Source organism: Barbus barbus (assembly GCF_936440315.1).
Source record: "Barbus barbus genome assembly, chromosome: 45".
Lineage (NCBI taxonomy): Eukaryota > Metazoa > Chordata > Actinopteri > Cypriniformes > Cyprinidae > Barbus > Barbus barbus.
Genome location: NC_136723.1, coordinates 7,902,159 through 8,046,337, shown reverse-complemented (window position 1 = coordinate 8,046,337; position 144,179 = coordinate 7,902,159). Strand labels below are relative to the sequence as shown.

The 144,179-nt window shown below is 37.4% G+C and overlaps 8 protein-coding genes across 12 annotated transcripts; 3 read left to right on the top strand and 5 right to left on the bottom strand.

The window, feature by feature from the left end:
• Positions 1-5,725: 5,725 nt before the first annotated feature.
• LOC306864571 (SKA complex subunit 2-like) lies at positions 5,726-9,822 on the bottom strand. Its single transcript, XM_079408668.1, has 7 exons — positions 9,755-9,822; positions 7,883-7,966; positions 7,624-7,800; positions 7,370-7,444; positions 6,797-6,839; positions 6,522-6,654; positions 5,726-6,368 (listed from the first exon to the last, which is right to left on the bottom strand). The coding sequence occupies exons 1-7, from the start codon at positions 9,782-9,784 to the stop codon at positions 6,236-6,238; spliced, it is 675 nt and encodes a 224-aa protein (XP_079264794.1). The 5' UTR covers positions 9,785-9,822; the 3' UTR covers positions 5,726-6,235.
• Positions 9,823-23,437: 13,615 nt separating this feature from the next.
• Positions 23,438-34,318, top strand: LOC306863997 (sodium/glucose cotransporter 1-like). The gene is made up of 15 exons (XM_079407642.1): positions 23,438-23,541; positions 24,490-24,561; positions 25,385-25,489; positions 26,157-26,216; positions 26,414-26,518; positions 27,005-27,110; positions 28,357-28,437; positions 28,520-28,731; positions 31,089-31,224; positions 31,742-31,849; positions 31,949-32,099; positions 32,188-32,356; positions 32,501-32,716; positions 33,346-33,451; positions 33,745-34,318. Exons 2-15 carry the CDS (start codon positions 24,493-24,495, stop codon positions 33,957-33,959), a joined length of 1,839 nt encoding a protein of 612 aa, XP_079263768.1. The 5' UTR covers positions 23,438-23,541; positions 24,490-24,492; the 3' UTR covers positions 33,960-34,318.
• Positions 34,319-38,433: 4,115 nt separating this feature from the next.
• Positions 38,434-52,642, top strand: rnf208 (ring finger protein 208). 3 transcript variants are annotated; one of them, XM_079408489.1, is made up of 4 exons: positions 38,445-39,114; positions 47,544-47,659; positions 48,534-48,567; positions 50,196-52,288. In XM_079408489.1, the coding sequence occupies exon 4, from the start codon at positions 51,163-51,165 to the stop codon at positions 51,946-51,948; it is 786 nt and encodes a 261-aa protein (XP_079264615.1). In that variant the 5' UTR covers positions 38,445-39,114; positions 47,544-47,659; positions 48,534-48,567; positions 50,196-51,162; the 3' UTR covers positions 51,949-52,288. The 3 variants fall into 3 exon arrangements, with proteins under 3 accessions (XP_079264614.1, XP_079264613.1, XP_079264615.1); XM_079408488.1 differs by lacking the exon at positions 47,544-47,659 and having other exon boundaries at positions 38,434-39,114; XM_079408487.1 differs by lacking the exons at positions 47,544-47,659; positions 48,534-48,567 and having other exon boundaries at positions 38,437-39,114; positions 50,196-52,642.
• A 190-nt stretch (positions 52,643-52,832) lies between these two features.
• LOC306864247 (uncharacterized protein) lies at positions 52,833-60,834 on the bottom strand. 2 transcript variants are annotated; one of them, XM_079408116.1, is made up of 6 exons: positions 60,117-60,834; positions 54,868-55,029; positions 54,511-54,670; positions 54,328-54,398; positions 53,792-53,892; positions 52,833-53,660 (listed from the first exon to the last, which is right to left on the bottom strand). In XM_079408116.1, exons 1-6 carry the CDS (start codon positions 60,732-60,734, stop codon positions 53,588-53,590), a joined length of 1,185 nt encoding a protein of 394 aa, XP_079264242.1. In that variant the 5' UTR covers positions 60,735-60,834; the 3' UTR covers positions 52,833-53,587. The 2 variants fall into 2 exon arrangements, with proteins under 2 accessions (XP_079264242.1, XP_079264241.1); XM_079408115.1 differs by having other exon boundaries at positions 54,868-55,032; positions 60,117-60,828.
• A 4,227-nt stretch (positions 60,835-65,061) lies between these two features.
• On the top strand, positions 65,062-68,308 carry cimip2b (ciliary microtubule inner protein 2B). The gene is made up of 6 exons (XM_079407664.1): positions 65,062-65,212; positions 66,407-66,630; positions 66,714-66,871; positions 67,205-67,337; positions 67,454-67,666; positions 67,749-68,308. The coding sequence occupies exons 1-6, from the start codon at positions 65,148-65,150 to the stop codon at positions 67,850-67,852; spliced, it is 897 nt and encodes a 298-aa protein (XP_079263790.1). The 5' UTR covers positions 65,062-65,147; the 3' UTR covers positions 67,853-68,308.
• On the bottom strand, positions 68,126-76,505 carry LOC306864418 (AP-4 complex accessory subunit RUSC2; the record flags this gene model as incomplete). The annotated part of the gene is made up of 11 exons (XM_079408427.1): positions 68,126-69,040; positions 69,132-69,648; positions 69,746-69,792; positions 69,869-69,971; positions 70,086-70,260; positions 70,456-70,532; positions 71,688-71,810; positions 72,029-72,796; positions 72,864-73,034; positions 73,161-73,311; positions 75,321-76,505. The coding sequence occupies 11 exons, from the start codon at positions 76,503-76,505 to the stop codon at positions 68,899-68,901; spliced, it is 3,459 nt and encodes a 1,152-aa protein (XP_079264553.1). The 3' UTR covers positions 68,126-68,898.
• A 2,896-nt stretch (positions 76,506-79,401) lies between these two features.
• Positions 79,402-94,230, bottom strand: LOC306864243 (phospholipid-transporting ATPase ID-like). 2 transcript variants are annotated; one of them, XM_079408096.1, is made up of 28 exons: positions 94,116-94,230; positions 91,843-91,920; positions 91,626-91,681; positions 91,413-91,526; positions 91,180-91,278; positions 91,011-91,072; positions 90,835-90,907; positions 89,900-89,970; positions 89,718-89,800; positions 89,347-89,505; positions 89,187-89,275; positions 88,907-89,100; positions 88,251-88,459; positions 88,130-88,173; positions 86,142-86,307; positions 85,196-85,384; positions 84,989-85,104; positions 84,748-84,912; positions 84,508-84,619; positions 84,275-84,380; positions 84,050-84,191; positions 83,745-83,928; positions 83,333-83,556; positions 82,611-82,694; positions 82,270-82,515; positions 81,633-81,771; positions 81,417-81,547; positions 79,402-80,296 (listed from the first exon to the last, which is right to left on the bottom strand). In XM_079408096.1, exons 2-28 carry the CDS (start codon positions 91,895-91,897, stop codon positions 80,039-80,041), a joined length of 3,570 nt encoding a protein of 1,189 aa, XP_079264222.1. In that variant the 5' UTR covers positions 91,898-91,920; positions 94,116-94,230; the 3' UTR covers positions 79,402-80,038. The 2 variants fall into 2 exon arrangements, with proteins under 2 accessions (XP_079264222.1, XP_079264223.1); XM_079408097.1 differs by lacking the exons at positions 89,900-89,970; positions 91,011-91,072; positions 91,180-91,278; ... (2 more) ...; positions 91,843-91,920; positions 94,116-94,230 and having other exon boundaries at positions 90,835-90,850.
• A 1,269-nt stretch (positions 94,231-95,499) lies between these two features.
• Positions 95,500-132,337, bottom strand: LOC306864417 (protein unc-13 homolog B-like; the record flags this gene model as incomplete). Its single annotated transcript, XM_079408426.1, has 31 exons — positions 95,500-97,820; positions 99,142-99,301; positions 99,395-99,487; positions 100,267-100,323; positions 100,750-100,897; positions 101,000-101,077; positions 104,665-104,715; positions 105,035-105,158; positions 105,244-105,390; positions 106,482-106,570; positions 111,593-111,670; positions 112,658-112,735; positions 113,263-113,406; positions 114,503-114,599; positions 114,692-114,818; positions 114,931-115,016; positions 115,106-115,236; positions 116,227-116,367; positions 116,473-116,562; positions 116,648-116,716; positions 117,521-117,671; positions 121,050-121,213; positions 121,339-121,454; positions 124,015-124,184; positions 125,917-126,058; positions 126,226-126,453; positions 127,138-127,357; positions 127,447-127,521; positions 128,628-128,706; positions 128,893-128,939; positions 129,959-132,337. The coding sequence occupies 31 exons, from the start codon at positions 132,335-132,337 to the stop codon at positions 97,535-97,537; spliced, it is 6,045 nt and encodes a 2,014-aa protein (XP_079264552.1). The 3' UTR covers positions 95,500-97,534.
• Positions 132,338-144,179: the final 11,842 nt, after the last annotated feature.

Sequence of the window (144,179 nt, the reverse complement as noted above, 5' to 3'; positions counted from 1 at the left end):
TAAGTCTTTCTGCATCACTTTGTAGACAATATGAAATATTATTTGCAGTGCATTCACTTCCATAATGTTATGTATTTCTGAGTGAAACTGAATGAAATTTGTGAATTTCATCCAATTGGATTGGATAAAACATGTTGGGCTGTGATGTTATTGGTTAATATTATATTGGTTATTATTTTTTCCTGGCCCGCACAGCTGTTCATCAAAAAAGTAATTTTAAAATAGATAAAGATATCACTTTGATGAATGATTATTAAAAACTAAATTATTATTTTTAGAGTTATATATTATAGAGATAATGGAATCTATGTTATTTTAGTGTCATTGAGATCCTATTACAGTTTTTTTATTCTTTTTTTGGTTTGGTTTATTTAGTTTAAACTAAATAAAAATTTGAAATTTTGTAACATTTATTTAATTAAAGGGGAAAAAAATAGCTATAGTTTTAGTTACCTGTAACAATAACACTGTTTAGAATCATGCACAATTAAACCAGTGACATGTTTTGACAGATTTATTAAGGTCCATTTTAATTTAATGTTGACAGAAATAAAATATTGAAATTATGAAATACTTCCCCAAAATTAAAATGTTATCATCATATGTCATGTGACCTGTTGTGTGTGTCCTTGCAGGTGAGGTTAGTGAAATGGTGGCCCTAATGACACGTGGGTGATTGGGGTCACCCTTGATTGTTTTTAGCAGCAGTGACAGTGAGGATGTAGCAGAGCAACAGCTCTACCTACAGGACAGACATAGTTTGAACGGCTACCAGGAAAGCACTGATCTAGAGCAACTATTCAAGAGTTTTGCTGGTAATAGAGCTGTGCCTGAAATTGCTGTTAAAGGGATAGTTCACCTAAAAATTTAAATGTTGTCATAATTGACTGACCCTCATGCTGTTCACCTTCTTGCAACTGTTTGGTTCCCCACATTCTTCAAAAGATCTTCTTTGTGTTCATCAGCAGAAAGAAACTCATACAGGTTTGGAACTTGATGACAATTTTCATTTTTGGGTGAACTGTCTGTTTATGATATATCATTTAGTGTTTTATTTATTGGGGAAGTCGTGGCCTAATGGTTAGAGAGTCGGACTCGTAATCGAAAGGTTGCGGGTTCGAGTCCCCGGCCGGCAGGGATTGTAGGTGGGGGGAGTGAATGTACAGCGCTCTCTCCACCCTCAATACCACGACTGAGGTGCCCTTGAGCAAGGCACCGAACCCCCAATTGCTCCCCGGGCGCCGCAGCATGGCTGCCCACTGCTCCGGGTGTGTGTTCACGGTGTGTGTGTGTGCATTTGTTCACTACTCACTGCTGTGTGTGTGCACTTGGATGGGTTAAACGCAGAGCACCAATTTCGAGTATGGGTCACCATACTTGACAATACGTCACGACTTTACTATTTAGGTTCAATTCAATATTCAATTCCATTTTTTATATTTAAAAATGTGTTTAAATTCTATTTAATGCCAGGCATTCAGAGTGATAGTGAGGAGAGCACAAATTACCACGCGATCAATCACACTTTTGATGTGACCGATGGAGTGCTGGAGGCTACAAGCCAAACAGAGGTGATAAAATATGACCTTTACTTATTTTTGTTTTGTACCATTTCATTAATGTTTCTTTCTTTTTTTAATTAAAACACAGCCACCCACATTTACTTTACTTTTAGTCATTTAGCAGACGCTTTTATCCAAAGCGACTTACAAATAAGAAAAAGTAACTAAAACTAAAAGTTAACACTCTGTAAATAGTCTATACACACCCATTTAAGAAAATACAGAAATTAAATAAAATTGACAAATGCATACAACAACAACATTTCAATAGTAAACATATAAAGGAAAAAAATAAAAAGCGATACTTCTATCCTTTGCCGATGTCCTAGCCCGGTGGAGTCGCACAGTAGAGTTGATGGTCTTTACACTCTTTACTTTTAGTCATTTAGCAGACGCTTTTATCCAAACATTATTACAATTATATATTATATATATATATTATATAATTATATAATATTATCAAATGATTACATTTACATAGGAACATTCAACATTCTTTTTTACATGTAGAATTTTTAAAGGTACAGTAAGAAAAACAGTTTTTTTGTATAATAGTCTGATTAATAAGGCAAGTGTGAGTTTAATAAATTGTAATTTAAAGCAAAATTAAGATTGTCGTACGACTTAAACCTTAACATTATAGGTGCACTTCTAGAACAAAATGCTATAAAAATGCTAAATATGTACCCTTTAATGTATGTTGTGTCACAAGTATGAGGGAAGTTCAGATGGTTTGGACTGTACACAGACACAGCAATCTAGCCAAACAGCAACTGTCCAACCACACATCATCTGGTGAAGAGCGCTCTCAGGTGAAAATAGGCAATTTTAGATATTTTTTGGACATACTTTATATAATGCAAATAAAAAAAATGAGAAGATTATGCATATGCCTTGAAGAATATAAGAGGTAGCTTTCCTCTACTCTTTATGTTTTTTTTTCAGTCGCTGAGCTCAGAGGATGAGTTGGACGTCACAATGGAGGGGTGTCGATCCAGCAGATCTCCAGCAGAGGGAAAACAGGCTGGTGACAACAGTCTGAGTGGTATGTAGATCAAAACAGACAGTAGTCAATTGCATTTCCAGTTTTGTGGGTAACATTTGTCTTTTTTATAACCTTTATGTCACCCTTTTTCATCTGGAATACCAGCTTGCTGTTGCTGCATGTTTTTTTTTGTCATTTCTTTTGCTTTTGCTGCATGTTGCTTTATTTAAAGGCAGTAACTGTGTAGTTACTGATGCAGTGAGAATCTTTTGTGCTGCTGTGATCTGCAAGAGATTTGAGTTGAACTGATGCTTTGGAGGCAGTCGTGGCCTAATGGATAGAGAGTTGGACTTGTAACCTGAAGGTTGTGGGTTCGAGTCTCAGATCCGGCAGGGATTGTAGGTGGGGGGGAGTGAATAACCAACACTCTCTCCACCCTCAATACCACGGCTGAGGTGAGACCCTTGAGCAAGGCACCGAGCCCCCAACTGCTCCCCGGGCGCCGCAGCATTGGCTGCCCACTGCTCCGGGTGTATGTTCGCTACTGCGTGTACACTTGGTTGGGTTAAATGCAGAGCACAAATTCCGAGTATGGGTCACCATACTTGGCCACACACCACTTCCCCTTTCCTTTTGCTCAGGAGGATTCAAAGGAGTCTGAATCCATTACTCCAGTGCACAGGTGTATTCCTAGCATCAGGTACAAGAAACAAAGCATCTACCACAAAGCTCAATAACAGATGATAAAACTCTTTTTATTAACTGTTAAGTTTTGGGGTCAGCAGTGGAGTAATGTCTGTTGAAAAATCAGCTTTGCTATCACAGGAATACATTACTTTTTTAAATATTAACATCTTTTAAAGAAATTTTTTAAATGTTTAAATGGTAGTGTATTTTGTCACTTTTGTTAAATGTATTTGTATGTGCACGTATGAGTCTTTTGTCATTTCTTTGGCTGAGTCTGTGCTCTGTGTTTTGGTAATTTTGTTCGATCAGTTGTTTGCCAGACCTGGCTGAGATCGCAGACCTCTCCAGCATATCCTGTTCACCAGCCCATCAGCTAGAATGGGTGGAGTCAGCTGAAGCCCTGCCTATCCCTCTCAGCAGAGGACCCTGTAACAGCACCCCACGCAGCCCAAAGGGTACAAAGTGAATCAGAAAAATGTAACATAAATCAAGATTCAGAATATGTTGTGTGGGTCAGTTTTCTAATTGTGAATGTGGTTTAATTACAGGCCATAGGACACATCTTAAAGATGTGCAGGTTGGCACTGAGCCCCTTCCTCACCTCCAGAGCTTGTTGGACACGTGACCATGGGGCAGTGCTCCGTCCAATACTGTCTGCACAGAGAGTTACGCTACAGTCAGCGCAGGAGACAGCAGCACTGTCAGTCAATGAATCATGATATTTTAATAATATATTTGTCAACAATCATATCAGTATCGGGCAATAAATGTGACATTTTATGTTTTCCCTATCAGTCCAAGAAGTAAAATAGACTGATATACTGCTGACAACTTATACTCCTATAAACTCCCCAGATTGTTTATACTAGTTGTCATAAATAATGTTAAACCTAAAATGTATACTTAGAGCCTGATTTTTTCCAGGGTACATAGGCATTTTATTTCTATAATCTTTGTTATTATTGTGTAATTTTTACCTTACATAGTATAAAAGAATGTTGGCGATGTATTAAAAATAAGAAATGAAAAATAAGTTAAAAAGAATAAAAATAGTTACAAATAAATACAGAAAATAATAAATAAAAGGTGATGCAAACATTTATTTAGCATGAATTAATTGGTTGTTTTATCATGTAATTTATTCCTTTATTTTCCTTTTATTTATATTTATTATTTATCTATCTATCTATTGAGTGACTTTTAAGGTGACTTTTTTGATAATATCTTTGACCTATATTTCCAAAGTATTAATCATTTCAGTTATTTACCAAAATTTCAGTATCGGCGCATCTCTGATTTCTAATATGTGACTCTGGACCACAAAACCAGTCATAAGGGTCAATTTTTAAACAAATTGAGATTTATACATCATCTGAAAGCTGAATAAATAAGCTTTCATTGATGTATGGTTTGTAAGGATAGGACAAAATTTGCCCGAGATACAACTATTTTAAAATCTAGAATCTGAGGGTGCAAGAAAAATCTAAATATTGAGAAAATCGTTGACCAAATGAAGTCCTTAGCAATGCATATTATTAATCTAAAATTTTATTTTGATATATTTACAGTAGGAAATTTACTAAATATCTTCATGGAACATGAGCTTTACTTAATGATTTTTGGCATAAAAGAAAAATTAATAATTTAATAATTTTGACCCATACAATATATTTTTGGCTGTTGCTACAAATATACCGTGCTACTTATGACTGGTTTTGTTGTCCAGGGTCACATATGTGCTTTTAAATGTCATCTTTACTGGCGTAATATGATGGCATATTCTAGCCATCAAATATCTTCAGTATTATGTTTTATGCTTTTGACATCTGCTATGTGTGTTTTCACAACTTGAATTCACTCAAAGCTCTTTTAGGAAAGACAATTTATTTATATTATATACAAATGCTTATTGTTGTTGTTTTGCTGTAGAAGCTTACATCTGATAAATGTAAATGTATCATTATATTATATTTGCATCAATATATGATATGAAATCTTGCAGGGCAAGCTCCACTTAGAGTAAGTCATATTACTTATATATTAGAAAACTCCTGCTGGCTTTCCTGGTTGAAAATGCTCCAGAATTTGTTTTTGTAATTTCGTAGTTTTAATTTTTTTATTAGCAGACACTTCCAGACACTTATTCTTAAGCAGACACTTCCAGAGTCATTCAAACTGCACTGTTAAAGAGGAGCCGATCCTGATGTTTTGCATCTGAATTGTTCCCATTTTAGATGCTTAAGGCATGTAGTTTGTGCTCTTTGTTGAATTTACAGTTTAATGTAAGAAAATGTTCCAAATAAAAAATTTTTTGCCTTCAGACTTGTTCTTATGTTCATCAACAGTTTGAGCTTTGTTGTTACCGTGGACCGTAACAAATAGATGTAATACATTTTTGTTTTAAATTATATTTGATGTTCTGATGTTGTTACAGACATGTATTGTCAGTGTCGTGTTGAAGTTAGTAGCTTTTAAATAAAGGAAATCTACAGTATATATATAAAAAAATACATTTTATTGCATACTCAGAATAATTACAACACTAACCTAAAAAAAAAAAAAAAAAGTGAATACAAGCTTACCATTCAAATATAGTCTCCTCTGCTTCACTGAGATCTGAAATTTTTATAAACACCTGTTTCACTTTACAAAAAATATAAACTCTTATGCTGTACAGTTTCTTTCTTATACAAACCTAATGATGCCCACAACAGGTCATGATATAATTTAATAAATGGACAGAAAAATAACAGCCAAAAATAAGTTTAGTGCTTAAAGTATGATAAATAAATTATTTTAAATGTTTGCAATTCTGATTAATGGATACTTTAACTTTATGGATGCAATATTTATGAAATGTTCTCAAGTCGCCGTTATTCCTGTTCTAAACTGTTGATCCAAATCAAAGTGCAAGAAGGGTTTTACTTCAGCACAGAGGTGGAAGGAACTGGAAGATTTACAGGTTTTGGTGGGGTTTGAGTGTCTATTTTGTTCCCATTTCTCAGTCTTTTGCCAGCAATGACACAAGTCCTTTTTTATCCAGCTCAATGAGTTTAAGATGCTTTAAGGTCTTTAATGCAGAATCACTAACTATCATGTTCAGCTTCTTCATCCTCTGAGTGCTTATTGGCCCCCTGAAGAGACAAGAAAAGTTGTGTTTCAAATGTATTAGAAAACACTTTTCTTGGTATAAATAAAATCACATAGTTGTCTTAAGTTACAGTAAATGATCATGTTCGGGCTCGGGGTTAAAGGTGATGTGTTTGCACAAATATCCCCAGACAAACCTGTTCTTATCTGAGAAGTACTCCGATAACTGTTTATAGAGTGTGTTGACGTCATTCAGCTTCAAGTTACCACGTACACTCCGTGGGACAGTCTCAAATGTCCCCTCTGACACCTCGTCACACACGTTTTGTGCTGCAAGAAAGAGAGAAAAAAAACAATAAATTATTATAATTATTGATATTGACGCAGATGCTGATGACCTTTGACACTGTGCCATGGTTACGATTGCTTAATGCTGATTTATGTTTTGATTAATGTTTTCTTCGGTCCTTACATTCAGACTGTGCTTGAGTTTGAGGTTCTTCTGTAGGCACGGCCTAAAGAAACAAACATTCACCAACTCAAAGTAGCTTTTACCTCAAAACATTACAAATTACTACATTAAGTACATGCAACTGCTGTTCAAAAATTAGGGGGAGCAAGATTTTAAGAAATTAAGACTTCTATTTAGCAAGGATGCATTAAATTGATCAAAAATGACAGTCAATTTAATTTAATCTCAATCAAAATGCATTTGGGTTATTTTGATGAGGTTAAAAAAAACAACAACAAAAAATACAGCTTACTAATAATAAAAGCATAACAAAACATGATTTTGAAAATTAAAAAAAAAAAAAAAAAAAAAAAAACTGTTTTTGCAAATAAACTTCATATATATATATTCAATTACAAAAGTTATTTTAAATTGTAATATTTCACAATATTACTGTTTATATTGTATTTGATCAAATCAATGTAGCACTAATAAGCATACGAGACTTCTTACAATATAATAGCAACCCCAAACTTTTGAACAGTAGTGTAGTTATGTAATTATGGTAATAAAAAGCTTGACAAAATGTCTAACCTCTACATTTAATGCGGCAATGGATGAGCAGAGAAAATCTCTCGCTTCTTGTTCTTCTTTTGTCAGCGGTGGAACCTTGAACAAGTTTTCCCATTAGCACATATACAGTCCGAACCCGAAAACCTTCATTTTTTTCCAAAGACTATTCCTTAACCATGGTGAAATCATTGTGTATGGCCTCTGGTGTAGTAAGATTAACATGGACTGTTTTGGTTTGTGAGATTTGGCCTGTTGTTGCACAACTGAATGAATACCTGCACATCTGCGGTGTCCTGCAGCTGTTGAACCAGCTGCACAGTGGTGTCCAGGTGAGCTCGTATCGAGTCCATGGACTGTTTCTGTTCCGCTGCGATCTCCTCCACCTGTGCACATAGGGCTGCATGCCGTGCTTTGATTGCCGACAGGTTCTCCAGCAACTGAACAGGGTTTCCCTGAAATCCACAACCACAGATTTAGAAACACAGACTCAGTCAGTATTTAACAAAAAAAAAAAAAAAATGAATACGAAAATACCTCAAACGCTTCTCTCGCATTGGCCATGAAGTCAAATTTCAGCCGCTTTTCCACATATTCTATATCAGCTTCTGCTTTCTGGAACTACAAGGACACAGATCTAAACATCATAATTCAGTAAGCATTCACAAGATTTGAATCGAGAGTTGATTGCTGTTTGTACGCTTTAGTGGCCCATCTGAATGAGGGAACAACCTAAAACCTGAAACCCTATTAGCAATATTGCACTACTCTGAACACAGTGGACAGCAGAGGCAATACTGATAGGGTCCCAAGAATTAGGATTGGACATTATGACCTGTAAAACAGAGAAGACAAACAACAATATGCCAGATGAGACGGCGGGCGTACCTCTTTGAAAACTTTCAAACTTTGTGCAAAGCTGCTCTCGAATGCTTTGACAATACTATTGCACTGCTAGCTGTCCAATACAGTAGTGCAATGAAGTCAGAGCACCTGTTAACAGCACTTGATGTGGCAGGCCACGCTGTTGACCCTACCTTTGAGAAAAATCCCTGGCCAATGCCCTTTTAACATTGCACTGCTTTAATAACTGGGTTATCAGTAGTACAATATAAAAGGGGCACTGGACAGACGGTACAGGGCAATCAGGGCGGTCCATTTGCATGCTGAAATATCCAATCATGTAAATAATGTCAACAAAAAGCCTGGGAAGAAAAACAGTTGTCACATAAACATTAAAACATTGAGAAACAGATATGTAGATGGATCATCATAAAGGCATTAATTTTAAAAAAGTGAGTGAGTGTTTAGTTATGGTATTTTGTTCATTATAGCTATTTTGCTTTATTTAATAGGCAACAGCCATAACTGTTCAGATTAATATAATATAAAGTACATTACTATTATTATTATTATTATTATATGTGACCCTGGACCACAAAACCAGTCATAAGTAGCACGGGTATATTTGTAGCAATACATTGTATGGGTCAAAATGATTGATTTTCTTTTATGCCAAAATTCATTAGGATATTAAGTAATGATCATGTTCAGATTTTAAAATATTTGTATCTCTGCCAAATATTGTTCGATCCTAACAAACCATACATCAATGGAAAGCCTATTTATTCAGCTTTTAGATGTATAAATCTCAATTATGACTGGTTTTGTGGTCCAGGGTCACAAAAATGGCATTTCTGACACTGGCAGTGCAAAATTACTAATGTTAGTTCCCTACAAAGAACAACACCGCGCCCCCTATCGTCTTCACTTCCTGACGATATTTGAACTCATGAAAAATTATATTAATGCATGTTATTATTGTTTTACTTAGAATAGCAATATAGCTTGTTTGAGATTTTGCAGGAATCTTTCAAAAGCTAAACTTTTACGAAGAGGTCTGTGCGTCTTCCAGATGCAATGGACACATTTTATTGAAATTGATATCAGTTAATGACAATTGCTACAATAACTTGGTGTGCATACAATCCCATAGTGTTTACAGATATGTGAGTATCTCATGGAGTAAGGAGTAAGTTCGGGATGCAGCGCGCAGGCCTTCACCGAGATCAGCGCTTCACACTGCAGCCATCGACACAAATCAACACTTTTCCGAACAAATGCCTTAATTTTGATTCAAAATATGCACATTATAGTAAACCAATCATATTAGGGCTTTTTTCTGTAAATACAAGTGAAAAAAGACATTAGCAGTGGCACTAGTTAGCCATCCAGCTACATGTTTATCGTAATTTTCCAACCTGAGGGAAATTTACACAACATGTAATTCTTCGTGTTTGTTCTACATTACGTTGTCTATCGTAAAGGCACCTGTGCCACTAACAGTTAGACGCGTACGGTCGGTTTACACGTGAAAACATCAGATGGAAACGCTTGGCTGAATCTTACCATCGCCTCCAGCTTATCAACTGTCTCCATGTTGAATAGTTTACATTCCTGAAGCAGCCCCGGAAATATAAAGCTCGCAGCAGAACGCAAGACCTTCTCTGATTGGTCAGCTGTCAGAGAGCGTGGAAGATGATTGGTCAGGTCGGAAAAGGGGCGGTATGTTCGGGATGGAATTCTAACGTACTGTCTTGTACGTACTACACAGTGTATAATGCATAGTATTTAAAATTGAGTATTAAACATGTATATACAGAATTCAGTGTTTTTTTGTTTTTTTTTATTCTTTTACTTTCGGCAGTCTGTTGATGCATGCATGCAAAAAATGTTGTATTATATTTCGAACTTAGTCATACTCTGCAGTGCAGAGTATACATACCCTACTACATGATATGTGTAGTGCACAAATATTTAGTCCAAGGCCTTGAGAATTAAAGGAAGAGACCTACACAGGTGGTCAGAATTGTTGGTACCCTTGGTAAATATGATCAAAGAAGGCTGTGAAAATAAATGTGCATTGTTAATCCTTTTGATCTTATATTAAATTAAATGTAAAAAAATCACAAAAATCTAAGTTTTCATTGAATTTGAATTTGAATTTATTAAGGGAAAGCCCCTTGAGATGCTTCATCTCATTTTCAAGGGGGACCCAATAGCGCATACAAGATACAACACAAACAATATAAAAAAAATATATATAATAATAATAAAAATAAATATCACTTAAACAGACAAACAACAGCTCTCTCCCCTATTCACCCACCCACAGTCTACAACTACTGTGTAAACAAAAGCATGTACATACTGCACAAGAAAACATAAATTTTAATATAAGCATGAAAAACCAAATATACATACACCCTGAGAAAAGAAAGAGAAAAATATTAATAATAATAGATATAAATAGTTCATCAAAAATAATTTAAATTAATAGAAAAAATAATAGACAGAAGTTGATGTAACCTAAAGGCAATTCTCAACCCAAAATTACAACTATAGCAGGTTATTTTCAAATGAGATAGTAAATTAGTCCTGAAGAGATGTAATTGATCTAAGGGAAGAAGGGAGTCAGATGGAGCTTTATACTGAAAAGACCTTCGACCGACTTCAGTGAAAATTCTAGGAACAAGAAAATGTGGACACTGCATATGTCGAAGGGAGTAAGTAGATGAAGATGGAACCAAAAGCTGTTTTAAATAAGGACAATTAAAATAAGTACATTTGAAGAGAAACTGAAACCAGTGATATTGCCTTCTGGATTTAGGTTGAAGCCAATCAAGAGCTTCATACAACATACAATGAGGAGTTCTATAAGGACATCTTAAAACAAACCTACATAAAGAATTATGAAGAATATTTAAAGGTTTTAAATTGGTATCAAAAGTATTTTCATAAATAATATCTGTGTAGTCAATAATAGGAAGAATTAGTTGGGAGATTAATCTTTTTCTTACTTGAAATGAAAAGCAATTAATTGAACAATACAGAGAACTTAGACACCCATATGATTTTTTAATCATACAATCAATGTGATGCTTAAAAGACAATTCGGGATCGAGCCAAAGACCAAGATATTTAAATAGGACAATTTTAGATAGGAGTGACCCATCTTCAAGACTAATATCTAAATCAAAAGAGTAAGGACGATGGCATCTTTTAAAGAACACCATACTACAGGACTTATTTTTGTTAAGGATTAGTTTGTTTTTGTAAAACTAATCCTTTAAGGAGTTATAGTCTGACTGCAGAAAGGACTGAATATATGAAATATCAGAATAGGAAGAATAAATAACAGTATCATCTGCATAAAGCTGGATAGAAGAGTGTAGTTTTGGAGAGGTTGGAGAATAAGAATTTAAAATGGGAAGAAATATCATTATGAAATAAATGTTTTTCTCAAATACATTTTTATACCCAAAGGTATTGCATTAATAACAGTGAAGAATTGCTTTGGATGACAGGCAAATCCGTGTTTTAAAGTGAATGAAATGTAGTCTAACATATTACCACTCTCATCATTAGATCCATTAGAAATAGTTTTATTTACCCAGTCCTCATAAAATAAAGATTTGTTTCTATGTAGAATATATTTGTTATTCCAGATATTATGAGGTGTAAAATTGTGTGTATGTGCCAATTTACAACATAGTAAGATATAAAAGTCACATTTGAGAAGGAAGCGGATACCACCCAATTTGAGAAACAAAGCTGAAGGTACAGCATACCAGAAGCTCTCAGTATTACCTAAAAACATTTGAAGCCACTTAAGTTTGAAAAAAATATGCATACTCTCAAATTCAGACCACCTTCTTCATACACTTTAATAGTATCAGATTTTCTAATATAATGAGTTTTGTGCCTCCAAATAAAGTCAAACATTTTTTGATTGCTTGTTTTGATAATAACTGAAGAGTGTAGAAGAGCAGGCAAGCTTTGGGACATACTCTCACGTCACACCGCTCTGTCGCACCTGTTACAAGCACCCTGTCTGTAAACTGGCCTGTCAACAATCTTGTCACAGTTAATATCCTCCACATTTAATTTTTTTTGTGGATTTTTAATTTAATTTTAATTTAACTTCCTACTGTATTAGAGAGACAAGAAGTAGCTCGATGATCTTTCATGCAGAGAACTTCTTCTGCATAATGATGCATTTAAAAGTTTATGACTAAATGGGTGTTTATAAAAGTTCAAATTGCGGTTGCAGATTAAATATGACACGGATAACAATTAATAAATATTTTTTTACCAGGTTAAATGTTTTTTTTATATATATATATATTAGTAACTCAAACCCCTTTTTGCAAACCTCTCTCTACCTAACCCGTGCGCATCCGCCACGTTTGTAGTTTTTCTAACGCGTTTTATACGTGTTTGTAGTTCTGGACCGAATCCTTCGCCAAAGCGCAATAGAGTGTGGACAACTTTAGCCATTAGAGTGTGCATGGATCCACACTTCAAAAATCGATCTGAAATAGTAGACCATCCGGGGACTTTTGGCATACTCTTTTCAACATACTACACATACTATTTAGGATGGATAGTATGAACATTGGGACGAATCCTGGGTGAAGCAGTCATCATCACAAAATTATAATAAACAATTAAAATGTGTTTTTATTGTTCTATTCTTGTAATGTGTTTGGTCTGACATCTGAATGAGCTCTTTGTGAATAAATAAGTGTTATTTTGGTAATGAAAAATAGACAATAAAATACATCAAGCCACAATGTCTTTTTTTTTACAAGTTCACCATACACTGAACTTTGGAGGTAATTCCCCACTTAGACATGAGTAAGGTTTTAGCCTCCATGAGATGCTGGGCTGCAGTTTAGCCTCCATGAGATGCAGTTGCCATCTTTGCTTCTGGTGTAATGTAGTGGCAAGTTACACCAAGGTATCCATCCATATTAATGGATGACCACATATCAGCCGTAAGGCTAACAAATTCTGCCTTTTGTAGGCATCTCTCATTGTCTTCTCCTTGGTGCTGTTGTACCTTTCAGTGACCATCGTTTTAAGTGCCTTCCGGGATGGGAGGACATAGCTTGGATCAAGCTTGTTCACAAAGGCCCTGAAACCGGGTATATTTGTTCACAAAGGCAGCAAATCCTTCACCACCATGTCTACAAGAGCCTCATCCAATTCCCTTTGTCTGCCTTTTAAAAGAGAAGAGTAAAACTTACTTTCAGTCAAATACATTTTAATTATATAGATTGAAATAATTCACAGCTATAAAGACTAATCTGTTGGTTCATTAGTTTGAAACCTTCCTGAACAAAGTACACACGCACACACGCATGCACGCACGCACACACACACACACACACACACACACACACACACACGGCTAAGTTTGAGAGGTGTTATTTTTAAATATTCTCAGTGAAGCTATGTTTCACATGATTGTTAATTGTGATTAGGATGTTAAATTGTAGGGCTTAGGTTGACATAAGCCTAAGTCTATTTAAAAATATGGCTTTTCTAAACAGCATCTCAACACTTTGTGATCTGATTTAGATGTCATAAAATGCATACCTTGCTTAGATGGCCCAGCAGTGTCGAATCACAGAATCGGCAAGTATGCCACGTCTCGAAACACTTGTTATTTGTACATATTTTATTATTGGCCTAGGTATCCCCCCTCATTTCATGTAGTTACAGGGTGAATGTAGTTGCTGGCTGTAAATTAAAGTGGTGCTTGTTACCTCCTTATTCCATGTAGTTACAGGGTAAGTGGCTACAACAAATTGCTCTGAAACAATTGTTTATACAGTAGGTCATACATACATACATATTATATATCAGGTAATAATAGCAAAAAACATGGTGACTGTTTTATTTAATTCAAATATTGTTCGAAATTTACTATAGGCCTACTGCTGGGTTAAATGAACCCAAAATGGGTTTTTAAAATCACACGCAATTCACGAGTTCACACTTACATATATTTAGCACAAGTAAGGTAATGTGTATTTGGCGAGTAAGGTAATGCGTAGTTGGCGTGCTGTCCTGGGGAAGGGCTGCGAGCTCGGGAATGGCCCGAACCCAGAGTAGCCCCCCATAGTGTGGTGAGAACTCTAGTAATATTTTAAGTGGAGAAGAGGCGGTGGAGGGATGCTGATTAACTGTCAAATTAATGGAGGTATGCCATCTGTATTTATATCCGTGCATTGATTGGCTTGAATGCATACTACTTGTGTTTAATTAGGCTAAGTATCTGATGTGCTCCTCCCGAACTTTGTTAATAAAACATAATTATGACAACAGTAACAAAACATGCAACAGATAATAAAAGATAAAAATGTATTACAGTTCAGATAAAAGCAAAGGAACTCCATACTTCTACAGCTTATATAGTTACACCAAATTCTTAAAGTTAAAATAAATTTTATGGACAAATCATCAGGCCAATAAACACACAGTAATACACACTGAAAGTCAAGATTAAACTGTGTATTATAACGAACTGACACGATTTTACCGTCTTTGATTTGACCGTTTTGATCCACGTCCTCAAGCACCATTTTGAGTTCAGTTCCCGGCAGTGTTGCCAACTCTCGCGAGACAAATAAGCAACCGCAGCTTCAAAAACAAGCCCAATATTATTTGTGTGATGTTATGCCCGATAACAATTATAGTTCCGGTAAGGTGTTGCAGACCGGACAGTTCTGATTGATGCAACAGGTTGTAGAGTTGAGTGCTATGTGTATGCGCACATAATAAATCATCAGAAGTTGAAGCAAGTCGTAGTCCCGTGGCATTAATAACGTATGGTGTCAGAAATTATGAAAACGACTGCTCAGATATTATGAGCCACACAAGAGCACATGAATCTCAGCAGATGCCTCACAGTATGGCCTAGGCGCTGTGCTTTTGCAGCAACATGGAGAGAGCTGGCAGCCAGTAGCTTATGCTTCAAGGGCCTTGACGGGTGCAGAAACCAACTATGCACAAATAGAAAAGGAAGTTTTGACTTGTACGTATGCCTGTGAAAGGTTTCATCAGTATGTCTACGGACAGTCCTTTGAAGCGGAAACGGACCATAAGCCACTGGTGTCCATAATGTCCAAGGCCTTAAAAGACTGCCCCATGAGAATCCAACGAATGCTCATCAGACTCCAAAAATATGACGTCAAAATTATCTACACACCAGGAAAATTAATATTTGCAGCTGATACACTCTCTCGGGCTGTCGACAAGCATGAAAACCTTATCAGTGAGAAAGGTGCAGACATACAAGCGTATATTGACATGATAGTAACCTCTCTTCCTGTGTGCCCAGAGAAAACTGAACAAATTAGAAATGCAACTGATGCGGATGGAACAATGACACAACTCAAAGAGACCATACTGAAAGGTTGGGCAGAAAAGAAAAGTGACTGTCCAAAGCAAATTCAAGACTACTGGTCATGCAGAGCTGAACTTTCAGTAGTGAATGACATCATCTACAAGGGAAACAAGTTTGTCATTCCTGCATCGATGCGCAAGGAAATGCACAAGGTTCATGAGGGACACCTAGGTGAGGAGAAATGTAAGCGCAGGGCCCGTGAGGTAATGCACTGGCCAAGGATAAACCATGAAATCAGTCAGACTACAGCTCCATGTGAAATATGCCTCACATACAGGTCTAGGCAACAAGCAGAGCCACTCATCCCTCATCCAGTGCCCGATCATCCATACCAAAAGGTTGGGGTAGACCTGTTTGACTGCAATGGTAAGAGCCATATTGTAGTTACTGATTATTTATCCAACTATCCAGAAGTTGCATCACTTCAGGTGACATCTAGCCAAGCTGTCATTGCTTTTCTGAAGACAGTCTTCGCAAGACATGAAGTTCCCTGTGAAGTGTTTTCTGATAATGGCCCACAATTTTGCAGTAGGGAGTTTGATGCCTTCGCTAAAGAGTGGGGATTTCAACACACCACATCAAGCCCAAACTACCCTAGGTCCAACGGGCTGGCAGAGAGTTCTGTAAAGATTGTGAAGGCTCTCATGAAGAAGAGTCACGATGGAAAGATAGTCCTTCAAATACTGAGGTCTAACACTAATCCGACCTGCTCTGGTAGTGCCAATTGGATTTGTATCCCCGTTTGACTGAACACATTGCTCCCTTGGTTTGATGTTATTAGCTGGCGGTCCCGCCTTGGTGGCCTGTTCTGGACAACCAGTGTGTCTGAGGTGCCGTCTGTTCCTCCTTAGAACACCACCATTGTCCAGTTCAACCTTGTATGACCGGCTATCAGTGTTGGGGGTAACGCATTACAAGTAACGGTAGTTACGTAATAATATTACTTTTTTCAAGTAACTAGTAAAGTAACGCATTACTTTTTAATTTACAAGAAAATATCTGAGTTACTTTTTTAAAAAAGTAACGCCAATTACTTTTTGGCAGCGGCAAATAGCAATGGACTCTATTTACACCAAGTGAAAATAGCAAGATTTTCTGCTATTTATACTACTTATTGCAAATAGTGGCAATTATCTGCACCTCAGTATTGTAGTACATTATAAAACAGTATGCAATAATAACGTACTGAGTGTAAATTATAATTTTAATTCAAATTTATTAAATGGATGCCACCTTATTGGGACAATAAAGCCCTCCCTACACCTACCCTAACCTTACCCGATACTTTATTTTCAACTTTATGATTATTTCCTTCATTTTTATTGAAAATAAATGCCTTTCTGATGCGATATGAGATTTGAAAAGGGAGAAAAAAATGTTTGGCAAAAGGTGGGCTCGAACTCGGGTCGATCACGTCAAAAAGCATACGCCTTACCATCTACGCCGCTTTTTTATTGTTGACTAACCCAATCACACGTTAGTGGGCGGAGTTAGTGTAAATAGCCTTTATCAACAAGTCTCTGAAGCGTCACAATGCAGAACGACCTGCTCCTTGAGGCTGTAATAGCACAGTACCGGTGCCTTGGTTATGGTGTCTTTTATGTTCTGGAAAGCCTGTTCATGCACCTCAGACCAGTCCCATAAGCTCTCCTTGTGCGTCAGCTGTCTGAGTACTTCACAGTGATCTGAGAGATGTCTGCAAAATTTAGACAGGTAATTCACCATGCCAAGAATTCTCTGTACTCCCTTCACGTCAATCGGCCTTGGCATCTCATTTATGGCCCGTACTTTCTCTGGATCTACTTTTAATCCTTCCGATGTTAGTAGATGTCCAATGTATGGCACTTCACTTTGTCTGAGTCTGAATTTGTCTGCATTCAACTTGATGTTTCTCTGTCTGCATCTGTCCAAAAACAGTCTCAGTTTTCGATCATGGTCTTTATGTGCCATTTCCACTGTTTCTCCTTCCCCTGTTATCAACACATCGTCTGCAATTATGTGTATACCCTGCAGTCCTTCCAGCGCCTGGTTCAGCAGTCTCTGGAAGACCTCAGGTGCCGGTCTTATTCCCATAGGCATTCTCACCCACCTGTATCTCCCGAAGGGCGTCGCAAATGTGGTGATATAACTTGATGGGTCGTCCAGTTGCACATGCCAGAAACCATTCTTTACGTCACAGACTGTAAATACTCTTGCTTTTGACAACTCTGGCAAGATGTCCTCGATTGTGGGGAGAGGGAAAGGACTCCTTTTTAAGGCTTTGTTCAGTGGTCTGGGATCTATACAGATTCTCAACTTGCCATTGGGTTTCTTTACGACAACAAGACTGCTTATCCAGTCAGTGCTTTGTTCTACGGGCGCGATTATACCTCATTCTTGGAGATTTTTCAGCTCCTCCTTCAGTTGTCGCATCATTGCAACTGGTACTCTCCGCTTAGGCAGTTTCACTGGCTCCACCTCGTGAAAACATCTGTGAATTCACTTTCATAAAAGGTGTGCTTTTATTTGTGTACACTCACAATGAAAACAAAACATTGTATAAACAAATAGGATGTTGCTTTCTGCCATTTGAGTTTCCTTTCTGTGAACAAATTAAGCGTGTCACCAAAAATTAACTGAAACTCAGCATATATAGGCTGTTATGTGTCAAACCTTGTTTATCTGTTAACTAAATCCAATATATTTGAAATAACGCACTACTACACACAGCTGCTTTACAGTGGCAACCTCTGTGCTCTCATCGATCACCATTGAATACTGAGTCTCTCCGATATGTTTTAACAAGACTTTGAACATGCATGGAGCTATGACGTTGTTGATAAGTGCTGTACATTTTGTATGATGGATGCTCAAGTCCTTTTCAAAGGCCGAATTCACCAGTTCACCCAAGTGATCAACTGAACTGACTGCTGTGTGACTAGTGAAATAATATGCTAGCTGAAGCTCAGCCTTTTGATTTACAGTGGAAGATTTTGACACTGTAAAACCGATGTCCGTTAGACGTGTTGACGAAAATGGCTTGGATTTTCTCTTGTGTTTGTCTCTGCTTGCATGTTGTAGGAGATTTCCATGGTGAGCATGAATCTCCATTTTACAGTACCGTCTTCTTTCCTCTTGGCTGTCGCTTCCGAAAGTTGCTTTTCATTTGCATGAAGTTGAAGGATTCTGAACTTTGTTGCATCGCTGGACATGCCCCATCCGGTCGCCAACGGTCACTATCGCTCACTGACCGCTGGTGTCGCCGGAAATCGCCAACTCTCCATTGAAATGAATGGGATCGTGTCACTTTGTCACTGCGTGTCGCTTGCAGTGTGAACGGGGCTTTAGGCTACAGCATTTATATTATTGCTCTGTCTGATTGTCTAATAGAGCAAACGAAGTGTCAATCAAAGCAACCCGCGACCCAGGATTTTTTCACCATTTTTCATCATTTTTTCTTCCACCACATCGGCCATGGGACTGCGCTATCGCCCTGCTGCCTAGGGCCAAACTACCTAATGGACATGTCTGTCCACTCTCGATCCCGGAGCACGCTGCCATGGAGGAGTACATCCAAGAGGCCTTACAATAGGGGTTCATCCATCCTTCCACTTCTCCTGCAGCATCCAGTTTCTTCTTTATAGCAAAGAAGGATGGGGGCCTACGCCCCTATATCGATTATTGTACACTCAACTCACAGACAGTCAAGTTCACCTATCCACTCCCTCTGGTGCCAGCAGCTTTAGACGGTCACTACAAGTACCGGGTTATGCCTTATGGCCTTTCAAACTCACCTTCAGTATTCCAGAACTTCATGAATGAAATTTTCAGAGACATGCTCAACCGGTTGGTCATCATCTACATGGATGATATTCTCATTTACTCACCCATTCTCAAGGAACAAAGAACGGCATGTTTCCCAGGTACTCCAACGTCTCCACCAGTATCACCTATACCTCAAATTAGAGAAATGTGAATTCCATCAATCCACCATTCAGTTCCATAAAGTATGACATGATAAAAGCAAATTACCCCTTAAAAACCGAAGGTGGTGCTACTCTGTTAAGAACGTAAGCTCCGCCCCTCACTTCTGGTTCTGTGGCTGCGGTTCTGAAACTGCTGGTGCTGCGGGTCTGCAGCTGGATATATCTTGGCTTTACTGCTCCATTGTATGATCAATTTATAATAGTATAGTTAAGTGAATAAGATGAAGGCCATGTAGAAGGTTGGGTGTTTATGACTATAATTCAGATAAATGTTCATGGCCGTGATGAGATATGACTCTTAGGAATTTCAGAGTGGTTGTTGAGGAGCTGATAAAGCCAAAGTTGTATTCTCAACCAGACCTTGTGCCATATGATCTATTTTTAACTTAAATCTGTGCACCTTTAAAAGTAATCTATCACTGTCTGGACTAAAAGAGAGTAGACTATAAAAATAGGACAATTTCCCTGTTAGATTTCATCATTGACTGACGTTTGGCTGCTGAACATGACATGGCCAACAAGACATGCATTCATCTACTATCTGAACCTGAAAATGTTCAAGCCGTGTTTGGTTAATGATTGATCCTTCAGCTACGCAGTGTGTTGTACCAGGTCTCTAAAGAATAACGTGGTTATCACATGAACTAAAAGATATCAAGAAATTCAGGCAGTTTACTTGGTGATACACCCAAGAATGACGATTCAACAACAAAGACATCATGTTTAGTCATTAGTAAATCTTACATTCAAGCCTTATAATAATGTTTACACTTCGGCTAAAAGTGCTACAAATCCATTGTTTCTGATCGGGTTGGTGCATTGCAAGAAAAAAAAAATTATTATTTTTTATGAAAGTTACACTATGTGGTCAAAAGTTGAAAAAATATTAACTCTTCCAGGATTTAAGGGGTCAAGATTTGGCCGATAACCCTTTCTCCACTGACTGTTGAAATTAACTGTTGCTCTTGCAGGCAAAATCCAGTCGTTTCAATGGTTATTTGTGCAATATTTTTCATGCAAATTTGCTTTGATGACTAAGAAACAGCTGCTTGTTTTGTGTAACCTGTGCTTCATACATTAAGGTCACCAGAAGGGCCACTTCCCCGGGACACGTTCAGCACAGGATTCCTATTTTGCCTAAAATCAGTGCTTAATTTGAGCCGAATCCTGTTCCGGAAAATGTCAGATTTTGGATTTTTGCTTTCCGGTATTTGTTTTTAAAGATCCGGCATTAACACGTGCATTAAATCGTGACAGTGCGTGCGTGCATACGAGACAGAGCTAGCGGAATGTTTGGAGAGAGTGTATAATAGCCTATACATAATATACACAACTGCAGAGTGGACCGGTGTTCACGCTAAATGGCACAGATACAGACTATTTAAATTGACCAGTGTAACCTTTTATGTGTTTATTTGACTGTATTTTATTTTGATAATGAACAGACTGCGATGTCAAGTTTGAATTGCTAAAATATGTGGTGTGTGCACAAGAAGCCAGCGCGATCAAACATCTGAAACATAAAATACTCCATTTTTGGTCATACAAATAAGAGTAAGATAAACCGCAAAGTGTTTACTTTTATTTTTGCAATCTCACAATAAAAACAGAACATATGTGCTTTTGTAAAATAAAGCAAACAAACCGGATGCGCGTTCTCGGTTTCCATTCCCTTTCCGTGAACTTGTTTGTGGAGCAAAATCTGTTTGAAATCTGTTAATTATTTATGTCAGATATATTTCGCATATTTATACCTTCTATATATAGATTAAGATTCTATTTTATTTTTATGAAAACATTTTATTTTTATTTTATTTTTAATATAGCTTACATATAGCCTATGCATTTTCCTTAAATCATCCTGGCGACTCATTTTTGACCCAGGGTTTGAAAACCTGTGCCCTAGGCTGTAGTTAGGTTCATGGAGAAGCGTGTGAACGATGGTCTTAAAGTTATGGCATCACTGTTTACTGACGTCATTGAATGTTCTGGGAAAACTGAAGTTGTATTGTCAGTGTAAGTCACAGCGCCATTTAATTGCTGTTTTGGCTAAAATAACCAGTAGTTGATTGTTTGTGCTGTGCCGATTGATCATTGTATGACATCAAAGTACCGCGAGAGTGGACTGCTGAGCGAATCATTGATACCAAGAACTGTATCAATCACCCTCCCCAAGAACTGTAAAGGAAAGGAAAGGAAGTGACGTGTGGCGTCCCATACTTGGAATTTGTGCTCTGCATTTAACCCATCCAAGTGCACACACACTTGCAGTGAGAAGTGAACAAACACACACCCGGAGCAGTGGGCAGCCAATGTTGTGGTGCCCAGGGGGCAGTTGGGGGTTCGGTGCCTTGCTCAAGGGTCTCACCTCAGTTGTGGTATTGAAGGTGGAGAGAACGCTGGTTATTCACTCCCCCCACCTGCAATCCCTGCCGGACCTGAGACTCGAACTGGCAACCTTCAGGTTACAAGTCCGACTCTCTAACCATTAGGCCACTCCTGCTTCCAGAACTTATCCAGTACTTATCCAGAGTGAGCAAAAGGGCTGGCAAAATCACTCTGGACCCCTCACATCCAGCACACTCCCTCTTTGAACTGTTGCTGTCTGGTTGATGCTACAGAGCTCTGAGCACAAGAACGGCCAGGCACAGGAACAGTATCTTCCCGTAAGCAATCCAATGTCCTGTCCTGTCATTCTGTTGCACTGTGCAGCTTCTGTCACTATAACAAATTCCTTGTATGAGTAAACATACCTGGCAATAAAGCTCATTCACATTCTCTATAGAGCAGAGAAGACGGCTTTATGTCGTACAACAATCAATTGGAGCAGTGCACACAACCAACACCTGGTTATTTTAGGCAATTTTGAAATCCTGTGCTGAATGTGTCCCCAGGAAGTGTCTATTGTCACCAGACCTTTTTTGCTAATAGGATAGAGCTTTAATCTTAATGTGACATGTAATTAGTCACATGACATACAGCTCATGTGACTAACTCATAAAAACCTGTTTCTGCTGTCATGAACAATTCTATCCCCCTTCCGCAATAAAATTGTGGAATAATATCTTGTTCTAGCTAATCAAAATAGTCTTCCTTAATCCATTAGTGCTATGCTAAGCTAGTAAGCTAAACTGTTAGCTTGCAAACTAAGCCTGAAATGTTTAATTTCACCATTTTTAGCTATGGTAATTTAATGTATTAAGTAATTATGATTAAGAATATATTGACTATAAAGCAGTTTTAGTATAATCAGGCACTGAACAGAGTACCCAAGTTTCTCAGCCAATAGAATCACTTAAGGATATCCATTAAATGCTCCTGAACCCTAAATTTATAATGGTTGTCATTTGATGTTTGATCAGCCATTTTCACTTTCTTTTGTCTTTAAGCTCCAATGCCATGTAGCACCTCAGGGTGGTCTTATAACCAATGTTACAGTGTATACACTAATGTCTGGACCATAGTTTGCAGTAATGGATCTTTACTTGACATATAGACCTAGTTGACTCAGTGAAACCCAATAATTAAGATGCAGGTGATGTGGCTGTTGAAATGTCCTAGGCTTTACAAGAACCCAGTCTCACACTTCCTGCTATACAAGTTGATCATTAATGATTCTCAATTTTAGATTTTTGACAACTCTAAGTCACAAACACTCTTTCATAATTAACTCTGAGAAGGTCACACCCATCTCTAGACGCACATAAGTGAACGTGTGCACACGCACATACAGTCAGTCACACACCTGCAGGTGAGCGTCTGCATCCAGGTGTCTTTACCGTCGTGTCAGAGAGGGACGCAGTGTGCTGCTCCACCTGCCCCCTTTGAAAACCATCAAAATGGGTGAAGATTATTTTGGATTCTCTTGGGTTCGCAATGAGAACAGAAGAAATTTCACCATATATGTTAACAATCCAGCGGACATCTCAGTGATTGTTATATATTTTCTGGTGGTTCTGGCTGTGGGAATATGGGTAAGTGGTCAGTAATTTTTCCACCTATCCACCTGTAAAAGATTTTTCTACCATTGACAGACTTGTGAATTGTTAACCTTGCGTCAACATATAAATGTACAATGGTTGTGTGAGATAAGTCTGAAGACAAAATGAGGATGGTGACTGATTTTGCAGTCAATAATAAAATGCATTTTTGCATGTTGTTTTCCAAAAAAATACAAAACAAAAAATCCTTTAGAAAAACTGATTTTCAAATACTGATAGTAATACTTATAATATAATGCAGTTTTTCAAGTTGTTTTGTAAAAAAAATTTTTTTTTCAGATAAAATTTTTACATATTATATAGCCCCCCCCCCCCCCCAAAAAAAAACAAAACAAACAAAAACAAAACAAAATCCTTTAGAAAAATGTATTGCTCCAGTGTTAACTTTCTTGTTATAATTCTTCATATGTGTTGAATGTAACTATTAGTGATACTTGTATCTGTTTAAAACTAAAAATAATTTTTTTTAAATTATTTACACATTTTTAGAAATGAATTACAATTTTTAAAAAATTACGGATTTTGTATACAGTACATTTCAGTATTCTCACATCAAAATAAAATAAAATAACAACAACACCGAAAAAAACTTTTTCACACCGTATTAATTACTTTAATGTACCTTAATTAGTCTTATTGAGGGCATTGACATTTTTGGGATTTCGTGATAACACCATATTTTTCTGTCTGTATTTGCCCATCTGAAATCCATATAATTTTAAAACCGCTTGAGAAAATTCAAACATATTTAATCGAACGACAAACAAAGCCACTGAACACCAATCCATCAACCTTTGAGTCCATAAATGTGGTGTTTTTATGAAATGTGTCTGATCCTTATATAAAGTAATATACAATTTTGTCTAATATTTTAAGTATCTAAAACTGTATGCTGAATTTAATGGCTCTTTCTGTCCAAAGGCAATGGTACGGACCAATCGATCCACAGTAGGAGGCTTTTTCCTGGCTGGCAGAAGTATGGTGTGGTGGCCAGTAAGTAAATTGACAAAAATGGAGGATGACTGTGCGTTAAACCTTAAAAGCATCTTGTTTTGTACTCAGAATGTGATGGGCATTGACGAAATGAGATGGCTTGATTGTATACTACATCAATAGTGATCAATCATTGTGCGAAATGTGGCGAATTTCTGTCGTAATGTGCTACGCAAGACTGAAACCCATAAAAGTAGGAGCTGATTATGTATCCATCAATAGCATGACGAGTGATTTCACATTATCACAGATATGGCATGATAATGACCCTAATTGCCCCTCCATTTCAGAACCTTGATATCATGATAGGGTGAATGAAATATTTTATGGGGCCATAATGCACTGATGCCAGATGCAACCCACAATTCATTACAGCTGAAAGTACTGATATGCTTTGCCCATGCAGTTTTTATGGAGCTGTCATGCTTTGGTCCATGCTAAAGTTATCACCTTATACCAAATTTTTATACCAAGGTTTTTTTTTGTTATTACAAAGTTCATTGCTTCAATTGTTATTGTTTGAATTACACCTCAGGCTGTGCAGAAGAAGCAGTTTAGCTTATCATTATGGTGATTGTATTGCCAGATATAGTCCAACAGTAGACAGTTAATATATTCTGTAGCAATACAGTTCCCACAATGCCATGCTAAAATCTTATACTTTTGTAACCTTTCTGGCATAAAAAAATGTAGCAGACCACATTCAATTTTCTGTTCAGTTCTAAACCCTTCTATGAATATCAAATGTGTATATTAGTAAATATATTATAAAGCACGTATTAATATGATGGCTTTTACCCCCCCCCCCCCCCCCCCCCCCCAGATTGGAGCCTCTCTCTTTGCAAGTAACATCGGAAGTGGGCATTTTGTGGGAATAGCGGGAACTGGAGCAGCTGCTGGCATTGCTATTGGAGGATTTGAGTGGAATGTATGTTTAAAAAAAGCCTTTTATAATTATTATAACTATGATATTTTTGATATGTGGCAGGATCCGATGTTTTAGCCTATGACTATAGGACATTAAAAAAAGAAAAATAATATTATGTAAGTATTTTTGCATATAACGTAAACTACAGTATGACTAGATATTAGAGACAATATGACTAGGGACAATATTATATTTTTATTGATATATTTATAAAAATGTCCAATTTGAAGAACTAATATTTAATCATAATTTTTTCTTTTCAACACACAACTAAAGCTTTTTATGAATTAAGAAAAATAATTAAAACATACTAAGCATTATTATTATTATTATTATTAAGGTAAGGCAAATGAATTGGTGTAATCAGTGTTATTTTAGTATTATTGATATGTTATTTTACTCTTTATTAAGATTTGGTATTTAATTTTTCATATTTTGGTCATTCTTATTTTCTTAGATATTTCTATTTAACTTAGTTTTTTTGTGGTTTTAGTTTTAGTCTTGTAAGCAAATGTTTTCATACACTTTTAATCTTATATTTACAGTTTAATTTAAATGAACAAAAATGATTTGAATAGATTTCGTTTTAGTTAACAGTAACAACATTGATGAGAATAACTCCAGACAACATCAAACCGATTGACTCTTTTTTTATTTTTTCCCTCAGGCTCTTGTTGTTGTGATTATTCTGGGATGGCTCTTTGTGCCCGTCTACATAAAGGCTGGGGTATGCTTACATTTCTTCCTCTTCAACCGGCATTTTTTAACACTGTAAATCTGCTTTGACACAATCTGTATTGTATAAAGCGCTATTTAAATAAAGGTGACTTGACTCAATTATTGCTCACTTACACAACATGAATGTGCCGACCACTTTATCTTTGCCTTATCAATTTTATGAAACTTTATTCTGTTTATCTGCAGGTCGTGACCATGCCAGAGTACCTGAAGAAACGCTTTGGTGGGCAGCGGATCCGTATATACCTCTCCGTGCTTTCCCTGTTCCTCTATGTTTTCACCAAAATCTCTGTGAGTCCAAAATCTGTGTCAACCCTTACAGAAAAGTACTGGTATCACATGGTAATTGCGTGGTACTTTGAGAGGTAGCTGACATACAATACTTGGAATACTCTGACACACTATCAGTTGTATAACATGCTACATTCAATCGAAAGTGATTTTAAACAGCATTTTGATAAATCATTTATAATCATTATGGATGCAGACTACATGGATTATTTGTAATTAAAAAATACAAGGTCCTTATTTCTGAACTAAAATTCATTTTTTTTTTTTTTTTGTTGTTGTCTGTCCAGTCCTGTTTACGTCAGATCATCACTAAACACTGGTTGTAGTCTGATAGTCGATTTGAAATGTCCATGTGGAATTAGCTTTTATTGCCATATGCAGTGGGTTTGGATTTCAAAGATAAGGACCTTGTTTTGAAAAGGATAGTTCAAACATTTGCACCACACCCCCATATTTTGTTCTTCTCTTTTTTTTTTCATCGTTTAGGCGGACATGTTTGCAGGAGCCATTTTCATCAACCAGGCTCTGGGACTAAACATTTACCTGGCCGTAATTATTCTGCTGCTCATTACAGCTCTTTATACAGTAACAGGTCTGTTGACTGAAATACTGCACACTTTAAACTGACACATTGCACATATTCTACATCAGTGGTTCGCTCTATATATGTAGTGGTCATGTATAAAATAGTAGTTCATATTAAAGCAGTTCAGGGATGTGAAGTGGATTTTTATATGGATTCTGAAGTTTTTTTTACTACAGCAGAGAGTGAAGTCCAGGGTTGTTGGACCATGCAGTTGGCTGCTTATTGTAGCGTGATGTGCATGTGTTATGGGTAATTGCCCATACTGACAATAGATGATAATCCTGTGCAAGGCAAACTTTAATGCACTGCCACTTTAAACTTCTGTCATCCCCATGCTCTGTTGTGTAATAGATTTATATCAGGGACAAACCAGCCCAACAATAAACTGTAAGAAATCAGAAATCATCTTACCAGCTGTAAATGTTTACATGAGCTGTTTGTATGCTTCTTTGAATGATAAACTGCAGTAGCTAAGGCTTTAGAGGCCCAAAGAGCCCTGCCTTGCAAACAATTTCTGAAATACAGTTCATTCTGAGAGAGCATAATATAGTCAAAAATATCATGGCGATACAACTGTCCTGATACTGTAGGAGAGAAAAAGAAGATTTAATAATGAGAAATCTCCTGCTACAGCTACTTGTTAATATTTAAATAAACATTTGTCAGCCAATCCAAAGTCATGTGGTGCGACCAACATTTAATAAAGTGCAGAACAAAACATAAAACAGGACATCATAGAGAACCCTTTCAGACCCTCGTTACTGTGGGTGAAGGTCAAAGTCTCTTAAAATATCAGATAATTTGGTATTTTAGGACAAGGCATGTTAATTGACCCTCATGAAAAAGAAGAAATCTTGTGGAAATAATATTGTTTTTAGACCTTTGTCTAATGCATGTTAATTGCAATTTATTTAAATGTATTTGTAATTAGTAATGATGAAATCTAATACATTTGAAAAATATATTAACTTTAAGTGTAATATCAAATAACACACTAAAGTTAAAATTATAATCAAGTCCTTTACATGTGTGTTTGTCAACACAAAAATGGTGTACTTTAAAGCATGATAATGATTTTAAGAAACAGTCATGCAAGTGCAATATTTCATTAAATTGAACTTTCTTGACAATGTTATACATGCAAAAAAATCAGTTCATTAATTAATACGTACATTTCTGCTAACATATTTTTCCTTCCTTTTCAGTTGCTCAGTTGATTTTGATTGATAAACCTTCACGGTTTCTTTGACAGGTGGTCTAGCTGCAGTCATCTACACTGACACCCTGCAGACCATCATCATGGTTGTGGGTTCATTCATTCTTATGGGCTTTGGTACGTGTGTTCGCATTTTTGCAATTTAAATGCTTTGGATAAAAACCGAGTACTTGCTTCAACATCAACCATTTTCTTGCAGCGTTCAATGAGGTGGGAGGCTACGAGAACTTCAAAGACCGATACATGACTGCAATCCCGTCAGTGGTGGGTGTGAACATCAGTGAAAAGTGCTACACTCCTCGCGCAGACTCCTTCCACATCTTCAGAGACCCCCTCACTGGCGATCTGCCCTGGCCTGGACTGATCTTTGGTCTTACAATCCAGGCCGCCTGGTACTGGTGCACTGACCAGGTACTGATCCATGTATCAAGGCTACTGACTAAAAGGTCGCTCACACCAAGGATGATAAATATAACTATAACGTTTTAATAATCATTCATAATAATTGTATGAAAATAGAGAAGTCCGTACCACATCTGTAATGATAACAACACAAGGGAATAATGTCATTGAATTCCCTTTCAGAACATTTGTTTTTAAGCTGAAGAACAAAACATTGACAGCCAATTAGAATTCACCTTTAAAGAGCTTGAGCATTTAAAGTGGCAGACGACAAAACTGTGTGGATGCTAATATATTTATCATATTAGTTATCATTCTTGGTGTAAACGGGTCAAAACTTTGTTCCAGCTAACAAAAAAGTTTTGAAAACTATTTCTGAATTTGTTTTTTTTTAAACTTTTTTTCTCTCTTGGTAATATGAATATTAAGGGAACATTCCATCATGTGAACATTCTAAACAAGTGGTAACGTTTAATTTTTTTTAGACAAACATCCATCTGAAACATTCCTAAAGGAAGTTTCATGAACAATGTAAAAATTTTTGTGCTAATGTTTTGAGATGATTATTAAAACCAGATAACTTTAAAATGAACATTCTATTAACGTTACAGCATAAAGGTTTGTTCATATCATGTTAGCCAGGTTCTAAGAAAGTTCCCTGTTAGCTGAGTAGGTTGTGACAACTTTCTTGTATTGCTTTTTAATAATATTTTGGACATAAAAACATACTGTTTGATAAAATAAGAGGTCTACATGTCCAACACGTGGTAAGGAACAGATATTCACAAAAATCTCTTCTGTGTCCACTTTAGGACCACAAACTGCACTTTTATCTCAGGATGAACAGTGTGCTTCTTGTTTTAGGCTTAAACAGACATGCTTTTAGTTAGACCCCAGATTAGTCCCCACTGAGTAAGATAAGACATGCAAACAGCCAAAGAGAGGCAGAAGCATAAATAGACATGGTTAAGTTAGTTAAACAGCCCATTATATCAGACTCATAGCCCATAAGCTTATCTGTTTCAGACTCCCGTGTTTGGTTGGCCTAGATTTAGTGATTTAGGACACATTAGCCAAAAAAAAAGTATCAATATTTAAGCTTGAAATGATTCATGGAGATATAAACATGTTTTTTCATGTCACAGATATTCTAATGGGATATTCTTTCTGTAAAACAATTAGAAGAATTGAATGTTTAATGAAGGATTTATTTATTTGTTTGTTTGTTTATTACATGATATTATTTCTATTTAATCTGCAGATGTTTGTTTTGACGAACAGTATTCAGTATTTGTACTCTGGCACTATAATGGAAAAAACAGCCATAAAAGTTTATTATAGTTCATAGTTCACTGTATAGTTCATATGGTGCACTGTTTTATTTGCATCTGTGCAAATGCATAGCACAGGTTCTAAATCATTTTAACCCATGTTTTAGATGGCAAATCGTGATACCTAAAATTATATGTATAATTTAAAATGTATGAGTATACATACAATTTCAATTAGATGACAAGCATAAATAATGTTTAATGTTTAAAAACTGGATGCATTAAATTTATTGATAAAAAAAAAAAAAAAAAAAAGTCGTGAGGTATTGTCAAGTATGGTGACCCATACTCGAAATTGGTGCTCTGCGTTTAACCCATCCAAGTGCACACACACAGCAGTGAGTAGTGAACAAATGCGCACACGCACACACACACACACACACGGAGCAGTGGGCAGCCATGCTGCGGCGCCCGGGGAGCAGTTGGGGGTTCGGTGCCTTGCTCAAGGGCACCTCAGTCGTGGTATTGAGGGTGGAGAGAGAGCGCTGTACATTCACTCCCCCCACCTACAATCCCTGCCGGCCGGGGACTCGAACCCGCAACCTTTCGATTACGAGTCCGACTCTCTAACCATTAGGCCACGACTTCCCCCTAAAAAATGGGGGCTCGTCCGGGAATGTTCAATAGTTTCAAAAGATTCTCTTATGCTGTTCATTTGAACTTTCTGTAAATCAAAGAATCCTGACAAAAAATCTTGGTTTCCACAAAAATATGAAGCAGCACAACTTTTCTACGATAATAATAATAATAAGAAATGTTTCTTCATCAGCAAATTGTCATATTGTAATGATTTCTGAAGGATCAGGTGACACTGAAGACTGGAGTAATGACTACTAAAAATTCTGATTTGATCATTGAATTAAATTACATTTAATATATATATTGTAATGGAAACTTGTAATATTTGTTGTGTGTTTTTGATCAAATTAATGCAGGCTTGGTGAGCAAAATGTCTTTCAAATAAGTGGACTAATCAACTGTGAGCAGTGAAATGTTCCTCTGGGTTATTCACACAAACTCTCCACCTTGTTTTAGGTGATTGTGCAGCGCTGTCTGTCTGCCAAGAACCTGTCTCATGTGAAAGCAGGCTGCATCCTGTGTGGTTACCTCAAACTTCTGCCCATGTTCCTCATGGTTTTCCCTGGCATGATCAGCAGAGTGCTTTACCCAGGTGAGAAACACTGACACCAACCTGGGTGAGAAAGGTGAGAAACTGATTAACCATTTTGTATGTCAACAAATATGTTGACTGAATCTTGACTGAGTAATATATGGTGAAGTTTAAGGTTTGATTAGTCTCACACAAGTAGAGTTTTGCTCATTAGCATAAAGTGTAGTCCACTTTTTTTCTCACAGAATATGCTAACAACTTATTTTAACACACAACCACCTACTTAGACAGGCAGAGTGTCTGAGTGATTTACACTTAAGCAAGTATACAAATAATATCACAATAACACTGGTTTCTTATGACATTTCAGGGAGGGTAAATCTGCAATTTATAATTTCATAACAATTACAGAGCTAAATAATACCTTTGTGATAAGAAATTCTGAAAATCCAAAAGTAATGTACAGCAATTTCTGTGAAATTTTTTGAATGCAATATGCATCAGAAGGTCAGTGAACAGTCAAGGACTATTAGTCAACTATTTTTTTTCTCTCTCTCTGTGTGTGTGTGTGTGTCAGATGAGATTGCATGTGTGGATCCAGCAGAGTGTGACTACTACTGTGGAGCCAGTGTGGGCTGCAGTAATATTGCTTATCCAAAACTAGTGGTGGATCTGATGCCAAACGGTAAAGAATTTTCTGAAATTTCTGTTTCTGTCTCTTACATTTCTAATAGACTGATCTGTTTGGTGATATGGCTCTAAACTGCTGTGTGTGTTTATGAAGGTCTCAGAGGGTTGATGTTGTCCGTCATGCTGGCCTCTCTGATGAGTTCACTCACTTCCATCTTTAACAGTGCCAGCACACTCTTCACCATGGATATTTACACCAAGATCCGCCCCAAATCCAAGGAAAAGGAACTCATGATCGCGGGGAGGTATGTTTGTGTTGGGTACTGATTTTCTGAACCTGTGAGCAGAAACTGAGGTGAATAGGCTCTGAGAGGCTTGTGTTCATGTGTGCAGGGTGTTCATGCTGTTTCTGATCGGCGTGAGTATCGCGTGGATCCCCATCGTTCAGTCGGCTCAGAGCGGGCAGCTCTTCGACTACATTCAGTCCATCACCAGTTATCTGGCTCCACCAATCGCTGCTGTCTTCATCCTCGCCATTTTCTGCAAGCGAGTCAATGAACCAGTGAGTAAAATCTTCACATTTCGTAGTTTTGTAATAATATAGTTTCCATTTTGCTAGTTTGAATTTTTAGGACTGTATAAAACATAGTTTTTTCACACACAATCAAAATTTTTTGTTGGTGATGTTGGTGATGTTTCCTCACAGGGTGCTTTCTACGGGTTGTGCATTGGTCTTTTGGTGGGTCTGGCACGTATGATAACTGAGTTTGCCTACGGCACGGGCAGCTGCGTGACACCCAGTAACTGTCCTACGGTCATCTGTGGTGTGCACTACCTCTATTTCGCCCTCATCCTCTTCAGCCTGTCCTGTATACTGATACTGAGCATCTCCCTTGTGACTAAACCCATTGAAGACAAACATGTAAGCTCTTCTTACAGCTAAACTATGAAGTTAATAATACTTTGATTAGACTTATGCTTTTGAAAGAAGTCTATAATGATCAAGACTGTATTTGATCTAAAATACAGTAAAAATATTACAATTTAAAATAATGTTGAAAAAAGTTTTTGCTACTTAACATTTTTGTGGAAACCGTGATTTTTTTCCACAAACATTTATGTATTTTTTGTTGAATAGAAAGTTCAATGAACAATGTTTATTTGAAATAGAAATCATTTGTAACATTATGAATGTCTTTACTGTCACTTTTAAACAAATGAATGTGTCCTTGCTAAATAAACATTAATTTATTTAGGAAAATCCTAAAAAGAATCAACAAAAACTGTTTTCAACATTCCTAATTATAAATGTTTCTTCATCAATAAACCAGCATATTAGAATTGTTTTTTTTTTTTTTATAATTTTAAAATAGAAAACATATGAAAATGTATGTACTACAGCCATATTTTCCAACCCCAAACTTTTGAATGGTCGTGGGGCCTATATATACTGTAGATTCATGAGCATAACATTATTGAAAAACAGATTTAGATAGAAAACCATTTTCTCTGTCACGGATCCTCATTCTGTGGCCCCTTGTTGTTTCACAGCTGTACAGGCTCTGCTGGAGTTTGAGAAACAGCACTGAGGAGAGGATTGATCTGGAAGATGATGAATGGACTGGTGATCAGGATTCAGATTCTATGCAAACAGAAGGTACGTCTCCATGATCCACCAAATATGTACCATAAGATAGCACTCACAATTTTTGTGTGCAATATGCATTACATGGTTCAGTGAACGGACTGTGAGTGTGCCGTCTGATGCTGAGACTAGGTTAGGTCCAAAATAATTTGATTAGATTGTTGTGCTAGGAAAAGCAAAGGATGTTGATTCAGGCACATGCCTTACTTGTGGAAATCATGTTGCTCACATGGTGTATTTTATAAACATGATTACATTCTTATAAAAAATCAACAACCGTGTCTGTTTGTCTCTCCACCCCGCAGAGGTGCGCAAGGATCCAAGCTGTTGGAAGAAGGCCTACAACTGGTTCTGCGGTTTTGATCAAGGCAATGCACCTAAACTGACTAAAGAACAGGAGGCAGAGTTGAATTTGAAGCTCACAGACACTACTGAGAAACCTCTATGGAGAAACGTGGTCAACGCTAACGCTATTATCCTCCTCACCGTCTGCGTCTTCTTCCATGGTTTCTTTGGCTAAAGATCACAGCAGTATCAACTAACTTTGTTAAGGATATTAGAGCTGTTATCTGTGGGCAGAAATGTTACCCTATCAGTAACAACTAGCTAAACGTGATTATTCTGATTGTAAGAAGTTATGAAAGGTCCTGTTAAAACACTCCATAGTTCCTTATAATATCCTCCACAAAAATGTCCTTACAGCTGCCTACTGTTTTTGATTTAATGGCAGGAAGTAGAATTAAAAATATTTTTGACTTTCATTTTAAACCCAAGACCAAAACTCATAATTATTTCCCAATCTTTCTTAGCTGCTACAGTATCTAATTTAACACATGCTTGACTGTTTTTTACTGTATATTTGTCATGGTTTCCGCATGTTCTTCCTTTATACCTTTAACATATTACAGAATAATAGTTTTTATCTAGTACAAGCAAAGATATTTTATTTAATAACATTCATATTTTTGCCATGGTATATATCTTGTACTCTGTAATATATTAATTTAATGTTTTCTGTCTATATTGTAATAAAAATGAAGGAATTTTAATATTTATGTGTTTACTAAGATGCATGCTTGAAGAAGGACAGAAGCATGTTCAAACTTAACATAACACTGAAAAAAATGATCAACAAAAGATTAACGTCATGTGTGCAAACCCTTTCAAAGATAAGAGTACAGGAGGAAAGTTCATATTTAATTTAGCGTGAAGATTCTGTTAATACACTTGAAATCAAAGTCCAGGACCATTGGTTTCCTTCGGCAGCTCAAGATACAATGAGTGATCTATTAGTGTGATTCAATTATTAATTTCCCAGAAGAAGATAAACGAAACATTCATTCAGTAGATGATTTTCGTATTTTAGAAATTTAAAATTGTAGAATGTAATCTGTTCACAAATTTCATAGTTATAACTATGAATATATTAACTTTCTGTAGCTGTGTATTAAACCTGCACAATGTCCAGGAGTAATTTTGGACCATTCTTCAGAACTACTTCAGCTCACCCATTTTCTTAAGACGTCTGGTGTGAATGTCTCTCTTGAGGTCATTCCACAGCATCTCTATTGGGTTGAGGTCTGGGCTTTACTGGGCCACTCCAAAAGGTGGATTTTATGTCTCTGAAGCCATTCTGTAGTAGATTTACATCCATGTTTATCCTGCTGCATCACCCAGCTTCTTCTGAGCTTCAGCTTTCGGACAGCCACCTTGGGATTATCCTGTAGGATATCCTGATAAACCTCCACAATGGCAAACAGTCCAGGTCAAGAGGCAGCAAAGCAGCTCCAAATCAGGATGCTCCCTCCACCATACTTCACTGTTGGGATTATGTTTTCATGTTGGTACACTGTTTTTTTTGTTTTTTTTTCTGCCTTAACGCTGCAAGTTCTTTCCAAACAATTCTATTTGTCCACAAGACATTTTCCCAGTAGTGTTGTGGAGTATCAAGGTGGTCTTTGCATGCTGCAAAGTTTTGTTTGGAAAGCAGTGGCTTCCTTTGTGGTGTCATTCCATGGATACCGTGCCTGTTCAATGTTTTATGTATGGTTGACTCATGAACGGAGATGTTAACCAGCTTCAATAAATCCTTCAAATCTTAGCTGTTACTCTACGGTTCTTTTTCCACTTCATTGAGCATTCTGCATTTTGCCTTTGGAGAGATCTTGGCTGGGCGCCCACTTCTGTGGAAAGTAGCCACAGTACCATATCGTCACAGTTAGATAATTTGTTTAATTGTGGACTGTAGGACAGTGGACAGTAGTTTTTGAGATTATTCTGTAACCCTTTCCATATCAACAACTCTTGATCGTAGGTCCTCTGAGATCTCATTTTTTGCGAGGCATGGTTCACATCTGCTAATACTGCTCTGTTTAGGTGTTTATATAAGTCAATATAGCTCTAAACCACACCTTATTCTCATTTTACTGATTGGACTCCTGATCAGTCCCATTTCTACACTTTACCCCTACACTAACCCCTACTCCATTTCACGTGAAGGGGAAGGGGTGTCTCGATTCTCTTTTGGTTGGAGGTGTAGGTGTAGGGGAAGGGTCAGATAGCCCTTCAAACAAAGATTTTTTGGGACCACACTTCAAACAAAGGGGTATGAGAATTATCTCAGAGAAATGTTTGCAAAAAATCACTAAAGTTAGGAGCTAGACGACGTAAGGGTATAGTGTTGGTGTCCCATTTCTTAGGGAAACATTTTCGGAAGTAGGTGAAGGGGTATAAAAGAGAATTGTGATTGGGCCTTAGTGACACCAGAAGCCACTATCACTTTAATGACTTTAATGAGTGTGCTGAAGTTCATGAAAGATCATGACTGTTTGTGTTTTATCATCTAGGAAATATTGTGTTTGTTGATATTTGTGACTGGTGAAAATCACATCATATTTCATAACCAATTTATGCAGAAAATCAGAAAATTTAAAATAGTTCACATACTTTTTCTTGCAATTGTACTGTATATGCATGTGTGTCATGAATCCTGTCCATGCACTTCCGTTTGCTCACCACCAGATGTCGTCTTTTCTTTACATTGCCTCTCTCACCACACAGCATTTTACATGTCACTCCAGACTACAGTTCCCATGATTCACTGAACTGATAGCACACACACAGCTGAATGCACTGATTACACATACACAGCTGAATCCATTCAGACACACTTTATGCCTTGGACTTCCTCTTTCAGATTGCCAGGTATTGTCTAGTGCAGTGCTTCCCAAACCTGTCCTGGAGGCCCCCCTGCCCTGCCCTGCCCAGTTTGTATGTCTCCCTAATCAGACACACCCAATTTAGGTCTCTACTAACGAGCTGTGAAGAGTGGAATCAGGTGAGTTAGATAAGGGAGATATACAAAAGGTGCAGGGCAGGGGGCCCTCAAGGACAGGTTTGGGAAGCACTGGTCTAGTGTATGTCACTCTTCTAGCGATACCTACACTACGGAGCCATTTCATGTTTCCAGTCCTAGTGTCTAGTTTAAGTCTAGTCATTTTGTGTTGCCTTGTTGTTTCCGGTTTCCTGATCTCCTGCCTGTGTATCTTGGATTAACCCTTTGCCTGCTGTTTCGGACTCTGTTTGCACCTCGCTAGGACTGTTGCTCGTGTACCTGGATTATCTCGTTGCCTTGCCCTGTTGGATATTGTTCGCTGATCGAAAACCCACGCTTGTCCTAGGATTACTCTTTGTCTTGCCTGTGTTGTACCTGTTTGCCATTATTGAATCTATGCCTGTTTCATGATCAGGTCTCCTTAATAAAGCTTTTCACATGGATCTGTAACAATGTGAATACATAAATATTAAGATTTGACAATTTATAGGTCTTAATATATAAATGTGAAATTTTATTTTACACATCAAATAAGATATATTTGTACCGTATTTACTCCTAAAGCCTGCTGCATCCTGTTAATGATGCTAACTGTACACTAAATTAAGTTGCCTAAAAGTCACAATATTCTTCCAGCACACTTCCTGCATATGAAATGCATTGTGAATGGCCTGTGTGTGTTTATTGAATGGCCTACAGAAACACTGGACTGCACGACTATGTGACGTACTGCAGGGGGAGCAAGGTTAGCTTGAGCTGCTACACACACAAATGCCAGAAACAGCTTGTATGAGAGGATGTTTTTATTCTATGAAACATACACGTGTCCTTAAACTACACACTTCAGTGTAGAACTCATCAGCTATGAATGAAACCTCACAACATGTGGCTTTCTCAAGGACAGATTCACAAGTGTCTCCTTGTTGACACTAAAAATGTGACCCAAATCATATATAGTGACCAGAATGTCATAGAGACTACAGGGTGGGAATATTTTGATCCAGAACACCCTAACAACCACCTAGCACACCCTAGCAACCTGCTTACAACATAAATGTGGCATGTTTTACACTGATATGTCCAATAGAGTTCTTGCTGAATTTATTTGCGTGTGTACATTAATACACAATTTCCCTCTCAGCGCTGTGGATTATGTGTAGGACAGCACAAGGACATGTGTTAAAGCTAAAACTGATGAAAATCTGTTATATAACACAATCCCCACATCCCAGCATCCTCCATGCTGTCTTCACTCCACACAGATAAATAATGCATTACCGTAGACCTACTATCCTTGAACCTCTTACACCTGTTTTGCACACCATTTTTAATAAAACATCACAAGCTAATTGTCATCCTTTCAGCATCATAATTTGTATTGTACAGTATGTGTTTGTTCTGCATCTTTCACCTGGTTGTTTATAATGTCTCTGTGGGCCGTGGGCTCAATGCGTGAGAATGATCCAGAATGAATACAATGACAAACCACACAAAACACACGTGTGTGCGCTTGCATCTGTACACTGTTTGAGGCAGAGAGTCAGAGTAAAACAAAGAGATGGATGGAGACTGAGAGAGCTTGCAATGGGAGGGGGGATGAGTTGGGGGCTCTGATTGGTTAGATTTTTTTTCCTACTGAAAACGTGATCCAGCCTGCAGAGGCACTGCAGCAGAGAGATAAAGAGAGAGAGTCTGAGAGGAGGAAGAGTCGAGATACTCACAGAAACAGAGGCAGAACATGCACTTGTGAGTCAGAGAGTGTGTGTGTGTGCGGGTGTGTATGAGTGTTTGCTCTCAGACAGAGAGAGAGAGAGAGAGAGAGAGGGGAAGACAAATGGTTTCATTGAAATATATTGGAGAGAAACAGCATACGAGTGAGAATTCCCAGTAAGAAGAGGACTGACAGAGTGTGTGAAGCAGAAGCAGAGATCCAAGGATCCTCTTACACAACTGACTGGGTGAATGAATGAGTGAGTGAGTGAGTGAGTGACCAAGACCAACACTGGACCAAAAGAGGACCACCGTGGACCAGAAGAAGAATAGAACGGTGCTTGGTGACGCATTTGACATCTCGTTCTCCATCTTTCCCATCCTCCACCCTTCCATCCATCCTTCTCGGAGACAGGCAGGGAAGTCTTTCCTCTGTCCTATCGCATGCAACAGGAGCATCTGCTGTGATGGGCAGCACTCAGAGGGACGAGATAGCCTGAGACATCAGCAGAATTACAGGAACTTTGTGTCCCCATGTGAGAAAGACATCAAGATCTCATGAACTAACAACACCTCTTGTCAAAATCCAGAGATTCACCACTAAATACGCACTACAAACAACTAAATACAGGTAAGGATGGCTAAAAGTTTTATGGCCATTATGCTCATTTGAGTTTATCTTTGCATGTGCATCTTATCTTAAACGTATTTGTATTGGTCCTATCTTAAATGTAAATGCATTAAATGTTAATGCAAAAGGAGAATGTTTTCCTTAATCAAATTTCATTAAAAAATGTTCCTTCTAACTAAAAATTCAGTAATTTTATTATTTTTTTTATAATAATTAAAAAAATATAATTAAGAATTAATTTAAAAATCTTATATTACTTATACATATATGATGTATTGATATATAATTATCATATGATAAATATATCATCTAAAATATTTATACATCACATATTTATATTACAAAATAAATATTTATATTATATATTATTATAGTGTTTTATATATATATATATATATATATATATATATACAATAAATGTTTTTAAATATAAATAAGCATATATTAGCATTTGGGTAATATTTATGCATATCTGGGTCCCACATCCTCACGCAGGACTTGCACTTCTGTTCTTGTGTGGCCGTGTTGACCATGTTGTGGAATCGGCCAGGTTGCAATTCATGATTGCATGTGCACACAAACACAGATTCCATCAATGACTCACATTATCCGAGTGGGCATCTGATCACATGGGACTACTACACACCGACACACTTACTAGCCCACATGTGTGGTCAGAGAAGACAGAAAAGGACCTGTGCTTGTGAGCATGTGTGTGTGTGTGTGTGTGTGTTGCATGCATGGGCGCTGCAGTCAGTGTGCTGCGTATGCTGCTCTGGTTGCATAACCGCCGCTGCTGGCGCACCCCTCCCACGACACTGCACTAAAAACTGCCAACACAGATGCACACACTCCCAGAATACTAAGTGCCGAAAACCTCGACCTAACACCCAGAAGTCCCTGTTTGCTTGCTGTACTGTAGATTCAGCCTCCTGTCACAATGTAGATTGAGCAATCGATACTGTCCGTCAATATCTCAAAGGAGTCTGTGCACCTGAGGTCATGCCAACATCAGCCCAAAATAATGACTTTGTACTGATAAATGTTATTGGTACTTGCTATTGTCACCTGATTGGGGTGAATGAATCCTTCAAACCCTCTTAAAAATCAAATACTAGAAGATTCTTGTTTGATATCAGCAATTATGATAGAAAGTAGGATTTCCTCAGAATTCCAGTGTATCCAGTACAATATTATTACTTTTATCGTTATATTAGAATAATGAATTCTGATACAAATTCTATTGTCTTTCTTTTAAGAATAGGCATTCCTATTTTACAAAATATCCTTCATTTGATTCATTTGATTTCTGAGGAATATATATTTTTTAAATTTTATTTTTGCAACTTATTCTTCAGAATTTCACTGAATTCCATCGGATATAGTTATTTTTCATTATATTAAGAATAAGCAAATTATAATAGAAATGTAATAGCCATTCCTTTAAATACGGGCATTCATATTTTACAACTTACTGGATTTATTGGAATTCTGAGGAATATTATTTTTCATTGACAGAAATGTAGACCTTTAAGAACTGGTGTTCCTGTTTTACAACACATTCCTCTAATGTTCCAGCAGAATGTTATTTTTTTCTATAGGCCTATATTAGGAATAAGCTAATTATAATATAAATTCCACTTGCACTTCATTAAGATTTGGATGGAAGCTGAAATTGCTGTTCCTATAAATATATTCCTCAAGAAACAGTTCCAGTCTCTCATTTTCATCCCATTTAGATTGCTTCAAAAATGTGACAGAAATCCCAGCATTCCTTTAGAATAGAAAATAGCATTAATTGCAGATTTGCATTCCTTTACAATGCTTTGACAAGGACTTTTTGGGAACAAACGGTCTCTCAGTGAATGAACTGTGGGTAAAATGGCTGACACCTGCTCTGAATGACAGCCACTGAATTATTAAACACTGCTTCCTCCTCGCTAAAACTAGCATGAACTGCGTTCTCTACAGCAGCTCGACACACACACAGCTGCCATTTCTAACACAAAGATGCAAACCCTCTGACAAAACCTCAATCATACTTCTCCATATTTTCCAGAGCCGTCTCATGGCTTCATCTTCATCTTGATTTCACACAGAATTGTGCTTGTTCTTGTAGATTTATAGGCTAATACAGCCGAAAGCCTCCATACTATTGTGATCTCATTAGTATTAGAACGTAAATTGTGGTTCTAATCTACATTTTCATCTATACAAAGCTGACAGCATCTAAAACCTAAATTTTTAACATGAATACTTATGTTTATAGATTTCTGCAATAAATATTAATTTCTAAACTTCTTTAGATTTATAACAACGACTATCTAAAGCTTAAATCTCCACTAACCAGTAAATAAACAGCTTTCTTTTTTTGCAGTCTTAAAAATAATCATAATCAGACAGGATTCATAAAGGGGTTGCAAATCCTAAATAAATACAGAATATAATCATGTATTCATAGAATCCAATCATCATGATTTATCATCTTATTTCTAAGATAACAGGTAAGAATACATCTCACTGATGTGAAGAATAAATGGTCTCAGAAAGCTTTTGTAAACCATGCAAGTATTATCAATCATGGTTATGCTTATAATTATGTTAAAGGATTAAAAACACAAGTCAAGTATTTTAGTGATACATTTAATGATTAGGACCAGATAAATATTTTGAAGATTAATACTCTACAAATGTTAAATTAAGTTTCTTTTAACTCTCATATTAGCATACTGGTGGTTCCTGTGATGCCATTGGTGGATTTTGAAACCAATGGTCTTTTCGCTATTTGTTTTCATATATCTTTGTGCATTTGTAAAATAAATACATGACTTAATAAACTGCAAAATTTCATAAAATAGAGTTGTAGTAATAGATATTTTCTTCTGTATTATAATGCACGCATAATTGTAGAAAAATGTAAGGTGGAGACATTGGAACTATCAGTTGTTGATTGGCTGGAGGCAGAACTCAAGAAAAGAGAGGATTAAATGATTGGAGAAATTCAGCATATGCCACCAGAGAGATATATGAGATTTCAATGCAAGATTGAGGTCTGACATTTAAAAAAATAAATAAAAAAATAAAATCAACATGTATTCAGAAAATAGGGTGAATTTCCATTTAATATTGACCTTACATCAAATTAAAATGAACATTTCTGATAACAATTAAACTGAAATTGAATTCCAATTATTCAATTAAATGCTGCTACAACATTTTATAGCAGAAATGATCAGTAACAAGCTTTCAGTAAAAAGCACAGTTATATTCCATTACATGTCGTGAAAATATTAAAAAATAATATTCATAATAATCCACCCCCATCCGTTAAATGGCTACCCCCCCCCCCCCCCCCCCCAAAAAAAAAAACAAATAATATATCTCATTGTTGATTTGTTTCACCTGCATTTTATATTTTGTTCAGGTTTGATGAATAAGAGTGCATATGACTTTATAATATTTATTTATCATTTATTTAAATAGCGCTTTTTACAAAACACATTTCAAAGCAGATTCAGAGAAAATGATGTTAATGTTTATAATATTATAATATTTTCATGTCTTACAGTCGAATTTAGCAGGTTAGATCTGGGTGATAATATTGTTTATATTTTGCAACAATATAAACAATAATTGGCTATATTGTTTATATCAGCTATATTTACTATATAGTATAATTTGCTTTATGTGGGTATGTGTGTGGATAATATTTAATGTATAAATAAACATTTAAAAGTATAGTACATTCATATTTATTATATATATTACATTTTTAAAATATTTAATTACTTAAATTTTTTTAAAAAGATCTTTCTCTGACCATTTTTTTAAGTTTACTGATAAATATACATACTGTGAATAAATGGGTTTGCATTCTAGATGTTGTCAATTGTTGATATTACATACACTTTATGTACAAACTTGAATGAGAACCCCTGTGACTGCATATATGAGACTGGCTGCATCCGTAAGGGCAGGGCTCAGGACAGGCTTTGTGAGACAGAGGTCAACAGCTGATAGCATCACTGGCACAGGACATGCTGCCCTCTTGCTGACTGTCTCCCTGCACAGGTGGAATGCATCCAGAGAGAGAGAGAGAGACAGGCAGTGGGGAGAGATGTGCTTGTGGAATGTGCTGGGTGGTACCTGTGTGTATTTTTGTTGTGCATTGTGTGTGTGTGTGTGTGTGTGTGTGTGTATTTGTGGGAGTGAGTGGGATATGAGGAAAGGAATGTTCTAGATATTTTGATGACCGTGCATCCATCTGTTTACTTGCTTTCTGTGTTTTATACCACATTCTGTTCATGATGGACAATTTTCAGTCATTTAAAGTTATTTTTACTTCTGTAATACAGCATTTTTTCAGTAAAACAGAGTATTTAGTGAGAAACAAAATGACATCAGGATTTGATTGGATCATTGTAAGCAAAACAATGCAAACAATGCATAAATATCTATTTGGCTATTATTTTAAATACAATGTAGCAACCTTAAGGATCCCTGTTGACTGATATTCACTTTAGATGTTAAGTATTTCATTTACACCCCTAGAGTCACAAACAGAATTGCATTTTTTTTTTTTTTTTCGAACAGGTTTTGCAAACACTCTCCCATTGGTCACCCAAACACATAGCCCCGCCCCCAAACTCATGCCATTAGCTGAGCTGTTGCTCTGTCAGACTGATTCTCAAACAAAAGTAAAAAAATGACCATACAAATGGCTTACTTATAGCTGTCTCTGCATATTAAACTAGAATACAAGAATAAATATTATAACCTTAAAAAACACTGTAAGGCCAGTTATATGTATGTGTTTTTGTGTCAAGGTGGTGGCAGAATATACTGGAATGTGATGTCTTGACAATGTGATAAGGTTCTCAATGAACTCAAGAATGTTGTTGACTCAAGGCATTCAGTAACTGTTCTGATAAATCTAATGATCTTGGATGGCCTAAAAGAATGAGTACATTTTCAGGAAATTTCATTTTTGGATAGTATAGAGGCCATAGAGATCAAAGCTTACCATGATTCTGGAAATCGCAGCCCAGCTCATGTCAGTTATTTGCTTTTTCTACCTCATCCTCTCTGCTTCACTTCATCATGTTTTGTGCTGACAGGGATGAACACACATATGTTTTCATTAAGTGCAGCAGTGCTATGCAGAGCTGCAGACAGTTGGCCTGCTTTAATATGTTATCTACTGTCTGTCTCTCTCATGAGCCTCTTACATAACAGAGGAGCTTGTCTTATCAAATATGAAATCCTGTGTGCCATTAGAGGTGGAAATGTGTTTGCCCCTGACAAACAAACAAATTATTAGCAGTTAATCGAGTCACAGTGCTAAAGAACATACGTACACTGGAGAGCACTAGACTCACGTCGCAGTTAATGAGATTTTTTTTAATGCCAATAAAAACCACAGTAGTACCATATTTTTTTGTAACACTATGGTACTTTGGGTTAGTAAACGTGTTACTTAAAATGTTTATTAATATTGTTACGCAATAATGTTGTTATTGTTCCGCAATATTGTTTCATGTGATTAAAAAAAGTATATATATATATACAGTCATGGCCAAAAATATCGGCACCCTTGGTAAATAGGATCAAAGTAGCAAAAAATGTTTTTCTCTAATACACATCGGCAACAATTAATGGCACCATTTTATTCAGTACTTTTTGAAACCTCCATTTGCCAGTTTAACAGCTCTAAATTTTTTCCTATAATGCCTGATGAGGTTAGAGAACAGCTGACAAGAGATCACAGACCATTCCTTCATCCAGAATCACTCCAGATCCTTTAGATTCACAGCTCCATGACAGTGCTTCTTCTCTTCAGTTCACCTCACTCATTTTCTACAGGGTTCAGGTCAGAGGACTGGAATGGCCAGCAGAAGCTTGGTTTTGTGCTCAGTGACCCATTTTTGTGTTATTTTTGAGGTTTGTGTGTGGATTATTGTCCGGTTGGAAGATCCAAACATGGCCCATTATAAGATTTCTAACAGAGTCAGTCACTTATTGATTTTGTATCTGTTGGTATTTGATATAATCCATGATGCCATGTGTCTAGACGAGATGTCCAGGACCTCCAGCAGAAATATAGGCCCACAACATCAAACATACTGCAGTATATTTCATTGTACACATGGGGTACTTTTTATCCTGTGTTCACCAAACCCATCTTGAGTGTTTGCTGCTAAAAAGCTCATTTTTTAGTTTCATCTGACTATAGAAGCCAGTCCTATTTGAAGTTCCAGTCGTGTCTGATAACTGAATATGCTGGAGTTTGTTTTGGATGAGCAAGAGATTTTTTCTTGAAACCCTCCCAAACAACATGTGGTGATGTAGGTGCTGTTTGACAATTTTTTAAAGGTTTTCTAACCCTGAGACTCAACTATTTTCTGCAATTCTCCATCTGTGGTCCTTGGAGAGTCTTTAGCCACTCAAACTCTCCTCCTCACTGTGCATTAGGACGATATAGATACACGTCCTCTTCCAGGCCGTTTCGTAACATTTTATGTTGATTGGAAATTATTAATTATTGTCGTGATGTTGGAACTGGGAATTTTCACTGCTCTAGCTCTTTTATTAAAGCCACTTCACTGATTTGTGAAGCTCAATTATCTTTTGCTGCACATCAGAAATATAATCTTTGGTTTTTCTCATTGTGATGGATGATTAAGGGAATTTGGGCTTTGTTTTCCCTCCTATTTATATTTCTGTGAAACAGGAAGACATGGCTGGATAATCTCATGTTCATAATCACCCTGGAGTGCTCAAAATTGTGGATATGAATGGGAATATACTTCAGAGATATTTTACTAGAATTTCTAGGGGTGCCAATAATTGTGTCCAACGTGTATTAGAGAAAAACATTCATTTCATAATGATATTTCCCCCCATTTTAAATTCTTATTATCCAATGAAAGGCTAGATTTTTGTGAATTTAAAAAAAATAAAATATCAAAAGCTCAAAGATCAAAGATCAAAAAACAATGCAGATAGATTTTCACAGCTTTCTTTGATCATATTTACCAAAGGTGCTGATATTTTTGGCCATGACTGTATATATATGTATATGTATATATATTCATACATACATATATATATATATATATATATACTTTTAAAAAGTATGTATACATACATATATATATATATATATATATTTTTTTTATCAATGTTTCTTTCTCTTTTCACATACTAAATTACTTTCAACTCAAATACATATGCCATGCCCATTATTTTTTGTGTGTTAGGTAGGATATTGTACAGTTTGCTTTGTGCTGGCGTCCTGATCATCCTGTTGGGGATTATTTTGCGATAATGGCTGTTACTTATATGTGGTTAAAGATCTCTAAACAGAAATGTCGGAAGGCTTGAGAATAATTTCACTCATCACATCTCACGGTTTCCAACGCCCATGCACCAGCTGACTATGCTGATGTCAGAAAGATTATTCACACCTTTGTGTGTGTGTGTGTGTGTGTGAACCAGTAAGAGCGCGTGGTTATTTTTGGCCCTGCCTTACAGCTCTGCGGGAATGAATGTGACTGACAGTTACTGGCTGATCGGTGCTTCTGTGACCTCCAGAAAATGGAGGACGGTTTGGTGCCACATCCTGTGTTCACATCCTAATTAAATCATTGTAAACATCTAAATCAATGAGAGATGGAAAATAGAATAAATGGTTATGATGACTAGTTATTAGGTCTGATTGGTCACAACAACATCAAGAAACTGGTTCAAAACAAGCATGTTTTTGTGCGCTCGCATGCACATGTTCACCCAGAGTATGGGTGGGTGTGTGAGTGAGTGGAGGTCCACGGCTGTGGATGGAGAACAGTGTGAATCTTCAGAAATGGATGTACGGGGGAGGAGGAAAGAAGAACACAGATAGTGGCGAAACGCCATAAATAGACAATCTAGCTTACAGTGCATTCACGTCATGTGTGAATCATGGCCGTGTTCGATTCCTGTGTTAAATTCAATCCATTGCTGGAATAAATTCTTTAGATATGTAGTGTAAATACATTCCCAGATATATTTGCAATGCCAGCATTGTCCTTTGACCAGTGATGTACTAACAAACATGAAAATAATTTACTTGTGTATTATAAATTAAACATACAATTTAACCACTTAGACTTGAAAAGAGTCACTCGTCTTGTAGTTGATTTTCTTTCAACGTTTACTGTCTGACAGCTTCTCATTTCCCGTGGCATTATGGGATAGAAATGTGTCAGTTGGTTACACACTTCAGAATCTCAGCAGGAGAAGCACATATTTGCACACAAGGCATGATTACACCTCAGAGATTCTGCCCTGAACATTTTTTAGAGTGATAGTTCACTCAAAAATGAAAACTCTGTCATAATTTACTCACAGTCACGTCAATCCAAAACTGTATGACTTTCTTTCTTCTACAGATCATTGAAAAATCTATGGTCAACCATTGTGTGGAAAAAAAAATATCCATAAAATATATTTTTTTATGTTGCAAAGGAGATAAAAATCACACATGTTTGGAATGAGCCTAACATGGGTGAGTAAATAATGACACAATTTTGCATGTTTTGGTGGACTATCTCTTTAAGTTCTCTCACTAACAATATGAACATGGATCCATGTGTAACATTATTGTTGATGACAGCAAAATACTGTACTAATTCTTCTATTGTCTTACAAAACATTGAAGAATAAATGAAGCCTATTATGGTCACGTTCACATAGCAACAGAATATGGTTGTCAGTTCTGTATTTAAGTGATTAATACGGTTAAGTTCACAAACAGATTGTTTTTTTTACATTAACATTTCGTCATTTAGCAGATGCTTTTATCCAAAGTGACTTACAAAGGACAATGAGGACAATGGAAGCAATCAAAATCAACAATGCTACGCAAGTGCTATAACAAGTCTCAGTTAGCTTAACGCAGTACACGTAGCAAGTTTTTTCCAGTGTTATGGAAGTCGCCATCTTTGAAATTTACTTTAGTCAATCACTGTTACAGTTGATATTCACAACTAGTGTGAGAATAGACAATAATATACATATCATAGACACTAATATTTCAGACTCAATAAGTATATGTGTGCACTGAATGAAATTAACATACTAAATGGTAAATGTATAGTGGTAGCTACAGTATACCAAATCTCCCAAAAAAATGAATTTATGCCATTACTGACCATGTTGTTCAAAACATGTTGCAGGGAGAGATTTTCAGGTAATTATTACTTATGTTTTCATAAGGCCTACTTATGCTATCATATAGGCCTAGCTTCATAAGGCTTGGAAAATAGTGCATTCTCTATATGGGCTTGCCTACTTTTTTTTTCTTGTTACTTAACAGCAGTGGTCACTATAAGCTGTCTTGGAAAAGAGCTTTGTGAAAAATCTCATTTTATGTTTTACAGAGAGATAACAATACACAGAGGGTGAGTTAATAATGTAAGTAAATAACAAATTTTCATTTTAAGTGAAATGTCCCTTTACATGTTCATGTCACTACCATTGGTTTTTATATATAATCTCACTGCATGCTTTCATTAATTTCTGAGTTTCCAATGTGTAATTACAAGTCCAAAGACTGATTTACTAATCAGAACCTGGTAATTATGGTAATTCCAACATGGCATGAATGTACCATTCCTCTTCGACTCTGCAAGCGAGCAGAGCACTGTGATGCGACAAAACTAGATGCTCCTGTGATAATCATTAAAGTGCTGTCACACACCTGCAGTATAAGCAGCTTTGTTAATTATAATGGAAGCGTTCTATTTTATCGCATAAGATCACAAGCACAGTGTGGATGTGGAGTAAAAGGATGCATGTTCTCTCTCTACCTTTTTCTGCTGCATGTAGGTCAGCTTCCTCTTTCTCTGCTTCTATCTCCCTCCCTCCCTCTCATTTTTCTCTCTCTAATACATTCTCTATCATCACATCCTGCACAGCGTGCAGAGAACTATTACAAATATGTCAGTGTGCTCACCACTGTAAATAAAGCTCACAAACATTCACAAACCACACACAGCATTTTTATCTCAGATAACTCTCACACCATTTCACATGTCCATCTAAGTAAAAATGACTTAAATTGATTCTGGTCCTGGATGCTTACTGGTCAATATACCGTAGTATACGAAACTAAAAACTTCATTAGTGTCCTTAATATTATTCTGAAATACTTTAATAAAAACAAGATACTCAAACCATGCTATTGTACATTGTGAATACAGTGTCACGGCTTAAAAGGTTGTGTGTCATGCCTAACAACTTCCTTTTAGCTGTTGACAATATATTCCCAAATATATCACAATACTACTCAAATGTGAAGTTGAATCACTCTGGATAAGAATGTCTACTAAATATATATATATAATGTAAATATAGCACAAGCTCATTCAACATGAAACCAACATTAATAAGTTAACATGAAATCAGAACATGAACATTACAGTATATTGGTAGGCTGTACGTATATTATTTTAAAGAAAAACAGTGATTCTCTTCATAATCTTTATTTTGGTAAGCCTCACCTACTTTATAACATCCAAACAAAAAAGTCCCATCCTACATTTTCACTAAAATATGTCAAATTATGAAAGTAAAATTGGTTGCGAACAGTAATTCACAACTGACTTCAAATAAGCACTGGCAGCCATTTTAGAGTTGTGGGCTTCTGCTGTGTTGTGTGTTGTAATGCATGTATAGGTTCATAGCAGAAGGACAGATTGTTCTGTGGTCAGGTCCTCAGCCTCTTCCTCCACAGTGCTCATGCCCCACAGGGCCACAGATGGCAGCTGGCATATAGAGCAAGAGAGTTTTTTAGACTGGAAAAGATGCTGCGGGGTTCCAGATTTCTGCTGTGAATGGACATGTTGCACAGATCACAGTCTTTTTCACAGAATCAGCTCTTAAAATTCATCAGATTTTCCCCACTGCTGTGTTTTTAGCTCTAGGTGACAGGACACTTTTTAGACACCGTTCCCATGAGCGCAGGCAAATGGCCTGGAAAAGGCTGAGCTGTGTCCTTGCATTAGCATCACCTGAACTGTTTTATTTTTTTCCCCCTCCAGGAACAGAAACAACACTACCTATGAGTCTGCATATCTGCACCACTTTGGGAAAAGTGCTGGAAGCAAGGAAGGTCTGGCAAGACTCCTGAGACACTCTCGGACCTGTCACGTCACCAAAGAGTGGACGCACAATCTGTCAAGCTCGACCCCTTAAGAAATTCTGGTCTTTTAAGGACTGGAAGAACACCTCATGAGCACCTCCCTGGAAAGCTTATCAGAACAAAGGTCAGGGAGGTGTAAGCATAGCCAATAACAAGGAGAAGCAAGAACAGGGCAGGGTCGTACCACAACGGGGACCTGAAACAGGAAGAAGGTTGTGACATTGGTTGCATCAGTTCCCTTCTGAAAATTATTAAGCAACCTATGAGAAAGTCTACGGACATTTGGTTAACAACAGTATTAAGCTAAACAGTATTTCTTAGTAAGATCCTAAGATTCGATTCAAGGTACTCTGTATTTAAGTCCTTACTGTATTTATGTCAAAATAAATGTGCTGTAAATTGCCAACATATCTTCTGATATTGAGTGTGACGCTCTTTGTAGTGTTCAGTCATTCATTTTTAAGTAATAATATCATTGAATATCCTGTTACATCGAATTAACAACTCTCAGTGGTGCAATATCAGTGAACAGGGTGTAAGTTGTTGCCTCAAGACTTTTTTAACCACTTGAACCACAAACTGCAACTTCTCGTGACCTCTGAAGCAAGACATAGTCCTCTATTGTCCTTCAGGGATTTTTATACTGTGCACTGGCTGGAAGTCTTTGTCCATCTGTGCCACATAAAGACTCAGGGTGACGCAGCCCGTGACCAAGGAGGGACTTTGAGACAGCAATGGACAAACCCATCCGTCCTCACGTCCCTTGCAATGGCTGAGTGTCCTCCTCCAGTGCACTGAAGACGTTCTCCGCAGGACCGTACGCTACACCCAGTTCCTCTAGCCAAGAACACAGAGCCTAGGAGTGAATGTCCTGCCTGCGGCGCCAACCTGTGACCATCCCCATGGACACCGTCAAGATCATCCGATCGGAGAAGTTCACTCGGGAGTGTCCAGTCCCCGTGACCCAGCCTCGTTACGCCCCACCTCCCCGCGTGGCCTGGGACGGAGGAGGCGAGGGGGAGGTGATCGTCAACCAGGCATGTGGCGACCTGTCCATGGAGGTCAACGGCAACACCGTGGTCCCACCCAGACCCCTAGTGTCTCCTCCTGCCCCCATCCTCCGCCGGGAAGCAAGTTATCTTGCCCAGCGCAAGACCAGCACAACCGACATCTGCTACCACCAGTTCCACTACAAGATGGACGACGTCATCGTCAACCAGTACGTGCTCCGCTCTTCCTCCACCTCTTCCTCCTCGTCCTCCACCTCCTCAGGCCCGGTGATGCCATGTGAACCGCTGGACTGCCCCACATGTGGACACACCTACAACTTCGCCAGCAAGCGCCCACGCATCCTTTCCTGTTTGCACTCGGTGTGTGAGGAGTGCCTGCAGATCTTATACGAGTCCTGTCCCAAGTACAAATTCATCTCCTGCCCCACTTGCCGCCGCGAGACCGTGCTCTTCACCGACTACGGGCTAGCCGCACTGGCCATCAACACCAGCATTCTCAGCCGGCTGCCGCCCGACCCAGCAGGGACCGTGCAGTGGGGCAGCGACGGGGACCGCAGCTGCTATCAGACGGTGCGCCAGTACTGTCAGTCGGCTTGCACTTGCCAAATTGCCAACCCCCTTTCCTCCTGTGGCATCATGTAGAATGGAGAGGGCAGATGACCGGCACAACTCATCCCAAAAGCTATTCCACCATCTGAAAACCTTGAGTCACACACATTTACCTTCTCTGAAGGGTCACAGATAAATCTATTTAATAGCACAGGATGCTATGTGGACTTGAAGTGAAAAGGACACTTGTGTGCAAAGACAGAAATATGAAATATCAGAGTAAATGTATTTTATGTATGAACTGATTTCCCTATAGCCCTTGATCTCTTGTTTGGATGTGTTCATCATTGACATCTCTTCACATGGGAATGCCAAGGGAAGTCTATCTCCCCCATCCTGGTTATAATAAAGACCAATAAATAAATTAAAAGTCAAACTGTTTCTTTGGTCTAAACTTGCTAAGTTACGTGCTGTGTGCGATTAGGCTGTTCTGTTAACATCCAGTATTCACACCTGTCTTGTTTGGTTCAATTGAATCAAACTCAAGTTTGTTTCCCCCCTTGATGCAGATCTTTTGGGCAGGTGTGAAAACAGCAATCACACTCGGGTGCAGACTAAACAACCGTACCGAGACCCAGCTGAAGAGGTGGTCTCAGTCCGATTCCAAACGAACTCGGGAATGGTTGAATGAATGAACCAATGAATGGATGACCTTAAACACATGTGTGGTTTGGTTTAAAATTTCTGGTTCACTTGCAAAAAGGGCAGTGTGAAAGCGAACTACACCAAAAAAATAAAATAAAAATCAACATTGTATTTGGTCCGGACCAAAGCAAGTGAACTAGCGGACTTTCCTGGTGTGAATACACCATTAGTCACTGAATTAGGCTGCACCCATTCCTACAAACACACGCCCTCTATCCAAAATCACACCGTCTTTAGAAATACCAGCCCAAAACATATATGTAATTTTTTTTATAATTATGGAGGATCATAAAAGTCCATTTTAGTTATTTTATTACTGACCTGATGGAGATGTATTTGACATTACAGATACTTATACATTTCCCACAAGACAGAGCTGAAATTACAGTTTACATATTCATGGTTCTTAATATCATGTGTTGCCTTCTCAAACATCAATAACCGTTTGTAGCATTTTCTCATAGTTGTGCATAAATTCATTTTGTGCAAAATGTAGATAAAATCAGTTATTTTGTACTGTGGAATGCAGTATATTAAAATCCATATCTTTCTTTTTAAAAATGCAAAACATCAGATTCTGCTAAGGGAATGTAAACTTGTATGTGTATGTAAACTTGCAAGGAAAGTGGTGTATTATATATTCTATTATACTAAACAATTTGTTGTTTATGAAATCACCTTACCATAGGGAATTATTTTAGCAGCAAGGGTTTACAGACATAGATCATGATAAAAAAAGAAAATAACTATAATACAATAAATGGATCTAGTAATGAAAATTTAACATTGGCAGTAATTTACATTGCAAATTTATATACAATTGGATTAACAAATACAAAGTGCACTGACTAAAAAACAAGCATCCATTAAGTACATGAAGACTATTAATACTACTCAGTACTTTATTTAAGTGCAGCCTTAAATACTTGACTAAAACAAGCTATACATACAGTATAAAAGTGGCATAATCCTTTGGTAAGGAGGTGTGCATCTGCCACCATTACTAGGCATCAATATGGCATTAATGTTAGAGATGTGTAGTGATACTTCTACTCCTACTGAAAAAGCTTGGCATTCTTGTTTTCTTCTTAGGCTGAAAGCTTTGAAAGGTACATCTTTAAGATACACTTGTGTAATAAATGAACATTAACAAATGCTATTTTATTGATGATACATAATTGTTAAAATAGTAATTGCTTAAAACATTGTCAGTCTAAAGAAAATTATTTACCTTTTGCTTTCTCTGTCAGACTGTTGTGTTTCCTGCCTTCTAAAGGATGTGAATTTCAGCTTTTGGATCTTACTTGGCTTTTTGTGCTCATTTCCTGGTAGCTGATTCAACAAACAGAGGAACAGTCCTATTATAATAATTTGCAACATCCACATTTCATGCTACTTCGGCTAATACTTCTATTAAAGGAATAGTTCACCCAAAAATGAAACTCAGTCATTAACTCAACCTCATGCTGTTCCAAAACAAGACTTATTTTAGCAGAACACAAAAGAAAGTTGAATGTCTAAAACCAGGGCCTTCAAAAATATCTATAAAAGCTTCATAAAAGTGCATACGACTAAATGACTTTATCAATTCTGAAGCGCTGCAATAGCTTTCTGTGAGAAACTGCAACAAACATTTTTATTCACTAAAACTTGGACAGTCTGTTATAACTCCTTTTGTGTTCAAAAGAATGAAAAAAGAACAGCGGATTTTGAAAGATGTCAGGGTGAGTAAATGATGAATTTTTGGCCCACTCACTGTTTACTTACAGGATCTTTACCATCAGGTTCCTCGACTAAGACTTCTGCAATAGGTTCGTCCTGAACAAACCTTGCTCTCCCTGTAGGACAGACATTTATTTTTAACAGGCGTCCACCAAACCTAGAATGTTTCATTTTTAACAAATTTATGGATTTGAACTTGCACTGAGTTCATCTGTCAAAAAGACTCACTGTGACGGCCGACAGCTGCCTGAGTGTCAGATACTGATCTGTGACGAAACGCCCTGGGTTCTTTTAGGTGAGTCGATTCGCTGGGTGGATCTTCATGACCCAGAATCTGTAAACCTTCACTGGCAGGATAGCTTATTTCCTCCTCATGCAAGCTTCCACTCTGAAAACATTTAATTAAAGAGTTAATGTGCTTGAAATATTAGGTTTCAGTTTACAGGAAACAATAAGAAGTCATTTTGACACACGACACCGCTTTTGGCAAACTAACATAAACTTGGCCGCAAAACAGAACTGGAAAGTCTTGATTATAAGACCTAAAAAAGCAACCTTTGTGAGATATATATCAGAGTCTCGAACCTCTATTTCAGCATGCTGACTCTTCAGGATCTCCAGCTCTTTCTGCAGGCAGTAGTTTTGCTGCTGTAGCATTGCAATATTCTCCAGCATCCTGCACACCTGCTCCAGGTACAGCAACCCTGGAGACAGCTTGTCCAGCCTGTATTGATCCCCGTCTGCAAGCTGCTGAGACAGAGAGATCAAGACCTGTATTCATTAAGATTCCCAGTGCTGGGAACAGTAAAGCTTCTATTATCTAATTTGGTGGGGCATAACAGACAAAAGCTAATCAATTTGAACTGTATAAAATGTAAAACCTGATCTCTGTTCTATAGTGCTAAATAGATTATGAACGTCTAGTCTGAGCTGCTTTGCGAACTCCAGCTTTGCAGTTTGAACAACTGAAAATCTCAGCATGCAGGGAAGCTGAGCTTCTGAGGAAGTGAATGCAAATAAAAAAATGTTAAAGCTGAAGTGTGTAATTTCTGTACTATTAGCATAACCAAACAGATTGACAAAATAATGATTAATCAGATTTAATCAGTTTTTCTGATCACTCCCCCTTTCAGCTATTGGTTGATCAAACAGATAGTCCCACCCCCAAACTGATGCAACTGGCTGAACAAAAGCTCCTGCTCAGAGTAATGTTTTGATAGCACCACAATGATGGCACTTTACAGGGAAGTCAGTCAACTGACAAATAGTTTTTTATACTTTGACTTTTAAGGAGGTTCAGAGACAATACAGATACTTTTAAACTGTAAAGCATTTATGAAACACAAAACAATTCATGGGATAGCAAAAGTGTAAAAGGTAACTAGAAAAATAAACAATTGTCTTGATCACCAGAAATGTAATTAAACTATATTAAAAAGTAAAACTGCCTTAGTAAAATGACAGCTTGCCCAAATTTGCATTTATATAAAAAAAATACATTTATCCTGAGAAGCCACTTCAACCTTTCAGTTCATATCTACATTATAGAGTTGATCTTTTGTCTGAATGCATTTCAGTGTTTATATATAGTGATCACTTAACTCAAAAAAATATAGGCCAAAATTTAAGATTTATGTATTTGAAGTGCATTAAATAAAAATGTGATTACACGGTTTTAACATAAACTAACAAACTTAATGCTATATTTGTCAATCATACATACATAAAACAGGTAAGATTTCTGCACTCAAAAAAATCATGGCGTAGTTTATTATAAACTATTTACTTTTTTAATTGTATTTGATTTTATTTAAATATTTTCAAAATGCATATCTTCAAATCAGCATAAATTAGTTTTTTTGTGAAAACAAATATAAATGTGGAACAAGCAATATCCAGATAGTTAAGATGTATGAGATTGAAACAAATTCGATTTGTTGATAAAAAAAAAACCCCTGCTTAGTGTATTTAAAACACATTCAGTTGGTTACACTTTACTTTAAAGTATGTGTACTTTCAAGAAAGTACCGGGTAGTATAAGGTAAATACATGGGTTAAGTTTAGGTTTAGGGGTAGGTTCAGGGTTATTACCCAGTTTTGTAATTGCTAAATACAGGTACATCTCAAAAAGTTAGAATATCATGAAAAAGGTCAATATTTCTTGTCACTCATTTCAGAAAGTGAAACCCATATGTTATATAGATTCATTACACATAGAGTGAAATATTTCAAGCCTTTATTTCTTGAAATTTTGATGATTATGGCTTACAGATAATGAAAACCCCAAATTCAGTCTCAGAAAATTAGAATATTACATAAGATCAATAAAAAAAGGATATTTTAAACAGAAATGTCAGGCTTCTGAAAAGTATGTTCATTTCTATGTACTCAATACTTGGTTGGGCCTCGTTTTGCATGAATTACTGCATCAATGCATCGTGGCATGAAGGCAATCAGCCTGTGGCACTGCTCAGGTGTAATGGAAGCCCAGGTTGCTTTGATAGCGGCCTTCAGGTCATCTGCATTGTTGGGTCTGGTGTCTCTCATCTTCCTCTTGACAATATCCCATAGATTCTCTATGGGGTTCAGGTCAGGCGAGTTTGCTGGCCAATCAAGCACAGTAACACCATGGTCATTGAACCAGCTTTTGGTACCTTTGGCAGTGTGGGCAGGTGCCAAGTCCTGCTGGAAAATGAAATCAACATCTCCATAAAGCTTGTCAGCAGAAGGAAGCATGAAGTGCTCTAAAATTTCCTGGTAGATGGCTGCGTTGACTGTGGACTTCAGAAAACACAGTGGACCAACACCAACAGATGACATGGCAGCCCAAATCATCACTGACTGTGGAAACTTCACACTGGACTTCAAGCAACATGGATTCTGTGCCTCTCCAGTCATCCTTCAGACTCTGGGACCTTGATTTCCAAATGAAATGCAAAATTGACTTTCATCTGAAAAGAGGACTTGGACCACTGAGCAACAGTCCAGTTCTTTTTCTCCACAGCCCAGGTAAGATGCTTCTGACGTTGTCTCTGGTTCAGAAGTGGCTTGGTAGCCCTTTTCCTGAAGACGTCTGAGCGTGGTGACTCCTGATGCACTGACTCCAGCTTCAGTCCACTCCTTGTGAAGCTCTCCCAAGTGTTTGAATCAGCTTTGCTTGACAGTATTCTCAAGCTTGCGGTCATCCTTGTTGCTTGTGCACCTTTTCCTATACCCAAATTCCTCCTTCCAATCAACTTTGCATTTAATATGCTTTGATACAGCACTCTGTGAACAGCCACACATTTCAGTAATGACCCTCTGTGACCGTCAACGACTTCTGGATCATTGCCAAGTCAGCAGTCTTCTTCATTATTGTGGTTTCAAAGAACAAGAGATACCCGTAATTTATACTGTAGAGATGGTCATTAATTGAAACTCAAATGTAAATATTCTAATATTTTGAGATACTGATTTTTGACTTTCATGAGCTGTAAGCTCTAATCATCAAAATTAAAACAAAAAAACTTTTGAAATGTTTTACTTAACATGTAATGAATCTAAAATATATGAAAGTTTCACTTTTTGAAATGTTACAAGAAAAAATTTACTTTTTCACGATATTCTAATTTTTTGAGATGTACCTGTAAGCACATACAATGTACAAGCAGAACAGGACTGTAAAAGTGTTATTCAGTTTATTAGTATGATTACAGAAATCTTACCCTTTTTAGGCAGCGGCTATTTGCACTAAGTGTAAATAGCAACAGATGCTATTTATACTAAGTGCACATAGAAATGGATTCTATTTACACTATGTTAAAATAGCAATATTTTCTGCTATTTATACTACTTATTGCAAATAGTGGCAATTATCTGCACCTCAGTATTGTAGTGCATTATAAAACAGTACACAATAATATCGAATTGAGTGTAAATTATAGTTTTAATTCAAATGATTAAATGGATGCCATCTTATTGGGACAATAAAGCCCTCCCACACCAACCCTTACCCTACCCGTCTTTTTTTATTGTTGACTAAGCCAATCACACGCTGGTAGGTGGAGTTTGTGTAAATAGCCTTTGCCAGCAAGGCAGGCTATTTGCACTTAGTGTAAATAGACACTCTGTTTAATTTATGTGTGACTGACAAATAAGCATCACAAAAATTCCATTAGTTTGTTTGTTAAAACTGTGTAAGGTCCATTATAAGCAATTCAAATACATCAATCTAAAATTTAAGCCTAAATATACAGTAAATATGAAATAACAAGCCCCTCAAGACTCTATGTCCTCTATTTCAAAAAATGCAGTGACAGTTTCTTTCAAAATTATACAAAAAATGACATTTGATATTTCCTATTAGAAGGACATTTTTGTTTTGGTTACAGTCCTATAAGGTATTCTTTCCTCATGTGTGATAATGTTCAGACAAGTCCAGCACAGATCTTTATCATCGGTGGCATTCATTTCTCAACACTCACACATTCCTCTCAGCCTGCTGGCACCATTCCAGTCATTCCTCTCTCACCTGAACCGACCGGTTCACAGTCTTAGAACGACTAGCATCTCATGACACAGATCCAGTCCAGAGTACATTAAAAGGATGTCTAGATTGTGCATGTGCATTGTGGGTGTTCAATGCACATGCTTTGATAGTGGCCTTCAGGTCATCTGCATTGTTGGGTCTGGTGTTTCTTATCTTCCTCTGGACAATACCCCATAGATTCTCTATGGGGTTCAGGTCAGGCGAGTTTGCTGGCCAATCAAGCACAGTAACACCATGGTCATTGAACCAGCTTTTGGTACCTTTACAAAAAAAAATTGCATTGTGGGTGTTCAAGAAAGAGTCAAGCGCATGTTTCAGTGGGGTTAAATATGGGGTAAACTGCTTATTATGTACCTGAACTAGTCATAAAAGGTTATGCAACTTGACTGCTTGTAATTTCTTAACTTCTTGATACTCACATGATGCAGGTCAAAGTGCATTTAGCGCACTATGCCTTTGACCTTGACCATATCATGTGATACTAGCGAGATTACTATGTAATTTGTAAAAAAAAAAATATAATAATGTTATCATATAAAAATATATGAATTTTCACATTAAAACTTAAAGAAATTCACAAAAGCAACTATATGTTTTTTAATCTTGCTTTGTTTTCCCCAAGACATGCAAAATTACAGAAAGTCTGTAATGCATATGACAAAAATGTGTTCAAATACTAAGTAATTTTGAAGTGTGAGGAGCCTGTGGAGTGTCTGATGTCAAGTGTGTGACATGACAAATGAGCACTATACTGTATAATGTGCGTGTCAAGCGCATCCGAGGCAGTGCACAATGAGGTAGCAATGCACGTGTTCACTGATTTAACAGCATGATTACATTAATCATAAAAGTATATTATTTTATGGCAAATAAAGAGATACTATAATCTCCCTAATAATACCCTATTGTTCCCTGGTATATCAAAGCAATTTCTCTGAAAAGTAAAAACAAAAAATAAATCAAATAGACTGCAAATATGATAAAATCAAATATTATTATTTTTTTAATTTGTTTAAGTTCAAGTATATTTATAATGCATATTTAAAAGCAACAAATGTTGTACTAAAGTGCTGTACAACAGGAAAAACAGTAAAAGTAACAAAAATTGAAATATATTTATAGAGTAAAAAAAACTAACAAAAAAACAGACTCATAGAAATTGAACAAATCATACAAATAAAACTAATACAACTAAAACTCATCTCAAGCAACACCATCAGTTAAAGATTGTCTAGATTTGAATATGATTCTGTGAGTTGTTCAAAACAAACACCTTTAAAGGAAGTACAGTATGTTGACTGCTCACCTCCAACTGGCTGTGTACTGGTTGGCCATGTTGATGTGATTTTAGGCGTTTTCTGTACAGTGCTGCTTTCTTGGGATCTGGAGGTTGTGAATGAGTTCTTCTTGGATGAGCGAACCGATTATGTGGTCTGGAGCTGTTTGAGTGAAAGCTGGTTGGAAAAGAGGCCGTGTTAGAGCGATACGGTGGCCCAGTGGTCCGCCTTTCCATCTGATGTGGCGGTCTTCTCCATGAGGGTGAATCTGTCCTTCTTTGGGCTTGCTCCACCTCCACACATCTCATTTTTGGAGCCACAGAGCTGAGATCGACACTTGAGGATGAGGAGGAGCAAATAGAAGGAGACGGGGATGAAGGTTGAACCTCATCCTCTGCGGAGCCAAAAACTGGCTGTGATTCTTCATATGTCGATGCACTACACTGGTGAGAAAGACAGGGACTAGTTGTATTAACTGTCTCAAATCCAGAGTCCTCGGATTCTGATTTTACATTGGATAGTGGGACAGAGTCCCTAGAAATGGAGTCTAATATGTCCACACCAGGTCCAGTCTGTAAGTATAAATCCTGGTAGCCTTCGGTCACCCAACTCTCCAGGAGATTCCCAAAATTCCTATATAGATTCATTGATAATCAATTTCTCTTGTCCGGTACTCTTTTTCTTTCAGTAGTCAATCAGAACATGTGAAACTCTTTACGGCACCTTGATTTTCTCAAAACTGACTAGAAACTTGCAGGTCGATTTGTCACGTTGAACTAAAAACACCTTTCTGGGGCCGCCCACATTCCGACTGCTTCTCAATCACCCTCTGACAACTGCTCCATTTCCGGTACCGTTCCCAAAATCCTGAGCTCATGTTCTTGGCGGATCTGTCAAGACATGTTGTGAGGGTGATGAAACTTTCACAAAGCCCTTAAACAAAGTAACAGAAACTATTGGTATGTATCCTGAGACAAAAGTAAATACAGTCTTTAATGCATTGAAAAGATAAAACTTCAGCCAACACAGGTCTGTTACCACCACATGCAGACAAGTCCTTCCAATAATCAGATTGTCCACCCCAATATTTAATATTCTTGAGTCTGCTCTGCTGCATTACACCACTTTGTTTGTAGGATGACAAATTTTTTTTAAAGTAAATCTTTAAGGGTGGTCTTCCTTAGCGGTCTTAATGTCAAAATGATTGAGATGGCCAATCAAATCAAAGAACACATGAATTCCAGTGAAAATGAGGGCAAGGTAAGATGTAAGTAGCTAAATATTTATTAAGTGTTTTAAATAGAAATGTTAAGTAGTTGCAGTGATGCAAACTTTACTTTTTTGTCAAATTTTGCTGTTTGAATTCGAAAACATAGGTCTTTTAAGAGATGCATGTAAATCATAACTGAATGTGATGTGGCAAAAATCAATAATAGAGCTATTTTTGGTATATTAGACAAAAATGGGTTTTGTCTACCACATTAATGTTTAAGACATGGTTACGCCCTTGATCCAGCATAATAAAGGACCTTTTAAAATCTGTAAGCACATGCATGAGAGAAATGAATAAAGTGATCCATTTGAAACAATTTAACGTAAGTTTGTTTACTTGTCAACCATCAGTATTGGTTGCCAACAGAACTAACTCAAGCTTGAGGAAATGGTACTTCAGTAATTTTTCACATATATAATGCACTGAAACTAGGACCGTAGAGTGTCATTCGGTTCACAGCCATTCAGGATCTGCTGGTATGAGCAAGGCAGAGGAATAGACATTCCTGTCTATTGATAACATCAGCATTCCTCTACATTAGGAAAAATGAAAATATGCAACATCAGAGAACAAAGTGCAAACCACAAATCAAACTGTTAAACAATAATTATGATACATGCAAAGTGCACTCCTATGAAAATACAGTATTTAAGTTCAGCAGTGTGATTAGGTTTATGGCATTATGACAATAATTTGTGTTATTAATTTTATGAATTAATTGCATTATGATACTATTATTGCATAATCAAGTTGTACTTAAACAAAAGTTATATATGTTCTCACATGTTAATGCACCCAGAAGACACTGGTCACAGCCAGGTCAATGCATTTCTTGTGTGGGGTCCTCCCTCACGACCTCCCGCAATAGTGACCACACCTGGAAATAAAAATGTCTTTATGACTCGTTCACTATATTTCATGCTTCAGAAGCCATACTATAGCTGAGGAATAGACATTTACTACGGCATAATTTACAATGCTTTTTTTAAATGCAATGATAAGTTTAGGCTATTTGAGATCTGCTGGGATTGAATCAGTAAACTGAATTAACTTTTTTAATTAAAGTTTAAGTGTACAGTAGACATGCAGACTTGAATAGACGTGTAAAGGTCTCACAACTATTTGGGGCACTTAAATTTATTTTTGCAGTATTAACCAAGGTGTAAGCACAATTGTTTTTGCATATTTCATAATGATTTCATAGAGGGTCATGCTGGACTATAAATGCACGTGTAAAAGACGTCACCTGCTGGACAGCTGCACAACGGAATATCAACAGGGTATATATTGAACTACGTAGCTAAAAGTCAAAAGTAACAATTATACATGCAACCCCAGAGAACTATAGACATGTGCAAACGTATCTGAATGCATTTTTAGGAAATATTCTGTTACATATTTTTACATATTTATGTCGTCCTTCCGCGTCTATTTTTGGCCAGAGACACGTTGCCGTCGGACCAATGTTTGCTGGGTTATTGCAGCAGTTTATGCGTGTTTAGTCAAAATCTGGGCTATAGAAAAGAACGTGACGATTCTTCAGAAATCTTCTTTTGTGTTTCCACAAAACTAACAACATATTGTAGTGTACTGGAACATTATGGGTTGCGTATGTTTAGTTTTGGGAAAACTCTTTAATATCTTGTTGGTTGTCAGTAAAATAAGCTAGGTTTTGTACTCTTGGGTCATTTAAATTGTATTATGTACGGATAATAATTAACCTGTTGCACTGTCGTGTTGTTTTTTTAGGCTAACATATCTGGGTGCATTTCTCCTATACCCACAAGAGACTGCAGCATCACAACTAAATGACTTGTCATGCAACATTATCTTTACCACATGAGGTGTTTTCAGAGAGATTTATTTCAGAAGAAAGTAAGCGAGAATTTATAGAAACTTTTTAAATAGTCTATTTACCAAAGCATAATATTAAGTGTTTTAATATATATATTTGAGTGGGTTTATGTTGTAAAATTAGTCTAGCTATCTTGGTAAGCTGCTAATATTAACTGGTACTTCAACTGCTACCCACATTTTACATTTTTAAGTTAGCAATTAGTGAAAAGTACATGTGTATTAATTAATGTTAGTTTAGCTAGCGGGTTTTATTTGTTAACATATTCACCATTGACAAATCTGCAGATACATTCTCCTGAACGGTCTTCAGAGGCTCTATGACCTGATAACCACTGATAATGCCTATTCAATAGAGTGATAACATGCGAAGCGGGTGGCTCCAAACACTGCAGCCTCTGACCCAGATAGCACACGTACATCTGCAAGACGTCTGTTAAAGACCTCTTGATCTGGAAAGCATCTGCTGTCTACAAACGTCTGGCAGACGTCTTTCAGATGTCAGTTTTACATACACTCTAAATCATAAACATCTTAAAGACATCTAATAGACGTATTTTTGACATCTAAAAGGAAACGTCCTATAGACGTATTGCAGATGAGCAAATACCCTAAAAAATATGTCTTGCAGATGTAAATGAATCAAATAGATGTCTCCGAGATGTACGTGTGCTATCAGGGGAGGAGAAATGGTGCGTCTTAGCAACATCATTTGTTAATATATCATAATTTTCAAAGTGCAGCGTAAATTTCACTCATTTTGTTCATGCCAACGTTCTAGTTTAAGTGTAGAAATCTACAATGTATTTTGTTTTATTATGATGTGATTTAATGTATATATATAATATACAGGGCTTGACACTAGTGCTAGTGATTTTCCAAATTTACCAGCCACTCAGCCTTTTCGCTGGCCACAACTTTGTTTATATGTATATATATGTATATTCTATATCCCGCGATCCAACAGAGGATAAGAGGTACGGAGAATGGATCAGTTTTATAGGGAAAGACTGCCTAGTTAACTGTTTAGTCATGTCACCTCTGATTTTTTAACTAATCAATCATGTTAACAACTTTACAGCACTTGTTGTGAATTTCACTGACACTGTAGAAGGGTCGCTTTGTGAAAACATCTAAATGGTTAATTATAGATCTAGTAAGACAGAAACTCACCTGTTCCCCACTCATATTGGTCTGAAAAGGTAAAGAGGTGTTTCAGGTCTCGGGAGACTAGCGTAAATTGACCAACAGCGCCATCTGCTGTTTTGGAAAAGAAAGTTGCTCAATTGCATATGTGAGAAAATCAGCCCGCACTCGTGTGAGAAAATCAGCCTGTCGCATTTGTGAGAAAATCTGCCTGCACTCGTGTGAGAAAATCAGCCTGTCGCATTTGTGAGAAAATCTGCCTGCACTCGTGTGAGAAAATCAGCCTGTCGCATTTGTGAGAAAATCAAGCCAAGTTTCCTCATAAAAAGGCAAATGAGTCTCACAGTTGTAATACATATATTTGTCCATACCTCTGCATTTTCTCTCAAAGAGTTTTGTATTTGAAAATCACTTTGCGTTTGTTTGAAAGTCGAGTTTTTCTTTGCAAAGCAGATTGTGTTTATTTGCAAAACACTGGATTTGTTTGATGAATATTGGCACAAAAATCGCTCCATACATAACCCATGCAAATTTAAACCTGACCGAGTTTATTTTTAAAAGATTTAATGGACTCAGAGTAGAAAATGAATTTCTTTTCTCTTCGTTGATTAGTTAGTTATTTAATTTAATTTAGGTGGCTGGCTGCAAACTTTAAGAGTTCTTCTTCAGGATGACTAGAGGACACCGAACGTCACGTCGTTACGCTCTCTGATAGAATGATGGCACGCGGACGCTGCTCTCCTAGCAACCGTTAAACAACAATCAAAACTGCTGCGGGTTTGAAAACATGGAGCAGTTTCCACCTAAATTTAGTAAAGTGTTGGTGACACCTGACCCACAGTACATCCCAGGGTGAGTTCTCAGTTATTTCTCTGTATTATTAATACATTTGTTTTTTTTATTATTTTGTTTCATAAATTCGATGTGGTTTGTATTTTAATGAGTATGAAAAAGTACCAATTTCTTTATTTTGAATGATAGTTTATAGGCCTGGGTTGATGTTGAAATAAAGCTTACAAAATCCTTTCTATATGTAACTTAAAACGAGTGTATGTTGCCAGCTGTCATAGTAACTTACTGCCAGGTGTATGCAGTACCTGTCTGTCTAAATCAGAGGTGGCCAAACTTTTTACTACGAAGGGCCCAAACCAAACTAGATTGAGAAATGCATGCATTTTTAAAAAATAAATACATTTTTAATATACATTTTATATATTTATAATATAATATTTAAATATTTATAATATTTTTAAAAGTAAATAAATAAGCCTACATTTACTTATTTGTAAAAAACAAATATATAAAAATATATAATATATATAAAAATTATAAATGAAGATGCTCGGGCCCTGGTTTGGGCGTTTCTGGTCTAAATGAATGAATGAATCAATCAGTTTCATTGGAAATGTCACATCTTCAACTTCACTAGCTTTTAACTTTTAAGTCCCCAGGGTATTTCAATCTCCAGCATTCATTTAGCATTTTTACCAAATGCACATGTAATGTATTGGTTTAATAATATAATGTATAATATAATATATAAAAGCGTGTTTAATGGACACTCAAACCAACATGAAAATTCTCTCATTTATTTACCCTCAAGCTGTCCCAGATGTATATGACGTTCTTCTTTCAGATGAACACAAATAAAGATTTTTAGAAAAATAAACCTGCAAAGCTGACGCTTCATGAAGTTCTACATCTTCAAATTGTGAAGCAATGACTCGAGAAGTGACATAAAATAAGAGAGGACCATCAATTCTTGTATGAGTTGTATGAACGTATTTACATCAGACTTCACAATGTGCTGGTGAAGAATGAACAATTGGCCAGAAGCGTAGGTTCATAGTTAAAAAGGTTTTAAATATTAGTATTTTTCTTACAAGCATCTATTGTTTTGCTTTAGAAGACATTAGTTCATCAATCAGTCGTTTGGATTACCTTTTACTAAGCATCACCTTTAGGTGTCCGTACACTTGAATTATATGGACTTAAAGAATTATAATATAATCATTATTCCAAACATCTGCTGATGGTCCTGTTTAGGTATGCAGGCTACTGTCCTCAGCTGAAGTATCACATGGGCCAGACTTATGGTCAGTTAACAGCAAAGCTCCTATCTTCCCCGGAGGTGTCTCACTCACAGAGGCTTGTGCTCCATACCGGGCGTTTCCCATCCACAGAGAAGGACTCAGGACCCCGCGATGAAATCTGGAGAAGCCGACATGGAGGCAGAAGAAACCTGGAGAAAATGATTCCGGGATACACAGGTAACAGTTTGTGGGTTTGCAATACTTGGTGTCTAGTTTGCAAAACTGTAAACATGCATTAAATCTCTCTCTTGTGCTCCAAGGTTTTGTTCCATTGCGTCAAAACTACTTCTGCAAAACATATGCAGAAACCTGTCGAGATGCACTATCACAGTTCAGCCAGGAACAAGAAAAGAGACTGCATGCAGCTTCTGCTGACCTGTCATTTGCTGTCAACGACATGCAACACCCAGACTTCAAAGTAAGCTGTCACAGTCGGACTGCTTCTCTTTCACAGCTCCCCTGTGTAGGGTCACCCTGTTTAATTATACATGCTAAATATCCAGTATCAAAGCAGGTTGAGTGTCACATGCCCAGTAAATGAAAATAAGTACGGTTACTAAACAAGCTCTCCAATCCAGGGCACCACATGATCAGTTATCACGCCATTGTGTTGAAACAAGCTGTGAAAGTCACAGATGCTGTTATTTTATAGCTATAATCATCAGCTACTTTTTTCAACTTCTTGATCAGAAGATATTAGGCCTATACTTTTTGTTCAAAAGATTAAACTAATGGTTGTCCTTTGTTGTAGCCTAAAAGATTGAACAGTCCTCTTACAGCCATATCTGAAGATCCTGCCCCCTACAAGGCCCCGCAACCCTGGAAACCACAAGGCTCCCCATACATCATGGAGGAAAGCAGCCCACATAAGTATTTCATCTCAGGTTAGCCGGAGTTGGGCTTACCAAGAAGCAAATTACAGTGTTTTTTAATGTAAAGAATGCGCTTATACAGTAGCTCTGAATTTTGCACCAATTTGTAACAATTGTCGTTTTGACAGGTTTTACTGGCTATGTCCCCAAAGCCCGGTTCCTCTTTGGTGCTGGATATCCCATTATCACCAACAAGGCACTTATCCAGTTTGGCAATGAAATGAAGGCATGTCGGACCTCCTTCAACTTGCAAAAGAAGGATTCCACCAGCTTGCCTCTAATACCCACAATATACCCCTCTAAAACAGGGATCCTGCCCTCCTATATGGGGCATGTACCAGGTATGTAAAAATGGTAATTATGTTTCTTTGAAGAAAGTATGCTATCATTTATAGTAATAAAACAATGTAGTTATGTCAACAGGGTACAGATTTCAATATGGCCATACATTTGGGCAGCTCACCCATGATGCTCTGGGTCACATTGGTACACAGAGGAAGAACACAGGGGAAAACAGGCTGGACTGAAGACCCAACAGTGCAAGTGAAATCAGTTATCACACATAACCCATCTAAGAACAATTAAAGTCATTTTGGTCATCTAACAAGCAACATGCAGCTGTTGAGTTAGCATTGTCATATTTTATGAAATTCACCATAAGAAGTGGAATTTTGATTTCAAAGGAATTGGCAAGTGACAAGACACTGACAAGTTAACTAAAAGAAATCTATTTTTTCAAAAGACATGGTTTTTGTAACTTTCTTCTGGCACACACTTAAAAGCACACAATATGAACATTAATGACTCAACAAATCTTTATTATCACAAGGTTCCAATCAGGCACAAACATCACCACTGAACTAGTCCTTCTGTTGAAACATCATATATATATAGCTACTCAGCATGCACCTTTATCATATAAATTTGATATTTAATGGATTTCATCGTGCAAAAATGCAATAAAACCAGCAGTTGTAATTCATAGAATGCTAAGAAGGGAAAACTATTATTTGTCATGCATAGTAATTAATGCTACTGTGTCATGCATGGAAATTATTATAGAAACTATTTCAAACAGACCTTGAGGAAAAGTATATATACATTTTTTAATAATGCCACATAGTTCAACAATAGTTCAACAACAGGAGAAATTACATGACTAGATTTACAATGACATGTAATGACCTGAGAGATAAAGTGCTGGGCTTGGTTGGAAAAGACATCTGAGGACCTCAGTTCCAGTTTTGTGCTTGATTGCTGGCAGACGATATCCATCCATGTTATATACTCTACACTATACTATGATTGTGTTATAAATTTAATCTTAATAATAACTTAAAAACTTTATCTCATCATGGCTTGAAGTTAGTGAATATTTTGTTACCTTTTAAAGACCAAGGTATAATACAAATTGTCCTGACTGATAAATCTCTAAGGCAATATTCTATCCAGGAACAGATATGGCGCACTTGCATTGGATTGTACAGGATGTTTCAGTTGACTATGTAAGGTTTATTTTGGATTAATTGTGCTTCTACTCTGTCTGGCTAAAATCAGACTTCTTGTGGGCTCTTTAGAATAATATTTCATCTTTCTTTGGTGTATCTCTGTCATGGTTATCACTCAGATGAGTCTCTGGCCATTTTCCTATCCACACTGACTGCGCAAGCAGATCCACTTTGGATGCGCCAAGCTTCAGCCATTCTGAGGGCCGCCTGGAGGAAGATAAATGTTCTGATATAAAGGCAACCAAAGTTAACAAAGTGACTTTATCAGAAGCGTTGAAGAATTTACACAGTTACTAACCTTCTCAGAGGTCCACTCATGTCTTTCTGTGCCTTCTGTGGGCCAACTGGTGTTCCAACTTTAGAGCCAAAGAGCCTGGCCCAACGTAGCTCACTCAAGTGTTTGTCCTCCAGAGGACTTGTTGAAGATTGTGGCATCTCATTGTTTTCCATTCCAGTTGCTACATCCACTTTCTTCTGTGTTTCACACTCTGAGGTGGGTGTCTGATTAAGCCAAAATCCATCAGTTACCCTTTGACTGAAGACATCACTTTGACCTGTTGGACTCCTGCTGTTCTTCTTGATTGAGCTCATCTGCAGGATCTGAGCTGACTGGGCAAGAAGCCGATGAGGCAGGGGTGCTCTATGGTTTTGCTTTTCCTTACTTTGAAGGTGAGTTTCGGATGGAAGATGGAGGTCAAATGGTAGCAGGGAGAGTGGCTGCAGCAAAAGAAGCAGCTCTTGGAACAGTGGTCCATACGTTGACCCCTGGGCCTGAGCCAAGAAACCCCATTGGTGATAGTGTTCCATCACAACATCTTGAATAGAGTTGAGTATAAAATGGAAAGAAATTATGTATTAGGACAGTGGACAATACATTCCTTTATAGTTGTCACTAAACCTTGTAATACTCACCAACGCAAGTGTATAAATGACGGATCCAGAATTCCAAAGCATGCAAGCTAAAAAAGCAATATTTTCATTAGCTAACTGTACGGTGGTGTAAATTTTAGCTGATGTATTCAGCATTTGACCTACTTTAGCAGATCTATGATGAAGACACTGAGCCGCATGCGACTTGATAACTGGGAACATTTTTTTACCACAGACACCAAGCTGTCAGACAGTCGGGTAGATGAGCCTGTGAAAAGAAAAATATTGGCAGTCATAAAAACACAGCGTTGAATTAGCTTTCGAAGGCACTTTGATAATGAAGATGTTTCATTTGCTTTTCATCTGATTGGCTCATACAGACCCGGTCGTGCCGTGGCCTCTACGACGTTCCATAGTTTGTTGCGCCGTTGTCCAATAATCAAGTCCAATTTATAGGCTTTCAAACCATCTTGAAGGATGTTCTGGATTGCGGGGTAGAGCTGTTTAAGGACAATGTGGCTGATAGTGGTGCACAGTAAACTATTTCCCAGTCTGATCTGAAAAAAAAATGACAAAATTTAAGACATCGGATTGAGATGTCTTATTATTCTAAAAGGACTCTATGTCTGTACATTAAACTATATACAAAACAATTTTCTCTGACAGTCTGATTAGGACTCATGGGTAAGACTTGACATTTCTGTTGTTACTTTTTTTTACTTTAAAAAAACAAATTGACTCCTTGTAACTACTTTTTCTTCTGTGTCTTGTCTTGAATTGAAATGTGCCATTATGAGATCCACTGCCAAACTCACAGCTTTCAACATACCTGCAATAAAGAGAAATAAGAAGTGGGAGAGATAGGAGTAAGGTAGTGATTTAAATTCAGAAAAAAACATGTCACCCTGGACCACAAAACCAGTCATGAGTAGCACGGGTATATTCATAGCAATAGCCAACAAAACATTATATGGGTCAAAATGATTGATTTTCCTTTTATGCCAAAAATCATTAGGATATTAAGTATAGATCATATTCCATGAAGATATTTTGTAAATTTCCTACTGGAAGTATATCAAAACTTAATTTTTGATTAGTAATATGCATTACTAAGAACTTCATTTGGATAAATTTAAAGGTGATTTTCTCAATATTTAGATTGTTTTGCACCCTCAGATTCCAGATTTTCAAATAGTTTTTCAAATGTATCTCATCCAAATATTGTCCTCTCTTAAGAAACCATACATCAATGGAAAGCTTATTTATTCAGAAATAATTCAGCTTTCTTATTCAGCTTTCAGATTATGTATAAATCTCAATAAAAACAAATGGAACCTTATGACTGGTTTTGTGGTCTAGGGTCACATATTTTATTGCTCAACAGTGTTTCTGATCCCTCAACACTCAACCTGACAATTTGTTAAGGAATTTAGGACATGCATAAATATTTACACAAATTATTTTAAAATGCTGTAATTGTTGATAATTCCTGTAATTTGTGATATCAAAAGACCCCTATAGGACAAGAACAACTGTAAATAAAGCTATAAAAGGAACATATAGTAGTATACACATTTGTGCTCACATAGAAAACACACACACACAAACACGCCAAGTGTGTTAGCCAATCCAAGGCAGCGAGTTAAAAGTAGGTCACATTTTCCCCTTCAGGGAAGCAGAGGCAATGCTGCAGAGATCCACTCTGTATCTTTCTGTAACAGAAGGGATTTTGCCTTCAGTGGCATACTGAGAAAGAATTGTACTTCACTTTTCTAAAGTATTTCCTGTATTTGGAATTTCTATATGGTACAAGCTACTGCCCAAATTTTCATATTCACAAAGGTCTCCATACAAACCACAGGTATATTGCTATACGAAACAGAACATATTAGCAATTGATAATAATGATATTCATGTAAAAATGTAGGGAAAATGTGGGCGTTTAGTCATACAAATCAATGCAAAATCTGATTATTCATCTCACTTCTCTTATGCAAAAGATCAATTGAAAGAAGATCTGAAGGGGCTTCTGGGTAGAGGCAGAACTCTTCAGGGGGTCTGTCAGTCATGGAGAATGAGTCACTATGTTGATGTTTCCTCATAACACCTGCAGAGTTGACGAAGCACACATAAAATTGATTAAATACATAACTACCACCAGATTCACAACACGTACTCACAACAATTTGTCTTACCGTCTTGTTCTCACCATCTTTGTTTTGTACATATTTGTGTGTGTGTTAATATGTGAATGAGATCCAGAATTATTATTATTATCAGTAAACTAAATAAATGGAAACCATAACATGATTCATTGACACTTACAAGGTGACCTCCTTGGCTTAAAGGTGTGTTTAACATTGATGTTACGTTCTTCATTGGTGCAGACCTGTGATGAAGCTTCAAAAGGCCAAAGGGATTTCTGTCCAGTGCCTGGTAGAGAGACGAGGGAGGTGATAGAGGTCAAGGAGGTGACGGAGGTAATGGCAGAGGAGGAGTTTTGAGGTAAAGGGAAGGATGCATCCAGAGGACCTGTAGTCTCCTCTTTGATTACTTGTGGAGTCTGTACAATGGGAACCTGCTCGAGTGGATGATTCTGAGAAGCTTGTTTTCCACACCAAGAATGTTTTTGGCTTAACTGTGTTTGACTTGAGCAGGCCTTTGGACTCCCATCTGCTTGCTCTTGGCTTTGAGGGCTTCTTGGTCTCATATTTGGACTCGTATGTGGATTTCTGTCCTGGTGAATGAGCCCCAACAGTGTGCAGGGCTGGGTACACTGGGAGTGGTTATGGGGCAAAATAGGACTTGATGTGCAGGTGGAACAAGTGTCTGAACTAGTCGCTGCCTCCGGGTGGATGTTAAAGGAACTCCTGAGAGATGAGTGTTGCTTATGATATGGATATGCCTTGCTTTTGCAAGTAGCTTTGCATGGCCCAGGCTTGCTATACTTGTAGCTGATGTACTGATTAAGAAGGGAACCAAGTGCTTTGGTCTGTTGTTTTCCTGAGGGTGCCTGAAGCACAAACGGCTGGATAGGGAGAAAGGTGGGCCTTTGTGCTTTAGTGTATCGCACAACTTCTGGGGATGAAGCACCTGTAGGCACAAGAAAATGTTGTGGAAAACTGTCTTTAAAACCAAGTACTTTTTCTAAGTTTCTTACCTTCTGGATTGGATTGGCTACTGCTGTCAGCACTCAGGGACTTTGTTCCCATCTCTGAATCATCCTGTTTCTGGATAGAAGAGAGGTTTTGGATGAAGTGTGAGCCTGATGGATCCTCTATGCACTTTTTCATGGATTGTTCTTCATTTCCCCTCTTACATTGGGCAATTTCTGCAAAAGAGGTGGCATGTTGCCTAGACAGAGGTGAAGATAAATTTGTGTCTAAATGGTTTGGACAGCTGTTTTGTAAGGCTCCCAGATTTGATAAGGTAGAACATTTCTGGCTGCTAATCCAACTCTGAGACTGAGGAGTCTTAGTGTAATTACAACTATTATGTTCTCTTGGAGCAGTTTGATGGGTTTTTATGTGTGCCATTCTCTCTTTTGTTCCCTTAGCTTGGTCCTTATCAGCTCGTCTAATATTCTTCACATCAATGTTCCCATCATCCTGGAAAAAAATGGAAAGTACAGGTACATTTAAAAACATTTGAATATCGTGAAAAAGTTTTTTCTTTTAACTTATTTCAAAAAGGGAAACTTTCATATATTTTAGATTCATTACATGAAAAGTAAAACATTTTAAAGGTGCCATAGAATGAAAAACTGTCTTTACCCTGGCATATTTAAATAATAACAGTTCTGTACATGGAAATGACATACAGTGAGCCTCAAACACCATAGTTTCCTCCTTCATATGTAAATCTCGTGATTAAAAAAGACCACTGAAAAACAGGCGAATCAGAACATAACACCGACTGTGACGCAACAGTCGGGATCACTACGCCCCCAACATTTGCATAAACCCGCCCTTGTTCTAAGCCGGCCGAACCATCAGAAGCTCTGCAGGTATTGTAAATAAACAAGCGCGGACAACAGCGAAAATAACAAAATAAATGTTATGTTCCAGGCCGTGCAGGGGGTGTGAAGTGCAGGGATGGGTTGGTGTCTGTATTCAGAAAGGCACAGAAAGCAAATAACGGGAGCCACTAAAGGGACATGGTTAGCTCCTTGCTAGCGGTAGCCTGTTACAGTACATACGATTTCACTCTCAGTAAGGAGAGATGAGGATGATGGCGAATGACTTACAGATCCTGAGCACCACTGACAAGCATCTGATCTTGTGAAATGTGTGGTAAGTACTGTTGCTCCATAATGTAAACATAGTTTGTGTGATCGCGTCTCTTGAAAGTGAACTATAACGTGATCGATGGATCGTTCAAAAGCAGTTTCAATGCCTCGCATATTAATAGCGACTCCCTGATGCCCGCGTTTTATATACAGTATAATTACCCGACGATATAACTGCGAGAGAAAGTATTTAAATATATATTTTCCTCCCTGTGCTTCCTTCTTGCTGATGAGCCGTACTGTGAAACAGCCAATCAGAGCAGAGCTCAACATTGAGCAGCACTGTGAAACAGCCAATCAGAGCAGAGCTCATTATTATTCATGACCCTGCCAAATAAGCCAATAACAGACCGTTTCATTCTAGGGAGAAATCTCCAGAAGACTCCAGAGTCTGGAGGAAGAGTGGAGAGGCACAGAATCCATGTTGCTTGAAGTCAGTGTGAAGTTTCCACAGTCAGTGATGATTTGGGCTGCCATGTCATCTGCTGGTGTTGGTCCACTGTGTTTTCTGAAGTCCACAGTCAACGCAGCAATCTACCAGGAAATTTTAGAGCACTTCATGCTTCCTTCTGCTGACAAGCTTTATGGAGATGCTGATCTCATTTTCCAGCAGGACTTGGCACCTGCCCACACTGCCAAAGGTACCAAAAGCTGGTTCAATGACCATGGTGTTACTGTGCTTGATTGGCCAGCAAACTCACCTGACCTGAACCCCATAGAGAATCTATGAGGTATTGTCAAGAGGAAGATGAGAGACACCAGACCCAACAATGCAGATGACCTGAAGGCCGCTATCAAAGCAACCTGGGCTTCCATTACACCTGAGCAGTGCCACAGGATGATTGCCTCCATGCCACGATGCATTGATGCAGTAATTCATGCAAAACGAGGCCCAACCAAGTATTGAGTACATAGAAATGAACATACTTTTCAGAAGCCTGACATTTCTGTTTAAAATATCATTTTTTTATTGATCTTATGCAATATTCTAATTTTATGAGACCGAATTTGGGGTTTTCATTATCTGTAAGCCATAATCATCAAAATTTCAAGAAATAAAGGCTTGAAATATTTCACTCTATGTGTAATGAATCTACATAATATATGGGTTTCACTTTCTGAAATGAGTGACAAGAATTATTGACCTTTTTCATGATATTCTAATTTTTTGAGATGTACCTGTATCTTCAAATTTGGCAGATTTAGATACATAAAGACCAATGTATTTGGGTATCCACAGACAGCATATGTTACACATTAATCCCTTAATCAACGCCTACATCATCTTGACATTACTATAAGTATATAATATGGTAGTGGTATAAATACCTTGTGTTCAGTTTGGCCAACCTTTGGCTTCTCCCTTTCCTCTTCTTCTGAATGTCCAAACAGGAAATATTCGGAAGTTGGAGAACAGCTTCCCTGGCTTTGGGTCTCAGAAAAACTGGTCAAAGAGGACCAAGGTGGGCTGGGTGAAGACTGGGATGATAGATCACACGTCACAAGTTTATAGTAATTCTGGGTGGAACCTGCTAACCGTGCCTGACTCTGCAGACACATAGTGATGTCAGAAATTTCTATTGATGGGAAGCCATCAGAGTTGAATGGGTAGATGTTGCAGTTTGGATCAGTGTTGTGAGATGACCAGCTTGGTAAAGGGTTTGAACTGTCCTGTAACACTATACCAGATCCAGGAACAGGACTATCTAGATTTAGTGGAGTTGCAGGAACTGCATTGTTGGTTTTGTGGTAGATGGCACTGAAGTTAACTAGTACTCCATCTGAGCTGTTACAGGAAGAGTCGGTGATATAGTCTGTTTGGTTTTGAGTAATGGATTCGATAACGTTTTCAGTTGGAGCCCAGCTATTACCATGTTCCTCAAGAGTATGCTTACTGAAGTCTTTCTCATCACCCCAGTCCTGTTCATCGCAGTCCATTAATACAGGGGTTCCTCTGCTATCCCTGCGATCCCCACAACCTGTATCAAACTCCCTCTCCTGTTCTTTGTTTACTTTGACTTGGCTAAAAGGATTCACATTACTTTGAGTCACATTTCCTTGTAGTTGAAGGGATGACCCCTCATGGTACTTGTGCAAGTTGTCTCCATCTGAGTCCTCATCTTCTTCATCCTCATTCACTTCTGATTCAGGGATGAAGAGGTTATGCCATCTGGGAGTACCTCTGCGATGCGATGGCTCTTTTTTTAGTTGAGGACTTGTAGATGGAGAGTTCAAAGCGTAAAGCGTTGGGGACGATTCATATCCTCTAGAATTTTCAGGCCCCTGTTTGTCCTCTGTTTCTGTTGAACTTGACTTGCTTGTATGACTTAGACTGCCATAGTCAAGAGCTTCCCTCGGCAGATCTCCTCTCTCAGGAAGGGATGTACTGTGGGTTAAATTCAAAGTGCGTAGCTTTCTGGATGTCTGTACAGAGTTATGTAGGTGCCACCCAACAGACTGGCCATGGATGTGGCACACGATCAGAGTTTCTCCTGACTTTGGGGAGACGTCCATTTTCTAAGCACCAGCACTTCAAAACATCAGTCCTTGCATGGCAGGCTGATTAAATTAACTCATTGTCTGCATTTTCACTGCTTTCAGCCCAGAATCTAAAGGAGAAAATAGGCATTCAGTGGATTATCTATAATAGTGCTTCCATACTTTATCAATCTTAAATCCACCTTTCAGTAATCAGACAATTGCATTTACAATATTAACTAGATACTATATAGATTTACCCAAACCCTAAAATATAACTTTTTAGACACAAAATAAAAAACATATTTGTTTTTGTATCTCTGTGTAGAGTTTTTATTGAATTCAGTTGTTCTTATAGTGAGCTAAATATGTTTACTACCACCTAAACCTAATCTGTTTACTCAAGGAAATAGGCTTCTCATTTTGTAATTAAAAATCATTACTGACTAACCCTTAAAAACCATCTTGCGATTTAAAAACAGCATTATTTAACTTTATTTATGAGCCATCTTTCCAAATGAGCACATCAGAATGTCCCAAAAATAAAGTTAATAAAAAATTGTTCTATTTTGCTAACTTCTGAAGATACACTTGTCCCAAACTTAAACAAACAGTTATTTAAAATATATTGCACATTTTATTTGCTATTTTACTAAAGCTCATTAATTGCTACAATGCTCAAATCGCAGCCCTAAATTCTATGTTTAGTTAACAGTAAATTACGATCCTGTGTTCAGGCTGGTACTGTAGGCAACTGCATCAACTTACCCAGCTGTAAAGCTCCATCAATCCAAGAGCCAGCACATAGTCACTCTCATTCTGTCTGCACAGTAACTGGAGCAAACACACCGCATGATCACAACCTAATGCCCTACATCCACTCAGCAGAGGCTAAGCACGGGAAAATAAAAAATGAAAAGATAACGGGTAACGTCCCTCTTGTAGTTCCTCTTTAGTCACACTTCTTTCTGCTCTGCACTCCTCAGTTCATCTGTTCCTCACACATTCCCTCCTCCCCCAGTAAAGTGGTTCTGAGCCCCACAGTCCTATAGCAACAGCATCACAGACCCCACTGAGCATGCTCAGTGGTTTGTTGTTGAGGGATCATATTTGAGGGGATGGCAGATTTGCCTCTGCTCTCAGCATGGGGGGAACTGAACACTGACTCGTACTAAAAAGTAGACTTGGAACAGAAAATTGAGATAATGAGAAACTAATGTTTCAAAAATGAGCAGATCTCTGACAGAAAAGATGATGGCAGAATGCTTATTTTTAGAAAGGTGTACAGGAATAGTCCACCTTCATGTCATTCCAAACCCATATGACTCTTTTCCATGGAACTCAAAAGGAGATGTTATTAAGATTGTGTTGGTTGCTCTTTTCCATGCAGTTACAATGGGAACTGGACTTTCCAAGCCTCAAAAAGGACACAAAAAATCAATATAAAACGGTCCATATGACTAAGGCATTATATTCCAAATCACTGGTTTTGTGAACTGGATCAAATGTTTAGATTAAATGATTGGTTCACCCAAAATATTACATGAAAGAACTGTTCAGCGTTATGGTATAGCCTATCTTTTATCCCATTCAATCCAAAAAAGTGGAAAGAGGTCAGTTTTTGGTTGTCCTCATCTCCCCGTCACTCTAATAACAAGTCTCTTGCCTTTGATGACGCATGGATATGGATAATCTCACAAACATCTGCTGTAGGCACTGCTGGGAAAGGTGGCTAAATCCCTTCGCCTGACTGACTGACTTTGTCTCTCAATTCAATAACGCATTAGGGAACAGCTCATAATTTGTCTCCCCCACACACATGGTAAACAACAACAGACTCATCAGATTATATATATATAAAAAACTCACTGGTTTACTGGTAATCTACTGACCTAAATCAGTAGAACTAGAAGATGCCACAAAATTATTTGTATGCTATTGTTTCTAATCAACAAAGAACATAGCATATACTTAATGATGCACATGGGCAAATTTGCGTCACATGGAAGCTTAAATATGATGAAATATAATTGTACTGTATAAACAGTATTGTAAAGCATGTAATGCTTTGTAAAATCAAGGAGTACGCATTATTCAGGGCTTGACAGGCGGCCTGTCAGTCAAACCTCCTGTGCAGTTTCATCAAGCTCATCCAGTGCACTCAAGCAGAAAACAATGACAAACTGGAACATTCCATCGCTCCATCAACTTTTTTTTTCAAGGGGAAGTCTTATAATCATTTTGTTTTGATATGGACATGAAGGCAACATTGTTGCATCAAAACTATGTAATATTGTATAGTAAGGACAGGCCTTACAAAGTGTTCTTACAGATGCTGTTTCCGAAAGAGACACTATGTTATTCTTGTAAATGTTTTCCTTATAAGAATGATTTATGCTTATTTGTTTGCTCCCATTTTATATTAGGTGTCTTTAACTACTTTGAAATGTACGCATGTCAAAATATATGAATTGTTGGATACAATGTACTTATTGTGTTCAAGTTGTATTGCTGCTATTGAGGTGGAAAATGTTTCAGTTAGGGGCAGGTTTTGTGATATAGTTAGGTTTATGGGTAGGGGTAGAGTTATAGATTAACAGTATAACTACAGAAATAAAGATTTAATTACATGCAGTTTTTAACAATGGACTGTAAGCATGCGTAATAAGTACATTGTATCAAATGATTCATTTAAATGTTGTTACATAGTAGTTAAAGATACTTAATGTAAAGTGGATCCATATATTTTATTGCAGTTAACTGAAAATTTAAATGAATGAATTTGAATCATTTGCTTAAAATGGTTTGTTTCACAAATGCATTGAGCTCAGTGCTGAACATGTATTACTATAAATACTAATAAAATAGATTTGATATTATTCTTGATACATATAACAATTAGACAAATACAATAAAAAATCAAAAAGATTTTAGTAGTTTTTAAGTTTATTGTATTTAGCACTAATCAAGGCACATTTGCATCTTTGTACAAAACATGATAAAGTATGCCAAATCAAAGCATTTTGGTGACCATTTCAAGTATTCATTGATATAAAAACATCAAAAAAGAAACATACAAAACATTTATGAAACGGTCATACACAATTAAAAGCACATGAAATCTGCTTGTATGAAGCTCTTCCTGAATAATCTCTTGGCCTCTTTTTATGTGGACAGACTAATGGCGAAATGAACATTGTAATGTCCTAAAATAAAAAAAATAAAAAAGTATTATGTCCTCTGGTCTTAATACACGAGAAACCACGAGTGATTTTATTGTCAAGTGTTTCTGTGTGCATAATTGCTGTTAATACAACATTAAGAAACTCTCTCTCTGCTCTCTCAAGTTTTAAACATGATTTTCAGCCACTAATCACAGCTAAACCCATCTTCTTACTGATTCATAGCTTCACAGCCTCACTTCACAATCTCACTTACTCATATGTGAAATATTTTTAAGCCCCTCCAAGAATATCGCTCCTTTATTATTTAAATATTACCAATGCTGAAGGTGAAATCAAGGTTGACGGCAAGTCATCACAAGCAAATATGCAACAGAATAAGGAGCTTTAGGGACTCTGAGCCTCCTCAAAGATGGTTCGATAAGTCTGAGGTGTGCTGTCAGCCACCGGCGTGTCAGTGTGGGGGAAAAGAACTGGTCTGCTCTTAACTGGAATACGCAGGAAGCGTCCAGAGGTGACAAGGTCTCCATAACCGCGAGCATGAGAGAAGGCGTAACCAGATCGCCGCGTACTGATTCGTCGTCGAGGGAATTTGCGAGGAAGTGGCGGAGGCACAGCTTTGGCCTGTCTGACCATATGACGCACCTGTAGAGCAGAAGAATGAGAAGAAAATATACAGTATACTGAAAGGAAAGAATATCATTAGTATAAAAAAAACAGAAGGAAAAAGCATAAGGCTCAAATTGTAGTCATTTTGTTTATTGAATGACTCCTGCGTATGAGATTGTGACACCACTGATTACAGATTCCAGAAATAACCTTGACATTACGCCTCAGCGTGATGCTACGCTGCAGCTGAGTCACTGCATCCCACAGCTCTGATTCATTTGATACATGCGTTCTACTCATAAAGGGAGGAAGATCTCATATTGTCATCCTGTAGAGAACTGGCGCATTGCCTGAGAGTTTAAACACGGTTTTGAAGCAAAAATTACTATAAATAGTAAATGTGTGATACAAGATGCCTGTGATGCCAGGCAAACTGCATCATACGGTATTCTTCTGGGTTTATATATTGCAGAGTTGTAGTCAAAACCAGCTCATTCGAGTCCAAGTCAAGACCAAGACCAGAGGAGGGATTCAGAATGTCAGAGTCGAGAATGAGTGCAAATGAGTCCACGACAAGACAAAGATTAATGAAAGTATGGTATCGTACTCTGTTTTAAGTACCACAGGACTGACATATTGGTTCTGAATCAATTGACCCTTTGCCCCCCTTAGTTACTGTTGCTACGTCTGACAAGCCATGCCACTCTCAAGCTACACATCATGTTCTCGCGCAGTGAAAAATACATTGCGGAGCAAAGAGGAAACTGACAATGCTAACACAGACAAGACAGAGCAGGTTACTTTAGGTATGAAACAAAGTCTCAGCTTTCAAATTTTGTCTTTTTTTTTTAGAAATTCAAACAATAAATACCATTTTGTGGCTCTTTAATGTGTTGTGACAGATCGCTGTAATGCCTCAGTTCAAGCGGCTCGTGAACCGATCATTTTTTATATTTACTTAAAGCACGAAATGAACATGAATGAACATCAGAAGGTGTCTTGTTTCATCAATACACACCACTTTTCATGTTCAAGTCAACCAAGGTTAATCTACTCTCCTGCCTGATTTGTTTGTCGGACAAACTAGCTGATTCAGTGTTATGATTGGTCAGATTGCCTGTCAATCAACTGAGGTGACAACAAAATTTGAACCCACCTTGTCGTTGATAGTGGGCTTGAGTTGGATGAAGAGGAACCGTTTTGCCACCACAGGCAATATGCACAAAATGGTGGTTAGGAAGATGGTCAGCCACACGTTCGGCTGGTTCAGTGAGTTTCTTGCAGTGCCTGAGAAAGATTGAGTCATTTGGAGCAGCTTAAAACACACAAACAACAGGATGAGCAGATGTGGTTGGGATGGAGGGACACTCACCAATGAAAGGAAAAAATGACGTAAAGATCAAGTACATGCCATTGCTGTACATGGTGAAGGTGACAGCAAAATACACTGACAGACTACCCCACAGGAAGAACTGATTCACTGCTGTCCAATAGTATGTGTCCAAACCCATCTTAAACACACATAAACATGGGGTTTGTATGCATGAGTACATGTAAGATACCATTCAAAAGTTTGGGGTCATTGAGATTTTGGTAAGACTTTAAAATAGGGAACAAATATTCATTATTAAGAGTTTTCCCTCAATAAAATCCTAATTTGGTGCTTGTTAATAGTAAGGAAGATGTTAAATTTAGGTATGTGGTAGGATTAAGGGATATGATCATGCAGAAGAATCTGTGCTTTATAAGTAAGAATAAACAGCCAATATGCTAGTTATATACATGCTAATAAGCAACTAGTTAATAGTGAGAATTGGTCCTTAAAATATACTGTTACCAAGAATTTTTATTCTTTTATTCAGCGAGGACACATTCAATTGATTAAAAGTGACAATTATAATGTTACACAAGATTTCGATTTAAAATAAATGCTGTTCTTTGAACTTTCTATTCATCAAAAAATCTTGGAAAGTTTTTATGTGTGTGTATACTGTTGAATGAGAATTAACCTGCACGCTGACGGAAATGAGCAGGCAAGTCTGCGCTAGCAGGGCAAAGGATTGATAATCTGCGATGTCTTTGCCATCATCTCTGACGGTGTCGCACATGGCTGCCCAAGGGACGAAGAAGAGGACGAGTGAGCTGTAGCAGCTGTGCAGAAGGATCCTTGCAAAGGCCATCTTACTGAAATACTGGTTCAGCTGACCCGGAGCGTACAGCTGGGGGTACTGGAAACTCCAGCGGTCATTTACATCCTGCACATGCACACATGTTCATGAATGAATTTACTTCAATGATGCTGAATGTAGCATGCTAATCCAGGGGTGGGGTATATGGATATATGACATACTTGATCAAAGAGACTGAGGCCAATAACAGGTAACGCCGTATACATCAGGTTGTAGAGAGTAATGAACCACTCATCATACACAGTCTATGGAGAGGGCAGGAAACACAAAAATTAGGAACAAATGAGTCATTTGTAAGATGTATGCTCACGAGAGATCGATCAGTAATATCACTTTCAGATAAAGGATCTGCACTCGCTGCGACTTGTAATTTTTTTATTTATTTTATTTTGTAACAGAGCAATCGACAATCAAACATTACGGTTAAGATACATGCTAAAACATTCATAAAAATTTCATGAAAATTTTACAGTTCACATTATCACAAATTGTTTTGCTGAACACAATTTGAATGGGAAATTTACAAACAATTACAAAAAACTGCAAGTAACACATTTAATTAAAAAGTAGAAAAGCTGAAATGGTATTTTCCTGTAAAATGTACCTCAATAATTAATTTTATACACTAATTTATTTATTGATTCATTTATCTACTAATTGTCTAATTTGAAATTATATATATATATTTAATGATATTAAATATGGTACAAAGATTGTTGAATTAAAACTCAATATTCAATAAAAAAAAATTAACTAACAGTAGGTAGTGTACGTTTTGGCAGTTTTCTCCAAAAGACCAAATATCGTCTGATTAAGCAGCCTGGTTTATCGCTAAACTGTAAACTAAATTCATGTGAAATTATTTTAAAAGTTTCCATCTCACCTGTGCAGAGAAGCCGCAGAAGAAGCCGTACCAGAAGTGGACGAATGTGAAGGTGAAGTTCTTGTAGAAGAAGTAGCGCAGAAACTTACACATGCGCAGATAGGACCAGCGGCCATGGACCAACAGGAGACGCTGGAGGTAACGGAACTGAGCGAAGGAGAAGTCACTGGAGAGAACCGCCTGCATGCCCTCCTGCCCACTAATGCCAACGCCAATATGGGCAGCTGTAGAGGTCATGAGGAGTTGAAAGATTGGATGCATTTTAAGGTTGGTAAGCGATTTTAGCACACTAGTCTTAAGTAAATCCATATAATGATTATATTGTAAAGTTCCCAGTTTGATACTGGCTCGTTGTTTCTTATAAGTGCACATAATCGTTCTCATGCTGTCTCTCTTTGTGAGAAAAACTCACTTTTGATCATGCTGACGTCATTGGCTCCATCTCCAATAGCTAAAGTCACAGCTTTCTTGTGCTTCTTGACCAGTTCCACCACTTGAGCTTTCTGGAGAGGGGTGACTCTGCAACAGATGACCGTTTGGCACATACATGCGGTCCTCAAGAGCTCCAACTGCATGTCCTTCTGCAGAGCAAATGCCTGTGCGCAGAATATTGGGAGATGCAAGGATTTTCTACTAATCAACCGTTGAGTTTTGTTGAAGAAGATGAGAAATGATCCTCTTTTATCAATCAATAAAACAATGTTAGATTTCTCTTACCAGGCTATGGCCGTTAATTACCAGTCCGTACTCTCCATCAACCTTCTCGTCTTGCACCACCTGAGATTTTTTACCCAGAATTCTCCTCTTCTCAATGGGTGGCTCATCCCCTGATTCTGGTGACATCTTTTTCCTGGCATTCCTGAACATAGTGTATGGATCTCTTAATTTCAAACGTGATCCATTTGAAATGGTTTGGGAAAAGGAGAGACAGATGAAACTCACACAAGCTCCTCTCGCACTTCCTCTGCTGTGTTGGAGGCCATTATGAAGATCTCTTTCATTTCCTCTCGCAGCATATTACAAGAATAACCAATGTTCTCAGCCGTCTCTGTGGGACATTGCAATGGTGTGCATGAACAGTAGTGAAAACATCAACTAGACCAGCACCAAACCAGCATAGAAGGTTTAGCAGCCATTAAGAACTCAATTTGTGGCAAGGAAGTGAGTGATCTTACCCTGTTTGTCTCCAGTCAACACCCAGATTTTGATGTCAGCTTTGGCGAGCTGCTCAATGGTCTGAGGCACGCCATCTTGAAGTTTATCCTCAACTGCAGAAGCACCAAGAAGCTGAACGCACACATAAACAAACTTCACATAAGAAAAGAAACTCAGAAATAAGACAAATTCTATTGATTTACACTGAAGGAGGAACATAGAAAAAAAGCAAACACTTCTGCAACACACGGTGACTTTACCAGTAAATCTTTCTCGATCTCTTCATAAATTGCATCCAGTTTTGCCTCACGGTCCTCCAGCGCAGTGCTGGCCTCATGGTGGCGATCTTTCCATTTATCAAACTCATCTTCGTCTAAGTCTTTATAGGCCAAAGCCAATGTCCTCAGACCCTCTCCAGCATATTCCTGGGATTGTGTAAATCAGACATGAGTAACTCACACAGACACTCACACAATCTTATGAAGCACAAATGTAACTCACGTTAAGATGTTCTGTGGTGACCTCCATGAGTTTGGAGGATGATGGATGCAGCCTCTCGTAGATAATTGTGTCGGCTCCCTTACAGTACAGTGTCAGCTTGCCCTCTGGATTACGAACTGAAGAACCACACATTTACTTAACTTTGTATTGTTGTTTTCTGGAATGTTTCCCTGCTTATTTCAGAAGGGTAACAGCACATGGTCTCACCAATAACAGACATTCTCTTGCGGACGTTGTTGAAGTCCAGCACTGCCAGTAGCTCATAGGTGGTGGGCACTCCCATCTCCACCAGAGAGATGGTCTCTGGGGTACGAGAACGAAATACAAAGCCAAAATTCCTTGCTGCGGTGACCAGAGCCCCCTCGTCTGGAGACTGAGCCTGGTAAAATAGCTCTCCTGTGGAGAAAAAAATATAATTAAGAAACAAATATGAGGCTGAGTTATGAAAATTATTAGTTGTAGTTTGGATAAGAAATGGATAAGAAATTGTGTTTTATTATAATAAATTATAATATTCCATAATTGATGGATATGCTTTTCATTTCAGATGCTTCAATGCATTTTTACCCTATACTAACACAGATATGCTACTCTTCAAAAAAAATTGTGGTCAGTAATATTTATTTTTAGGAAAGTAATGGTTTTATTCAGCAAGGATGCATTAAATTGTTTAAAGGTGATATTTATAAAGTTATAAAATATTTTAAGCAGTTATTTTAAACTTTCTACTCAGAGAATCCTGAAAAAAAATATTAGACATTAACTGTTTTCAACACTGATAATAATAAGAAATGCTTTTATGAGCAGCAAATTGGCATTTAAGAATGATTTCTGAAAGCTCATGTGAGCCTGAAGACTGGAGTAATGATACTGAAAATTCAGCTTTGATCACAGGATTAAATAACATTTTAAATCATATTAAAGTAGAAAACATTTATGTTAAATTGCAATAATATTTTATATTATTACTGTATTTTTGATTTAACAAATAAATAACTTTTTGATTTTGTGTATATACAGTATAGAATATATTTTGAATATATCTGTACTGCAGAATGATTCGATCATATCAATGTAATCTGTATATAAATATGTTGGCAATCTATTGTGAATAACTAATAGTGTTGCAGAGCATGCACTAGATGGCACTAACCTTCTGTTTTTTCCTCAGGCATGACAGTGTGGCAGAGCGCCAGCAGACGGAAGAAGGCCTGGACCTCTGGAGAGCCTGACTTTACCGCTTCCACCAGCTTGTGGTCATGAAAACAGAACTTTGGGTCGGCAAGAGAATTCCAGGAGAAATCAACTTTCTCTGTTTTCTATAAATGAGGATAACATAGAAAGAATGAGTAAGGAAAAGAGATTTTTCAATTCCGAGGGGAGAATAGAATCACAATTTTTACTTTAGTGAATATTTGTGAGAAATACCGAATATTGGGGGATTAAATGAAAACATTACCACCGTTAAAGTTAAACAAACAAAACTGCTTCTAGAGAAAATATGCATTTGTGTAATACAGTTTTTGACTTCTCATATAGAGACATTTTCCTTCTGACACCAACCCTGGACTCCCCCGTAGCTTTTAAGTTATAAAAATAAAATTTTATTCATTTATTTATTTTATTTAGTCATTTAGCAGACGCTTTTATCCAAAGTGACTTACAAATGAGGACAATGGAACCAATCAAAATCAACAAAAGAGCAATGATACGCAAGTGCTATAAGAAGTCTCAGTTAGCTTAACGCAGGACACATAGCAAGGTTTTTCTTATTATATAATAAATAAAAAGAAAAGAGTTGGCCAGGTCATTCCACCAGGAGGGAACATTTAATTTAAAAGAAAGGGATTTTGTGCCTCTTTGGGATGGCACAATAAAGCGGCAAATAATTCACTTGCAGAATGCACGTTTCTAGAGGGCACATAAGTCTGAAGTACTGAATTTAGGTAAAGGGGAGCAGAGCCAGTGGTGGTGTTGTAGCCTTGAATTTTATGCGAGCAGTAGCCAGTGCAAATTGATAAACATAGGTGTGACGTGCATTTTTTTTTGGCTCATTAAAAATTAATCTTGCTGCCGTGTTCTGGATTAATTGTAAAGGTTTGATAGAACTGGCTGTAAGACCTGCCAAGAGAGGATTGCGATAGTCCAGCCTGGTCAGAACAAGAGCTTGAACAAGTAGTTGTGAAGCATGTTCCGAAAGAAAGGGCCTGATCTTCTTGATGTTGAATAAAGCAAATCTGCAGGATCGGGCAGTTTTAGCAGTGTGGTCTGAGAAAGTCAGCTGATCATCAATCATAACTCCAAGGTTTCTGGCTGTTTTTGAAGGAGTTATGGTTGATGTGCCTAAATGGATGGTGAAATTGTGATAAAATGATGGGTTTGATGGAACCACAAGCAGATCTGTCCTTCATCCAGCAAGAAATTTCAGTTAGACAAGCTGAGATTCAAGCAGCTATTGTCGGATCATCAGGATGGAAGGAGAGGTAGAGTTGAATGTTATCAGCATAGCAGTGATATGAAAAGCCATGTTTCTGAATGACAGAACCTAATGATGCCATGTAGATAGAGAAGAGAAGTGGTCTAAGAACTGAGCCCTGAGGCACTCCAATAGTTAGATGTTGCGACTCGGACACCTCATCTCTCCAAGATAACTTGAAGGACCTATCTGAGAGGTGGTTAACTGTGTCAAAAGCAGCAAACAGATCCAGCAAGATAAGTATTGAAGATTTGGAATCAGTTCTTGGCAGTCTTAGGGCTTCAACAACTGAGAGCAAGGTAGTCTTGGTTGAATGTCCACTTCTGAAACCAGACTGGTTGCTGTCAAGGAGGTTGTTCTGTGTGAGAAAGGCAACGACCTAGGTTGAACACAGCTCGTTCGAGTGTTTTTGCAATAAAAGGAAGAAGGGAAACCGATCTGTAGTTCTCTAAAAGGGATGGGTTAAGGGTGGTTTTCTTAAGTAGTGGGGTTATACGAGCCTGTCTAAATGCTGAGGGGAAAACACCAGTGTGAAGGGATGTGTTAATTATGTGAGTAAGTGCAGGTACAACTGCAGGAGAAATGGCTTGAAGGAGATGAGATGGAATAGGATCAAGCGGACAAGTAGTAGGATGATTAAATAAATTTATGTTTTGACCACTAACCTCAGTGACTTCAACCCTCTGCCCGGCAAAGTCCACAACCTCACCTGAAGAACATAAAAACAGTTAAATTCTACCCTTTAGTTGAAATAGTTGACTCTGTGAAGGCTCTTTGAGCTCTTACCATATGATTTTCCATTGATTGAGCACCTGTTGAAGGTCATGATGTTCTGGGTTAAAGTTCCTGTCTTATCAGAGAAGATATATTTGATCTGACCCAGCTCCTCATTGAGAGTGGTCGTCCTGGCCTGGGCTGGTGTGTCACTCTTGACGTGATACATTTTACGGTCCCAGTCAATGAAATAACTGTTCCCCAGACGAAGGATCTCAACACTAGTGAAAGGGCAAAAAAAAAAAGTTCACTAGGATTTATTCAAATTTTATACTATTTTCTTTAATTACAAATTATAAAATCAGCAAAATAATTTGAAAGATATAACAATTTTTTTTAGTATTTGGTAGTATTTAAATATCTCTTTCTCATTTTGCATCATAACTTATTTTGTTTTACATTCTTTCAGATCAAATGTTGAGAATGTTGGTAAACAAACAGTTTTGGTTCCCATTGATTTCCATTGTTACCATTACCAAAAAAAATTCAAAATACCTTCTTTATTTCTTCAAAATATCCTCTATGTTCCAGAGAAGAAAGAAAGTCATACAGGTTTGGAATGACATGGTGAGTAAATAATGACAGAATTGTCATTTTCCAGGTATTGAAGATATAAATGTAAATAACCAGACAATTTTCATGTAATATAAGTTATTACAATATCTGACCTGACATAGAGAGAGATGGGAACCACAGTGTTGAGGATGATGACATAGGACCAGAAGGTGAGAAATGCTGAGAGAGATGCATTCGCCTCATCAGCTCTGGGGAGGAAAGTAATGAAGGAATTCCCTTCTTGGTATTCCCAAATGGCATTCCCAATGGACAAGATGGTGCACATGAAGGCCAGAAAACCAAAAATCTAACAAACAATTAAATAGGTTGTGAAATGAAACATTTTATTACTCACAAACATTTTTATGAACATAATTACACACATCTACTTACAAACATCACCAGGGCATTCATGAGATGATCAATGCTGGTTCTCTTGAAAATGGATTTGCCAGAGTTCTGCATGAGTTTTGTGTCAGGACCTAAACAGATTTAAATTTATAAAACTTAAATATAGATTTCATAAGGCCATTTCTAGATTATGATTACGTACCTCCAAACACCACCAGGCCAAAGCACCACTCTGTGTTTCTGAGGGTACATCCTCTGAGCAGAATCCTCTCGTTATCCAGAGAAAACGTCTCTCCTCTCACCGTCAGAGTTCCTGTGAACTTATCCAGATGGTTGTTTGGAGGCTCACAGCGCACCTCACCTGAGATATGCAATTTTGATATACTGTATTTAATAAGGAGGCTCATGTTATATATATGAAGGGTTCTAAACATAAGGCATGCTTTTATGCAGTTCCCTATTAGTAATACCCTAGCAACCACTCAGAACACCTTAAAAACCACTTAGCAATGCCCTAGCAACCTGATATTGCGCATATTCTTTACAGACGCATTATGTGGATCTGTCGCTCACCATTGAATGCTGCAAGTTTCTGGATGTCATTGCCCAGGTCTCCTGTGATTGTCAGAGCCTGTTTCACCTTTAGGTTGGTCTCCCTGTGACAGACAAGGAGAGAGAGACGATGGCTCTAGTACACAGTAATAACAGATGAACAAGTTCATGTTAAGTTTACATCCACATGCTTAGATACTAACCCGTCCAACTCAGCCGTCTCAATATAGATGAGGTTGAGAGGTTCACTACTAGAGAGTAACAACAAATCTGCCTGCATACATGTAGCACAGGAAACAATAGAGATAGGTTAATTTCTAAGTTAATTACGCTGTTGTAATGACTGAAAAAAAGACCCAGTTCTTGTTATTTATTTATTTACTTACGTACTATATGTTTCTGAGTTCTGGCAATGTTCATATAGAATTATTTACATACTATTATTGTTTTTATAAATATGTTGCTTTTATTTTAATATTTTTCAGTTTTCATTTTAGCTTAAGATTTAGTCATTTTATGTGCTTTAGTCGTTTTTAGTTTTTTTTTAGCTATTTAGCTTTTATTTATTTTTATTTCAGATATAGTTCAGTAGTAATTCAACTTAAATCAACTGTTTGTAGTTTTGTGTATTTTTGTGACTTTGGAGCCCCCTAGAGTTAAGTGAGTGGAGTTCACGGTCTTATTGTAAGGGGCAGGTGTAGATGTTAATAAAACACAATCTAATAGGTAGAAAATGTAATTTATTGTTAGCTTCTGGTTTTTGCTGCATCCTTTCTAGCCAGATGCACGTGCATTTGTTGCTGCCATAAAGCAATCCACGCCTTTTGTGAATTTCCCTCACCGAATTTCCATATTTAATTCATAAGTTTGGTGAGCAAACTGGTATTTCAAGGTAAAAAAAAACAATACAGTTTCCTTTTAATTTAGTAACTTTTATTAACCTAACATTTTCATCCAATTTTTATGTTTCGTTTTATTTAAACTTTATTTCTAATAACAAAACAGTTTTAGTTAACCATAACGACACTGTTCCGGCAACATCATCAGACAGTTGTTTGCCATATACTGTATTTATTACATATTTGGAGTGTTAGTGTTATAGTGTAGTGTAAAATCAATAGGCCTGCTATAAACTTACTGTGACAAACTCATTATTTTCCAGCTTGACAATGTCACCCACTTGAACATTCATCCATTTTTCACCCTTCAACCTGTTTGAGACCATGACTTTTTTATTTATCACAAATTCATTTTGGATAATGCATTTGGTAAAACGATAAAGTAACGTCATATACACAGAGGTTGGGCACTTACTCTCCATTGATGAGCACTTCTACTTTTCTGTTGTTCACATGTTTGTCATTCTTGTGTCTGGTCTGTGTTGTAGGATGAACATGGGAACAAACAGCAACAGAGGGATCATATGAATGGACAGTCAAACACGCTGTTGTCTGTATTGGACATAGACAGGAAGTGGACTCACGATGTCATCAGAGAGGTCTTTGGCTAGAGTTATAGACAGCACCAGCAGCAGTGGAACTACAGTAGTGAACCAGGACAGAGACGAGATCTGAGGAATCAGCTGTGCAACACAAACACGGTGAAGCCTTTTAGAACTTGTCATACTCTGTAAGGCTTCTTAAATGCTTTTTCAACATTTTAAATTGCTGTAATAATGTGGTAATCTAATTAAGATGGTTTTAACAGATAAGACACCTGTAAGATGAGAAGAAAGACAAAGTAGGCATTGGCCAGCCTTTGAAACTGCTCAAATAGATTGAGAGGCAGGAAGGTGAACACGTTGTACTTGGAGGTCTTGATGGCATTGTTCTGTAAGGACACACATAAAAAAAATAATTAAAAAAAACGCTTATAATATGCCTCCAAAAAAAAACTGAATAAAAAATATATTAGTATTTTGCTACTCACAGCATAATTAAACGACAGGTTGAATTCCCTGTCATTAGCTCGCAAATGCCTCTCCTCTGAGGAAATAAAATACAAAAACACCACATAAATAAAGAAAAAAAATTGACTAGAAAATAAGAACTACTGCTTTAACAAGAAAGCTATCTAGAATGCCATTTTTATATTTCAGGCTTCAAACTGTGTGTTCAGTGTAGTTAGTTACAGTATGTTACCTTACCTTCTATTTTGTTTTCCTTCACATTAATTCCACACGCAGACAGCAGGGAGCCCATGTTTCTCTGATCACATCATCACCCTGATAAAGAGAAACCAACCAAGAAAACACATTTTAAGACACCAAAATAAAATAAACAATCAGTTACACATACATTATTAAAAAAAATTCTGGAGTAAAGAGCTGTATAATCATAAGGACTGGTGTAATTATCTATGACTTTTATGTATTTGATTTGTAACGGCTATCATTGTTTGAAGTGTCTTATCTAAGGTCACAGCCAGGGATGCTAGATATTAGTATTTGTCATTAATTGTTGGCATAAGGTAAGCCTGTTTTGTATGATAAAAATAAACCCTTGTTTAACTAAAAAGAAATAACCCCTGAAATACAATGTGACCATATTTACATGTTTGACCTATAACAGTCTGTTCTATAGGTTCATTAGTCCTACAGATGAATTAGGGATGTTGAAGCCAGTTTACGTTACAGTTCTTCCTATAAAGCATTGAAATCAGCCAAACTGCAGGTTGGATAGAGTCTGATCAAAATGCATTATGATATCTTTCTGTTAGTGTCTAGCTGTGGTTAATGATAAACTGGCAGAACGTTCAGTGTATTTTACAGCTCTTGTCTTATCAGCGCAGGGTATTGATGAGAGGCGCATGTATGTACACATTTAGGCCTTCTCCATACACACCCATACGCAGCCGTGCTTCCTGATCTCACAGATTATTCACCTGACTGTTATTTTCAGAGACATTAGACTTTGTTCATATAATACAGAGACATTGATCTTAAGTAAGGATACATATTTATTGCAATCGCTGCTAGAGGCCAGATGAATATGTTGTTTTCTACATGTCAAAAAATAAAACTGAAAATACATAAAAAGGACTATCTAAAAAGGCTATTTTGTATCTAAAATGAGTTATTTTCCCAATTAGAAATGAGTGATATTAGTGAGAAGTGTTGTATATGGCCACTAATAACCCTGAACATCATCTTCATCTCACTCTTTATCTAATCTAATATTATCATTACCCATCTTAAACAACTGGGACCGCTCAAAAGTCAACACATCACCAACGCCCATGAAAGGAATCACTATAAAGTATTAAAAACTAAACATTTCAAGTGAAACCATTTACTTCAAAGAAACATAAGTTTAACATAACATGTAAGTTCTCAGAAGAGTGTTGATTTTTCGAATGCACGTGATAAATTATTATTATTACTATTATATTTTGTCAAATTTCTTTAAAACTTGAAGCTGTGGTTTGCAGAATGATGTTTCATGCATTGCTGAAAGTGATGAAAGGTATTGCTAGGGCTGTGTAATTTATTATATGTTGATAAACCAACAGAAGATAAAATAATTTGCTTAAATTTAAATATAATAACCAGCAAAATGATACAATGAGACTACAAGTTCAAAAAGGCCTTTCTAACAAGCATGAAAAATACTATGAAGAACACAGTGTTACTTGTGAAATACTATTAAATATTAAAGAATACAATATACATTAACTAAATAACAATAAATAGCATAAAACACTCAAAATCATTTAACTGACAACAACAACAAAAAATACGTAAATAAAACAAATGTGATGGGTCACACAGGAACTGCACACTTCTACATAGATAACTAGGCGATAAATAATATTTACTCATATGTAAACATAGAAAACAATCATTACTAATAATAACTTACCATGAAATTACATATCATATTAATACATCACCAATTAACAGGTTTTTACAATAGCAATTTTGAACATTATTTTCCTGTTCAGCTTTTATTTTATATATTTTTTTGAATCTCTAACTGTAATAATCTATCAGTTTGACTCGTGTGCCACATCGACATGGAAAGTTCAATGACCAGAACTAATGTAGGCGGTAAATGGCTGTCCAGGGACTGGTTTCCCTTCACACCCATAAACACACTCCTTAAAGTCTGTCCGTCATCTTATCACTTCACATTTGACAAATCCATACTCCTCTCTCTCTGTACATAATGAAACAGGTGTTATATGTTAATAGTAACATACTCAAGTTATAATGTTCACTAAGTTCACTAAGTTCACTATTTTTTATTTTTTAACTAAGCACTTCATAACAGGTGCAAGTGCCTCTAGCTAATGTCAATAAGTAACAACTTTGAGAGGGAAAAAAAACTTCCTCTTTCAAAAGGAAAATAATATACTCCCTTTCTTAGCTCACTAAACATTTATAAAATCAGAACAGGTCCCGAGCTGAGGTTGTCATACCTGAGTCACACGTCTGCCATCCAGGATCCCTAAAGAAACAGCAGAGTTTCAGAATAAACCACCACCCCATAAACATGCGTGGAAAAGAACACGCAGAATCTCACTACAGTTCCCATAATGCATCAGCAAACGAGGCCCCTTCCTTAGAGTACAGGTGAAAGTTAAGGGTGTAACCGGACGTCAGGCAGAGGTTTCCAGTGCTGGGTGGAGCCAGCGGCTGCAGTTGTGGCCTAAGAAGGGGGTTAGTGATTGGACAACTGCAGGAAACTTGAAGGAAACAGAGGGATTTTACAGTATAGCATGTTCAGGGACAGACAGAAAGCAAACAGTGGATGATCTTTGGACTCTGGTGGGCTGGAAGAGGGAAGCTGGTAAAACAGTCGGATGAGGGTATGACGTGGGCTGGAAACTGGCTGAAATTTAGTATAATGTAAAATCCTTCCAATCTAAACCTTATTTGCATTTAAACTCTTAAAAATAAAGGTTCTGAAAGGGACTTAGATTTAAAACGATGCCATATAAGAACCATTTTGGGTTCTCCAAATAATCTTTTAGTGAACGTTTTTCCCTTAGTGTGAAGAACGTTTTAAAAATCTAAAGAACCTTTTTTTTTTTACTATAGAAAATGGAAAAGTTCCCTAGATGTTAAAGGTTACAGACCTACTTTTTACGAGGGTAGCTCAAATCTGGACAGATATGAATAGTTTTATTTCTCAAGCGGTTTGCTCATTCATAGCGTAGTAGAAAGTTCTTCTATGAACCCTAATTGCTATGTAGGATAAACAACTGAGATATTGGTTCAAGCTTGCGTTTACGGCATACTATGTCACACGTCAGCTGCAGGAAAGGGCTGTTTTATTATCTCTTTTGTTGATACAGACAACAAACAGAGGGTAGAGAATAGGGAAATGTTGCATGCCAGATTAAAACTCAAATTTCCCACATGAGAACCATAGCTCAGTGTGTCGAAACTGCACAAACCACAATGTTAACCTGTGTAGTGTGACACCGAAATAAAAAATGATGTCATTTGACCATTTTAACCTTTATGGTCTGTGAATGACAAAAGAAGATAGTTAAGCAGAATGTTCATGCTGTGCTTTTCCATATAATGCAGGTAACCGGGGACAGATGCTAAAATAAGGACAACAAGCACTATAAAAGCTCATAAGAGTAGTTCATATTGGTCGTGCGCTATATGTTAAGTCTTCTCAAGTCATGCAGTAGGTCTGTTTCGTTAATTTTGCTGTAGTTCTAATTGTGCTCCCAGATACTGAAATCAAATTTGAGAGCGAAAGTTTGACAAATGTTTCAGTGAAATAATTCTCATACAAATAGGTTTTTTTTCACAAAATAACATCAAACCAGCTTAAAACATTAGTTTAAGAGACTTTATGTATAAATTCATTTGTTGGAGTGTGCACACATACATTTTAATAACACATTTTTCCTTGTCAGTGACTGTGTACAATACCAATATAACTTCAGAAATGTGAGTAAACTCAGTAAAACTGAGTAAAGTCCCATGCATGCCAGTATTAATTGTCAGTATTGTTTCAAGAGTTTAAAAATAAAGTGAGAACTTCCACAAGTTGGCACGAGGAATGTGTGTATATTACAAAGAGTGACAGTTCCCTCCTAAAATACAGTCCAAACACTGCTGGCCTAAACAACGGTAACCGTATATAAAGTGACACAGAGTTAGAAGTGAGAAATGTACAGAAATAAATAACAGATTCAACAGTCACAATAATGATTGGCAATATCAACATACATTTACATATTGGCAGTGTTTCGTGAAAAATACAGTATTTATACATTGAAATTTGGATTTACAAGGTGAGACTTTTTGCACAGGCAACAAATGAGGGGACAAGTCTAGTGTTACTGTCTTTTTCCTCTGTTTTTGCAGTTGTTTCTGGAAAAACAAAGCACAACAGTATAAAATTCCTCAAAATTAACAACTAAAGAAAATAAATCAGTCATTCAAAATGAAGAAACGGAGTAACAACAAGACTTCACAGAAAAAAATGACTAATTTTTACATAAAAAGAAAAAAAAAAAACAAGTTAAAAATAATTTAAATAGAAAATATCAGAACAAATAAGGCCGCTTTGAAAAAAAAAAACACCTACTCATTATCTTTAATTGATCAGTGATCACATTTGAGCTTGATCTGATATTTGTTTACGTTCGTATTTTCTCTCCCCAGCAGACGATTCTTTTTCAGCGCTTTCTTTTCTTTATATAAAGTATTGAAAAATATTACACGACACCCCATTAAAGCATTCACACATTTTTAGCTTCAGTACTGTCTGATGATGCTGCATTGTCTTTTGTTGTGGGTGATGAAGCAGGTGTAAATGTGAACTGGAGATTATTGCTGCCACCTACTGGTCATAGAGGATGGCTGAAGTACCGCTCGCTTTTTAAATGAATGGTGACCGTAAGAGTGGGCTGAGGTGCAAACTGGTCATCCATCATCTGAGCGGTCACAAAGCCTGTAAGAAAGGCACACTTTCGGCTGAGGGATGCGTCACGTTGTGAGCTAACTCGGAAATGGACTGAAATGTATTTGATATCTCTCTACAAACTCCCCACCACACCCCAAGTTGTGTGTTCAGATTACTTATTCTGGTTCATTCATGCAACGAATCACTCCACAACACTAAGTGAATGAGATCTGGCCCCTAGGACACAAACACTGTCTCTGGAGCCACAACATTCATAACAATCATAATCATTACATTTCAACTTGACACATTCAAAGCATCAACAAAATAAGGCAATAAACACATGGCAAAAGGGGTGTTTACAGAGGAAAAAGTGCACGAATGGATGTGGAATCTCTATTCTACTACAGACGCTACCAAAATAATGACCCAGTACACTCACAGCGCCATCTACTGGTTGGATGTCAAAGGACCTCAAGTCAGGGATTGACACCATTTTTTTCTTGCAAACATATTTGCGAGGGATAGACATGTCTGTTTTTATTTTTTGCAATGATTATTAAATTTATTAAAATCTACAAAATATGCAATGGACAAAAAAAAAAAAAACTAAATTAGACTAAATTTTGGCACAAAATAACCCAGTACTGTATGTCTATCCCTCACTACGGGTATCTGGTATCTACCCTAACTAGTCCTGTGCTAGTTTGTTAGTGGCTGGATGTGTGAGTGTGTTTTTTTATATCAATATTTTGAAAAAAATACTGTGTTCAGTTTTTTCTTCTGGATGACTCCCCCCTCATCCACTGCTCTTTATAAATCATGTCACATGGCCTCTCTCGTGCCGCTGAAAGCCCTTCTCTGTAGGTGTCAGTGGGCAGCAAAAACATTGGTGTGGACACAAAAAGGTGACAGTTTTGATGTACGTTCAACACGAGTCTGAGATCTTCTGCTGTAGGAATGTCCTCACCTCCCCTCCTCGGCTGAGCGTGTCTCAGACTTGAGTTTGACAAATTCTTTGGCCACCTCGTCACCCGAGCGCTGGGAGAGGATGCGCATGACGGTGAGGCCCGTGTCATCGATGTGTATTCGTGGGCCCAGTGGACACCAGCAGGCGCAGCTGGCCCTCGGCGCGACATCACGCAACTGTATGACGGCGATACCGACCACACGGTCCGCACGGCCGAAGCAGTAGTCCTTCACACACACCTGCAGCTCATAACACTCCGGCCCATCCTCGTTCCCAAGAATACTGCACAGAGAGAGAGAGAAGGTACGAGTATGATTCACTAGCAGTCACTCTCCCTTTGCTCTTTAAAATCTTATTGAATGCAGAGATGCAGTAATGAATGCGTATTTAAATTCTTGCTCATACACATAATAATTGAAAAACAATCTACATTAAAATATATAGAATTTTGTCTGAGAAAAATAAATCACTAAAAACTAAAATGAACAATTAAATGTCCAATATTGGCAAATAAATATTTAATAATTCAATATTTATAATTCAAGTGTTTAACGGTTTTCTTTTTAAAATCATCCATTCACTCATCTGTCTGTTTATCCATCCACCCATCCATCTGTCTGTTTATCCATCCACCCATCCATCTGTCTGTTTATCCATCCACCCATCCATCTGTCTGTTTATCCATCCACCCATCCATCTGTCTGTTTATCCATCCACCCATCCATCTGTCTGTTTATCCATCCACCCATCCATCCATCCATCCATCCACCCATCTGTCTATCTATCTGTTCATCCATCCATGATCTATCCACCCATCTATCTGTTCATCCATCCATCCACAAATCTCTGTCTGTCCATCCATTCATCCATCCATCCACCTATCTTCCCCTGTTCATCCATCCATCTGTTAATCCATCCATCCATCCATCCATCCATCCATCCACTTGTCTATCTGTTCATCCATCCATCCACAAATCTCTGTCTGTCCATCCATTCATCCATCCATCCACCTATCTTCCCCTGTTCATCCATCCATCTGTTAATCCATCCATCCATCCATCCATCCATCCATCCATCCATCCACTTGTCTATCTGTTCATCCATCCATCCACAAATCTCTGTCTGTCCATCCATTCATCCATCCATCCACCTATCTTCCCCTGTTCATCCATCCATCTGTTAATCCATCCATCCATCCATCCATCCATCCATCCATCCATCCATCCACTTGTCTATCTGTTCATCCATTCATCCACCTATCTGCCTCTGTTCATCCATCCATCCATCTATCTGTTCATCCATCCATCCACCCGTCTATCTGTCCATCCATCTATCCACCCATCTGTCTATCTGTTTAACCATCCATCCATCTCTGTTTATCCATCCATGTTATCTGTAACGCCTTTTTAGCCTTCAAATGTTTTATTTGTTTTGGTGTTCAGGCAATATTATTTGTACAATGATCATGTTTTCTTTTTCAAAAATTGTGAAAGAGAGAGAAGCATCCATTTTGTGGTCTCAATTAATTTCCTCGCACATCATTGTTTAATGTACTGTTATTCATTAATCTCATTAGTTGTGAACGGCTAGATTTTGCACTCACAAATGGTAGGTCTCATTGAATTTGGGTGCCCAGCTGTTGTTCTTTGATTTGGTGGTGAACTTGCGCTTCTTGTCGCTGAGATGAGGGCCGATCATGGTGGCCTCCACAAACGGCCGGAACATCCCAGACGTCTGCCACTTCAGATCATTAGCAGCCACAACTAGAAACAAAGACATGTAATTCAGCCATCAGAAAATACACCTGTGGACAGATGAAGCTCGCTTAATCATGGTAAAAATGCAATCAGAGTTACCTTTAACTGTAACTTTATGCTCTCCTGTGCCCGGGTGAGTGAAGAGGTCGATCTGTATGGATACTTCCCCTACTGGTTTATCAACTCCTGAGCCTACACACACACACACACACACACACACACACACACACACACATTACTCAGTTATCAAAATGGTGACATTCCATAGACTACTGCTGTTTTTATACTGAGCTAGTTATAATAATTACTACAACCTAACCCTAACAGAAAATGTCCTGCATTTTAGCAATAATAATATTTTTGGTTTTATTTTTATCTTGTTGTTACAAACAAGAACATCCTTAAATGTCCCCTCAAGGAGGACAGTTTTAGCTCACTTTTTCCCCAAAATATGGTACACAAATGTACATGTGGTACACAAACACAGTGTAAATCACAGGCCTCACATGCATGATGGAGCTTTTAAGACAAACGTAAGGAAAGATGTACCAGCTGGGCCTGTGTCCGAATTTACAGAAAAAGGAAGTGATGACAATGACGATGGGATCACAGAGCCTAAACTAGTTCTAGAATGAAAATACCACTAATACAACCTGCCTTACAACACCAAGTAGCAAATCAGGTTTCACAGCCATAATCAGACTACTGACTATTAAAAATACTAATACATCGGGTAAAAAATTAATTGCGCAATTTCATGGGGTCTTTAATGATCCAAAAATAGGCTTGATTTTCTTAATGTAAAATAACATTTCTTTATTTTAAGTTTGGAATTAAATATGACATGGTGATTGTGAGATTCACCACATCAGAGGACAAAAAAACAAAACACATCTAGGAATAGATGTGGAGAGGGGGCTGTGATTTATTCGTGAGAGTACTTGGGTCTCAGGGAGTCTGTGGTGACCTACCCCTAGACGGCTGTATTTTCTCACTAGGTGTTATCCTCATACCCTTCCCATTATGCACTTGAGACAGAGACAGAAGCAGAAAAGCATTGGAAGAGAAAGTTCAAAAGCAAAGCGTTAAAAACCAGACAAAGAACCGTAACAACAGCAGAGAAACATGGACAGTAGACACAAGGAGTAAGAGACGGATAAAGCTTGAAGAAGAGAAAGTTTCAGTACAAAAAGTACACAAATAAATCCACAGCTCAATAATGCCACCTAGTGTATTTTACAAACGTATCTCCAGGAAATCAAACAATAAGAATTAAAGAAATTTGAATAGGAAATAAAAAATATATAAGGGGGGGTCTTTTTATGTTCAACAAAAGAAAGCAAGTCATACAGGTTCAGAACAACATAAGGAGTAAATGACTAAATTGTCATACTATTTCCTAATATTGATGTTATGAAGTCTGTCATGTGTATCAAACTGCGTGGATGTGTCACCTTGAGCATGCTGAGTAGTGACAAACGTCTTGATAAGCGTGTCTGTGGTCTGGGTATAGAGGGACAGCGCATGTCTCAGCGAGGACAGTTCAGGACTCTTCTCCAGGAAGGCCTTCTTCAGACCGTTTCCTCCAGCGTGGAAGTATTGCTGCAGTAGATAGCAAATAATCAAATATTAGATGTGTACACACCACTGCTTTGAAACAACATGGAAATTTATTACTGCTTTTAAAGAAAATGTAATTTATACCTTTATGGTATCGAGGGCCACATCCATGACCGCACACTGCTTGGGCGTCAAGCTTTTAGCTTCACCAGACATGTGATCCTACAGAGCCAAGTATTGATTTGTAAATATAAGCAGTGATGTGCTAAAATATTTGTATTTCCGAAACCAGAAACCCATGGAAACTTTTTTCCAATTTAGAGTAAAAAACTACGGAGCTCTGAACATGTCATGCAGGGAAAAAAAATAAAAATGTACACACGATTTACTTATTCCGAACTTATTCCCTAATTTTAAGTAAATCATGCACAGAAAATAATTTGTGCCCTTGTTTTAAGTAAATCCTGTGCACAAAATAATTTATTGTACTTCCTGTCATGCACACGATTTACTTGAAACGAGGGCATGAATCATAATTTAGTGCGCGCAATTTACTTAAAATCAGGGAACAAATTATTATATTGCACGTACAATTCACTTAAAACGAGGGAACTAATTATTATATTGAGCATACAATTTACTTAAAATGAGGGAACAAATTATTATATTAAGTGCAAAATTAACTTAAAATGAGGGCACTAATTATTATATCGATCATACAATTTACTTAAAACGAGGGAACAAATTATTTCGAGCACACAATTGACTTAAAATGAGGGAACAAATTATACTGAACGTACAATTTACTTAAATGAGGGAACAAATTATTATGTCGAGTGCACAATTTACTTAAAACAAGGAAGGAAATTAATTATTATATTGAGTGCACAATTTACTTAAGACGAGGGAACTAATTATATTGAGCATACAATTTACTTAAAGGGATCATCGGATGCCCATTTTCTACAAGTTGATATGATTCTTTAGGGTCTTAATGAAAAGTCTATTCCATTGAGAAATTTTAACCAAAGTATGTTAGTGTAAAAAACACCTTTTTTATCCCATCTCAAAATCAGCTCTGTTTTTAGTAAGCCATTCTAGTCCGTGTTGTTTTAAATGCTAATGAGCTCTGCTGACCCTGTCCCTATCTTCCGTGGGGTGACAAGCAGACTGTAAGCTTCAGCTGCGAAACTGGCTAACTAGCATGTTATTAGGAAAGGCGATTTGCAAAGATTCATAAAATTGGAGGGGGAAATGCAATCTCTGATCGCATGCAGGTGCTGCACACTCGCAAAAGCGTGCAATGGCTTTCCTATGCGCGCTATTTGTTCCAATTTTACTTTCACTTTCGAACACGTTCAACAAAGAGGGGAGAGGATGGGGGGGGGGGGGGGGGGCATGGCCCACAAACCCGCATCTGCTTGCAAATCGCTCTTGCGGTAGCCTACTTTGATAGGCTAGCTACTGCTTCAAGTCAGAAGCTGATTGATCTGCTCAAAACGAACACACTCTGCAGATGGTGCGGCCATGCTCCTCCAATTAATTATCCATTAACGGTTTAAATAAATACGTTTGCTAAGAAAACTGAGGGGCCCTTTTGCCCCGCCCTAGCGCCAGTGATGACAGCTCTCTCAGGGCGGGTCTAAGGTAAGACGGCTTGTCAATCAACTATCGTGGAAGCGGTCTGTACAGAACTACGTCATTCTGACAGGAACCTCAGAACAGCCTGATTTGAGAAAGGAGATTTTAAAATAAGGATTTTAAAAAAAAAACACTGGGTGGATTTTTATCATTATAGGATGGATGTGTACACACTTTCAACACACATTTTTGTAAATATTTTATTATATCTTTTCATGTGACAACACTGAAGAAATTACACTTTGCTACAATGTAAAGTAGTGAGTGTACAGCTTGTATAACAGTGTAAATTTGCTGTCCCCTCAAGTGAAAATGTCCAAATTGGGCCCAAAGTGTCAATATTTTGTGTTGCCACCATTATTTTCCAGCACTGCCTTAATCCTCTTGGGCATGAAGTTCACCAGAGCTTCACAGGTTGCCACTGGAGTCCTCTTCCGCTCCTCCATGATGACATCACGGAGCTGGTGGATTTTAGAGACCTTGCGCTCCTCCACCTTCCGTTTGAGGATGCCCCACAGATGCTCAATAGGGTTTAGGTCTGGAGACATGCTTGGCCAGTCCATCACCTTTACCCTCAGCTTCTTTAGCAAGGCAGTGGTCGTCTTGGAGGTGTGTTTGGGGTCGTTATCATGTTGGAATACAGCCTTGCAGCCCAGTCTCTGCTTCAGTACATGTTGGCATTCATGGTTCCCTCAATGAACTGTAGCTCCCCAGTGCTGGCAGCACTCATGCAGCCCCAGATCTTGACACTCCCACCACCATGCTTGACTGTAGGCAAGACACGCTTGTCTTTGTACTCCTCACCTGGTTGCCGCCACACACGCTTGACACCATCTGAACCAAATAAGTTTATCGTGGTCTCATCGGACCACAGGACATGGTTCCAGTAATCCATGTCCTTAGTCTGCTTGTCTTCAGCAAACTGTTTGCGGGCTTTCTTGTGCATCATCTTTAGAAGAGGCTTCCTTTGGGGACGACAGCCATGCAGACCAATTTGATGCAGTGTGCGGCGTATGGTCTGAGCACTGCCAGGCTGACCCCCCACCCCTTCAACCTCTGCAGCACTGCTGGCAGCACTCATATGTCTATTTCCCAAACACAACCTGAGCTGAGTACGTGCACTCCACTTCTTTGGTCGACCATGGCGAGGCCTGTTCTGAGTGGAACCTGTCCTGTTAAACCGCTGTATGGTCTTGGCCATCGTGCTGCAGCTCAGTTTCAGGGTCTTGGCAATCTTCTTATAGCCTACGCCATCTTTATGTAGAGCAACAATTCTTTTTTTCAGATCCTCAGAGAGTTCTTTGCCGTGAGGTGCCATGTTGAACATCCAGTGACCAGTATGAGAGAGTGAAAGCGATAACACCAAATTTAACACACCTGCTCCCCATTCACACCTGAGACCTTGTAACACTGACGAGTCACATGACACCGGGGAGAGAAAATGGTTAATTGGGCCCAATTTTGATATTTTCATTTAAGGGTGTACTAACTTTTGTGGCCAGCGGTTTAGACATTAATGGCTGTGTGTTGAGTTATTTTGAGGGGACAGCAAATTTACACTGTTATACAAGCTGTACACTCATTACTTTACATTGTAGCAAAGTGTCACTTCTTCAGTGTTGTCACATGAAAAGATATAATAAAATATTTACAAAAATGTGAGGGGTGCACTCACTTCTGTGAGATACTGTATGTTCAAAAACTTGGAAAGTGAATTTTGCATCAGATGACCCCTTTAAAACGAGGGAACAAATTATTATATTGAGCGTGCAATTTACTGTTTTTTCCTGCATGTCACGTGCCAGTCTACGTAAAAAAAAAAAAAGACGAAAGAAAAAAACGTTATTTAAAGATATAATAAAAAATAAATAAAAAAAAAGAACAAAAAAGTTATGAAGTGAACAAAATTTGCAATTATGAGATGTAAAGTCACATGTTGTATATAAAAATCACAATAACAAGAAAAGTCATGGTGTCAGAAATACAGAAAAATTCTGGCCAAAGGTTTGATGGGATATTCTGTTTACAAGCACACAGTTTTAAGCATGTGATGGTACATAAACATGTAGATCGCATTTAAACCGAGGCTCTTCATCTGTATACTCTTGCTGAGCTCTGAGCTGGTTTAAAGAGATCATAGTCTGGATTAAACAAGCCTGGAGCGATACCTTGAGTTTGGAGAGCTGACCCAATTCTTTAGCCGCTGAAAAGATCATTCCCTGCCAGGAAGAGATAAAGGTGTTACAGCGTTGGAGTGGGCAAAGAAATCTTTACATGTAAAACATGGATTTTACATGTTAACATATAAACATAAGGAGATCATTAATTTAAAAAAACATTCAAGACTTGATGTAGTTCTTACAGGAAACACAAAAATAAATAAATTACCAATGAGCCACTGGCTCTTAAAATGAAGTGTTTAGGGGTCAAATAACATTGTTAGGGACTAAATAATAAAACGTAAAAGCATTTTAAGCAGCTTTGTCTGTAAAAAAAACTACAATGTATTTAGGATCAATTTAGCCATATAGGTCTTACAAAGGTGTCATTGCCCTGAGGAAGGATGATGGTCTTCTCAAGACTGTTCATCACAATTCTCCACAGCTCCTTCAGCACTCGCTTCAGCACGGTTTTCTCACACACAGAGGCAAACAGCATCAGACTGCTCACAAACACACACACAGATCAGGACAGGCTTCAGGTACAGTAATAATAGTTTCTGTGCAGGTGAGGAGAGTTTTGCTAACTTTGCATCCAGGAAGTCCATCAGTGGCCGCAGCATGTTATCGGAGTCGGCCTCCACCTGGTTACGGGTGTTGGCGTTCACGGGACCCTTGATCTGGTAGAGCAGACTGGCCATCTGACGCATGCAGTCATCAATGCGGCTCTGGAACCTACAGAGGAAGATCAGAGTTCGGCGATGAGAAGAAACATGCTAGACTGAAGTAAGAGGGGTTGGGCAAAAGTGTCAAATGAATGTAGATTAATTTAGGAGATTTTAATCTTTACTCAAAACAGAGATCTTGAGATATGACTAGAAGACTAGAACCTAAATTCATTTCAAGAGCACCAAAGCTACAGTATAGAATGATGACCTACATATGTTTAACTTAATTGCAGAAGTGGATGAGTGTAATGAAACCTGTCAAGAAATTTGTATGACGAAAATAAAGCCTGTTCGTCTAACTGAGATTTCTTAATTGTGTTTGTTTTTATGTTACGTTTAGGTCAATTAAGCATCCTCTCTGATTCTCTTAATTATAATAAAAAATAATAATAGTTATAATAATTAATGTATTTATATTTATTATGCTTAGTCATTTCTTTAGTATTTATATCAGTATGTTTCGACACAATAAAAATACTTTGTTACAGTAATGAGAATCACCACTGGGAATAACAAAAATAGCATTGCAAATGCAAATAATATTTTCATTAAGCTGACATTCCTCCCAATTATCATGAATCTAACCCAAAATAAATAAATAAATAAATAGTGAAGTATTTACTGTAAAAGTTGCAAATCCTGAAATTGTGTAAACTTAATATTGTCAGTATTTTTGTGCTGCCTTGTGCCTAATTATTCTGAATATATTAAGTTATATATATTGATATATTATATATTTCGTGTAAATTTAAGACAGCACAAGAAATATTGACAATTACACACCAATTTTTTTACTGTATTTTTAAAGAATAAATTCAGAAATAAATAATTATATTGAACTTACGCTTTAAAAATGCAGTAAAAAATATTGTGCTACAAAAATTAAAAGAGAATTATTTAAACAAAAAATGTTGAAGAAATGGGGGAAATGTGCTTAATTCTCTTGAAAGAAATGTCAGAAAAGAATGTGAAAATACAAATGTTCCTGGCTTATTTTCCTTTGTGCAAAATATAATTTCTTAATGTTTTGTTTTGGGTTTTATAATCTGTACATTATTATGTGATTAACCCATATGTATATGATCTATAAACACTTACGTGTTTCCAAAGGTGCTGCTCAGCTCGTCCAAGACGTTGTTCAGCTTGACCTGGAGATCGTTCAGGATGTCACTGGCCTCCGTGTCCAACTGCAGAATGAGAAACACACACAAACAGCTCCGATTAGTTCTGAGGCTCTCCACCATCACATTATTTCAAAAAACATCACTTCACCCAATGCAAAACACCATCGTCATAACACTGATGTGATGATTTAACAGTTCAGAGGGGATGAAAATACAACAGTTTACGGTGATTGGGCAAAACAGCCTGTAGAATTCACACAGTCCCAGTGAGAGAAGGAGGGGAGGAAATAAAGAAAGACCGAACTGGAGTCCTCTACTGTACATGTGCTCTGTTTATGAGCTCTCAAACACACATGCACAGTATAACTGCACAGGCTGCGTAACCCACCTGTTTACTGCTGACCGCCACCTTCAGAAAGAGCAAAGGGATGTTTCACTTTTAGTCATTTCAACAATCATGTCATAACCCAGTAAAATAACAAGACTAATGAGCAGGATTGAGGGAAGGAGAAGCTATGGGTTTATTTATTCTGGTATACTACAGAATACTAGTAGTATATAGTGTGTACTGCAGATACAATACCGCTGCCCTCATGTTCGCCCAATCATAAGCAATAAAAGTCAGGGTCATTTGAATTTGACCATCCTATTGGCCCAAAGTACCAACCACAATCAACCAATCAAAAAATGTTCAACGTGCTAATGAACAATCTCTCATTCTTTCAATCAAATACATATTTATTTTTCTTGATTTCTGGACCAATAGGAAGGCTGAGACACAACCAGAAATCTATCAAAGTGATTGGTTGAACAGATATTAAATGACTTGAAAAACACAGGAGTGAGAAACAAGTCCGAGTCTCACCTTCTGCTCCCTGTCTGCTTTCTCAGGCTTTTCAGAGATATAAAGAAGTGGTGTATAATTATGTACCAAGTGCAAATCAAGATGAATATCTGAATGTGTAATATGTAAAAAAGTACATTTATATTTCAATTCAGGGACAAATGAATCACTTTCTGACTCAAGGGACTCGATACACACCTTGTCCTCTGAGATGTCCATCTATGGGCAGGGTTGAGGAAAAAAAAAAATCTATCAAGATCTGTTTTTATATGTCGATCACTCATATATAAAAGTACAGTAAAATTGTGCTGTACGGGGGCAACACTAGAGTGATGGTTAAAAGAGTGAAAATTAAAATGAAAAGATGACATTCCAAAAGGCTCTATGAACGGGGTACAGAATAGAATAGAATAGAATAGAGTTTTCTCATCTAGTGAGAAAACGGTTTATTTCACCTCATGAGGTTAAACTAAATATTGGTTTATTTTATATTTTTATATGAGGTTTGCGATATTCCAAGACTTATGAAAATAATACCATTCAAACAATAAATACATATAAAGTTTTTGGGTGAACTATTTGCTTATTGTGATTAATCGTGTGTGTGTATATATATATATATATATATTTATAAACTGTCATATAAACTACAGCTTTTAAACCAACCATGTTTTAGAAAGAAGCCTTTTATTCTCCAATGCATTTATTTGATAAAAACAACAGTAAAACATTAATATTGTCAAATATTATTACAATTTAAATACTAAATATATTTAAATGTATTTGTATTTTGAATACATTTTTGTTATATGTTAAAACGGTAGTGTACATTACATAAAAGCTCCTATACAATATAACCCTGGCTATTATTTATTCTCCATTAATTGATTTGAAATGTAGTCTACACTGACTGTCTGTTATGGGTTGGAGATTTGTGGAGGGCATGAAGTTAAGTTTTCACCCGAACGTAATAAGTTCCCCTATAAATCACAGACAAGAGATGAAGGTCACAGTGAGCCAGTGTTAAAGGAGCTGAGGCACGGATGGGAGTTCACACACACTTCAGACACGGCTGATCACTGGGACAGCGGCGTGTCTGTGGGCTGGAACAGGGGGCTTGGGAAATTGTTGGATTTAAAAGGACAATAACAGATGAAACAACCATGAATCCAGCATGGATGATCACAATAACAAACCTCCTGTAACTCGTCCTCCTCATCCTCACTCTCTTTCAGCTGGGGACAGAAGCCACATCATACAGTCAGACTGAAGCTAATGTGTGCCACCATATAAATACAAGCCTTGTCTTTATTGTACCACCTTCCTAACCAGTGTGCTGTGGAGATATCTGGCCAGCAGATGTCCTTGTAGAGTAAACCAATGTGGATGCAAATGGGACAAACTCCTTTAGAACCACCTACAGTAATCTAAGTGATCTGTTATCTAGGTTACGAGTTTTCCAGTGTATAAAAAACATCATTAAAACTGGCTGAATGTTCTTGAGGAGCACAACTGCATAAGATACTAAGACTTTCATCCTGACATTTTTCTTTATGATACTTCTCAAGTACATTTATTAGACTTCAATAATGTTCCTACACATTTTCCATTTCAAAAAACTTTTCCAGACTCAAATTTCCAAACCTCTCAGTAGATTTTCAGACCACATGTGACCCTGGACCACAAACCAGTCATAAGGGTCAATTTCTTTTTTATTTTGATGTATAAATCACATGAAAGCTGAATAAATAAGCTTTCTATTGATGTATGGTTTGTTAAGAGAGGACAATATTTGGCTGAGATACAACTATTAGAAAATCTGGAATCTGAGGGTTCAGAAAAATCTAAATATTGAAAAAATCCCCTGTAAATTTGTCCAAATGAAGTCCTTAGCAATGCATATTACAAATCAAAAATTAAGTTTAGAAATATTTACGGAAGGAAATTATACATCTTCATGGAGCATGATCCTTACTTAATATCCTAATGATTTTTGGCATAAAAGAATAATAATTTTATTATTATTATTATAATAAAACGATAATTACGATAATTTTGACCCATGCAATGTATTGTTGGCTATTGCTAAAAAAATACCCGTGCTACTTATGACTGGTTTTGTGCTCCAGGGTCACATATTTAACATAAATTGTTCATTATAACCTGCATTTTGCATAATGAAAAAGTCCTTGAATTCATTCAGTCGTATTTTGACTTTGACGTCTTGTACAATAAATTTATATTAATTAAATTCTTAATTTTTAATTATTAAATAGGGGCAAAAGTCTGGAAACACAAATACTTTTCCAAACCCTGTAGGAACCCTGTTTTTTGTTTTATATATATAAAGTTAAAAGGTTCTAATTAAATTTTTAAATTCATGTTTTATTTTTGTATTTGTTTTCTACTTTTCCTGATAAAGGTTAGAGAATATATATATAAAACTTTAAATTTTCCAATTGGGTAAAAAAAAAACTTTACATAAATGTTGCATTTTAAATTCACTTGTTTTTACACCTTCTACACTTTACATTTTACACTTTCAATTAACTATTTTTCATAATATGCAGTTTTACTTTTTTTTTAGGGGTGTTTTTTTGGAGATGTTGTAGGGGAAAAGTATTAAGATTGTTTTTTCAGTGCATAAACTATGGAAGCCTGTTTCCGCCACTGAATAACAAATAAAAAAAAGGTAATTTTGACTTTTTATCTCATAATTCATGCAGAGGTGTTAGTGAGGCCACCAGGAGGTGGTCACCCTGTGGTCTGTGTGGGTCCTAACGCCCCGGTATAGTGACAGGAACACTATACTGTCAAAAAGCAGTATTTTTTATTTTTTTATTCAGTGGCAGAAATGGGCTTCCATAGTTCATGCACTGTTAAAATCTTAATACATTTTTCTTGTTTTTAAGTAAATAATAATAAAAAATAATAATCCCTACAGCATCCCTAATTCAGAATTATTCAGTTTTTGAAAATAAATGATGAAAACTCCAAATTGTCATTTACAAAAAATCATCCAACTAGTTTTTAAAAGACAACATTTAGTCAACTACAACAACCTGAATCCAAGACTGGGATTTATCTGTCCTGCTGTCCAACAAATCTAACAAAATATTACAAAAATATCAAGTAAACAGAAAATAAACAGATCAGCAATATTGAGAGACCGATGTCATTGTCTCATGCACAGAAATGCACGTAAGACTTCACTAATCCTTTACTAATCAGCCTGAGACACAGACTCAAATAATGCCTCTGCACGCACACACACACACACACACAAACCACAATCTCTCATCCTCCACGAATGAATACAACCAAACAAATTCAAATTCACCTGATCCAACAGGATTCATGATATCAGGGTTCTAATCAAGCATGAATTCAATATACTGCACAACAAAAGCAACTACTCTACTTTCAAAACTACTTTTTTCGCTTTAATTCTATGTAATTGCTTTCACTAGATTTGAGTTTGGAGTTTGGGTTTACCATATCTAGCCTACTTGTACCCACCTTGCCATCTTTCACATTTTCCTCGATAACCTGATTAATCACAGAAGAACATGTAATAATAAGTCTCTCAAAGCATCAGTGTCCATGAGGTTCCTTTGGGAACACACATACTTTATAGATATGTATATTTTGGGACACTGTACCCACCTCCTCTTCCTCCTCCTCTTCATGGTCCACTATTGCATCCAACTTTATTTAAAAAAAAATAATGTTAATCACTTTCTTTTCTATAATTCTAGAGTCTGCAATCATGTTGTCTATGAGAAGATTCGAACCCTCAGTTTGACAATCATTCACAATGGCTCAAAAACTACTCTACTTTTCCTATCATCTAAAGTGATCTAAATTCTAGTCATAGCTTCCTCTGTGTCAATCTGAGGAGAAAATACACAAATCTTGCTTTAACATAAGCAAAAACGCTAATGAACGCAATACAAGCCGAGCATAATGAAAAAATCTTAGTAAAAAAAAAAAAAAAAGTTGTGAAACCCCTGACTAAAACACTATTTATATCTTGCCTAAATAAACCTGCAAGCAAATCATTGACTGTATAAATGACAAAACAACACCACTGCATCAAGCCCATCTGGATAGAACAGGGAGTTCTCTTAATATGCTGAGAGAGACAACAGGCTGCTGATGTCCTCTGATGTCTCAGACAAATGAGGAGAGGACAAATGACTTTGCTTAGGGAAGGTCACCTTCCCCTGCTGCTCTCCTACCTGTTTAGCACCCATAGATTCAAACATCTTCTCAAGCTGGACACGCAACTGCTGGACATTATTCATCAAGACACATGGCTGAGGACAAAGAGAAAGACACAGAGAGATTTATTAGAAAAGATGACAAAAAAAACATTAACGTACAGTGTAGTCTGTACACGAAATGTGATTTAAATGCAAGCAAATATTTTAATATCAACAGGGATGTGGGCACAAATTAAATAAAATAATAATAAAAAAGAATGAATAATAAAAAATGTAATTTTTACAGATTAAAAAGTAAAAAATGAATAAAAAAAATAACCCAAAATATGTATACATATAAGAGAATTACTAATGTAATATAATTAAAATAAATTATGGAATAAAAATCATACATCAATATAAATATACATATGTGACCCTGGAGCACAAAACCAGTCTTAAGTCACTGGGGTATATTTGTAGCAACAGCCAAAAATACATTGTATGGGTCAAAATGATCGATCTTTCTTTTATGCCAAAAATCATATGGATATTAAGTAAAGATCATGTTCAATGAAGATATTTTGTAAATTTCCTGCCGTAAATATATCAAAACTTAATTTTTGATTAGTAATATGCATTGCTAAGAACTTCATTTGGACAACTTTAAAGGGGATTTTCTCAATATTTTGATTGTTTTTGCACCCTCATATTCCAGATTTACAAATAGTTTTATCTCAGCCAAATATTGTCTAACGAATCATGCATCAATGGAAAGCTTATTTATGCAGTTTTCAGATGATGTATTAATCTCAATTTAAAAAAATGTACCCTTATGACTGGTTTTGTGGTCCAGGGTCACAAACTCATATTAAAGGTCTTATGTATTACATATCTATTATTAATAATATACTATATCTTCATATGACATAATATACTTATATATATATATATATATATATATATATATATATATATATATTTACAAATATGTATACAGTCAAAATTAACTACTTTACAAATGAAAGAGCAAAGACAAAGAGACATCTATTAGACAAACTAACAGAAATGTCAGCCTTAACTACCAGGAGAATGACTTACAATCTTCTCCTTATCACAATAGGACGGGAAGCTCTTCTTTAAAATGGCACTGTACTGTAGCAGAACTTTGTCAATGGTCTGTGAAGACAAAGAAATAAGAACTGAGCTTAACGTTTTTCAAAAGTCAAAATGTCTTGGTAATAGCATTACCAAGCAAACAAATGAAAAAGCAAGCTAACATTTCAGGAAATCTAGTAGAAACTCTCTGGGGCTCATCTCTGCACTCAGCGCTCTGTGTTTGCTACCATAAAACTGCTGGACATCAGCTCAATGAGCTCTCCACGTTTCTGATAAAGATTCCTGAGGGAGCTATGGATTTCTCTCAGAGAAGCTTGCCAGACTTGGTCTGGGGACTGACTGAAGCTTAATGGAAAGGGCTGTATTAAGCATTTTCATTTGATTACAAAAGAATCTCATTCTTTCAGACAAATGTTTTGGCTGCACAGATATTCTTCATTTGCTCCGCACTGAGATGCCCTTTGCAAAAACGGGGCCATTCTCTCAGAAATAGCAGATAATTCTTAAAACAAGATAATACTCTGACAGCCGACATTTGTTCTGACATGAATCTATTTGTAATCGGATTAGGAGGGATGCTGGTCCACCTTGGCAAATCGGCGGCTGTAGAGGGCCATGACTTTGGGGTCGGGACACTCCAGTTTCTTGATGATCTCAAAGCTCTGGTTGAGCTGGGTGAAGACGTCCACCACCGAACAGGAGAAGAGAGCGTGCTCTGACGTCTGCTGGAACTGTAGAGGAGACAGAAGCACATTATTTAAAAGCCATTTCCATTGAGATTTGTGTCAGGACAGGTCAGATCACCTTTATTTATTTTATATAGCACAATTACTGGACAATTTTCATGATTATCTCTCATTATGTAGGTATGAGGATGATGCGTTTTTTTATTTAGAATAATATAAAATTGAAAAATCACCCAAAAATGAAAATTTGCTGAAAATTTACTCGCCTTTAGGTTATCCAAGTGTTAGATGAGTTTGTTTCTTCATCAGAACAGGTTTGGGGAAATTTAGCATAACATCATTTGCTCACCAATGGACCCTCTGCAGTGAATGGGTGCCGTCAGAATGAGAGTCCAAACAGCTGATAAAAACATCACAATAATCCACAAGTAATCCACACCACTCCAGTCAATTAACATCTTGTGAAGTAAAAAGCTGCTTGTTTGTAGGAAACCCATCAAGACATTTTAATTTAAATGGCCCCTTCTTGTCTCTTTCAGACTGTTTTCACTTGTAAACAGTGCTTGATCTGTGCATATTGCTCTCCTGATTCAGACGAGAGAACTTTTTCACTGGGGAAAGCAAAATTATAAAAAGAGCACTTATATTTTAGCCAGAAGCAACAATTTGAAGTTTAAAAAACTAATCCATCATCAAAAGCTATTACAAACATGAAGCTTTTCACTTCACAAGACATTAATTGATGGACTGGAGTGGTGTGGATTATTGTGATGTTTTTATCAGCCGTTTGGACTAATTTCTGACAGCACCCATTCACTGCAGAGGATCCATTGGTTGGATCCATATTGGATGGCCTGAGGGTGAGTAAATTGTCTGCAATTTTGTTTTTTTTGTAAAAAAGCAGGAATACACCTTTTTTTTTATTTTTATTTTTTTTTTTTATAGATGACCTAAGATTAATATAATTGCTCTTGAGAAACTTGCAAATGTCAAAACTTTTAAACTGTTAAACAGTTTTGAAAAGCAAAATCACCACTTTGTGGGCACAAGAGCATCATAAAGGCCAAGAAACACTTCTGTGATGAGAACGTGTGAAAGATAACAGGCTATTAGAGGGGAATTGCACTGAAAAACATCTTACTCCATCTTTTTTATCTCTCTCCAGGGCTCCATGCATGAACTCCATGGACACATCCTCGTTCTCATCCAGCCACTGCAGCACAAACTGCTGGAACCACCTGGAAAAGGCAAGACATAATGTGAATAAACATCAAAAACACTTTTACATCTGATTGCGTTTAGTAGTTGAGATGATGAAGAGCTCACTCACGTGGGGTATTCGGGCACAACTCCCTTGAGAGCTGGCAGATCCTTCACATATTCATTATACAGCCATTTGACCTTGAAGTGCAGGTTCATGTAGTCTGCGCTCTTACACAGCCGGTGTTTTTCATGTTCTGTGGAATAAGAACATGTGAATATGAACAACAAATGGTGGCTAAAAAAATAAATAAAAAAATTACATATCATCTCCAATATACCCACTCAATGAACCAAATTGGTACTGACCTTCCATGGCGTACTTCATATCCTGAGAGAACTGATTCCACATGACCTCTGCACTCAACTTTCCCACATTCAGCTCCTGAGGAAACCTGTAGAGAAACAGGAACAAAGTGTCACATGATGGCAGGACAATTGAGTTGGATAGAGCGTGTGCATTAAGGTTTGTGTGCGTCCTTACTGGTTTAGGACAGGTGTATAGGAGTTACGGTCCTCCTCAGTGATGGACACTATCAGCGTAATGAGTTTGGGCCAGAAGTCTAAGTTCTTGATGCTTGGGCCCTGATCTTCTGGGGTACACTCCTCCTTATGCTGAGCAAAAAATTAAAATAAGAAAACATGAATCATTTGCTTGATTTACAGTAAAAGAATTAATTTCTTTCTAAAAATCTTTTAATTATTACTATATATTTAAATTCAAATTATCATTTGAATTACATATACATTCTAAATTGGCATTTAAAATGTGCATTTGACATTTAATGTGTAATGTAAACAGCGCTTTATTGTTAACTAAACTTAAAAAGTTAGAAATAAAATTGGGTTCTGCTAATTGTAATTAAGCTGAAATAATATAAAACATGAAATAATATATTACATGAAATAAAAAAATAAATAAAATGAGAAATGATGCATTGGCATTGATCTGAAAAAAAAGTAAGTACTAATACAAAAAAGCTAAAAACATATTGGTAAAAAATATTTAATGAAAAGATTTATAAATAATAAAAGTGACAAGAACATGAGAAAAATACTAAAATTAAAATGAAAACAAATAATAAAATATATAAAAGCTCATTCAAAATGTATAAATACTATAATTATTATTATCATCATTATAAGAGTAACAATTAATAGTAATAAATAAAGAGTAATAATAAATACAATTATAATAGTGTAAGTCATTCATTGTTTATCTCTCATGAAACGTGTGGGAAAAAACAAGAATGCTGTTTTAAGAATGCTGTCATTCGCGAAACGCTACAAAAGACATGTGTACAACAGTCAAACATGTCCATCTAGGGCATGTTTACATAGAAAAAGAATGGAAAAGTAGCACAGTGGAAAGGAAAAAGACATTTTGTGTGAACGGCCCCATAAAATGGTGTGTTCAAGCATCCTCAACAGCTCACCAGAGCAACACCGGCTCAACCAATGGTGTTAGTCTGGGGGTGGGACTGTTTCTGTAACACTGTTTGGTCTTGTGAGGTCTTGTCACTGTTTTGGTCATTGTTTAAATCTTGTGAGAATACAAAGCATTACGGTCATAAATGCTGGGTGGTAAGGGAGCGATTGTCTAACCGTGTCTCCGATCTGAGGATATTGGCGACTGTACAGCTCTTGACAGTTGTTGAAGATGTAGTCATACGTGGAGTTGAGGCAGGCTTTGACACAGTCTCGCACAACCTGACTGGCTCTCGGGGGACTCTGCAGTTCCTGGACCTGTCCAGAGTGAAACAGTAGACAGTATAAATGAAGGACAAAATAAGCACTTATTTTATATATGGATTGAGGATCAAAACTGATTCTATTTTTTTCCTTCTTGACCTTCATTCTGAAGAAGGTGATGCTGGTCAGGAGGTCCACTGTAGATTTGAGGTCCTGCAAACGCTCCTTACTGCTTGCAGGGAAGTTGTTCTGGGAAAGAGAAAAGTCACTGAGAATCACCAATGTAAGATCTAAAATTGTAAATGAAAACCCTGTTTATGTCACCAACACTCACTCGATACATTGAGAGGTCAATGCGCAGGGAATTGTGCAGCTGATCCAACAGCTTGACAAACCTTTCTTTCTGCAAGACGAGAAAAGTTAAGCAAGATTTTCAGCCATTCAGGACACTGACTGGAAATATTTAGCTAATGCATCTGGACACATACATATATAGTGCACAAGACCTATGGACAACTATTAAGATACATTATGGTGCTTTTTGGTCCTTTTTTAACGATTGATAATATGAATCAAAATCCAATTTTTGTTGTCATACAGACTGAACAACAAGAGATTGGGTAAATAATGATTTTGAGTCAACTAACGCTCTAAGTGCTAATGACAACATGGCATTAACAAGCATATTTTTCATAGGCAACTTACTGTAAGAATAACATCAAACAAGTGACACTGTTGTCTTGACACTATAATTACAGCTTGCAATTAGCTGAAATGTTCCCAATCCCAACCATAATGGTGATATTGAATCGTGAATCCCATGGTGCTGTACTTAGCTGGCCGGTCAATACAAGACAAAAAAAAAACTGCCACACCTCCATTTTCAAAATGGTCTTTCGATTTCCCGATTGAGGACCTGAATATGTTCACTTGTTTACTGATGACACACTGAAACTATGTCTACTATTTAAGTCCTTATATGAAAAGTCATCTCAATTAACAAAATGCAGAAATACCAAAAAAATTTGATTTTCTGTGCTTCTTTTCCATAACTTTATCTTCCGTATTCCTTCCATTTACAGATCTTTAGGGTTCACAAATGATCAGAAGTTCTGAATATTGAAAGCAGGTGTGAACATACCTTCAGAATAACCTAGATATGCATGTGTTCTTCACAGTCTACATGTTGTGTGATAGTTGAACATACCCCAAAGTTGGATGCAGCAAATCTGTCGCTAGCGGAGACATTGGTGGATGCAGTGGTGTGGGCGTAGTAGGCGTTGATGTTGGCCAGCAGGGTGCTCATCACAGCAGGGACCCCGGGACACATATACTTAGACGAGAGACATGCAAAGTGCCTGTATGCACAAAGAGAAGGAAGGAAGATGCAGAGGATAAAAGTGCTTCAATTCAAACACATCCAATCTGTGCAAAAAAAGACAATCACGCTCTTCCAAAACCTAGCTAGGCAGCATTTACTTTCAAAAGCGTGTTCAAACTAAAAGGATCATACTATCTTCAAAAATGCAGTAATTAGACCATTTTGAATGCAGCATCGTATTTATTCTTTTAATCCCAGAATGCACTGCAACAAGCTCAGTGAAAAAATATACCCGAGATGGCAGGCAAGGCAAGAAACATGCCTAACATAAATAAACCGTGATTAGTGTAATTAAACTGCTCAGTGTAATTAAAATGCAATTAAATTATTCATTTATGAAATGCAATCAAAATGTTACCCAGTATTCGTAACTAATATTTATGCATCACACAGTTAGCTTAGCAACATGCTAACGTCAAACTCTTCTGAAATACTGTACAGCAGTGGTTGGCAACAGACGGAGCTGGAGCGGAGTGATTATTAAATGCTCGGAGCGCGGAGGGGTAATTGTTGACGCTCCACTCCGCTCACATACTCTGGATCGGACACCTCCAAAAACATGTGGCTTTTTGTTAATGACTGTCGCAGGATTTTACACAGAGTAACAGCGCACTACCAGTTACAAAATACACTGTAACAGTCAGTCACAGGCAATTCTGGTTGCATTTTTCATCAATTAATATCTTAAATTATCCTTTGACTATGTTCTGGCCTGCCATCTAGTGGTGAATTATTATTTTTTGGGCCCGATGCCAAACTTACTTGCCGACCCCTGCTGTAGAGCAGAGGTCCCCAATCACCAGGTCTATGTGTATAGATTTGATGCTCTGTTATTTATTGTGCATAAATGATTGCTCTAATTATTCTATATTTTCATTGGAAGCTATTGATATGGAGTTGCAATTTGACGATTTAATGTTAAATTAGTAAATAAAAGATTGCTCTGATCTGTCATATAGGCTATTAGGGCTTAAACGGATCGCAGTTGATCCGTGATATACGGACCAGCGCTCACAAGAATAGAGACATGTTTCAGACAGCGTGGCACACTAATTTGTTTCCTCTTTCATGTATCCTTGCGTTTAAGATACATATGCATGGGGGTTTGCGGTTACGCCGATGGATATCACACAAGCAACGTGCAAACTTTGCTCAATAGTTATGCCGGTGAACGTCTTAACTTCTGTCATACAGAAAGTGAAAGTAAAAACAAAACGCTGCATTAACAGCGCATATTCTCTCAGAGACGACGAGACGAATCTACTTCAACGTGCTGATAACAGTATAAATGAATAGACCTGTTTTAAAGACCCCATCCACAACACACCCATTCAACCCCCCACCCCCTACCCGCGTTACGGAAACGTAACCGGTCCGCGGTGTAAAAAAGGTTGGAGACCCCTGCTGTTCCAAATGAGTCACTGATAAGCAGTTATTTTAGTATCACTGATATTATAGTTGATTTTATAGTTTGTTTATATTTTTAAATTCATTTTATTTGTAAATTTTGTTTACATGTTACATTTTCAGTAATTTTGTTATCTGTTTCTGTAATTTTTATTAGTTTATGTATTGTTTTTTTTATTTTAATTTTTTCTTATATAGTTTTTATTGGGTTTTAGTTTTAGCATATTTAGTTTTAGATATTTTAGTATTTCAACAAATTATATAAAAACGAAACTGCAGCCTTGGAAACTAGCTTCAGTTTTTTTTTATATATATTTTATTTCAGTTAAAGTTTACTTCAAGTAATAAAAAATATTTTTTTATGGTTTTAGTTTCAGTTTTTAGTAGACCGAGCGAAACAGTTTGCACAGGACAAAATAAATTCATCAAAACAAAATATTGAACTGAGACAGCCTCTACACTTTTAGCTCTCACTCAATGGCAATGGCTCTCTACAAAAGGTCTGTCTGAGAGGTGCCTAGTTAAATCACTGCTGATTGGCTGGCTAGATGGATCTGTCATTGCTCCAACTGGCCTTGTGGCCCATTCGGTGTGAGATATGGTCGCTTGCGTGTGCTTTATTTGAGTGATGTGCTCTGTTAATGAGCATCTCCTCACACTCCTGACGCCTGATCGAGACTGACTCACACTCAAGCCATTAACAACCACAGACACGAACAGCACTTAGGAGTTCATTTCTTTACTGCCCTTGCTAGTCAAGAGCCAGCTACTGCCATGAAGAAGACTATATTTATTCATCCCTCACTCACCTTTACTGATTGGCAATGTTATTATAGTTGGACTGTCATTTTTGCCATAATATCTTGTGTACCATTGCTTCAGTACGATTATCTGGTAAACTGACTTATAATGTGTGCAAACGCTCACAAACTCCTGACTGTCTCAAGTTTATATGTAAAAAGCACACATTAAATCTGTTCATCATATCAAGCAATGATATCTTGTTGCAAAACTTGGATTAAACTGCTTGATTCATTTGGATTCATTTACAACGCTTTTATGCCCTTTTTGGATTTTCTAAGTTTTAGTTAACTGAACTTTTAATGGAGGGACATACACCCATCAGGTTTCATTAAAAATATTTTCATTTGTGTTTTGAAGAAGTCTTATGGGTTTGGAACAACATGAGGACATGAGTAAATAATGACAATTTTCATTTTTGGGTGAATCATCCCTATAAGTTAACCATAATTGTGTACTACAATATGAAAAGATCAAATAATTGATAAACCGATAACTGATCAAATAATTACAGATAAATGGCTTTGTATATTTTCCATCAGTAATGGATGATCTGATTGAATTATTATAGCATTAAAGAATAGTTCACCACAAAATTAAAATCAGCTTGAAATGATGAGTTTGTTTCTTCATCGAAACAGATTTGGAGAAATGTATCATTAAATCACTTGCTCACCAATGGATCCTCTGCAGTGAATGGGTGCCGTCAGAATGAGTCCAAATAGCTGATAAAAACATCACAATAATCCACAAGCAATCCACACGACTCCAGTCCACCAATAAACGTGATGGACTGGAGTGGTGTGGATTGCTTGTGGATTATTGTGATGTTTTTATCAGATGTTTGGACTCTCATTTTGACGGCACCCATTCACTGGAGAGGATCCAAGTCTTGGTTAACAAGTCTTGTAATGTTACAATCTGTTTAGATAAAGCAATAAAGTGGTCTGCATCATCTGAATGGCCTACTGTATGGCCTAATGTTTAAAGATCTCGCGTTTAGATGAGAAAAATTAAATTTGAAATTAAGAAACAAATTAATGAAAAATCAATAAGAATGCAGCAAAGAAAAACAGATGGCTTAGTGGACGGAATGAAGATATAGGAAGACAACTGACGGTAGTATGGAGGGCGGACTAATACATACGTCATGGCCTGGTAGATGGATTCAATCCCATAGCGCATTGCAAATTCATCCACTATCTCTTGTGGCACATCGTCAAAGTACACTTTCCAGGCATCATCGCCACGTGCGTCTGGGATTTTCACCACACCCTGCCCGAGGACATCTGTGATGTGATGAAAGAGGTTCTACGAGAAAGAACAGAGACTAAATATTAGTCACTAAAAGACCAACATCCACTGACTGATAATGCGAGATCTGTACATGGTTAATGCAGACACTGGTAGTCTGTGAGCTGGTTGTGTTGCTCTACCTCATGTAGACAGGTGTACTGGACGTGGTAGGGGGCCACTTTCTCTTCACCCTTAATTTCCACACTGATCTGAAGACGGATGGCACCAGAAACAGCAGACTTGTCCGTTCTTTTCTCTGTGGGGTGTGATTTGTAGAATAATTAGAATCAAACAACCTGCATTAAAAATAACTGTTCAGGGTTAGATAGGATCTGAATGTGTTTGTGTGTGTGTAGGTGTGTGTGAGTGTGTGTGTGTGTGTGCCCACAATAAAACTACCTTGCCAAAGGACTCTCTTTAGTGGTAATTGCCAAGGGATTTGATTTCATTCACTTGATAATTTCAGGTATAATAAGGTATAATGAATAGGTTAGCCATTCACATTGACTATTATTGAGAACTACAAATTTGGATTTAGTCATGTTGTGCGTTTCATTTCTACATAACATTGGTGGAAGGATGTAGTCGTTTCAGAGCAGTTAACAGAACCGAACGTCATGAAAATCATTTGGTTATGATAATTTTAACTAGTACTAGTTAGATACAGCTGGTTCTAACTAAATTTGAATAATCTTAAATTAAGCATAAATAAAGCAGCAAGTCAAAAGAAGCTGTGTGCTACAAAGATGTTTTAGATTATGTTCTTGGGTTTGATTTTATGAAGCTGCATTAACAACAAAATTATTTGAAAATGTTCATTAAACATTTTCATTATTAAAATGATCTGAATAAAGATGGTTTATGCCAAGTAATATTGTTTATTTTCCTAACTGTAAAGTAACTGCAGTTACCAAGCCAGTGTTATTTTAGCATTATTTATACAATTTATATTGTATTTATAATGTATTTAGTTTAAGGTTTAGTCAATCTGTTATTTGCTTTTTTTCTATTTATCTTTATTTTAATTTCAGTTTTAGTAATTTTAGTACTTAAACATTTTATTTCAGTTAGCTGCTATGGCAGCCATTTCTAATTTTTCTAATTTATTATTATTATACAGGAAGCAAAGGGGGTGAGAGAGATCAGGATCGGGAAAAGTCCATGAGTTGGGACTCGAACTTGGGACGCCCAAAGCACAACAGCACAATATGTCGGCGTGCTGCCAAAGAGGCTGTTGGTGCCAAGCTAATTAATTTTAAGTTTAAGATTTTCATCTAATATTTCTTTAATTTCTGCTATTATTTTAATTATTAAAATAATTTTAGTGAACAATATAACACTATACCAAACAATTTGGTGCATAAATACAGAATGTGTAGTCACAGGGTTTGTACTTACAGACATTTACAATCAGAATGTTTATTATTTTCATGTTTGATATTCAGATTTTCTCTCTCCAAACTGAAAAATCCTTAGGAGTTTTTTTTAATAGAAACACCAGGTTCCATTTCCCCTGACAGGCAAATTATTGGGATAATTTATATGTGCCGGCTAAGTGGTGAATTTCCAACTGGAGTGGGGCTACATAATAATCAAGGAGGATATCTGCTTCGAAGGAGGGATGGAGAGAGAGAGAAAGAGAGAGAGGATGATACGGGTGAGAAACAGACAAGAGGACATGAAGCTGAATTACTACTATTAAGAATAATTGTTACAGCAGATGTGGTGGCCTGAGATTCAGAGGAAAAAGAATCAGAACAGTAGAATGGACTGTACAAATGAGGACATCAGAAATGAGAGAATAAACAATGGATAGATTACATCAGAATAATAATGAAATGTGAAAAAAAGCAAGAGTGAGAGATAGAAACAGAATTTGGAGCAGTGGATTTCATGGTGGGGATGTCCTGGAGGCCTATGGGCCGCTGCACACTGGGGTAATTGGGCGAGAAGAGATGTGCTGTCAGGTTGGGAGACATGGGTAATTGAGTATACACACAAAAACGAGGCATGGGCCTCGTCCCACTTAGAGAAAGGTGGTCTACACCATTCATCATCATGAGCAAATCCCACAATTCAGTATAGTGGTGTTTCTTGTACTGCAAAGAACTAAAATACATTTGCATGATGTCAGGAGACTGTCAAACCATATAATAATATTTACAAAGAAAACTGACATTATATGGAATAGAGCAGCATGAACATTTCTCAAAATTTCTCCAGAAGAAAGAAACTCATACGAGTTCAGAAAGGTGAGGGTGAGTAAATCTTGACAGAATATCCTATATTTTTTTTGGGGGGGGGGGGGGGGGGGGGGGGTGAACTGTCCCTACAGCAAGTATATAAGTCAATGTGAACGTTTTGTGCTCTGTAAGTGCCTTGGGTTTAATATTTTAGCAACAAAATAACCTCTTTCCTTTTATAGAGAAGTCAAAGCACGGCAAAGAGGTTTTTCACAAAGGACCAAACACATTAAAAAGATGCATCCAGCCACAATGACAGCACACAGTGTAGTCTGAGGAGATGCTTTGCTCTTACGGCTAGTTTACAAACACCAGCCTATACCAAATTTTGATGAATCAGTGAAAAAATTTCAATCGTTTCATTCCAACATTTTGAATCCAATAGCCAAGTTTAATATGACGGAAGTGCTGCCGGTCAAGAAGTCAAGCTCCTGTATATCCTGCACTTCTCTGAACTTCTACATTATTGCAGAGAGATTAGGACAAGGTGCAGCCTATACACTAAAGCTCAATGTTAAAAAAAAATAAAAAAAATAAAAATAAGAACATACAAAGCACCAGTTGAGGGCTTACCGAGGTTGTACCAGACGTCCATTTCTCCACTCAGTGTGCGAACCTCAATGATGCTTTGGCCCAGGAAGTCATCAGATTCTCTCTTCAAACGCTGCTTTACTCGTGACTTTATGTCGTCATCTTCATCCCAAACACGAACTTTGATGCGATCAGAGGAGTTGTGGCATTCACTGGAAGACAACACATATCTTTACAATCTATGTTAAAGATCAGAAACTGTGTGTTTGATTTTGTAGGCTGTGCCCTCCAGAGATTGCATTTGTTCGCCGCATACATCATCGAGTACTCCTTACTTATGAAAAGTAAAAATGATAAATTGTACTCTTATTCCTTGTGAGTCGTAAACTAATGTAATTTTTGGTAACACTTTATTTTCAGGACCAATTCTCACTGTTTACTAGGTCAGGAGAGTACTACGACGCATACGTGGTGCTGCTAACGCAGGAGCCGGCATTCAAGCCTAGATTCACTGCACTTGTTTTTAATTAGAGGAATGCACACATGTATGAGTCGTGGTACTCTTGTGAACGTGTGTCAAAGACTGACGTGGAAGAGAAGAAATTGTAAAATAAAGCCATTATTTTTGTTTTCTTTGGGTACAAAAATAATTCTCATAGCTTCAAAAAATTAAAGGGATAGTTCACCCAAAAATGAAAATTCTGTCATTAATTACTCACCTTAATGTCGTACCAAACCCCTTACGGGTTTGGAACAACATTAAGGTGAGTAATTCGTTCGTCTTTGGAACACAATTTAAGATATTTTTGATAAATTCCGAGAGCTCTCTGACCCTCCCATAGACAGCAAGGATCCTTACATGATCAAGGCTAAGAAACGTAGCAAGGACATCGTTAAAATAATTAATGTGACATCAGTGGTTCAACCATAACATTACGAAGTTACGAGAATACATTTTGTGTGCAAAGAAAACAAAAATAACGACTTTATACAACAATTCGTCTCCTCCGCATCACCCTGGCGCCATTTTGGAGAGTATCACATACGTAAATGTATGCAACATATGTACGCGGATACGTTGTTTACATTGGGATCAAAGCGTAAACAACGTATCCGTGTTCGGTGCTGCTGACACAGAACAGCATACGTTGTTTACATATGTGATACTCTCAATGACGCTACAGGGTGACGCGGAGGAGACGAATTGTTGAATAAAGTCATTATTTTTGTTTTCTTTGCACACAAAAAGTATTATCGTAGCTTCGTAAAGTTATGGTTGAACCACTGATGTCACATGAATTATTTTAACGATGTCCTTGCTACATTTCTGAGCCTTGATCACGTAAGGATCCTTGCTGTCTATGGGAGGGTCAGAAGGCTCTCGGAATTCATCGAAAATATCTTAATTTGTATTCTGAAGACAAAAGAAGGTCTTACAGGTTTGGAACGACGTGAAGGTGAGTAATTAATGACAGAGTTTTAATTTTTGGATTAACTATCCTTTTAAGGTTGAACCACTGATGTCACTTGGACTATTTTAATGATGTCCTTATTACCTTTCTGGGTATTGAACGTGGTAGTACCATTGCTGCCTATGCAGAGTTAGAAATCACTTGGATTTCAACAAAAATATCTTAATTAGTGTTCCATGATGAACAAAGGTTGTACGAGTTTGGAACTAAATGAGGGTGAGTAATTAATGACAATTTCCTTTTTTTTTGTGAACTATCCCTTTAAGATATGATTGGATTGAATACTATTAAAAACAGGCCAGTGGCTCAAGCACAGCCTGTTCACTCAGACAAGTTTATCTGGCTACTGAAAAGAGACTGGATCAAAAACTGGGTGACAGACATTCTGAGTAAGTGAGCCTAGGGCAACAAAGGAACAAAGAGTGACACTTCAATCAAAGAGATGGTCTATGATTGGTCGAATTATACTTACAAATGAAACTTTTCCTCCCAGACAGGATTGAGGTTGCCGTAGATCGTCTTGGTCCTCTTTTTGGTTTTACCCACCTGGACGGTCACATAGGGGTCACTGGAGCCAGTCTTATCTTTAGCCTGCAGTCCTTGAGCACAGACAACTATAACCGAGACAGATTAGAAGATGGGAAGTCATCGAGGTATAGAAGAGAATTTTCATTGTGCATCATTCAGAACTAAATCTTAGAATGACTTTTAAATTGCAGCATTTAAACTGAGTAATGGAATGACATTTCCAGAAAAATTACAATTACAAAAGTTTTTAAACCTGTGATGGTGATCTTGGCTGACCACTTGGACGTTCCATCCAGGACGCTCTGCTTGATGGTCTTCATATGCTGAGCATGGATAGCCTTGCTGACCACAAATACATCTCGGATGACCTCAAAGATCTCAGGCTTGTTCCTCTCACGGATCTTCATGCGATCCTTCATGGCCATAATGATGTTCTGAGTGCGGTCCTCAGCACCATGTTTGCAGCTCTTTTCAGCCGCACCTGAATTAAAAAGGGTTAACGATGGTTAACAACATTTTTATTTTTGGATACTGGATTAATGACACTGTAAATAAAATGTAAACCAAAATTAAACAAATAAAAATCTATAATATTTAAAAAAAAAAAATTAAAAAAAATTATAGATATGTATGATAGTAGGATAAAAAAAAAATGTAATTCATTAAATTACTTATGGATTTGTTTTAATTACTTTTGAATAAAAATAATCAATTAAAGCACTTGAATGAAATGTATTCCATGTTCAATTTGCAAAAAATCCGCCATGTCAAAACACCCTAAAACAAACCTGTAAAATATGGCAAGCTCATAAATCCTATAAACACCCTGTCTTATAAAATATGTGTGATGATTATTTTACGGTGAGCATCACCTCTAAATCATTTTCTTAATTTTGGCTAATGGACCTGTCAACAAGGAAGATATCACTGAAGGAAGTCCATTTGGGTAAATGAGTTCAACAGGGCAGATGTCTAATATACCGTAGAAAGTAATGTAAAAAAAAAAGTAATCTTGTGACCGACTCTGTCCGACTTAGAGTGAAAGCACTAGTAGCCCAGGCTGTGTCTGAACCCCACAAATGTGGCCTTCTCAGGCAGCAGATGAAGGTAGGAAGCTATCAAGCAAGTCTTTTGGTTCAGACATAGCACAGGTGCTCATACTTACGCTGCAGGCAGTCTGCATTCAACAGCTCCTGACACTTCTCGTGACATTTGACCCCGCACTCCGTGCAGCGCATGCCCTGACGCGCGATGCCCCAAAGAAGCCCCTCACACTCATAACAGTAGGTGGGCGTTGTGGCCGTCCATACCTCAAAGTTGTGAGGTGTTGTGCAAGAAATGGGGTAGATTAAAGCTTGCAGCGTTTTCTTATACACATGGTTCTTCTGTAGAAGTGAAAGAGTAAAAGTGATCAAATATTTATTAAGAAAATATTTATTTAATATAGTCAGAAAGAGACAGAAGTTAAACTAACCAGTTCCTCATCTTTTATGGAGGAGCGCGAGGCCATCGCAGATGCAATGCCAGCCTTCCTGGCTTGGACCAGAGACTATCATACAAAGAATAAATGTTAGAACAGTGCAAACCAATAAAAAATATCTTAAAACACCCCACAATGAAAGAGATGCCAGAAACCAAGTGGAATCCAGATGTCAAAAATAAACATCTAAGCCAAAGAGTAAAAACCCAGAACTTCAAAACTAGGGGTGGTGACTATGGGAGTCCCAGAATTCAAAGGGGAAACCAATGTCTGTGCAGTAAGGGGATGAGGGGTTAATGAAGAAACCAAACCATTACTAATAAGCCTAGGTATAAACAGAAGCATCTAAAACACCCTGTTAAATAGAATCAAACAACCTGCTTTAAAACAGCCCTTTGAAAGTGATGGCCCAAACATGTTGGAGGAAAAGTCAAACTAATAAAAGTAAACCAGTGGAAAGAACCATTTTTTGCTAGCTTGCTTATATAGTATATCAAGTAAGGTAGAAATGGTTTGCAAATACGTTCATTAAAGTATAAAATATTTTTTATTGTAATATCAATATTATATTATATAATATTGATATTATCAGATTATACATCATAATAAATTGATATTGTAATATCATATTATACATCATAATAAATGTATTTATGGTATTAGCACAAGTAATTTAACCATTATTATTTCATTCTAACAGCCTACTTTTGCAATGTCATGTTTTCTAGCTGTGTATTTGCAAACTATTACAGCAATACTGATCCTGTGGATGCAGTATTATCTTGATATACACAAAAAAAAATAGGTTCAGTCATATGGGTTATACTCAAAACTTACCATAGCCTGACCATGCAGAGTGAATGCATTCAAAAGAGTTGTAGAAATTTTATTTTATGTTTTTCATGGGGAGGAGAGAGATCAGAGAGTTGATTTTACTTCACTTTATATCTTTGAGTCAGAATTTAAAGTTATAACGGTTGTCATTTATTGCTTATGAAACTTAAAACTGCTCATATTCTGATGTTTTTGTCTAAACCAGATTTGTCAATTTAATATTGTCTTTACCTAATGTTTACCTAAGATTGAACAATACCACGTTGAGAATTCTAATAAAAAACATATGTAGCTTTTGCTCATTTTAATGCAAGGTGAGGACACATGGAAAGTGTACTTACCACATCGCTAACCAGAGGAATAGCTTTTTTCTTGCGAAGGTCTGGCATACTGTCAATTCCAAATATTCCACTCCCATTTCTGTGGATATCAACACTTTGTATAGGAGTATTTTCCATGCTTAATAATTAATACATAGACAATGAATGAATACCACTAACTTCTTATAAATAATTCTATATTTTCATAAATACTTCCATAAAAAAAAGAAGAAAAAAAGTAAAATAAAGCAATGCAACTAGCAATAATGCTTAAAGAGAAACTTACCCAGCTTTGATCCAAGCATGTCTTGAATTCTCTCCATTTTCTTTGCCCTATGGCATCAAAAACACAGTTTAGATCAATCAATGTGTGCATGGGAAGTAATTAAACTTGAGAATCACCTAAGATAAATGCAGAGGACACAGGATTGGTTGAGATTCACCAAAAGGTCTGACAAAGCAAACCAAAACAAGACAACTAAAACATGACTTTGTATTGAAGATGAAGTCCTCATGATGAAAATACTTAATCTGATTGAAATGACTGACATGCAACTCATAAGATCAGAGCAAAATCAATGAAATAAGGAAAATAGAAATCAACATTTGAAAGTAAGCACACTCTTGTAATTCACAGCAAAACTTTCAGGATAATTACTGTATATGAACACACCCCAAAAAACACTTTTCACTTGATGACAGAAACAAGTGAAACCTTGACAAACATTTAGCAAACTGTCCCTGTGTTTTCCATCTGAGGTGAACCATTTTTAATTTTAAAATGGCATGAGCATTCTTCCTCAGATAAATGGAACTACAGCTGGATAGCTGGAGTTCCCCAAGGGCATGCGGTATGTTTCAACTGCTTTTTTACAAGCAACAATGTAGCAAGACGAAGACCAGCATTTCAAATGATTAATAATCTAAAAAGATGGCAAATAAAATTAAAGTAAGTAAAACAAAAAAGAAGCAAACATCACATGTAACCATTAAAAGACAAAACATTGAGTGTTAAAGTCAGAAGTTTTCTGTATTTGGCAAACTCAAGTAGCAGGCAGCCTTGTACATGTATCATATGCTCCAAAAATAATGCATTCAAATAAACTTTGGATGAAAAACAAAGAAAAACTGGCGTTAATGGAAAAAAATAATGAAATAACGACTGAGAATTGACCAAAACATAATCATGACCTGGTCATGTTCCCTGCTTCCCTCTGAAAGACAGAGCAGGACAATAAAGAAAAAAGAAAAGAACAACAATTGATAAACAGTATTAAAATAAGCAAAGATTCACAGAAGTGGGAACATTTTGTTCAACTTAATTACATGTATAACTAACCAAAAACAAAGACTTTTTTTGTACCTTGTTTAAATTCCTCCTCAGAGAAAGTGTTCTTTGAGGCATTGGCAATCCTGGATAATCTATGTCGATGTCTCTTCTCTTTGAGCACACGTTGAATATTGGCAAAGCACTTCTGGTGGTGAGGGTCTTCAAGGGCAGGTTCATTGTCAAGACTATGCTCCGCCTGTTTTCCATTAACATCTGCCTCCAGTGTTCCTGAATTGGTGCCCTCTGGACTTATTTTGATATTACCTGAGCCAAATGACATTTGTTGAGCACAAGAATCAACAATCCCTGAACTCAGATCCACGTGTGTTGGGCTAAGCTCTGGAATACACTGCAGATTCTGATCTGTTAGAGGTTCCTCTACAGTATCTAAGTGGTCTAATGCATAGTATTCAGTTGGAGTATGTGAAGGGGAAATCGTGCTAGGAGTCGATAGTAGAGGATCAAAGGCTTGAGAATTATGTTGCCGGTTTAGTAATTCTCTCAAGTCCTTCCCATGGAATGAAGCCTCGATGCCTTTTTGAGGAGACACACTGAGATCTAAATTTGCACCATCAGAAGGTTCAACAGTGTCTACATTTGATTCACTGAATGTGGGGCTATCCTCAAGGTCATTGGATTTGTAGTGACTTGGGACTACAGACTTGGTGTCCTCATCTAGACACTGGGGTTCAAGCTTTGTCAAGGCTCCCCTTAGAGCAGAGTGGAAGGTTAGCATGGCTTTACTTATCTTTACAACATCATATCCTAGATTAGATGGCTGTGACTCTTCAGTGTCCGTATTTTCAGAGTAATCTGGGTCATACACATCTGTGCAAGCCCCCTCTGGCCAGTCTTTCTCCGAATCCACATCACAGAGGCAATGCTCACAAGAGGAGTGTAGATTTTGGGAAGCATCATCATAGTCTGTCATTCCAACGGTTGAACAACTAAGGCTTCGGGAAGGCCCACTACACGATTCATCAGCATATGCATCCATGGTGTGGTATCCAGAACTGCGAGAGTACATGCAATTTGATGTGCAGTCGCAGCCAATGTCACTAATAGTTTGGTTCTTAGGATGCCTCCAATCTGCAACACTGGATGAGCTGGATGGGGAATCATGGTTTCCAAACAGTAGAGAGAGGTGTTCAGAGCTGCTACGTGATGAATGGCTGGTCTCGCCACCATTGTACCTGTACCATGTGCTGTCTGGGTGTCCAACAGTTTCCAATTCGTCTGCACTGTTCTGGCAGGAGCAGTAATCCTCCGCACTCCATCCGGTGTCTCCACTCCATCTTCCTTCTCCACTCACGCTCAACTGCATTTCCGAACGTCTCCATCCACTGTTCTCTTGGTCAACCTCCCTAGAATAATAACTTCCTTCTTGATCTCGACTGTTAGAACTGTGACCTGAGGATAAGGAACTAGTGCTTGTAAAGTCTTGTCCATAAATATGACAGTAGCTGGACTTCTTAAATCTGGAACAAGTTGCAGCCAAGTTGTCAGAAGTCTTGGGAGTGTGTAACTTGGTTCTTCTTGGTACATCTCGGTAATCAGTTTCCTCATCCCAACCTGAAATGTTTGGTATAGCCAACAGAGGTCTACCTTCATTCTTCTCCAATTTTCTATGCTTTACTTCTGGGCTAATATTTCTACTTGGTGGGAGAGGAACGGCATTCTGCCTACCTGGACTTCTTTGATGAGCCACAACTCTTCGAGGTGATGGATTCCCTACAGCACCAACTGAATTTAGCTCCTCAATTTCCAACAGTACAGCATCTACGCAGCAAGACACCTCATCTACTGAGCCACTTACAGACGTCAGGTATTGTCTCAAATCTGATATCTCCTCTTGGATTTTATTAATCCCCTGCAGCTCCTTCAAAATGTGCTCCACTATGGTGCTTGACCCTACTTCTCTTTTCTTGTCCTTGTCCCTACTTCGGCTTGGTTTATCATCCATGGCACTTCTTCCATCTACACATCCACTCTCTTCTGCTTGGTCTTTGGGTTCTAATCCTTTCATTCCCATAATGGATGGAATGGTGATACTGCCATCACTATTACGCCGCCCCTGCCCAATAACGGCACTCTTGGAGGTTTTAGTCTGACTTTCAAAACTACGCTGAGTTGAAAGACTACACTCATGAGTAGAGGGATCTCTATTAATGCCACAGATGAACATGTCATCCTCTATCTCCACGGGAGAGTGCTGGGAGTCATAGGCAGTGTACTCCCCCGATCCCTGGAAGAACTTCTGGATCTTCTTGCGTATGCTCCGATTGACCTTGGGACTCTGGGTCCTCTTTTTGCCAAGGTCTCTTTTCTTAGACATTCTTTGCTGAAGTTCACCAGACCCATTTGTTTCATCTTGCTCATTGGAACGACTCCGAGATAACATTCCTTAGAATGGGGCTGTGCCTCAGGTGCTGACCAGAACCTTGAAGCTCTGGTGCATGCGATTACAGAGCTGTTGCATTTCACCTACAGTATACAAGGAAGCGTTTTTCAGTCAAAATCATAACAGAGCTTCGCGCACACCTGACATTTGAGGACAATGGCATGCGTAGATTATTAAAATTCGACAGACATACTGTATTGAAATTTCAATCAGTTAAATATAAGCATGCACAATCCATCTAAAATAATCAACATTTATGTTCATGGCCATTCAGTCTTTGCACTTCTTGATGCTATTGTTCAGTTCTAAAACCTAGTGAGCTGCCTACAGAGGCACTCCCAATTTGAAATGTAGGCATCTTAATTGCGCAGCCTACAAAAATACTTTAGTCTAATTCTAAGGCTATTTGTGTGACACAGTTGAGTTGCAGCACACGAAGGCCGTTCCAAATAAATCGGTTAGGATTCTACCTCAAAGGCAGCACACTATTGCTTGGAACAAAGCATGTGACCGCATATTTCATTCCATTCTATACAGTCAGAGCACAGCTGAGGCGCTGAATGCATTTTCATAATTTATTCTAATGGAGACTTTAATAAATGCTACAGGTTAAGGGTTTCCACACTGCCAACACTCTCACACACACCCAAGTAAAAAGCCACATTACAGAGAGAGGGTAAGAATTAATATATCTGGATCTCTGCCATGTACTGAAAAAGTACCACAGACAGTAAAATTGATTATAGATGGTTTACACTGTGTTTACAAGGATGTACAAGGCACATTGTGGTCATAGCTTGCTAATTAACCTAGTCATTAAGACAACTGTAATAATGTTAAAACATATGCAGCTGAAAAAGAGCACTACTGAACATGGTGTCCAAATACAGCTCAAGGAGTAAAGTTATACGGGTTTAATCAAATCACGTGATTATATGCAAACTTTGAATTGTATTTTTTCTTGATGCATTCAGTTGTAGAAATGATACAGGTCCAGACATTGCCAAACTGGTGGGGCATATTCCACACAGAACACAACATTATCTTCTTGCCTGTCAGCTCTTCTAACAGTAACTGTTACAGTACGGGGAGGGTGACAGCCCAGCTGTATTCACTGTGCATCATGATTGTTAAGCAGAACCTGCTGGGTCTAATAGCAGCTTCACCCCATTTCCTGCCTGTCAGGACAAAATGTTAACTAGTCTCATCTGTACACTCTAGGCTTTTCATTTTCACTTTTTCATTTATTTAGAGGCACTTTTACCATATTCAATGATTTTAAACAAATACTGCACTACATTGAAAGAAAGGTTGAAATATCAATTATGATTGTAAATTAGATATTGAAGTACACATAATAATGAGTACATGAAGTTAGGACATGATTATAGCCTTAGTTCACATAATTATTTAAGTCTATTATCAACAATGTTTTGAGATCTTTTATATCCAATTACAATCCAGGTTTGTAAATGCAAATAAACTATTTCCTGTAATATGTGCTAGCAATAAGGCAGTCATTGAAATTCAGATACTGTCCTCTGTGTTATTCTCCAAAAGCATTTAATGGCCAACATAATCTTTACGGTGACTTCAACATTGAGCGTTTAGGTTGGTGGCTTTCAAGGGCACATTTTGGCTGGCTGCCACATGTATCCAATAGGCCAAAATGAATGTCAGGGACAGCACATTTTATGATGGATTTGTAACTTAACATTTAATACAGGAAATGACATACTTTCAAATGGAGCACTTTGAGATCTATTTTAATTACTTTAAGTTAAAACAGCTTAAGTTAAACTTCTACATAATCAGTGTGCTCTAGTTTTGTATTTAATTAACGTTAATGTCCCCTGCTGCAGTAACATACGATAAAGGTATGTATTAAATACTCTGAATTTCATTAGTCACATTTTAAAATTCCCATTATAGGTTTAACCTCTGTCCAACATCACCCAAACAGTTGAATTTTGTGTTCACATGATAAGAGCACAGTTGGCAGAAACCAGTAATGAGACACTCTTTGAAGGACCAATGAGGCCATTACTGATATGTGACTAAAAAGGCCTGGTTAAACTTGCTGGAATTAAATGAGATTGTGAACCAATTTCTGTGGCATTTATTCCGCAGATAACTCAGGTATCAAAAAATTTCAGATTCCGGCCTAATTTGCAATTCCAACCAAGAGACAGATATGCCTCGGAATTTCTAATAAGAAACTGCTCACTACTCTGCCTCTGCTCAGGTTAATCAGCTCTCATTAGTAGTGGTGCTCCTGATTTACCTAGGCCAAGTCACACATAAGTTTTATTAAATTCAGGACTCAACAATAAGAACGACACAATGTCCTGAGCCAGTGTGAAATACTGGTTTGTAAATTCTGCTGAACGTCTGTTAAAACTGAATAATTTAGCTGACTGACACAGTCTAGAATTTGTCATAACTGCAAGAATATATCCATCTTTTTCTTCAATGCAAAAGTAAGCCTATGGGTGAGACTTTCAGTTAATTAGCCGTTATAGACAAATAACAAGAATTTGTCTATTGAAAACTGTTTGCACTACAAACCAATGTGTTTATAATTTAGATAATACAAGAAAATAATATCGTAAGACACAAATTTTCAATATCAAGCAGCAAAACAAACTGTTTTGTACAGCTAAAATTAGCTGGATGTGGATGAGACCGGAAGCTAGACACATAGAATTTACAAATGGCCAGATTTTTTAAATGTTTTTGAAAGAAGTCTTCTGGTCACCAAAGCTGCAATTATTTGATCATAATAATAAAGTAATAACAGTAATACTGTGAAATATTATTACAATTTAAGACAACAGTTTTTTGGTCATCGTATATTTTAATATCTATCATTCCTGTGATGCAAAGCTGAATTTTCAGCATCAGTAATTTCAGCATCATCTTCAGTGTCACATGACCCTTCAGAAATCATTCAATATGCTGATTTGCTGCTCAAGAAACATTTATTATTATTATCAATGTTGAAAACAGTTGTGCTGTTTTATATATTTGTGGAAACCATGATTTTTAGTGTTGATAACAACAACATCAACTACTGTTAAAAACTGAGCACCGATTAATAATGGACAATAATTGAACAGCAAATCAGCACATTAGAGTGATTTCTGATAGATCATGTGACTCTGAAGACTGGCGAAATGATGCTGAAAATTTACTCTGCATCATAGAAATAAATTACATTTTAAAACATTTTAAAATATAAAACAGCTAGTAATATTTCACAATATGACTGTTATTATTTTTAAAAATTATATAGAACTCTTACAATTATACTTCACAACTATATTTCACTGACTATTCTGTTTCATTTGGAAATACATCACATTACAGAAGTGACATGGGTTGTTGAATGCTTTTCAGATTGACTTTAAGTGCCTTGCTCAAGGGTGCAATGGATTATAGCTTTCAGTCCCTTCAGAGACTGAACCAGCAACCTTACCAGACCATGAGTTTTAACAACCACCTCACTAAACCACCCAGAAACAAATCACACAGAATTATCCCATAGCAGATGCTCTGTCCTGTCTGTCTTTACATCTGCAGCCAAGACAGAATGAGTTCATTTATTTTTTATATATTTTAAATTATATAATTAATACTTTCTATTACTCCAGGTGTTTTTTTTGGTGTATGTGATCACGATTGTAAAGGTCTTAAATCTATATTTTAGGACTTACACAAACTGAAAACTTATGAAACCGAACTACACGGTTAACAATAATTCAATTACAATAATTATTCAACCTTTTGTTTATAAAACACCATCCTGCATTCAACATTTTCAGATGAGCCTCATAAACTAGTGATCAGGACGTATTTCAACCAATAACATTAAGATGCAAAAAAGGTTCCATTAAAAGACTAAATTATCTTCATGCAAAATATATTTTGGTCTTTCGATCTTCAGGTGAAATATGACCTCGACATTTCTTGACAATTTTCATACAATTCATCATCACAACACTGAAAAAGTACACAAAAGTTAAAAAAAAAAAAAAAAAAAAAAAAAACTTACCTCCAGAAAAAAAAAAATGTTTTTAATCAAGTTTCACTTTGAAGATTCAACAACATCCACAACATCCCGCATATAAAAATGCTTCTGAATTTCAAATGGTTGACCTAATCAACACTCCTGTTCTACAAGGATTTATCCAATCGGCTGCTTTGGCAATCCAAAACATCTTGAACAAAGAACCCGACACAACCTTCTCCACACACAGACATCGGCACAGTTGAGTGGGTTCCAGTCTAGGCTAGTGTGACACAGTCACAGTGGAGCATCTCTGCCTCAAACATCCTCCTCACTCTCTCTCCCTCACTCAGTCGCTCTTATTCACAGTGTCCTCTGGCAATGTATTCCAGCACAAAGCTAATCTGGAATTGTCAAAATGCCAGCATTCCATCTCTCCTCTATTTCCCTATACTCTCTTATCGGCACTGCCGTGTGCCTGCCTCCTATTAAACATGTGCATATTACAATGCACTTTTTCCCCTTTCATAAATACACAGAGACAAATGACAGGAATGTTATAATACTGCTCAACAATCCATTATAAATAAGGCATGATGATGGTACACATGTGAATTTAAAAAAAAAAAGATCTCTTTAAACAATACTGATGATCGGGCCAGTCAGGGAATTTGGATCAGCCAAATCTTATTAAACCTTTAAGGCAGAGAGGTGTGGAAATCTAGATTAAATGTCCTATCTGTGTTTGATTTATGCTTGTAAAACAGCATACAAGAGCCTGTAAACTCCTTCAGTGCAGATTTTATAAGATTAACTCGAATAATTTCTTATGTTCTTCTCTGCACAAAAATGTATGCAGCTAAACAGTGTGTTAATCCAAACCCATTGTCTCCACTGTATTAATTTAGCAGCTATTACATAAGCATCCACTACAAGTCACAAGCAGCAATCACTATAATGGAGCATCAATGAAGAGCGCCGTATGTGAGACCACTTAATTAGCATCAGTGACGTTAGGCTATCGGAATAATTACTCCACCTGTATACATGATACATAAGACTTTATGTAAGAGAATGTCTATTTTTTTAAGCAGGCACTTTTTATCCAAAGCAATCTAAACTGAAATTAATCTGATCTGCCATTATGATTTGGTGACACTATTAACTTGGATTTATTAAGACTCAATGTGAGGTGATCAAGCCACATAAGTGCCCGCAATGTTAATTTATTTCTAGTGGCTCAGATACTCAATTTTGTGCGGTCAAATGAAAGAAACGAAGCGGGACAACAGCATAGCTAATTACTGGCTGTCAAGATGAGCGTAAGAGAGAGAGAGAGAGTAAAAGAAAGAGAGGAGTAACATAGGGAAACATTTATAGAACAACAACAGATCAATGAACAAAGGAAAAAAATATATACTGTATATATTATGATAATATATATTATCAAGAAGTTAATTTAAAAATGAATCATTTGGGTAAATCAATTAAAATATCAAATGAAAAATATAAAATAAAAGTGTGTGTGTGCGCGTGCAATAACTACATAGTTTGTAATAATTTATAATAAACTGATTTTAAATGATTTATGGAAAAAGTATGAAAATTCAATTCTGGCCTTTTATTGTTATATTTCCAATAAAATTGTTATTTTATTTAATTAATCATTGTTTTATATATTTTCCATCAAATAATTACAATAAAATAAATAATTACTGAACATACATTTTAAATCAACATGCTGTATTTACATCTTTAACATACCGTATTCCACTCTAGCTCTCTAGCTCCCTACCGCTCAATGCATAATTACTCCCAGAGAATTTATCAGCGATATCAGACAGCAACTCTTCAGAGCCTGACCTTGGCCCTTGCAGATTAAGGCTGTAAGGTCTAGGCTGAGAATCCAGCTTGCCTTGCCTAGCTGATAGAGTACCATAATGGAAAACCACCACATTCATTGTACTCGTGAATTAAATATCTCCAAGTTGCAACCAACCAAAATTATTTCCACAAAGCCTCAAAAATGTACATTTCACAAGTTTAAATCTTAAATGGTGAAACTCAACCAATCCTAAACAGATGTTCATGAATGAGCTGAATGGGGTTGTACAATTCATACTTACCTACTGGAAAGCAATAAAGGTAAGCAGATCAAATTCAAGTGATAATTTTGATTAATAAGATGCTGATAACTGGTGCAGGTTTATAGGGAAAAAAAGATGTGGGTAGTGTTTGATCTGAAGTGTAAAACTGGATCAATTGAAAAAGGAAGACAAAGGAGATGGAGGGTATGAGCTCCCTACTATACCTCCTTAAGTTGAACTCTCACTTTGTTGATTGCCTTAAACCAGCGCAATCTGGATTTAGAGAATGGCAAAGCCGTTCCATCGTCCCTGAAGTTAGAAAAATAAAACATTGTATAAAAAAGAAATTGATGCTATTGAATATTCATTATACCAAATGTGCACTGGAAAAATCACCGTAAGCACTGTAAACAATATCTTTACCCTTTGAGAGTTTTATCAGGCATTTTGTCAACTTGAGAAACCACTTCCTTTTGTATGGTGCTGCTTATACCCTTTCCGTTTTCTTGGGAGGATTTCAATCCCTCATCTTCCCCCCAGGATGTATGTCCATTGGTAGGGTGATGCCCATTTCTGGATGGTCGATAGCTGGTACTGTGGTAGGAATGGTAGGACTCCTCTAACTCGGAACAGGCAGCACTCTCTTGACCAGTCTCACTGAGCTGAGAACTAGCTTGGCTGAGGTTTCCTGAAGATCCAAAACGACTGGAGTCCACAGGGCTAGTGTTGTTGAAAAGAAAAGAAACAAATAGAAATAGCAACAAGTAAGTTACAATAACTAAGACTTTTAAAACTACATCCATTTAGCAAGTCTCCAATTAAAAAACACAGTAAATGCTACACACAGCTAAAGGAAATACAAAGTTACAAGGAACCGAAGCACAGTTACTATACAAAAATCACATAGCACTGAAAAGAAACAAATCACACATTGGGAAAGCCACCATTTTCGTAAACTAATGTCAATGAGCATGTTTACATGCACATGTATATTCTTATTCAGCATATTAAGATATTCTGATTAAAATGAGACCCTTAATTTTGAATTTGAATATTTATTATAGGCATACCTATAATAAATAGCACTTTTTCGTGGGTTAAGTGGTCTTCAGCAGATTTGCATGAGCACTACTAGAAGTCCTATTCTAATAATTATTTCATCGCAGAGACCAAAGCCCAGAAATTGATGAACAACAATTTTTGTTTTTTTAATAGAATAATGCCTGTGCATGTAAACTCAGTACAACATAAATGGTTTATAAAACCATTTATTATGCTACTACTAGCCTTTTTGGAATCAAAAGGTCCTTCTTTTCCTGCTGTAATCCTGAAGAGTCATCTGTAGAGGGTGGGGTCTGGATATGGATTTCCAATTCTTTTTGAAGAGGAGGATCAGGAGTGGATAAACTGAGTTGAGGTTTATCGGTGTCATTTTCTGGGACAACAAATTCTCTCTTTTGGACTTCAGAATTTGCAACAATTTCTTGTTTAACATCAACAGGGTGTGTGATTTCACCATTTTCTTCCTTTGACATAAAATTGACATGCCCCATTTCAGCAGTTGTACTATTCTCAATGTGAACTTCATTCTTTTGAGCTTTAGGTTGGGTTGTAACAACTGGAGGTCTTTGTTGCTTAGGAGGTTCTGGAGTTTCTTTCTGCCATGGAAAACCCAATTTTGTTCCAAACAAAGATGCTGATGTTTCTTCTTTTGACTTCTCCTCTTGAAACAGCCCTGCTGAAAATGACTTAAGCCCAGAAAGAAGCTTGCCACTTTCTGTGTTTGGTATTGAGGGTGGTGAAGAAAAGAAAGATCCAAAAGACTTCCCAGCATCTGCAGCCCCAGCCATGAAACCCAACTTGGGTGCTGTTAAACTTGGCATGCCAAATATAGACTGAGAAGTTTCTGTTGATGAAGGATTTTGAGCCACTTTTAAACTACTGTCTACTGCAGATATTGATTTGTCTGTATCCTTTGCTTCAGGTTCAGAAACAATGACAATGGTTTTCTCATGTATTACTTCACCATCAGAAGGCTCCTTAACAATTGTTTCACCTGGATGGCAGCTGGAAGCTGCTGTGGTATCTACACTTGCAACTGTTGAATTACTCAAAGTATCATTAGCACGCATTTCTTTCATGGGTAAAAGGGTTTCTACTTTACCTTTTTCATCTTTGTCTCCAGACAACGTAATATCCTCAGAAGATGACAGTGAATTATTATGTGCATTCTGATCTTGGGCTGACTGAAGAGACTGAGGAGTAGAGGTAACAAATGGTGCTATGTCAGCTGCTTTGGGTGCTTCTGGTGATTTAAACATACTGAAAAGGTCATTTTTTATAGATTCCGAGGGCAAGCTACTTGGAAGGCCAAAGAGTGAGTTTTTTTCTGTGGTTGTTTGTGAGAAGAGACCTCCTGATGAATTTGTTGCTGAACTGGCACCAGTAAAAAGTTTAGACATAAACCCACTGACTGCTTCAGCTGATGAGTTCATGACAGATTTCTGTTGTTCGTAATGTTGAAGTCCCTCAGAGCCAGAGGCATTGGGCTCTGTTGAATCAGTCTGTTTTATAGGTTGGTGATCTGTAATCTGAATTTCTGTTTTTGTACTCTGCTCTGAGTTAGAATCAACTTCCTTTGATAGAGCATCTCCATGCAAACTAGAATTATTTACGATAACATCTAGCTTACTCCCCTCAGCAGCAACTGTCTCAACAATATGATCTGAGCTTTTGTCAGCAATATCAGCAGAAACTGGAGCCATGGAGGCTGCTGTTTTTGGTTGATCGGCCAAGGGAATAGAATGCTTGGAATCATCATTATGTGGTCCTGATTTCTTTTCCTCCATGAAGCCCGAATTTGACAGGCTAAAGCCCACCGTCTTTGATTTATTATCGTCAGTGGCATCCCCTCGAGAGAATAATGATGCAACCTTCAACAGCCCAGATGGTTCAGACGGTTTGGATGTTGGTCCTGTCTGACTAGGTGAAGGTGTTGAATTAGGCCCACCGAACATGGAAAGAAGACCTTTTCCAGGAGCATCTTTAGAAGCAACTCCAGATAGAAGACCTCCTAATAGCGAAGAAGACTGAGGAGAGGCCTGTTGTGGACTTGATCCACCAAACACAGAAAATAAACCTTTTCCTGGTAACTCAGTGAAGGTAGAAGCCCCTGGACTGTTACTCTCAAGTTTAGGCCCTGCATTACCTGCACTGGGCTGTGAACTTGGTCCAGAAAACATAGAAAACAGATTCTTGCCAGGAATTTCCTTTGATCCTAAGGCACCAGGGAAAATACCGCCATGTATAGACCCAGTTTGAGAAGGAGCATTTTGAGAACCTGACCCAGAAAACATTGACAACAAGCCTGAGGTCGCTCCCTCTTTTCGTGGTACAAAACCCTGAGCAGAAGAATCCTCCTGGTGTGCCGGTGACTTGCTAGATTCAGGAGATGCCAATCTGCCATCAACAGTTGTCAATACTTCTTGTGGGGCTTTTGGTACTGATACAGTTGGATCACAGCTTGGTGTAACTGGCGTCTCACTTGGCTGAATTATAGCCCCAGTGAGGTTTGCCAAAAGACCTTTACCAGGGGTTTCCTTTGATAGCAACCCACAAAGAAATGAGGAGGGTTGAGTAGAACCTGACTGTGGAATTTGTTCAGTGATCAAGTCTTTACCTTGTGGCTCCTTTGACTCTTTACTATCAAGGGAAATAGACGTAGACACTGAATCTGGTTTTTGTGGGGATTCCTGAGGGCTAGGTGCACTAGACAAGGAGGGTATTTTATTTACTGATGGCTCATTTGATGGGACAACAGACTCAGGAGTCAAGCCTTCCTGTAATGCTGTTGGGTGACTGGCTATAACATAGTCCGAAACTAAACCCTTTGCTGGAATGTCTTTAGGTGGTTCCTTTGCAAGGATTGCTCCTTTTTCAGAAGAAGAGACAGATTGTGGTGGAGTTTGATGGGAGTTAGACCCATCCAACAAAGTAGTATGTTTAATTGTCTGCTCATTAGTAGGGACAGTGCCTGGAACTCTGGTACTTGGTGGTTGTGGGCTTTGTGCTCCAAACATAGAGAATAAACCTTTTACTGGACTCTCAGTAGAGCTTGAAGATCCACCTAATAAACCACCAAAAATTGATCCTGCCTGCTGTGAAGGTTGTTGCCCTGAACCACCAAACATAGAAAATAAACTTTTACCCAGGGGCTCTTTTTGTTGCCCAGTCACTTGGGGTGCAGGCTGTGTGGTAGAGCGTGGCTGTGATGTCTGATGTTGATTAGGGCTACTAAACATAGATAGCAATCCTGTTACTGGTGGATCTTTTGGTGGATCAGCTCCAGATCCAGGTGAAGTCTGCTGAGTGCCAGAACCACTTATCATGGAGAGTAAACCCATGGCTGATGTTTCCTTTGGAGGGACAGTGCCTGGTGTTTGTTTTTGATTACAAGAATCAGGTTGTGTTGAAGACTGCTGTGTACTAGTGCCACTGAACACAGAAAATAAATTCAGACCTTGAGTCTCTTTGGGAGGAGAAGATCCTGGTGTGTGCGTTTGACTTGAGGATCCAGATGGTGGTGAAGTCTGTTGAATGTTGGAACCTCCAAACAAAGTCAGGATGTTTTTGCCGAGTGGCTCTTTTGCAGATGCACCATCCATTTTGTCTTGAGGAGAGGCAGATCCAGTTTGAGATGGAGCTTGTTGTTGACTGGAACCACCAAATATGGAAAGCAGCCCTTTGCCTTCCTCTTTAGAGGCTGTGGCCCCAGAGAACATATCCCCAACAGAGAAACTAAACAAGCCACCAGACTGCTTGGAGGGGGCTTCTGGTTTGGTCTCCCCAGTTGGTGGCATAGTTTGAGATCTCCCTGGCATTGGTACCTTGTTAGGATCAGGGGAAAATGATGGAGATGCTGAGACACTCCTTCCCTGAAATGAATGTGATACACCAGGTAATTTCGACTGATCATCTTGTCCAGAGGCACTTACTGTTTGTTGCTTCTGAATACCTTTAGGCATTGTTTTTGTTTGGCAGCAGTCTTTGTTCACGTCATTTAGTACATTAGTTGACTGCAGGTGTGAGGGAGAATGTTGGAGATTTGTCTTTGGTGGTGAAGGACTTTCTATGTTAAAAATATCACCTATTGACCCAAAAAGGCTAGACTTTCCAGTTTTGTCTTGATTTGTTGTTGAATCTTTTCTGCCAGCAGATGCAGACCCATTTTTCTCTGGTTGTCTAGATACGGACTGAGTAGATTTAGAGGGATCTGACTTTACCCCTTCTATCCCCACTGCAGTCTTGAAAAAGGTTAAAAACCCACCAGACTGCTCAGATGGCTTTCCACCGTGTGTATCTACTGGCTGAGAAACTTCTGGAGAGGCCGATTTGGAGGTTGAGCAGTCTCTTAAAGTTGAAGTAGTAGAGCAAACAGATGTTAAAGGAACAGAGGACTGTTGTGACATTATGTCTTGTCTAGCCAGTTTGGGTTTCTGAGATGAGCTTAAAGTGGAAGCACCTTGAAGAGTTGTGGAAGCTGGTGACTGTGTTGGAGATGGTACTGAAACATCAGATGTTGTTGAAATTGGTTTGGATGCCAAGTGATTTGTGCTCTCTGACTGAGTTGTTGCACAGGAGGAGTCATCCTTTATGATCTTTGATTTAAGACTATGAAAACCTGTTGAGATCATGTTTTTGGCTTGCTGATCACCAAGTTGAGTTTCAGAGGCTTTAGTAAATTTGC

Excerpts from the sequence above, each read along its gene's own strand:
- LOC306864571 (XM_079408668.1), bottom strand. The coding sequence starts at position 9,784 with ATGGAGACAGTTGATAAGCTGGAGGCGATG. Across the intron at positions 7,801-7,882 it reads ATGCGAGAGAAGCGTTTGAG|GGAAACCCTGTTCAGTTGCT; the intron begins GTATTTTCGTAT and ends TGTGGATTTCAG. Across the intron at positions 6,655-6,796 it reads AACTCAAGCACAGTCTGAAT|CACAAAACGTGTGTGACGAG; the intron begins GTAAGGACCGAA and ends TCTTTCTTGCAG.
- LOC306863997 (XM_079407642.1), top strand. The coding sequence starts at position 24,493 with ATGGTACGGACCAATCGATCCACAGTAGGAGGCTTTTTCCTGGCTGGC. Across the intron at positions 24,562-25,384 it reads GAAGTATGGTGTGGTGGCCA|ATTGGAGCCTCTCTCTTTGC; the intron begins GTAAGTAAATTG and ends CCCCCCCCCCAG. Across the intron at positions 28,732-31,088 it reads GGTACTGGTGCACTGACCAG|GTGATTGTGCAGCGCTGTCT; the intron begins GTACTGATCCAT and ends ACCTTGTTTTAG.
- rnf208 (XM_079408487.1), top strand. The coding sequence starts at position 51,163 with ATGTCCTGCCTGCGGCGCCAACCTGTGACCATCCCCATGGACACCGTC.
- LOC306864247 (XM_079408115.1), bottom strand. The coding sequence starts at position 60,734 with ATGAATCTATATAGGAATTTTGGGAATCTCCTGGAGAGTTGGGTGACC. Across the intron at positions 54,671-54,867 it reads GTCAGCATGCTGAAATAGAG|AGTGGAAGCTTGCATGAGGA; the intron begins GTTCGAGACTCT and ends AAATGTTTTCAG. Across the intron at positions 53,661-53,791 it reads TCTGACAGAGAAAGCAAAAG|CTTTCAGCCTAAGAAGAAAA; the intron begins GTAAATAATTTT and ends TACCTTTCAAAG.
- cimip2b (XM_079407664.1), top strand. The coding sequence starts at position 65,148 with ATGGAGCAGTTTCCACCTAAATTTAGTAAAGTGTTGGTGACACCTGAC. Across the intron at positions 65,213-66,406 it reads GACCCACAGTACATCCCAGG|GTATGCAGGCTACTGTCCTC; the intron begins GTGAGTTCTCAG and ends GGTCCTGTTTAG. Across the intron at positions 66,631-66,713 it reads AATGATTCCGGGATACACAG|GTTTTGTTCCATTGCGTCAA; the intron begins GTAACAGTTTGT and ends TTGTGCTCCAAG.
- LOC306864243 (XM_079408096.1), bottom strand. The coding sequence starts at position 91,897 with ATGGGCTCCCTGCTGTCTGCGTGTGGAATTAATGTGAAGGAAAACAAA. Across the intron at positions 81,548-81,632 it reads GTCATTTTTTCCTTTCATTG|GCACTGCAAGAAACTCACTG; the intron begins GTGAGTGTCCCT and ends AATCTTTCTCAG. Across the intron at positions 80,297-81,416 it reads AGCCCACTATCAACGACAAG|GTGCGTCATATGGTCAGACA; the intron begins GTGGGTTCAAAT and ends TCTGCTCTACAG.